General features: G+C 40.6%; 4 protein-coding genes across 12 annotated transcripts; 3 read left to right on the top strand and 1 right to left on the bottom strand.

The window, feature by feature from the left end:
- Positions 1–24,251: 24,251 nt before the first annotated feature.
- Positions 24,252–24,770, top strand: CETN1 (centrin 1). Its single transcript, XM_036905715.2, has one exon. It carries the CDS (start codon positions 24,252–24,254, stop codon positions 24,768–24,770), a length of 519 nt encoding a protein of 172 aa, XP_036761610.2.
- A 28,132-nt stretch (positions 24,771–52,902) lies between these two features.
- On the top strand, positions 52,903–89,534 carry CLUL1 (clusterin like 1). The gene is given in 7 exon segments (XM_057504335.1): positions 52,903–52,968; positions 58,297–58,479; positions 62,801–62,968; positions 65,878–66,328; positions 71,394–71,525; positions 78,957–79,171; positions 89,346–89,534. Coding segments are annotated over 7 exon segments (1,404 nt in total).
- A 10,716-nt stretch (positions 89,535–100,250) lies between these two features.
- TYMS (thymidylate synthetase) lies at positions 100,251–109,716 on the top strand. The gene is made up of 7 exons (XM_036905825.2): positions 100,251–100,579; positions 102,231–102,304; positions 104,486–104,660; positions 106,513–106,614; positions 107,381–107,556; positions 107,916–107,987; positions 109,100–109,716. Exons 1-7 carry the CDS (start codon positions 100,372–100,374, stop codon positions 109,235–109,237), a joined length of 945 nt encoding a protein of 314 aa, XP_036761720.1. The 5' UTR covers positions 100,251–100,371; the 3' UTR covers positions 109,238–109,716.
- Positions 107,977–135,305, bottom strand: ENOSF1 (enolase superfamily member 1). 9 transcript variants are annotated; one of them, XR_008998311.1, is made up of 17 exons: positions 135,148–135,305; positions 130,645–130,753; positions 126,869–126,984; positions 124,845–124,931; positions 124,442–124,468; positions 121,414–121,486; positions 121,261–121,299; positions 120,772–120,854; positions 119,998–120,032; positions 117,855–117,942; positions 116,405–116,539; positions 114,321–114,362; positions 113,405–113,534; positions 113,029–113,128; positions 111,027–111,108; positions 110,247–110,404; positions 107,977–108,084 (listed from the first exon to the last, which is right to left on the bottom strand). XR_008998311.1 is itself a non-coding variant. In XM_036905818.2 (16 exons), exons 1-16 carry the CDS (start codon positions 135,229–135,231, stop codon positions 110,303–110,305), a joined length of 1,332 nt encoding a protein of 443 aa, XP_036761713.2. In that variant the 5' UTR covers positions 135,232–135,305; the 3' UTR covers positions 109,953–110,302. The 9 variants fall into 9 exon arrangements, 7 of the variants coding, with proteins under 7 accessions (XP_036761713.2, XP_036761714.2, XP_036761718.1 ...); XR_008998310.1 differs by lacking the exon at positions 107,977–108,084 and adding an exon at positions 109,195–109,318; XM_036905818.2 differs by lacking the exon at positions 107,977–108,084 and having other exon boundaries at positions 109,953–110,404.
- Between the last annotated feature and the right edge of the window lie 457 nt (positions 135,306–135,762).

Genomic DNA, 135,762 nt, shown 5'->3' with positions numbered 1-135,762 from the left:
ATCAATGTTTGAAATATTTAACATTAATATTATTACTAATTATTAAATATTAAAATATTCTAAAGGGGGATAGAGAAATTTTATTGCCTTAAATGCTTAGAGTAGTAAAGAATAAAGGCTGAAGATTTATGAACTAAGCATGTGCTGCTTAAGAAGTTAAAAAGGGTAGCAGGAAAAGAAGTTTAAAAGGAAGATAATAATAAAGGAGAACAGAAGCTAATGGAGGAAACAGCTATACCAAAGCTTAAAAATGATTATTTGAAAACTGCCAAATTTCTGGCAAGATTGGCCAAGAAGAAAAGGTAAGGCATTCATAAATAATGTTAGGAATAGAAAAGGAGACATCGTTGCAGAAGAGATTTAAAATACTGTGTAAAAATAGGACATACAACTTTATGCCAATAAATTTCAAAATTGTTAAGTGAAATACACAAATTACTAGAAAAATTTAAATGATCAAAATTGGTTCAAGAAGATATAGAAAATCATGACAGTTCTATATAGATTAAAGAATTGAATCATAAAAGATAATCTCTCTTCAAAGAAAATACTAGACCCATTGTTTTACTATTGAGTTCTATCAAACATTCAAGGACTGAAAAATCACAAGCTTTAAAACATTTTCAGATTATAGGAAAAGAGAGACTAATCACAAATTCATAGTATGATGCTAGCTTAACCTTAAAAACAAAACTTGACGAGGACAACAGGAGAAAGGAAAAGTATTGGCTAATATCTCACTCATGAAAATAGATGCAAAAATCCTAAACAAAATATTAACAAATGGTAGCCAGTAATATATTAACAATATAATATATTATGACCAAGTTATATTTTTTCTAGGAATGTAAGGTTGGCTCAATATTAAAACGTAAAACTAAATAACAGTCTAAAAGAGGAAAACATCTTCTTAGAATATGCAGAAAAAGAATTCAGTAAAATCCAGTAAACATTCAGATTATAAAACAAACACCTAATCAACTAGAAATAAAAGTGAATATCTTTAATCTGATTAAGGTATCTATAAACACACATACAGAGGAAACATTACAATCAGTCATGAAACATTAAGAGCAAACCTCTAAAAATCACACACAAAAAAGAAGAATTCTCAAGACCAACATTTGAAGGTCTTAGACAAAAATTAGATTTTTAAAAAATCATAAGGAGAAAAAAAATCATAAGGATTAGGAAGGAGAAAACAAACCTGCCATTCACAGTTGACATAATTGTTTACATAGAAGTCTCAAAGAAACTTGCACATTATTAGAATTAAAATAAGATTAGTAATATTCCCAAATACTAAATCAACATACCAAGCCAACTGCATTTCTCTTCCTCAGATACTAACAGTCAGAATATTCAAATAAAAGAAAAATAACCATTAGCACTAGCAACAAAAAATGTAAGATATACCTAGGAATAAGTCCAACAAAAGATGCATGAGATTTACATGTAGAAAATCATAAAACATTTTTAAAAGACGTTAAAAAAAATTTTTTTTAATAAAGAAAGGATTGGAGGGGATTAAAGAAGACAGTGGCATGAGAGGTGAGACAGAGGATTCCTCCTAAAACTGCATATAATACAAAAATATAACTATACAACTAATCCTGAAAGAGCAACAGGAAAGAGGGCTGCACCAGGCTGTATACACCTGGAGAAAAGAGGAGACCTCATAAAACACGGTAATGTACCAAAGCTGTGGCCCAGCAGGACCCAAGCCCGTCCTCTACCCCAGGTCACCAGCAGGAGGAAGAGAAACAGAGCAGGGAGGGAGTGGAGGCCTGGGACCGCTGAATACCTAACTCCGGAGATCTGCTCTGGGAGCACAAGCCTACATTTCATGGTGCTTGCATGACACTCTTGAGATTAGAGGGTTGGAAAGCTAAGACAGGCAGAATTCCTGGAGAGACTGAGATTCCAGCCACTTGTGGAAAGCAGGGATCCATATCTGGCTACTCTGGGACAAAAGAAAGGCAGGTAGTCTGAGAGACTTTCTAACAAGGAAGCCCTTACCCAAAGGTCTGCTAAGAGGGCAAGGATTGCACAGAGTTTACTGCTCAGGAGAAAGGACAGGTAGACAAAATTGTGCAGGTGCACTCTGCCCAGCAGGTTGGGAGCTTTCATGATCTTCAGGTGCTCCAGCTCCCTGGCTGGCTACACAGTTCCAAGGACCCCCTCCATGATACACAGCGTACTGGGCCTTTCCCCAGCCAGCACCACCTGGCTTGCAAACTGGCAAATCCTGCCCTGGCGTTTGGCCAGTCAGAGGGAAGATCTGTCTACAGCAACTACAAACATAAAGCATAGAAGCTTATACCTGTGTGCTCGGCCACTGGTTCAAGCAGTGGAGACAGGCATGGCAGTCGGGAAGCAGGAAAAAGCTCTTTCCTCCCCCCACGCACCAATAACACTCCCCTGTGACCCCCGACATTGCTTCAGAGGCTGAGCAGCTCCAGGGAGTAGAGCTTCTGGACACTAGAGGGTGCCATATACAAATATGAAACACCAAAGGAACCTGGTTCAAAGTAAAATTATTAATACAACTCCTGAGAAAGATTTAAATAACATTGACCTCATGAATCTTCCTGAAAGGGAATTCAAAATAAAAATCATTAACATGCTCATGGAGGTACGGAAAGATATTCAAGAAATCAGGAATGAATTCCAGTTGGAGATCCAATCGTTGAAGAGCACAATGGAGGGTATTAAAAGCAGATTAGATATGGTGGAGGAGATGATAAATGAAATAGAAACTAGAGAAGAGGAATACAAAGAAGCTGAGGCACAGAGAGAAAAAATGAACTCTAAGTATGAAAGAGTATGAGAGAACTGTGTGACCAACCCAAATGGAAAAATATTCGCATAATAGGGGTACCAGAAGAAGAAGAGAGAGAAAAAGGAATAGAAAGTGTCTGTGAAGAAATAATTGCCGAAAACTTCCCCATCTGGGAAAAGAGATAGTCTTTCAGCCCATGGAGGTGAACAGATCTCCAACACAAGGGGCCCAAGGAAGACAACACTAACACATATACTAATTAAAATGGCAAAGCTCAAGGATAAGGACAGAATGTTAAAGCTGCCAGAGAGAGAAATAAGATCACATACAAAGGAAAGCCAATCAGGCTATCATGAGACTTCTCAGCATAAACCATACAGGCCAGAAAGGAGTGGCATAATGTATTTAATGCAATGAAGCAGAAGGGCCTGAACCAATAATACTTTATATGGCAAGATTATCATCTAAATTTGAATGAGGGATTAAACAATTTCCAGATAAGCAAAAGCTGAGAGAATTTACCTCCCACAAACCATCTCTACAGTCTATTTTGGAGGGACTGCTATAGAGGGAAGTGTTCCTAAGGTTTAATAGCTGTCATGAGAGGTAATAAAACCACAGTAATGAAAGTAGAACAGCCAATTATTAAACAAATACAAAATTAAATTAATTATCCCCAAAGTCAATCAAGGGATAGACAAAGAGTACAGAATATGATACCTAATATATAAAGAATGGGGGAGGAAGGAAAAGGAGGAGTAAAAAACAGAACCTTTAGATTGTGTTTGTAATAGCATATTAAGTGAGTTAAGTTAGACTCTTAGATAGTAAAGAACTTAACCTTGAACCTTTGGTAACCATGAATCTAAAGCCTGCAATGGCAATAAGTACATACCTATCAATAATCACCCTAAATGTAAATGGACTAAATGCACCAATCAAAAGACATAGAGTTACTGAATGGATTAAAAAAAGACCCATCTATATGCTGCCTACAAGAGACTCACTTTAAACACAAAGACATACATAGACTTAAAGTGAAGGGATGGAAAAATAAATTTCATTCCGTAGCGAGAAAAAAGCAGAAGTTGCAGTACTTGCATCAGACAAAATAGACTTCAAAATAAAGAAAGTCACAAGAGACAAAGAAGGACAATACATAATGATAAAAGGGTCAATCCAACAAGAAGATATAATCATTATAAATATCCATGTGCCCAATACATGTGAAACAAATACTAACAGAATAAAAAGGGGAAATAGAATGTAATGCATTCATTCTAGGAGACTTCAACATACCACTCACTCCAAAGAACAGATCAACCAGAGAGAAATAAGTAAGGACACAGAGGCACTGAACAACACATTAGAACAGATGAATCAAACAGACATCTACAGAACTCTACACCCAAAAGCAGCAGAATACACATTCTTCTCAAGTGCACATGGAACATTTTCAGGAATAGATCATATACTAGGCCACAAAAAGAGTCTCAGTATATTCAAAAAGATTGAAATTGTACAAACCAGTTTCTCAGACCACAAACTTATGAAACTAGAAATAAATTACACAAAGAAAATGAAAAACCCCACAAACACATGGAGGCTTCACAACATACTCCTAATAATCAATGGATCAGTGACCAAATAAAAACAGAGATCAAGCAATATATGGAGACAAATGACAATAATTCAACACTGCAAAAACCTGTGGGATGCAGCAAAGGTCATGCTAAGAGGAAAGTATATTGCAATACAGGCCTACCTCAGGAAAGAAGAACAATCCCATATGAGCAGTCTGAACTCACAATTAATGTAACTAGAAAAAGAAGAACAAATGAGGCCCAAAGTCAGTTGAAGGAGGGAAATAATTAAGATTAGAGCAGAAATAAATAAAATCAAGAAGAATAAAACAATAGAAAGAATCAATGAAAGCAAGAGCTGGTTCTTTGAGAAAATAAACAGAATAGATAAACTCCTAGCCAGACTTATCAAGAAAAAAAGAGAGTCTACTCACATAAACAGAGTCAGAAATGAGAAAGGAAATATCACTATGGACACCACAGAAATACAGAGAATTATTAGAGAATACTAAAAAAAATTATATGTTAACAAACTGGATAACCTAGAAGAAATGGACAACTTTCTAGAAAAATACAACCTTCCAAGGCTAACCCAGAAAGAAACAGAAAATCTGAACAGACCAATTACCAGCAACGAAATTACACTGGTAATCAAAAACCTAGCTAATAATGAAATCCCTGGACCAGATGGCTTCACCATTATATTTTATCAAACATTTAGTGAAGACCCTAATACCCATCCCCCTTAAATTTTCCAAAGAGAGGAAGAAGAGGGAATACTTCCAAACCCATTCTATGAGGCCAGCATCACTCTAATACCAATACCAGACAAAGACAACACAAAAAAAGAAAATTACAGACCAATATCCCTGATGAACATAGATGCAAAAATACTCAACAAAATATTAGCCAACCAAGTTCCAAAATACATCAAAAGATCATCCATCATGATCAAGTAGGATTTATTCCAGGGGTGCAAGGATGATACAACATTCGAAAATCCATCAACATCATCCACCACATCAACAAAAAGAATGACAAAAAACACATGATCATCTCCATAGATGCCGAAAAAGCATTTAACAAAATTCAACATCCATTCATGATAAAAACCCTCAACAAAATGGGTATAGAGGGCAAGTAACTCAACATAATAAATTCCATGTATAACAAACCCAGAGCCAACCTTATACTTAACAGCGAGAAGCTGAAAGCCTTTCCTTTAAGATCGGGAACAAGACAAGGATGCACACTCTCCCCACTGTTATTCAACATAGTACTGGAAGCCCTAGCCACAGCAATCAGACAGCACAAAGAAATAAAAGGCATCCAGACCGGCATGGAAGAAGTCAAACTGTCCCTGTTTGCAGATGACATGATATTGTACATAAAAAACCCTAAAGAATCCACTCCAAAACTACTAGATGTAATATCTGAATTCAGCAGAGCTGCAGGATACAAAATTAATACGCAGAAATCTGTGGCATTCCTATACACTAACAATGAACTAGCAGAAAGAGAAATCAGGAAAACAATTCCATTCACAGTTGCATGAAAAAGAATAAAATACCTAGGAATAAACCTAACCAAGGAAGTGAAAGACCTATACTCTGAAAACTACAAGACATTTATGAGAGAAATTAAAGAAGATACCAATAAATGGAAACACATTCCATGCTCATGGATAGGAAGAATTAATATTGTCAAAATGGTCATCCTGCCTTAAGCAATCTACAGATTCAATGCAATGCCTATCAAAATACCAACAGCATTCTTCAACGAACTGGAACAAATAGTTCTAAAATTCATATGGAACCACAAAAGACCCTGAATAGCCAAAGCAATCCTGAGAAGAAAGAATAAAGCAGGGGGGATTTTGCTCCCCAACTTCAAGCTCTACTACAAAGCCACAGTAATCAAGACAATTTGGTACTGGCACAAGAACAAGAACAGACCCATAAACCAATGGAACAGACTAGAGAACCTGATATAAACCCAAACATATATGGTCAATTAATATATGATAAAGGAGCCATGGACATACAATGGGGAAATGACAGCCTCTTCAACAACTGGTGTTGGCAAAACTGGACAGCTATATGCAAGAAAATGAAACTGGATTATTGTTTAGCCCCGTACACAAAAATAAACTCAAAATGGATCAAAGACCTGAATGTAAGTCATGAAACCATAAAACTCTTAGAAAAAAACATAGGCAAAAATCTCCTGAATATAAGCATGACCAACTTCTTCCTGAACACATCTCCTCGAGCAAGGGAAAAAAAAGAAAAATGAACTCATGGGACTGCATCAAATTTAAATGTTTCTGTACGGCAAAGGACACCATCAACAGAACAAAAAGGCATCCTACAGTATGGGAGAATATATTTGTAAATGACATATCAGACATGGGGTTAAAATCCAAAATATATAAAGAACTTACACACCTCAACACCCAAAAAGCAAATAACCCTATTAACAAATGGGCAGAGGATCTGAACAGACACTTCTCCAAAGAAAAAATTCAGATGGCCACCAGACACATGAAAAGATGCTCCACATCTCTAATTATCAGGGAAATGCAAATTAAAACCACAATGAGATATCACCTCACACCAGTAGGAATGGTCAGCATCGAAAAGACTAAGAACAACAAATGCTGGCGAGGATGCAGAGAAAGGGGAACCCTCCTACACTGCTGGTGGGAATTTAGCTAGTTCAACCATTGTGGAAAGCAATATGGAGGTTCCTCAAAAAACTAAAAATAGAAATACCATTTCACCCAGGAATCCCACTCTTGGAATTTACCCAAAGAATGCAACTTCTCAGATTCAAAAAGACATATGCACCCCTATGTTTATTGCAGCACTTTTTATAATAGCCAAGATATGGAATCAACTTAAGTGTCCATCAGTAGGTGAATGGATAAAGAAGAGGTGGTACATATACACAGTGGAATACTATTCAGCCATAAGAAAGAAACAAATCCTACCATTTGCAACAATATGGATGGAGCTAGAGGACATTATGCTCAGTGAAATAAGCCAGGCAGAGAAAGACAAGTGCCAAATGATTTCCCTCATTTGTGGAGTATAACAATGAAGCAAAACTGAAGGAACAAAATAGCAGCAGACTCAGAGACTCCAAGAAGGAACTAGTGGTTACCAAAGTTAACAAAGTGGGGTGTGGGAGGATGGGTGAGGAGGGAGGGAGAAGGGGATTGAGGGGTATCATGTTTAGTACACATGGTGTGGGGGATCATGGGAAAAACAGTGTAGCACAGAGAAGGCAAACAGTGAATCTGTGGCATCTTGCTACACTGATGGACAGTGACTACAATTGGGTATGGGTGGGGACTTGATAATATGGGTAAATGTAGTAACCACAGTGTGTTTTCATGTGAAACCTTTATAAGAGTGTATATGAATAATACCTTAATAAAAAAATTTTTTAATGAAGAGATAGATATTTATAAATATTTTTAAAAAGCTCAGTATTTAAAATAGACATAAATTCCCCTCCCAATTGATTTATGGTGTGGATGCAAGTCTGATCAAAATTTCAAAGAGGATTCAACATGGAATTTAACAAAATGATACTAATGATTATAAGGAAGACCAGACAGTCAAGAATACAGCTAAGACCTTTATGAAAAATAAAAGAAAGGGATTTGCCCTACCATAGTTCAAGACTTATTGTAAAATTGTAATAGAGGCATGCCTCATTTTGTTGTCCTCCGCTATCCTGTGTTTCACAGATACTGTGGGGTTTTTTTTACAAACTGAAGGTTTGCGCCAACCCTTTATCAGGCAAGTATATGGGCACCATTTTTCCAACTGCATTTGCTCACTTCATGTCTCTGTGTCGTATTTTGGTAATTCTCATAATATTTCAAACTTTTTCCTTATTATTGTATTTGTTATGGTGGTTTGTGATCAGTGATTTTCTTATGTAAATATTGTAATTGTTTTAGGGCATTGTAACTCCGGAGGGAAAATCTTTCTCCCAGCCCAGGGCAAATTACCTTTGAAACTGAAATCAGTCAAAGGGAGAAATAAAATGGGAGAAAATCATTTATTGCTTACAAGCAGTCATCTAATCTCTACTTGTCTGTGTCTCTCAACACCCGGCTGCAAAAAGGGACCCCACCAAACTTCTCCAGTCCAGTTATACCCTGGCTCCCCCCACCTTTGTAATCACCTACTGATATGGAGATGGACTATTTCTCTCCACCTTGGAAAAACCTATTAACACAGAGATACATAAGGCCAGGTGAGAGATTCTGGAAATACTGCAATTTTACCCACAGGCACCACAAACCACACCCATATAACACAGCAAACTTAATAAATGTGTGTGTGTGTGTGTGTGTGTGTGTGTGTGTGTGTGTGTGTGTGTGTGTGTTCTGACTATCTCACCCACCACTCATTCTGCTGCCTTCCTCTCCTCTGGCCTCCCTATTCCCTGAGACACAACAATATTAGAATTAGGCTAATTAATAATCCTACAATATCCTCTAAGTGTTCAAGTGAAAGGAATAACTTCATGTTTCTCAATTTAAATCAAAAGCTAGAAATGATTAAGCTTAGTGAGGAAAGCATGCTGAAAGCTGAGACTGGCTGAAAGCTAGGCCTCTCATGCCAAACAGTTAGCCAAGTATGATTGCAAAGGAAAAGTTCTTGAAGAAAATTAAAAGTGCTGCTCCAGTGAACACACAAATGGTAAGAAAGCAAAACAGCCTTATTGCTGATATGGAGAAAGTTTTAGTGGTCTGGATAGAAGATCAAACCAGCCACAACATTCCCGTAAGCCAAAGCCTAATCCGGAGCAAGGTCCTTACTCTCTTCTATTCTATGAAAGCTGAGAGAGGCGAGGAAGCTGAAGAAAAAAGTTGGAAGCTAGCAGAGGTTGGTTCATGAGGTTTAAGGAAAGAAGCTATCTCTATAACATAAAAACTCAAGGTGAACAGCAAGTGCTGATGGAGAAGCTGCAGCAAGTTATCCAGAAGACCTAGCTCAGATCATCAGTGAAGGTGGTGACACCAAGCAACAGATTTTCAATGTAGATGAAATAACCTTGTATTTATTGAAAGAAGATGGCATCTAAGACTTTCATAGCTACAGAGGAGAAGCCTGGCTTCAAGGCTTCAAAAGACAGGCTGACTCTCTTATTAGGGTCTAATGCAGTTGGTGGCTCATGTTGAAACCAGTGCTCATTTATTATTCCAGATATCCTGGGGAACCTTAAGAATTATGTTAAATTTACTCTGCTTCTGCTATATAAATGGGACAACAAAGCCTAGATGATAGCACCTCTGTTTATAACATAGTTTAGTGAATATTTTAAGCCCACTGTTGAAACCTACTGCTCAGAAAAAAATATTCCTTTCAAAATATTACCACACATTGTGCACCTGGACACTCAAGAGCTCTGATGAAGATGGTTGAAGATCAATGTTGTTTTCATACCTGCTAACACAACATCCATTCTGCAGCGTGTGGATCAAAGAGTAATTTCAACTTTCAAGTCTTATTATTTAAGAAATACATTTCATAAGGCTCCGACTGCCACCGATAGTGACTTCTCTGATGGATCTGGGCAAAGCAAATTGAAAACCTTCAGGAAAGTATTCACATTCTACATGCCATTAAGAACACTCATGATTTGTGGGAAAGAGGTCAACATGACCAAGAATTTGGAAGAAGTTGATTCCAACCCTCATGGATGACTTGGAGGGGTTCAAGACTTCAGTGAAGGAAGTAACTGTTGATGTGGTACAAACAGCAAGGGAACTGAAGTTAGAAGTGGAGCCTGTGGATGCGGCTGAATTGCTGCATCTCATGATAAAATGAATGAATGAGGAGCTGCTTCTTATGGATGAGCAAAGAAAGTGATTTCTTGAGATTGAATCTATTTCTTGTGAAGAGGCTATGAAGACTATTGAAATGACAACAAAGAATTGAGAATATTAGTTAATAAAGCAGTGGCAGGGTTTGAGAGGATTGACTTCATACTGAAAGAAGTTCTACTGTGGGTAAAAGTCTATCAGACAGCATCGCATACTACAGAGAAATCATTTGCAAAAGAAGGAGTCAACTGATGCAGCAAACTTCATTGTTGTCTTATTATAAGAAATTGCCACCCAGCCTTCAACAACCACCACACTCATCAATCAGAGGCCAAGGACCTACCACCAGCAAAACAATCACAAATCACTGAAAACTCAGATAGCATTTTTTAGCTATAAAGTATTTTTTAATTAAGGTATTTTTTTAGACATAATGCTATTGCACACTTAATAAACTACAGTATAATCATAATCTTTATATGCATTGGGGAACCAAAAAAGTTCATTTGACTTACTTTATCCCAATAATTGGTAGTCCAGAATGAACCCACAATATCTCCAAGGTATGCCTATAATTTACACAGTGACATACTGATGTAGCAATTGACAAACAGAATTATAGGTCCACCCATTATGTGGAAAAATGATAAGACCATTCAATCTATGATGCTGAAAGTTATCCATATGGAATGAAAGGAAAATGGGTCCCTGTTTACCCCATTCAAGACAGATTAAGCAACTTAAATGTGAAAGTGAAACTTTAAAACTTGTAGTAGAAAATATACTAACTTAAAGTAGAGATAGATTTCTCAAGCAAAACATAAAAAGCATTAACCATAAGAGAGTATATTGGAAAATTCAACTAATATAAATTAAAAAGATATAAAATTAAAAGATATCAGAAAAAGAATGAAAAACCCAGATATGGGGAGAAAATTTTCAGAAATAAATACAATAAATTGTTTCGATTATGTATTGTATAACAAATTACTCCCAATTTGCTGGCTGGAAGCTTAATTTTACTGCCATGATACTGTGAATCAGGAATTTAGGATGAGCTCAGATGGGCAGTTCTTCTTCTTCCAGCTGAGGTCACATGTACATCCAGCTGGGAGCTTGGCTGAGGCTGGAACTTCCAAGATAGCTACAATATAGGCACAGAGTATGAGCTAAGGTGGCTGGAACAGCTTAGGGAGTGCCTAAGGCCCACTTTCTCCCATGATTCTCTCATTCTATAAGACCTCTCTGTCCATATAGCCACTCTCTCCAGCAGGATAGTTGGAACTTCTCATACAGCAATGTGCTTCTAAGAGGGTGAAATGGAAGCTGTGAGGCCTAGGCCCTGAGGTCACACAGCATCACTGCTTGACATTCTATTGATTAAGGCAAGACATAGGGTCAGCTCAGATTCAAGAGGAGGAGACAAAGACCCCAGTTTTGGATGAAGGGGTGTGTGCCTACAGGGATGGGAGGAATTGCCAGTAGCCTTCTTTGCAGATATTCTACACGTTAGTAAAGTTTTAGTATCCAAAATATGTAAAGAACTACTATGAGTTATCAAGAAAAAGACCAAAAAAATAAAGAAATATGGAAAAAGACATTCATAGAAGAGAAAACACAAATGGCCCATAAATATAAGAAAAGATGCTTACTCTCACTATTAATCAGGGGGAAAACATTAAACCTACCAAAGGACAAAAATTTGAAAACCAGACAAGGCCAAGTGTTGGTAGGAACTACTATACAGAACCAGTGGGAATGTAAAACAATATACTACTTTAGAAGGCAATTTTGCATTTCCTAGTAAAGATGAACATACATACATAAACAATTCCACTCCTCGGAGAAATTTTTGAACATGTTTTCTGAAGATCACTACAATAATATTCTTAGGAGCATTTTTCTGGAGGAAAAATACTAAGCACAACCCAAATATCAATCAACAACAGAATAAACTGTGGCAGTTTCACACCATGAAATACTATAATGTAGTGAAAAGGAATGATCTACAGCTAGATATTCATTAACATGGAGGAATAACAGAAGCATAATATTGAAGTGGAAAAAAGTCACTGAAGTGTGATTATATGAAAATTTCATATACAGGCAAAACTGAATACATTTAGAGGTCCCAATTTACATATGGTAAATACACATACACACAGAGCTGTTGGGGGGTGATTTCAGAAGAAAGGATAACTATGAATCGGGGGGAAGGTAAAGGAAAAAAAGGACTTCAAAGGGATTGGTAATGGTCCCCCACCTTAAGCTTGATTATGGTTATATGGGTGTTTGTTCTAATATTATCCTAATATTTTTAGTTCTAATATTATATGTTATATAAATATTTTGTATATATAATTTTTAATATATATTTAAATATATTTTTAATATATATTTTTTAAGTGAGAAATGGCCTTTCAATAAATTACTGAGAACAAATACCCTGGTGACAATGAATAGAAAAATAAAACTTAAGTATAGCAAGGGATGGGATGGGGTAGGGTGGAAACATCAGATTGGCATAAGAATAAAATCTTTATTTCATACTGAATTTTCATACTGAACTATTTATAGGTGAAACATCAGGGGTTAGCTTCAAAACAACCTGGGAATGGGGGTAATGATGAAACAATATTGCCCATGAGTTGGTAATTGTTGAGGCTGGGTGATGGGTACATAGGGGTTCATTTATACTATTCTCCCCCTATTGCGTGTATGTGTGAGGAGCAGGAGGAGGAGGAAGGAAGGAAGGGGTGGGGAAGTCTCACAGAAAATAACTGAAACAAGTGAGGATATTTGCTGGTATCTGCTATAAAGAATAAAACACAGGGTACATTAAAAAGGAGAGCAACAAAAGAGGGACTTGCCAGTTCATACATGGGGAAGAGTCAAGTTGGCTAGAACACAAAATGTGCAGGCACAAAGACATAAAGGATTCCGCCAGGCAGGCAGGGGCAATGTGGGTGGAGGTGAGATCATAAAGGCTGGCCACGGGCCACCCTGCAGGCTGTGCAAGAGGCTGCCCTTCCTCTGCTGCTGCTGAGGACCTTCATGGTCTTGCAGTGGCCCTGAGCCTTTGGGCTGGCCAGAGGAAGTGCACAAACAGATGAAACCAACTCACGTGGTCCGCAGCACGGAATCCCGTCTCCAGCAGACCAGACCATTCCACCACTCTGGCTCTCACTGCCGGACTTCCATAGTGGGTGCCTGTCACCCTAAGGCCTTCCATGTACGAGTACCCAGCAGACCTCCACAAGGCTCAGGCTGTCTCTGACTTCCCAACCCTCACATTCATAGGCACACATCCCAGACTCAGCCAGATAGGCCACTTGCAGCTCTGAACTTGCTGTTCAGTTTCTTGCTCCTTCTCCTTTGTACACGTTATTCCCTTTACCTAAAACCATCTGCTCTTCTGCCCTCCTGGACAATTCAGTCACCCTCCCAGGACCGGCTGGAGTGGGGCCTCTTCTAGAAGATCCACTCTGACCCACAGGCCAAAGGGAGTCCAGCCTCCCCGGTTTTGCAGCAGCATCTTCAGTGCTATGATTATTTGCAACTTTTCTGGCTCTGTACACCCTTCTGAACTGTCCCTCTCCTGAACATTCCACAATTGTGGAAGAACTCTTTTTCATATCTCTATGACCACCATTGTACATAGGGAAGTCCTCTAAGAAGAGAAGGCGTTTGCTATTTAAAAGATCGTAGAAGATATCAAAGGAAGGTTATTATATGCACAAGGGGATATTGTAGTTTCATCCTTTATTCTTGATTTTCTGTAATTATATGTTGCTGTGATTTAGATGGAGTTAACCTAGAAAAGCCTCTGCTGAAACAAACTATGGTTGATGCCTTCCTCACCCAAGTATTTGTCCCTACTTCACATTAAATGACCAATCTCACCAATATCCACCATTGGCAAAGCAAAGCCAAACTCCAAGGGAGTGAGGCTGGAGGGAGATGAGATGGCAGAGAAGGTACTGGTTTATAGAAAGTTACAATACTAATGCCCTCCCTACAAGGAAAGAGATACCTAGCTTATTAAATATTAAACCATTTTTTAAAAGGCAGCCTAAATGACTCATGAAACTGATGCTAAAACAAAGCAGGTTGCTTTGAACTGAGTTTTCCTGCTCCATGTTTATTAATCCTGGGAGCTCTGGCACTAGCTGTAGACAAACTTGGCAATTTAAACATCGTATCCATGGAATCTGTTTTTATTTAGTAACGTTATATATTTTTATCCAACACTGTTGTATTTCGCATATGATATTTTAGTGCCTGTGCGATGTCTTGGACCACATCTACACTATAGAGGGCAGTCACTTTAATTTATGGGTGATCCCAATTGTCACTTCCCCCAAATAGCAATGGAATTTTTCAATATCCTCAGAATAAATCCCTCCTCTGGAGCAGTAAACATATGACAGTGTGTCAACCACGGATTTGTTTCACGATTATTTACTTACAATTCAACAACACTGCTGGCTCATGGAGTGCCCCATCAGCAAAAGCTTGCATTGTTTGAAGTAGCTTGGGGAAACAGCCAGAGGTTCAGAATCCAAAGAATGCAGTTTTCCCAAATACCTCAGGATTATGAGATGCTATAGAACTAATAAATTTACTCCTTAAAATAGTCCAGAAGGAATCTTTAACTATTCCTACATGTTCGAAAGTTTAGATTATTGATGGAGAGAGAGAAAATGTAGTTTTGTCCCTTAGGCTAACAAACTTTTATAATTTTCTTTCACTTTGCTCTTTATCATTTTTATAAGATAAATTCCAGAGGTAGATAATCTTTTGGAAGAGAAGGGAATAATGAAATAAAGAGAGATTATCTGCAAGAACCCACTTCAGTGCAGCCTTTTAAACAGCAAGTGTTTACCCTGTGCTGACTGCTCTTTCCAGGATGGTGGGCTGGGTGAGCTTATCCACCGGTGGGATGAACAGGACCTTGCTTTGTGGGTGTATCTGATAACACAGTAACAGAATGGACTGGAATGCTCTGCCACTACTTTACTGTTTACCTTTAGACAGTACCCAAGTCTTCTAACCTCTATTTACATCATCTTTTATATGTTTTCAAGTGCCTTCCTATCTGCAATCTCATTTTTTTCACAACTACCCAGAGAAAGGCATTATTACTATTGCCACTTTACAGATGAGGAGTTTTTGGCCCAGTAGACTTTAACAAATTGCCTAAGTTCACATAGAAAATCAGTGGAAAAGTGTGGACAAAAACTTAGGACTCTTAGTTTAGTGGTCTTAAACTCTGGTCTCCCCATGACATATTTAATTGTGCAAATTCACATTTGTCTAAGAGAAATACATGCCTGAATCACGTGCAGCGACTTCCTCCATAGTAATGAACTTTTAAACTGGAAGTATGGCCACCCAGAATAATGAATTCACTTCTCAGCCTCCCTTGCAGCTACACGTGGCCATTGGACTGTGAGCAGAAGGGTTGTGGGCAGCTTCTGGCTCACAGAAGACTGTATGCTCCCCTCTCTCAGCCTGGATTCCCCTCAGAGTAGAATCTGAGGCTAACACTTGCCTGCAGGTATATTTGGGGAGTTTCCCCAGGGAGCAGAGTGAGGGTAACATGCAGAGTGTGACACAGAGCCAGCACATGAACATGTTATGGAGCTGGCCATGGTTTTAGGTGACTGGTGCTCAACCCCACAGGACCTTCTGATGGGGAGACACATTGGTACTCATCTGCCATTGGTCAAGAGTTTTAACTCTCTTACTTGCTGTGATGTCTGAGAAGACCCAGACAGAAAGTGAGAGGCTTGGGGCCCAGGCCAAGGTGAGCCACTTCCTGGTTTCAACTGAGCAAACTGGCGAAGCCTGCACAGCTGTGAACAATCACAGGTGCAGTGAGGCAGGGCCGAGAGGATTTGAATTTGAAATGGTGCTCAAAAAAGACATGATACACCTCCTGTCCTGCTGGCTAACATGCCTGTGGAAGACATGATAAGGGCAAGCTGCCTGGGAGAGTAGGAGCAGTAATACTGAAGGAACTTGGTGCCCTGGGAATAACTGAGCCGCCAGGTGAGCTTGGACTGTACAAGAGAGAAATCAATTTCTTTTGCAACTGTTATATTAGAAACTAATGAAAGATAAGTCGGATAATCATGTGGTAGGCATCTACCTGGAGAGATGTGTTTAGACAGTGAGCAAAAAATTTAGGTGTTAGTAAATGTTGGCAGAGCCATGGTCTCCATGAAAATCACACCGAAAATCTCACTGTCCTGGGGCTCAGTCTATGACACCAAAGAACAGGTCCAACAGTTAGGTACTGAATTATTGAATTAACTGGGTAGCTTTGCCATCCAAACACAGCCCCTACAAATAACTTATTAAATACACATTCTTGCCTTGGGAAAGCATAGTTTTAGAAGCAATGCAAAGATGGTAATTATTCTTACAAATATGATTATTTTGTATCACTATATTTCACCAATTCTTAAAGGGAGTTGAAATAGCTCTTAAAATACTAAATATACCTCTATTGAATAATTAAACTTTGTAGCTAAGAGCTAGTAAGTGACTGAACTTGGCAGAACCCGAGTAGGCTGTTCCTTCAAACTGCATATATGACCTAAAAGGGAAGACTGTGCCACATCATGAGGGAGGGGACAGGTAGAAAGGTGGGGTGACTTGGCCAAACGGGCACAACCTGAAAGGCCTGGGATTCATACCCAGGTGTGTTTGGCTCAAAAGTCCATGCTTTACCCATTATGCTAAATCTGATTGAATAATCAAGCTTTGATAGTCTCTGACACTTTAGAAAGTTTAAAATAAGCAGCTCACCTGCCTTGTACTTAAAAGGGGGGGCCATAAGGGAAGAGAGCACTGGTGTTGAGATGAGAAGCTGGGTCGGGTCATTGTGCTGTTGCTTGTTGTGTGAATAGGAAAATGGCGAAGTGTCTCTGACCTCAGGTGCTTCACTTAAACCCTTCATCAGAGACTTTTTGAGATGGTAAATGAGATAATACGTGTATCTAGCTGAGTTTTGTGAAGCATAAAGCACTATGTTTACTGAGCATTTATGGTTGGCCAGGCACAGTATTAAATACTTTACATGTATTATCTCATTCAGTCCCCACTGCAGTCCTATGAACTAACTGCTATTCCAACATTGTATGGGAATTTGAAGCTTACCTTACTTGAGGTCCTGCAACTAGTAGTGGGTAGGGCAGGCACTGAAAGGCAGGCACTCTTATGCCCCCCACCACACTGCTGTCCCACACATGGGTGATATGGTCTATCAATGTAATTTAGACAGATGTGTCAAAACAGAATGCATACTATAGATGCAATATCTATATTCTCCTTTTGGGGGCTGCCACAGGCTCCAGAAGAGATGGAATGATCACAGCCAGAGAAAAGACTCTCTCTGACCATGAGCTGCTTTTCACTAAGATGAAGAATATATTATCTGTACATGTTCTTAACTTTATTCCATTTATCTAGACATTAATTGTAGCCTTGTAAATGTCTGGTGTTTACCCATGCTAAATTCAAATTTATTTGTTTTTTAAACAAAATGAACAAAATGGCAGTAGACTCATAGACATTGAGAACTGACTGGTGGTTACCGTTGGGGAGGATTGGGGTGGGTGGGTGGGGAGGATAAGGGGGATAAATGGGCACAGAAGTTCTCAATCATAATATAAATTGGTCAAGGGGATGGTAGTACAGCATGGAGAATATAGTCAGTGATTCTGTAACATCTTCCCATGTTGACAGAGAACTACACTAGTGGGGGTGAGGATTTAATAATACGGATAACTGTTGAACCACTGTGTTGTATATTTGAAACCAATATAAAATTGTATATCAACGATATTTCAATAAAAATAAAATTTTATTTGCTTTTTGTATTCTAAATTAATCCTTAATGAGCCAGGAGTTCCAAGACACCTTTTCCTTTATTTTAAACATGTAGGCATAATATACACAATTTATGTCTTAGTCTCTAAAACATGATTGTGTTGGGAAACTAGGATGTTCACAATTTTAAAGCAAAAAGAGAGGTTAAATAATGTTTGTCACTGCCTCAGGATTCACTAAATACTCACAACTTGATAACTTCATAAAGATGGAAACACGTAACCTTCCTACCTTCTTTGACCCAATGTGTTAGATGAGTTTGTAATTGAGAGCTCCTTTTTTCCTCTTTCTACACTTGCCTCATTCCCATGTTATCCTTAAAATATACTTTTCAAAATGCTTGTATGAAATCTGTTCTTAGAGGGTGAGGGGAGCTTTAAAATAAACCAACTGTGGACTTTTACACTGGTGCGATGGGGCCTGAAACCACCCTGGCAGGCAAACACTTTGTATGAGGTGTAATTAAAAACAAAAACACAAGTAAATGACCCACTTTCCATTCTCAGCTTTATCCCAGGCACAGTATTCACAGCAAAAGGAACCCTGACTGATGCCAAAGGGAAAAAAAAAACAATGAACATGGATTTCAGATAAGAATGATCCAGAAACCAAAGGAATTTGGAAAGTACTTTGTAGATGCAAAGTAGCAAATGCAGAACATGAAGCAAAGTAGGAGGGCCGGTGATTCCCAGTGGTGAACCCACTGGGTTTCAAAAGATGTTTAGCCAATGTCTAAATGAAAAATCTCCAGGGGGATGTGAGTTGCCAGCTGGGAAGTAGGAGGGAGACATCTCCTCCTGCCCTAATTGCATCCCCTTTCCTATTCAGAGGCCTAGCAGGAAGGAGCTGTAATATGATTACTTGTTGATGAAGGGAATCCTAGTTGCTGCTTCAGAGGAGACTAACATGACCTACTGGTTTCTTTTGATGCTTTGTTTGGTGACCCAACTGCTAAACTTTGAAATACGGCAGAATTGTAATTTAATTCAGAAGCTTGTTTTTAAATACATACTGTAGTCACAGAACAGATTATTATTCAAAATCCAGTTCTCAGAATATTTTGTTAATGTAAGACCTATTTTCATAAAAGGTGTGTTTCCTCTACCATGTACTGACACTTTCACTTTGTTTCTCCAATTCCCAGTAAGTTGCAGAGCAGACTTCTGAAAATACGGCTGTTGTGGCCCATGTGGGAGAATCTCAGTCCCCAGCCATCCTGCTCCCTCCCTGTGCCATGCACAGGACCACAGCGGTGGTCTCTAAGACTGAACCTGGATCAGCCTCACTACCAATCACACAGGGGCCTCCAGGCCCGCAGTGGTGCTGGCAGACAAGGACACAGGGACATAGCAGGCAGAGTGGGCTCCTCTCCTTCCAAGCTGGTTCAGGGGAGAAAATCAAACAGATTATTGTTACATCTGCAACAGGTCACTTCCCCCTTTGGGTGCTGTAGTTAAAGAACTAGGCATGGATGGGCTTTGGGCTAGAATTCAATTTTCCCTCTGTCTCTCCTTTTCCCTAAGAAGTGTCCTTAATATTTGAACCCCAGTAGAAGTGGCCAATACAAGGACCAGATGAATAATGTGTATGTAGCCCATAGGCCAAGTTCTGCCTGACCTGTTTTCCACAAGACCTGTTTTCTTGGGCCTGTGCAGTTATTTTGTTCATTTTGTTTTTTTAATTAGAATTTCAATATCTTCTACAAGTGCGCAAATTCTCCAGGTCACTGCTAATCCCTAAATAAAGCCTTATTTGCAACCCACTTGGCTTGTTCTAGATTCCTAACACCCCTGTGGATTTTTGACCTTTTCACCACTGAGAGCATAAAATTCTCCTCAGTAAACAGCCTTAGAGTCAGCTTTAGATGCTGAAGTCTCAGGGCCCTTGGAGAATGAAAGAAGGTGGATCAAAGAGTAAATCAATAGCTTAGGCTATGAGGTATTTTAAAATCCAAGTGAGCCACTCCCCAGCCTGTTGGTTCAGCATTTTCTGTTGCATGCCTGCACTTGGTAGGACCTCTGCAGACTTACAGGGTGGTACTGCTGGATCATAAATGCCATAGCGTTCTGCTTTGAGTTTACATCAACAAAGATTGTCATATTTTCTCAGTTCCACCAAAGCAATGTTCAAGTTGGGTGGATTTGGGCTCTGGGAAGAGAGGGCAGCTTTCATTGGATGCATTTAATGTCACTCTACCTATCAAGTTCAAATTGCTCTGGAGATTCATTCATCTTCCTCTTCTCCTCACACTTTTTCTTCCTCTTCCTCCTTCTTTGACTCCCAAATCCAAATGATGTATAAGTGGAGAGGATCTTGGTTGGGTAAGTGAGGGGAACATTGCCAATCTTTATTTTTTTTACCTCAAGTTCATTAGATCCCACATCTGAGTTTGCTAAAACATATAAGGTTCTCCTGGTCCCTGGTCACATCCTTGGGGTGCATTTAAAGTCAGAAAATAGGCACTTTTTGGGCATGAGCCAAATTTACTCAATGGTCAGTCATTTAAAACTATAGTAGAACAGGCAAATGTATTATGAAGCAGAAAGCAAGCATGATTCGTTTTTTGTGTTTTTTTAAAGATAAAACACAGGATTATAAAGATATTTCATGCTTGGTGTAGGCTTCTTCCAAGTGTTTCCTTGGATCCCAAGGGAGTACTTTAAATCTCCTTTGCTTTTAGGAGTATTTGGATGAAAGTTTGAGAAGCAATGTGAGATTCTGGTAAATTCTTTTCTAAAACACAGTTGGCTTTTGTATCTGAGAGGAGTATTTCTTTATTTCTGGGGTTAATGGAATAAGAAATTATCTAGCCCTTGGCCGGACACTTAAGTCTGTTCTTGGGTTTGCCAAAAAGGCTTGGGTTGAGTCACTGGACTGGACTTCATAGTCTCATTCAGAGACCACCGGGATTGTAAAACTCTTACTGCTGAGCCCATTTCTTGTAAATGGCTCTACATATTCAAGAATAAATAGTTTAGTTTTATTATTGTTGGTTTGGGGGTCACTCCTCCACCAACCTGGCACAGATGTGCTGCTATGTAGAAGTGTCAAGCATTCACATTTTCTCTCTGCATTTGTTAAGAAGTAAAAAAAGCAGGAATAAAGAAACTTTGTTGTGCATGTTTTCTGCCTTGTGTGGCACCTGGAATTTGCTGAACTTGCTGAATGCAACTTCAATTTTAAAAGGCTCCTGAGCCTCACCTTTTCATACTATGCAGGTCAAATGGAAAACCAAATAATTAGAATAAGCAAGCTGTGTGGGTCCTTTCTCTTGGTCTCAACTGACTCCAGACCTTGTTGTGGAATTCCAGCACCTCTTTCTTTCCTCCTTCCAGCTGTTAAGCTTCCATGACCAGACTTAAACAACCACCTCGCCTCCCTGTCTCAGATAATCAACAACTGACTTAGCTTACTTAGGATATTATGGTACAAAAATTTTAAGTGCAAAAACAAAACAAAACCACTTATATCCCTTGATTTTCCAGGATATCTCATTTACTTTGTCAGTCTTTTTAGAAGTTGAAAAGTGACTTTAAACAAATGGAGCTGAATTTCATAAGCACTATACAGATTCTCATTAATGTCAACTAAAAACACTTTGCCAGGACTGCTTCTCACTACCTTGAACACTGAACACGGAATGGAGTAAAGCAGAATTGAAGAACAAATGTAAATACCAAGCATACTGCTCTTTCCCAGTGACTGACCCCCAAAATGAGACCCTGACTGAGATCCTACAAAATCTGATTTGATCTTTCCACGCAGGATACTTAATTATTGTTGAGTTTAGGGATGAAAATCAGTGTCATACCTTCCCAGTGATACATCATTTTGGTAATAATCTCAACTTTTGGAGAAAGCAGCCTGGTGTGGTGAACAAAAATCTCAGCACTGGACTCAGAAAGGCCATGGCTAAATCCCAGAGCCACCATTTACTGGCTGTGTACTGGACCAGACCTCTCCTGGACATTATTTTTTTCATCTACAAAACAGGAAATGATGACAAGGATCAAATGATATAGCTAATCTGTGGAGCAAGCCCAATGTTAGGCACACAATCAATGTAAATTTCCCTTCCCTTTTGAAATCAGATTATAGATTATGAACATAAAACAACTCCCCACCAAGAGCTGACTCTGGCTGAGGGTACTGTTTCTATGAAGGGAGCTCTTGGTGGCCCTTAGTTGTGACTGCTGATTGCACACATCTGGAAACTATGACAACCGTTTTGCTTTGCGCACAGCTTGGCCCAAATGTAGCTCTATATAAGGCAGCTTCTATCCTTCAGTTTTTCCCAACACATCATAGCTTGGCTTGAATTTGGGCATAGGAGTGGGTGTCAAAAGAAATGTACAATGTCTGGGAGGAATTCAGATTCAACTAACAATTACCCAAGCCCTGCCCCACTAGGGAACTGTTTGTGGAGCAGCTCATTGAACATGTGTGGGAGCCCAATTAGGAAGCTATATTACTACTCCTGCTTTGCAGATGCTTCAGCTGAGTGTGGAAGGGGTTAAATGACTTCCTCAAGATCACACTGATAATAAGGCATGGACTTGGGATAAGATCCCTGGCTTTTTGACCTGGTTAAGAAAGCAGTGTCTACTTGCTAGATTGACAATATCTGCAGCAATTGCTGTGAAGCTGGAGGTGGCAGGAGGGTGTCCCCAGATAAGTTTCCTTATGTCCAGGCCCTCTGTCCATTACATCATATATGCACTTGGGCAGGTGGTGAGCTCTGGCTAATTAAACATGTCATGTAAACAATATATAATGAGTAATTTAAAAAAAATTTATAAAACACTCTTTGTATAATCTAATCTTTTGGGTTTTTCTTTGTCTTATTTTGATGATTCAGAAGTATTTTAAGACCACCATTAATTGTCATTCATTTATTCAGCAAATATTTATTAACTTACCTACTATGCATCAAGTACTGTTCTAGATGATGGGGATACAAAAATTCTTTGGTAAAAACTCTTGGAAATGCCCTCTCTTATAACTGATCAAGAAGTGATAAATTAAGATTTTTTTTAAAGATTGTTAAAAAGTGTCAGCTTTCTTTTATTGTAAACGTTTAAAAAATATAGAACAATTCTAAAGGCAATTCTTTTATGGGCTTACTTGATGACTTATTTTCCTTCTTTTCACTTGAAAAGCTTCCATTTTTCTCTGGCCCCTTTGTTCTCAGGAGGCAGTACTGAGTCCCAACATGCCCTGCATCATTTGCTCCCATGTCTACTGCGAAAGCAGGGCAATCAGTAGGTGGGTTTGAGCAGAGGCCAGATTGGATGATAAACAGTGAGAATAATAAGCGATTCGTTTTAAAAAATACCAGAATACCAGAATGAAGTATTTCAGTCTCTCTTCTCCAAATCAAAAACTTAGGGAATGAAATTATGACTGTTATTCAAGTGCAATTATTCTGAGTATGTAAAATTGAAACACCGAGAGTTGTACATTTGGATATTACATTTCATATTTCAGTGTATGCCAAATAAGCCAGGGAAGTCTTATTATTGTTGAGCGTAATGTCAGGAAACAAACTTCTACAAGTTTTATACATAACTTTTTTCCATTTTATCTGGTTTCCATTTATGTCAGTCAGGTTGAACACATTGTGTAACTTTTAATATTCTCTCTTCCTTCTTCCCACATTTAATGCCAGATGATCAAGCTCAATCTTGATTATGCTACATTTACCCCTAGGTAATCTCAGACCAATATGGTGTTTTAAATTAGTATGCAAAAGGAGAGAGGAAGGCCCTCCAAATAATCCTATAAACCCTATATAAACCTATAAACTCATGGTCGACTCTATAAACCTAGTCCTAAGGATGCTGGCAATAGCCGGGAAAGAACAGCAAGTGGCAGTGCAGTGAAGAAGACAACTGTGCCTACAGATAGTTCTTGCCAGCTCAGGTCTCAGCTCCTGGAGACTGGATAATAACCGAGCGAACTGCGGATTAAAACGTAAACAGCATCTCGCAGCCGCGGCGGGCTTGGTGAGCCAGGCTGCTCCGGGAGGGGAGTGGGAATGAACAAGGAGAGGCCCCCCGCTGGCGCTCCAGCAGGGGGCGCCCCGGAGCAAGCGCAGTGAGCGTGGAGGCAACGTTAAGGTAACAACCGCCGCAGGAGGATGGCTTCCAACTTCAAGAAGCCAAACGCGGCCTCTACCAGCCAGAAAAGAAAGATGGGTCCTAAGCCCGAACTCACTGAAGGTCAGAAGCGAGAAGTTCGCGAAGCTTTTGACCTCTTCGACATGGACGGAAGAGGGACCATCGACGTGAAGGAGCTGAAGGTGGCCCTGAGAGCGCTGGGCTTCGAACCCACGAGGGAGAAGATGAAGAAGATGATCTCCGAGGTGGACAAGGAAGGCACGGGGATGATCAGCTTCAATGAATTCTTGGCTGTGATGACTCAGAAGATGGCCGAGAAGGACACCAAAGAAGAAATCCTGAAGGCTTTCAGGCTCTTTGATGATGATGAAACTGGGAAGATCTCTTTCAAAAACCTAAAGCGTGTGGCCGGTGAATTGGAGGAAAACCTCACCGACGAAGAACTGCAGGAAATGATTGATGAAGCCGATCGGGATGGCGACGGGGAGGTGAACGAAGAAGAATTTCTTCGTATCATGAAAAAGACCAACCTGTATTAAAGTCGGTTCTCCCCCAAGTACGTGCAGAGAAGTTGAACAATTTGCTGGGTTCCTTGCTTCTGTTCCGTGAAATCTTGAATTAGAGGACAGTGCCATACCCTCCCCCTTTGAAACCCCCTAAATTGTCTAGATATTTCTATTTCCAAATCTCTGGCTCAATTATATAATTTTAAAGATTCTTTTAACTCAGGTTTTGTTTTTAATTCTCAAGAGCAGACCTGTGGTACTTTAGGTTGAGCAAAAGGCCCTGAAGCTTCAGTCCGGCTGCCATTTGCCCCACATTGGTAGACATCCATGAAACCGAACACAGGATCGCTTCTTGGGACAAACAGCAATGCATCCCTTGTCACTTCTTTGGGGTCTTAAATTATCTGGCTTCACTTATTATTCCTTAAATTCAAGTCATTGTTTTCACATGAGGTAGACTCGGCCAGCAGGTCATCCTAGACATTACTTTTCATTTGACTAAATACTGGTTTGAAGGAAAACCATGCAATCATTTTTTGGGCTCAGGAAAGATACTGTTCTAAAGTGTAAGCTTGCCTTTGGATGGTGGTAAATTGTGCAATTTAGTTAACTCTCTGACTTCCATCACAAGTAAATGATTCTTCATTTGTATATATATTACCAACTGTGGATATCCAGGGTCAGAATGTATAGTTGTGCTACAGAATAAAAATGAAATCTAATATTGGCCCAAGCAAAGTATACTTTGTTACAGAGATTAAGCTAATGATTTTGAGTAAATATTTGTAAATGTAAGGTCTTAGTTTAGGAAATTATAAAAAATACTTCATACATTTTAAGCAACCTGTCATTAGATCAACTAGTGCTTTAGTTATTACTATACTATAACCTTAGTCAATTTATTACTGCTCTATTACAAGCCACTAAGTGCTAATTCTTAGAACATCTTAGGTCTTGATACTTGATTTCCACCCCCTCTGGTATATAGTTGATGCCAGAGTGTCTGGCATATAAGTAGTTATCTATTTTATAATCCCAGGAAATGATTACACTGTGGCTTATATATGTGTTAATATTCTGTTATAAATTAAGCCTCCCTTATTTTGAAATAAGGTGCCTACCCTTTTGAATATCTACAAATCTGAAGTTAGAGAAAATTTAAATCATGTAATGGTGGGAAAAGAATAATCTACCTGCTGAGATGGAGGCCTAACTAATGTTTTGATAATAGGCAAAAAAGTATTAAAGAGGCAAGATATTTTGGTCACAACTAAACCTAAATTAAACCATACAAAGTCCCATTATGATAAATGCTGGAATTCTGAAAAATTTTTCATTTGCCTTGCCAGCAATTTTACTCTTCAAGGGTGGTGGATCTAATGAAGGGAACTACTGCTTTGGACTTAGTTCTCATTAACAGGGACTAATTTGTCAAAGCAGCGGTACTAGCTGAAGTGATGGGTGTGTGTGCACTCACTGTGATAAGGGATTTTGCTAAGGTGGCTGGCATAGGACAGGGGAACTCTCCCAGGCTGTACATGCTAACAGTTCAGGTTCGAGGTCTTAGTGTGGATTTAGGTGCAGCTGCAGGGGATACAGGTACAGCCTGGGCCAGCATCATTGTGGTGAGCCCCATTGTGAGGGCAAGGGGAGGAGTGTGGCATTCTTGGAAGCAAGTTCCTTGCATTCCTGTTGACAAGAGCTTTGGCCCAGAAACAAAGTGGGCAGCAAGTAGGAGAAAGGGTCAGAGCTTCAGCCAGCTGGACTGGATTTGGTTTTGGCTCCTGCTCCAGCAGAGGACAGAAGTGAAAACCAGGAACCTGGGCTGAAGCCCAGCAGTCAGGCTACCCAAGCACCATGGGGTTGACTATGGAGGCTTTAGCCCAGTACATAAATGCCCTGAGAATATAATCCATTTGACACAAGGGAAAGGGGCTACAGAATATTTCTGAATCCCATTCACTGTTAAGGAAGAACCTGTCAATGCATGATTCATCTCGCTTTTCAATTTTCGCTCATACATTAGGGGTTTGGGGGAAGAGGTGGCAGAGCTTACTACAGCAGGTCCAGACTAACATATGAATTTTAAGAGAAAGTAATCATACATGTCTGGCTGGTCAGATTTGTATCCTAGTCTTTAAAAAAGTAGAACACAAAAAAATAAAATGTATAGATAACTTTTTTGCAGATGAGGGAACAGCATTAAAGGTTGGGGAAAACTAAAGTCACTTTCACTGAGCTGTTTTCCAAATAGTGTCAAAAAAGAAGGAGGCATACCAAAGAAATCCATGTGAGTGTGTAGATAATTCATTGATAAGCCCTTGCTTTCTAATGATAAATGTAACAGATTAAATGCAGAATTTAGGGACAAGGATGAAAATGTGACAGTATCAAGGTAGTTTTAAAATGAAAGTGAATGCCCCAAATTAACAGAGCACAGTAAAGGGAATTTTTTTTTCTTAAAGACATCTTAGTTATGTTTAAGAAGATAAAGGGAGTGGGTGTAGCCAAGATGGTGGAGTGAGTAGAGCAGCGGAAATCTCCTCCCAAAACCATATATATTTTTGAAAATACAACAAATACAACTATCCCTAAAAGAGAGACCAGAAGATACAGGACAACAGCCAGGCTACATCTACACCTGAGAGAACCCAGCGCCTCGTGAAGGGGGTAAGATATAAGCCTCAGCCCGGCGGGAGCCAAGCGCCCCTCCCCCCAGCTCCCGGTGGGAAGAGAGGAGTCGGAGCAGGGAGGGAGAGGGAGCCCAGGACTGCTAAAAACCCAGCCCTAGCCATCTGCACCAGAGTGCAGACACACAGTGCGTGGGGTGCTGGATAACAGGGAAACAGGACAGTAAAACCTGCGAGTGGGTCCCCGCAGCCAGTGCCCCTGGGACAAAGAAAAGTGAGTGCTTTTTGAAAGACTTAAAGGGACAGGGACCCCACAGCTGGATGGAAATGTCCCGGTACACTTAGCCCAGCAGCTGGGAATCCTGGGGAACTCTAGGCGCCCTAACCCCCTGGGCGGCAGCACAGCTCGGAGGCCCCTCACGGAGATAAACAGCCTCCCACACGTTTCCCCTCCAACACAGCTCCGCCATAGTGGAGCAGGAGCCTGAGGGCAGCCACACCCACAGCAACCACAGAGCTTAATTCCACAGAGGCCGGGCAAGAATCAGAGACCCCCATCTGTGCACAGCTGCCCAGGACAAGCCACTAGGCATCGCCTTTCTCCCAGGAGAGGAAGGCCACAAACCAGCAAGAAGGGACGTTCTCCCAGCCAACACACGCTCGCCAGCCCCCACAACTACCTCTATCACCTTGAAAAGGCAGAAGAATTTGATACGGACCAGACTAACCGAGACATCCTCCCCTGACAAGGAATCTGGGGAGATAGACCGAACCAATCTACCTGAAAAAGAATTCAAAATAAAGGTCATAACCATGCTGATGGAGCTGCAGAGAAATATGCAAAAGCTAAGGGATGATGTCCGGTAGGAGATTACAGAAAGGAAACAATCTCTGGAAGGATTTATAGGTAGAATGGATAAGATACAAGAGGCCATTGATGGAATAGAACCAGAGAACAGGAACACATAGAAGCTGACACAGAGAAAGATAAAAGGATCTCCAGGAATGAAACAATATTAAGAGAACTGTGTGACCAATCCAAAAGGAACAATATCAACAGTATAGGGGTACCAGAAGAAAAAGAGAGATGAAAAGGGATAGAAAGTGTCTTTGAAGAAATAATTGCTGGAAACTTCCCCAAACTGGGGGAGGAAATAATCATTCAGACCACGGAAATACACAGAACTCCCAACAGAAGGGACCCAAGGAAGACAACACCAAGACACATAATAATTAAAATGGCAAAGATCAAGGACAAGAACAGAGTTTTAAAGGCAGCTAGAGAGAGGAAAAAGGTCACCTACAAAGGAAAACCCATCAGGCTATCATCAGACTTCTTAACAGAAACATTACAGGCCAGAAGAGAATGGCATGATATATTTAATGCAATGAAACAGAAGGGCCTTGAACCAAGAATACTGTATCCAGAACGATTATTATTTAAATATGAAGGAGGGATTAAACAATTCCCAGACAAGCAAAAGTTGAGGGAATTTGCCTCCTACAAACCACCTCTACAGGGTATCTTATAGGGACTGCTCTAGATGGGAGCAATCCTAAGGCTAAACAGATGTCACCAGAGAAAATAAAATCACAGCAAAGAAAGCAGACCAACCAAATACTAACTACAGGCAAAAAGTAAAATCAACTACCCACAAAAGCAGTTAAAGGAAACACGAAAGAGCACAGAATAAAACAGCCAACATATAAAGAATGGAGGAGGAGGAATAAGAAGGGAGAGAAATAATCAACAGACAGTGTCTATAATAGCTCAATAAGCGAGTTAAGTTAGGCAGTAGGATACTAAAGAAGCTAACCTTGAACATTTGCTAACCACAAATCTAAAGCCTGCAATGGCAATAACTACATATCTTTCAATAATCACTCTAAATGTAAATGGACTGAATGCACCAATCAAAAGACACAGCATAACAGAATGGATAAAAAAGCAAGACCCGTCTATATGCTGCTTACAAGAGACCCACCTCAAACCCAAAGACATGCACTGACTAAAAGTCAAGGGATGGAAAAGATATTTCATGGAAACAACAGGGAGAAAAAAGCAGGTGTTGCAGTACTTGTATCAGACAAAATAGACTTCAAAACAAAGAAAGTAACAAGAGATAAAGAAGGACATTACATAATGACAAAAGGGTCAGTCCAACAAGAGGATATGACCATTATAAATATATATGCACCCAACACAGGAGCACCAGCATATGTGAAACAAATACTAACAGAACTAAAGGAGGAAATAGAATGCAATGCATTCAGTTTAGGAGACTTCAACACACCACTCACTCCAAAGGATAGATCCACCTAACAGAAAATAAGTAAGGACACAGAGGCACTGAACAACACACTAGAACAGATGGACCTAATAGACATCTATAGAACTCTGCATCCAAAAGCAACAGGATAAACATTCTTCTCAAGTGCACACGGAACATTCTCCAGAATAGACCACATACTAGGCCACAAAAAGAGCCTCAGTAAATTCTAAAAGATTGAAATTCTACCAACCAACTTTTCAGACCACAAAGGAATAAAACTAGAACTAAACTGTACAAAGAAAGCAAAAAGGCTCACAAACACATGGAGGCTTAACAACATGCTCCTAAATAATCAATGGATCAATGACCAAATTAAAATAGAGATCAAACAGTATATGGAAACAAATGACAAAAACACAAAGCCCCAACTTCTGTGGGACACAGCAAAAGCAGTCTTAAGAGAAAAGTATATAGCAATCCAGGCATATTTAAAGAAGGAAGAACAATCCCAAATGAATAGTCTGATGTCACAATTATCAAAATTGGAAAAAGAACAAATAAGGCCTAAAGTCAGCAGAAGGAGGAACATAATAAAGATCAGAGAAGAAATAAATAAAATTGAGAAGAATAAAACAATAGCAAAAATCAATGAAACCAAGAGCTTGTTTTTTGAGAAAATAAACAAAATAGATAAACCTTTACCCAGACTTATTAAGAGAAAAAGAGAATCAACACACATCCACAGAATCAGAAACGAGAAAGGAAAAATCACGATGGACCCTATAGAAATACAAAGAATTATTAGAGAATACTATGAAAACCTATATGCTAAGAAGCTGGAAAACCTAGAAGAAATGGACAACTTCCTAAAAAAATAAAACCTTCCAAGACTGACCAAGGAAGAAACACAAAATCTAAACAAACCAATTACCAGCAAAGAAATTGAAGTGGTAATAAAAAAACTACCCAGGAACAAAACTCTTGGGCCAGATGAATTTACCTTGGAATTTTATCAGACATACAGAGAAGACATAATATTCATTCTCCTAAAAGTTTTCCAAAAAAATAGAAGGGGAGGGAATAATCCCAAACTCATTCTATGAAGCCAACATTTCCCTAATACCAAAGCCAGGCAAAGACCCCAGAAAAAAAGAAAATTACAGACCAAATACCAAAACCAGGCAAAGACCCCACCAAAAAAAGAAAATTACAAAAAAGAAAATTAGCAAACCGAATTCAAAAATACATCAAAAGGATCATACACCATGACCAAGTGGGATTCATCCCAGGGATGCAAGGATGGTACAACATTCGAAAATCCATCAACACCATCCACCACATCAACAAAAAGACAAAACCACATGATCATCTCCATAGATGCTGAAAAAGCATTCGACAAAATTCAACATCCATTCATGATAAAAACTCTCAGCAAGTGGGTATACAGGGCAAGTACCTCAACCTAATAAAGGCCATATATGATAAACCCACAGCCAACATCATACTGAACAGCGAGAAGCTGAAAGCTTTTCCTCTGAGATCGGGAACAAGACAGGGATGCCCACTCTCCCCACTGTTATTCAACATAGTACTGGAGGTCCTAGCCGTGGCAATTAGACAAAACAAAGAAATACAAGGAATCCAGATTGGTAAAGAAGAAGTGAAACTGTCACTGTTTGCAGATGACATGATATTGTACATAAAAAACCCTAAAGACTCCACTCCAAAACTACTAGAACTGATAATCGTAATTCAGCAAAGTTGCAGGATATAAAATTAACACACAGAAATCTGTGGCTTTCCTATACACTAACAATGAGCTGGTAAAAAGAGAAATCAGGAAAACAATTCCATTCACAATTGCATCAAAAAGAATAAAATACCTAAGAATAAACCTAACCAAGGAAGTGAAAGACCTATTCCCTGAAAACTGTAAGACACTCAAGAGAAATTAAAGAGGACATTAGCAAATGGAAACTCATCCAATGCTCTTGACTAGGAAGAATTAATATCATCAAAATGGCCATCCTGCCCAAAGCAATATACAGATTTGATGCAATCCCTATCAAATTACCAACAACATTCTTCAATGAACTGGAACAAATAGTTCAAAAATTCATATGGAAACACCAAAGACCCCGAATAGCCAAAGCAATCCTGAGAAGGAAGAATAAAGTGGGGGGGGGATCTCACTCCCCAACTTCAAGCTCTACTATAAAGCCATAGTAATCAAGACAATTTGGTACTGGCACAAGAACAGAGCCACAGACCAGTGGAACAGAATAGAGACTCCAGACATTAACCCAAACATATATGGTCAACTAATATTCGAAAAAGGGGCCATGGACATATAACGGGGAAATGACAGTCTCTTCAACAGAGGGTGCTGGCAAAACTGGACAGCTACATGTAGGAGAATGAAACTGGATCACTGTCGAACCCCATACACAAAAGTAAATTTGAAATGGATCAGAGACCTGAATGTAAGTTATGAAACCATAAAACTTCTAGAAAAAAACATAGGCAAAATCTCTTGTATATAAACAAAAGCAACTTCTTCATGAACATATCTCCCCAGGCAAGGGAAAAGAAAGCAAAAATGAACAATTGGGACTATATCAAGCTGAAACACTTCTGTACAGCAAAGGACACCATCAATAGAACAAAAAGGTACCCTACAGTATGGGAGTATATATTCATAAATGACAGATCCGATAAAGGCTTGACATCCAGAATATATGAAGAGCTCATGCACCTCAACAAACAAAAAGCAAATAATCCAATTAAAAAATGGGCAGAGGAGCTGAACAGACAGTTCTCCAAAGAAGAAATTCAGATGGCCAACAGACACATGAAAAGATGCTCCACGTCACTAGTCATCAGAGAAATGCAAATTAAAACCACAAGGAGATATCACCTCACACCAGTAAAGATAGCCACCATCCAAAAGACAAACAACAACAAATGTTGGTGAGGTTGTGGAGAAAGGGGAACCCTCCTACACTGCTGGTGGGAATGTAAATTAGTTCAACCATTGTGGAAAGCAATATGGAGGTTCCTCAAAAAGCTCAAAATAGAAATACCATTTGACCCAGGAATTCCACCCCTAGGAATTTACCCTAAGGATGCAGCAGTCCAGTTTGAAAAAGACATATGTACTCCTATGTTTATCACAGCACTATTTACAATAGCCAAGAAATGGAAGCAACCTAAGTGTCCATCAGTAGATGAATGGATAAAGAAGATGTGGTACATATACACAATGGCATATTATTCAACCATAAGAAGAAAACAAATCCTACCATTTGCAACAACATGGATGGAGTTAGAGGGTATGATGCTCAGTGAAATAAGCCAGGCAGAGAACGACAAGTACCAAATGATTTCACTCATATGTGGAGTATAAGAATAAAGAAAAAGTGAAGGAACAAAACAGCAGCAGAATCACAGAACCCAAGAATGGACTAACTAACATTTACCAAAGGGAAATGGACTAGGGAGGATGGGTGGGAAGGGAGGGATAAGGATATGGAAAAAGAAAGGGGGCATTACAATTAGCATGTATAATATAGGGGGAGGCACAGGGAGGGCTGTGCAACACAGTGAAGACAAGTAGTGATTCTACAGCATCTTACTACGCTGATGGACAGTGACTGTAATGGGGTGGGGTGGGGGACTGGGTGAAGTGCGGAGCCTAGTAAACATAATGTTCTTCATGTAATTGTAGATTAATGATAACAAAATTAAAAAAAGAAGAAGATAAAGGGATAGGTTCAACTCTTTAGATTGTTGCAGGTTGGTTTCCATGAGAAGCAGACTATGAGTCTGAGGTTTGTGTCAGGAAGTTTGAGTGTGTTCTCCATATCACGTGGGTGGAGGAAGGAAGAAACCAAATGGGTTAGGAGAAGCTGGGCTGTGATGTGGTTACAACAAAGGCCTCAGCTGATCCCATGGGGAGTATTTCTGAAATTAATATAACTACTCCAGCTTTCTTTCATTAGCATTAACTTGGTATATCTTTCTACATCCCTTTACTTTTAATCTGTGTCTTTATATTTAAAGAGCATTTTTTATAGACAACATATAACTGGGTATTGTTTTTTCTATCCACTCTCAGTCTCTCTGTTTACACCACTCACCTTTAAAGTGATTATTGGTATAGTTAGATTAAGATCTACATATTTGTTTTTGTTTTCTATTCATTGCCCTTGTTCATTCATTTGTTCTTTTTTCTTTTCTTTATTTCTCTGCCTTCTCTGGTTTTAATTGAGAAGTTTATATGATTCCATTTTTTCTTCTCTTAGCACATCAACTATACTTTCTTTTAATTTTAGTGATTGCCCTAGACTTTGCAATATACATTTACAACTAGTTCTAGACCACTTTCAAATGACACTTAACACTGCTTCACAGATACTTTATTCCCACCTCATTCCTTTCTTCCCTTATAACAATTCTGTTCTACGTAACATTTCACTTACCTATAAGCTATAATCATTGAATACATTGTTGCTATTACTATTCTATTATCTGTTAGATCAATTAAGAATAAGAAAAATAAAATATTTTATTTTACCTTCATTTATTCTTCCTCTAATGCCCTTCTTTTCTCTATGTAGAACTATTTCTGGCCTAAATCCTTTTCCTTCACTCCTAAAGAATTTTCTTACAAAAGAGCTCTGCTGGTGGCAGGTCTACTAATTTCCTCAATTTTTGCTTGTCTGAGGAAGTCTTTATTTGTCCTTCATTTTTGAAGGTAGTTTCAATAAATCCAAAAATCTAGGTTAGTCTTTCTTTCTTCCAACCCTTTAAATATTTCACTCCACTTTCTTGTTACACAATTTCTGAAGAGAAGTCAGTGTTAATTCATATCCTTGTTTCTCTACAAGGTGTCCCTCCCTCCCTCACTGGCTTCTTTTAAGAATTTTTCTGTCTTTGATTCTCTGCAGTTTGAATATGATAATTACATGTAGACTGTTGATGTTGTCTAAACTTCCTGGATCTGTGGTTTGTGTCTGTCATTAATTTTGGGAAATTCTCAGCCATTATTACTTCCAATATTTCTTCTGTTCCTTTCTCTTTTTCTGATATTCCCTTATCTATAGGTTATACCTTCTGTAACTGTCCCACAGTTCTTACACTTTCTGATCTTTTTCATTCTTTTTTCTCTTTATATTTCAGTGTTAGAAGTTTCTATTGACATAGCTTAAAGCTTACAGATTCTTTCCTTGGCTATGTCCAGTCTATTAATGAGCCCATCAGAAGCATTCTTCATTTCTGTTCCAGTGTTTTTGATTTCTAGCATTTCCTTTCAATTCTTTCTCAGAGTTTCTATCTCTCTGCTTACATACACATCTGTTCTTTATTGTCCACTTTTTCCATGAGCACCCTTAGCATATCTATTATTTACATGATGACTAGATCCTGTTGGTCGTTAATGATGCTGAGTTTTTCTATAACCCTGCTGATTTTCTGCATAGTTATTCTATCAATTGTTGAGACAGGGATGTTGCAGACTCTGAATATAACTGTGGGTCTATCTATTTCTCCTTTCAGTTCTATTAGTTCTGCTTCACGTATTTTGCAGCTCTGTTGTTTGGTGCATAGACATGTAAGATGGCTATGACTTCTTGGCAGACTAACCCTTTTATTATTAAAAAATGTTTCTCTCAGTCCCTAGGAATTTTATTTGCTCTGAAGTCTACTACATTATCTGATATAAATATAGCACTTCTGTTTCTTTTGGTTAATGTTTGTGCATACATCACTTTCTATCCTTTTATTTTCAACTTGCCTATATCATTACATTTGCATTGAAATTCTTGTAAGCAGAATGTAATTTGTCATGTTTTCAATTCACTCTCTCAGTATGTCTTTTAGTTAGTATATTTAAGCCATTTGTATTTAATGCAAATATTGCTATATAAGAGCTTAAGTCTACTATTTTGTTTTTTGTTTTCTTTGTTCTTTAGTTTGTTTCTCTGTTTTCTCTTTCCTGCCTTCTTATTGGCTACATGAACATTTTTTGTCATTCCATTTGATTTACCTAGTGTATTACAATGCATTTCTTTGTACAGATTTTCTAGTGGTTGCTGTAAGAGTTACATTATATATACATAACTTACCACAATATAATGGAGTTATCATTTTACCAGTTCAAGTGAAGTATGGAAACCTTTTCTCCCTTTATATCACTTTACTTTAGACCATTTATAATATAATTGCCTTAAATATTCCTTCTACATACATTTAGAATCAGACCAGTGTTATAATTTTTGTTTTAGCCATTAAATAATTTAGAAAATTCAAGAAAAGGAAAGCTCATTTGTTTACCCACATTTTTACCTACCATATTCTTTCTTCTTAATGTTCTACAGTTCCCTCTTTGAGAACCTCCCTAGCTATTCTTTTAATATAGATCTGCTACTGACAAATTCTCTCAGTTTTTTCCTTTGAGAATGACTTCATTTCCCCCTTAATTCCTGAAGGATATCTTCATTGGATATAGAAATCTGGGTTAACAATTCTTACCCTCTGGCACTTTAGTAAGTGGGTAATACACTGTCAAGTAAGAATTAAATTAAAATAAAAATTAATGTGCTCCCAGGCCACATTCACAAAAATGCAATTCACCTAATAAGGAAAGAGACCCATTTCTATGATTGGGAGAACTGTGTTCACTTCTGGGTATTACATCTCAAAAGGAATTAGAAAAATTGAAGATTGTTGAGAGCAGTGAGATAAATAGGGTGAGGGAATACAAAACCACATCCTAAGAGGAATAGTTTAAAAGAACTAAGGCTGTTTCTCCTAAAAAGAAAATATTCTTGAGGTATATAACCTCCAAAGAATTAGGACTTGTTTCATAGGGTTCAAAGGGGTTTCTGTGAGAGGGAATGACAAGGGAAAGAGATTTCAAGTCAGGAAGACTTTTCAACAGCCAAACCTTCCCAAACATAGACCACAGTGCCTAAGGATTATGCTCCTGTCATAAACATGCAGCGATACAGGTTGGATGAATATTTTGCCAAGATGCCCCAGGCATTTCAAGCTACTGATGTTGCAACGCCATACAAGGCATCTCCATTCTCATATGGGTTTCTTGGATGTAAAATGAAATGGAATGTATTTAGATAGAGAATCTTTAGACTCACAGATTTAATTTTAACAACCTAAATTACTTTTCCTATGTAAGAACATTTTATTACTACAGTTAATGGTGACGACTTATAGAAAACATGTCTGCCTTGTTATTGATCTTGCTTAATATGTTTATAATTCAGGGTGAAGCTATAAAGTGATTTTAAAAGTGGCTAACTGTTAATTAGCGCTTACTCCACACCACTCACTGTTCTAGGAGTTTCTGCATATTCAATTATCATCTCCATTTTGTAAAGAAAAAACTGAGACATGGAGTGATTAATTTGTGCAAGGTTACAGAGCTACTAAGTGGTAAAGGGAAAGTTGAACACAGTCTAGCTGGCTCTGAGTCCAGACTCAAAACGTATACACCATCCACCACCATAACTCTTTATTTAGTTTAATCACCTTGTTGGGATCTTTCCAGTCCGATTCATGCATCCCCTTCCAAGGTCCCAACCTTAACCAGTGGTCCTACTGGGCTCAGAATAGTTTTGAAACTTCTCTTTTGGAGATAATCTAAAAACCTTCAGCATATTATTCTGAGCATTTCAAGAGACAAATCTTACTCCACTAAACTGGGCTTAATTTTTGAAAATAGCCTCAAGTTATTTGTATACTCAAGTCTGATGAACAGAGTGATTGGAAAAGCTGTATACTGTCATTTGAGGTTTAAAACAGCAAATGCCATAAAACAATGAGCCTAATTTCTTTAAATGGTTTGTAAATTGGCTTCGAAGTTACTTCCAAAAGAAAACCACCAAAAAGGTGGTGACTGACAACAGCATTATTGGAATAAGTCTCTAATCACCGAGGCAACCCAGTGTTTTGAAGGAACAACATTCATTGGGATGTGTACATCTGGTGATGCTGTTATTTTCAAAGTCATACACTACACAGATGCAATCTTTGCTTTGTAAAAGAGCTGTCCTTAAGTTTAGTAAGAAATAAAAAACACAGGAGGAAAAGCACCATATTGGAGATTTCCATGCACTAGGCGCTTCAGTAATACAGACCCTCATTAAGTGACATTAGGGAGAAAAGGCAAAGCCTTTGTCATCTCAAGTAGAACTAATAGAGTCATCACATCATCTTAGGGCAGCAACAACTTTCCACTGAAACACACCTACCTTTGGCGCCCAGCACAGAACCATTTCCTAGCTGCTATTGGGAAAAATTACTTCACTTTAGTATCTTTATCTATAAAAGGGGGAATTATATTACATTATCAGGATATTGTTAGAATTAGAAATAACTTATATAAAGTGATCTGACACATAATATCAGTAAAGGGAAGATATTAAAAATAATGATAGATGAAGTGTACCAGAAAAGATAAAGCAGATACATAATACATCCTATGTACAGTACAATAACCTCAGAAAAATGCTGTCTAAAATAAACTCACCTACCAATCCAAAGGTCACCATCTAGGACTATTCAAAGGAGGTGGGAAATATTTTTAAATTGTATGGCCCCTTAGCAAGGTTGTACTTGCAATTCCTGTTGGCTTCCCCCTTTTTACCTACGTCTTCTATCATCCAGACTTTGTGAACCTGAGGCCCAGGGACAGAATCTGGCTTTTACAGGCTCACTTGATGGCCACATGAGAGATGCCTGCAGCTGTGTGGCGTGTATGGCCATGGAGCACCCTGCCAACGGGCAACCGGAGGCTGAAGCCCAGCCAGGACTCATTAAATACAGTGCCCAGCACAGGCAGCCGCTTCTCAGAGGTACCTTTTACTTGGCACACAGGCACTGACTGCTTTTTTTTTCCTTGCCTTATCTACCAAGAGGGGCACTTTTTCTAATTTGCAAAAGGCATTGTATATTTTACTTAAGGTCCTGCCATCATGTTTTGTGTTTGTTTTTTGTTTAACTGAGTTAGGCTGCCAAGTTTGAAAAGGCAGGAATTTCATGCAAGAAACTACATTCTAGATTCTTTTGGAAAACTGGATGTTCTCTCTACAGTAGGACCACATTCCTTCCTGACTACAACCAACATTTAGCTCTCTCTAGACCAGGGCCCGCTGATTCCCTGCAGGCCCGAGAGACTGTTAGGTTTCCCACCGGGGGTGGAGACTAATGCTCTGTGCTAACTGGTCTCATTGCAGCTAGTGGCAAAGATGCCTCCAGAGGGCAGCACTTGAGTGCATATGAGTGACAGGCGAGAGAGACGTCTTGAGGACAGAAACTTCTCCCTTTACTACTCCAGCCCCGGTTCTCCCGGCAGCCAGAGAAATCTGCTCTCAAGTCAGGCAGGGCAAACTCCACAGCTGTCCAGCCCCTCCAGCGTGGGCAGCACAAAGCCACTCCCTGTTCTTGCCGGGGACTGGGGAAATACTGGTGACTACTTGAGGGACTGCCAGCAAAACTCAGGCCACCTCCAAGGCTATTCTAATCCATTACTTCTCTATTCAAAAAACCAGGAGGAGGAGGAGGCAGATGCAGGGAGACAGCCCATCCCTACAAAACCACTGGCAAAAAAACCAAGCAGAATAATCACTCTAACATGCGTTATCAGTGCTCAGGCGGTTCACTGGACGGAATGTGAAAGAGCCCAGCAATTTCAGCCCCTGATACTCGTGGGCTCTGGTTAACCAATGTTACTGAAATGAATAGCTGTGTACACTATTTAGGGCAGATTAAGCCGATTACTCCAGCTTAGCCTTCTTCCAATGTACAGATCTTCCCAGTGGATGACACAATGCTCTGATGTGTTTTTCTACCTGGGACTTTTCTCTGGACACCGAAAACAGAAATCCTAATAACACCATTCCTTACCTGTCTCATGTGAGAACAGAATTTTCAAACTCCCCCCTCAAGACAAATGAAACCCCTCAGTTCCTGACAGTGACGATGGAAGTTTCCAAAAATACATAGCAGCACAATTACTTTGAGAGATGAAATGTTGTTACCTAATAAAAATGCCATAAATATAGAATGATGAACTACCATGGGAAATAAATCGACAGAGAAGGACACATTGGAATGTGGGATAGTAAAAATCACTTAAAACTTTCCATGACCTTGAAGAAAGTAGTGACAATATGTTTTGCCAGTTCCCTCAGATAGCAGGTAGAGATATGGCTGTTTCAAAAGTCTTATTATCTAGTCAGTTGAATTTAGACCCTTTCTGCACTTTCTTCCTTGGACAGCTTGGAGTCTGTCTTGAGCCCAAAGGGTTATCTGAGTCTGAGTTCCTCTCTACATGCAACCATGCAACAACCTTTAGGCAGGATCGGTTAATGAGACAATGAATTCTATGGAAGCACCTCATGCGTGGCAATGGGGACGAGGTGCCTCTCTCAGACAATTCAAAACAGTGGTGAGCAGAGGGCTAGAGCTCCCTGGGGTGGTGTCACAAACTGTGGTATTGTGTTCCTCTCTAGTTTTCTACAGCTGTTCCAGATTTTCCATGGGCTCACCTTTAAATTAAAAGAATTTCTGCACTTTCAAGAATTTAAAAACAAAGCCATGTGTGAGAATACAAGATCCACTCATATGCCCTTGCAAGAAATAGGTTGCATTCCATTTTCCTCTTTTTCTCAGAATGCCATATATGTAAATGACCCCCAATTAATCTTTAGCATGTGCCCATGTTGTTTTGATTTACTAAATTTTAAAAATATGCTCATTGTTCCCCTCTAACAGCTTTTGGCAACTTCTTCAGAAATTGAAATATATGAGCAAATTAGCCAAATGAATAGAATTATCAAGTACCATTCAGCAAGTACTAAGGGTTTAAATATCTCTATAATACACAAAAAGTGCCATTATAGTTTTAAAACACTATATAAGGTTTCTTAGTTAACATCATTCTTAATTAGCAAAACACAGTGAATTATATAAACAGATGCAAAATAATGTAAGTGCTTTTGTTTTCATTGCTCAGGTAATTGTGTGATAATGGTGGAAAGAACAAAGAGATCTGGATTAGACAGAATTCTGGTTCCCTACCTGAACAGTTTTGTGACATTGGGCAAATTACTTAATTTCTCTGATCTTTGTTTTATGTATGTATAAAGTGGGGTTGGTAATATGCATGTCCCAGGGTTGAAAGGATGAAATGAAGATTCTGTGTAAAATGTCTAACAGGGTGCCTAACATAGTGCTCTCAATAAAGATGGATCTCATTGTTAGTACTATTCTCTGTTAGTATTTGTTTCACCTATGTTGGTGCTCCTGTATTGGGTGCATATATATTTATAATGCTTATATCTTCATGTTGGACTGACCCCTTTACCATTATGTAATGTCCTTCTTTATCTCATTATTTTCTTTGTTTTGAAGACTATTTTGTTTGATACAAGTACTGCAACACCTGCTTTTATCTCCCTATTGTTTGCATGAATATCTTTTTCCATCCCTTGACTTTTAGTCTGTGCATGTCTTTGGGTTTGAGGTGGGTCTCTTGTAAGCAGGATGTAGATGGGTCTTGTTTTTTTTATCCATTCTATTACTCTGTGTCTTTTGATTGCTGCATTCAGTCCATTTACATTTAGGGTGATTATTGAAAGATATGTACTTATTGCCATTGCAGGCTTTAGATTTGTGGTTACCAAAGGTTCAAGGGTAGCTTCTTTACTATCTAACTGTCTAACTTAACTCACTTATTAAGCTATTATAAACACAGTCTAATGATTCTTTATTTCTCTCCCTTCTTATTCCTTCTCCTCCATTCTTTATATGTTAGGTGTTTTATTCTGTACTCTTTTGTTTCCTATGACTGCTTTTATGAGTAGTTGATGTTATTTTTTGCCTTTAGTTAGTATTTGGTTGGTCTGCTTTCTTTGCTGTGATTTTATTTTCTCTTTTGACATCTATTTAGCCTTAGGAGTGCTTCCATCTAGAGCAGTCCCTTTAAAATATTCTGTAGAAGGGTTTGTGGGAGGCAAATTCCCTCAACTTTTGCTTGTCTGGGAATTGTTTAATCCCTCCTTCATATTTGAATGATAATCATGCTGGATACAGTATTCTTGGTTCAAGGCCCTTTTGTTTCATTGCATTAAATATATCATTTCATTCTCTTCTGGCCTGTAAGGTTTCTGTTGAGAAGTCTGATGGTAGCCTGATGGGTTTTCCTTTGTAGGTGACCTTTTTTCTTTCTCTGGCTGCCTTTAGTACTCTGTCCTTGTCTTTGATCTTTGCCATTTTAATTATTATGTCTTGGTGTTGCCCTCTTTGGGTCCCTTGTGTTGGGAGTTCTGTGGGCTTCCATGGTCTGAGAGACTATTTCCTCCCCCAGTTTGGGGAAGTTTTCAGCTATTATTTCTTCAAAGACACTTTCTATCCCTTTTTCTCTCTCTTCATCTTCTGGTACTCCTCTAATGTGAATATTGTTCCATTCAGATTGGTCACACAGTTCTCTTAATATTCTTTCATTCCTGGAGATCCTTTTATCTCTCTCTGCCTCAGCTTCTATGTGTTCCTGTTCTCTGATTTCTATTGCATTAACGGCCTCCTGCACCTCATCTAGTCTGCTCTTAAGTCCTTCCAGAGATTGTTTTATTTCTGTATTCTCCCTCCCAACTTGATCCTTTAGCCCTTGCATATTTCTCTGCAGGTCCATCAGCATGGTTATGACCTTTATTTTGAATTCTTATTCAGGAAGATTGGTTAAACCTATCTCCCCAGGCCCTCTCTTGGGGGTTGTCTGGGTAATTCTGGACTGGAACAAATTCTTCTGCCTTTTCAGGGTGATAGAGGTAGCTGTAGGCAGGTAGCACATGTGTCAGCTGGGAGAACAAAGTCCTTTCCTGCTTGTTGGTCACCTTGCCCTTCTCCACTGCCTGTGTCGGTGACCTGCACACCTGGAGCAGCCTCCGGATTAATCCCCTAAGCAGCTGTGGGTGGGGCCACCATCAGGGTAGCCCAGAGCCCTGCAGGGAGTGTGCTCTCCTGTGAGAACAGAACCCCTTCATGCCTTGCCCCAGTTTCCTGTGCCTGTACCAGGCAGCTATGTGCAGGAGGAGGCCTCTGGGCCTGGTCTGGGTGGCTGCGCACTGGGAGGAGATCCTGGGTGGTTGTTGTGGGTGCAGCTGCTCTCTGGCTGCTTGGTCGCCGTGGGCGCACGCAGCCACTCTCCGGCTGCTCGGCCACTGTGTCAAGACTGCACCGGCTGGGGGAACGACTGGCAGGCTGCTTTTCATCAATAGGGACTTCAGGTTTGCCTTGCCACCCAGGGGGCTGGGGCACCCAAAGTTCCTCAGAATTCCCAGCCTGCTGGGTTGAGTGTGCCGGGTCACTTCCATCTAGCTGTGAGGCCCCTGTCCCTTTAAGACTTTCAAAAAGCACTCGCTTTTCTTTTGTCCCAGGGGAGCTGGCTGCAGGGATCTGCTTGCAGATTTTACTTTTCCCTTTCTCTAATATCCAGCACACCATGCAATGTGTGTCTGCACTCCCGGTGCAGATTACTACAGCTGGTTATTTAGCAGTCCTGGGCTTTCACTCCCTCCCCGCTCCGACTCCTTTCCTCCCACCGGGGAGCTGAGGTTGGGAGAACACTCAGGTCCCGCCGGTCTGTGGTTTGTATCTCACCCCCTTCATGAGGTGCTGGGTTCTCACAGATGTAGATGTAGCCTGGCTGTTGTACTGTATCCACTGGTCTCTCTTTTAGGAATAGTTTTATTTGTTGTATTTTCAAAGATATATATGGTTTTGGGAGGAGATTTCCACTGCCCTACTCATGCCGCCATCTTGGCTCCTTCCTCTATTAGTACTATTCTCAGGTGATGGTGACTTAGGATGCTAAGGTAACATTTTTAAAACTATCAAAATACCTGATTTTCAACTTACTTAAATGATTATTTGTTCTTAGCACCAAAATTGTCAGTGACTGCCACCATCATAAAAATTAATAATGAGTTAAGTCATAAGAACTAATTAAACTATTTCTCTTTACACCATACCACATAGGCAAATCTTAATTTGGGTGACTGGTTTATCTATTCCTTCCATATGCAAATGGTTGTTTGGCCTGTTATCAAACATATTGCATGTTGTTATTGTACTAAGCAGTTGAATTTTTTTTTAATTTGCTTCAGTAACATTAGCCTTTCTTACCAAACTCAAAGCAAACCATTGGCCAATTTCTCTCATAAATTATAAATACTGTACACTGGCTAAATATTTCCTCTGCTTACATAAAGGATACATAAATCAGTATCTATATGATGTTGCTTATGAATAAAAGGAGTTTATCTGGTTCAAGAATGAGGTAGTTTCATTGCATATGGAGTTACTATAGTTCAGTCAAAAGTTTGAGGATAAAGACTTGTTGCAAAAAGTTTTAAACTGTTCTCAACCATTTTCTCACTTAGCATATACAAAGATAGAAGTGGCCTCTGGCACAACAGTTGTGTGTACATATTCCTCCTGTAGAATATTACAACAAGGGACTTACAGAGTTTACAGAGAAGGCTGGCAGAGTATTTGGAAATACATCCAGAAACCCAAGGAAAGAAAGGCTTGCTATTTTTGTAAACAAGCCAGAGTACATGATTTTACAACTGAGGAGCTGATTAGATTAAGTAGTTCTGAAAGGGTTGGGTTTAAGAGAATGCTGGCAGTGAGGTTTTTTCCTTAGGACTTCTTAACCACTTAACCAGTGAAGTTTTTGGATCCTAGGAGAAGATTCTAATTTTAAAAACTCAAGATAACTGTCAAAGAGCTATAATAGTTTGATCATCTCTGAATAATACCTCTTAATGAAGCTATATCATGGGAAGTCAAAATCTGTATTTTTTTAATTGACCCTAAATGTAGGGTAACCAACTGTCCCAGCTGACCTGGGACTGAGAGTTTCTCAGGCTGAGGGACTTCAGTGCTAAAACCAGGACAGTTGGTCACCCTGCCCAATGGCCTCATGCATATCATTAGAGTATCTGGATTATTTCATGCCTCAAAAAGCTATCTGGCTTCCTTGACTCTAGACTGTTAATAAGCTTCTATTCACTGCTTACCAGATGCCAGGATCTGTAGATGATGTACAGTTGGTGGACAAGCATCACCAATTGAAATAGTTTGTGGTTTTCATCTTATGCTGGCAGCCCCACAAGGATACTTATATTTCCTGGTTCATGTTGCTTTGGGGGCTATTAGAGTGAACTTAACAAAGAAGGACAACCAAACTTAACCTTTACAGTGGCTGTGTCCTGGTTGTGCTGTTGTGATATAAGATAGGTGTGATACCCATAAAAAAAATTCCTTGTGAAAGAGAATGAAAATGGGCAGATAGTAAACAAGTAACCTTCCTAAAAATATTATAATAGTATAGACAATAATAGTAGATGCCCTAATGCTATAGTTTACTTCCACAAAGATATTGAACTCTGGGCCAACTCCTGTGCTAGGTGTTAGGGCTACAAGATGAAGGAGAAATGGTCCTGCCCTCAGAAATCTTCCATCTAATGGGGAGATAAACATGTGTGCTAGCTGGTCTCTGTTTGCCACCCTTTCCCCCAGACCCATTCTCCAACCTACCTCTGCCTTGTTCCCTGCCCCAGGAATTTGATCTCTGTGACTGCATCTTTGAGGCTCCCTGTAGCTCTGCAGCTTCTGGCTGAGTTCAGCAAATGAGAAGCATATTTTGACATGGGAACTCTGGAAGGTAAGTCCTCTATGACTGCAATGCCCTCCTCCAAGGCTCTAGAACTCACTGGGCTCCTCTGCTCAATAACTGATGTCCTTACCTCCACCCCTTTCTGTAAATAGTCCCCCCATTATTTCATCTGAGTGTGCCTTCTGTTTCCTGTGCAGACCCTGATACAACATGTAAATGAACTACGGAAATAAAGGAAGGTAAGTGCAATAATAGAAGGACATACAAATAGAATGGTGTAATAAAGGAGAGCATTATCAAGAATGCTGGAGAATGAAAATAAGCAAATTCTTCTTGATCTTAACTTTGAAGGATAAGTAACAAGTAGGAGGAAGACCTAGAAGGGGCAATGTATAGCTCAGACAGAAGGTAAACCATGATATATTCATGCAGCTGCTAACAGTTCAGGACAGCTGGAATGCTAAGTATATGGAAGCAAGAAGTTGGAGACAGTGTGGAGAGATAGTATGGCATCAGGCCATGTAAGTATGCCAAACAATTCTGTTCATTACACACACACACACACATGCACATTACTATGTGCCAAGCATTGTTCTTGGTATTTGAGATTTATTGGACAATAAAAAATATCTCTACTCTTAGAAGAACATAAACAATAATATATATAATATACAAATAAATTATATAATATATTAGAAGGAGCTAGGTGTTATGGAAAAGAAAAAGTAGAGGGACTAAAGGAGGTCAGCACTGAGGAGAAGGGGAATAGGCTGCAATTTTAAAGAGGGGAATAGGTCTCACTGAGAGGTAATGTGTGTGCACAGAGTTGAAGTAACTGAGGACATTAAGGATGTGGATATCTGGAGGAAGAGCATTCTAGGGATTACCAGTGCAAAGGCCCCATGGCAAGATCATGCCTGGCATATTCCAGTAAGATCCATAAGGTGAAGCTATAGCTGACATGAAAAAGGGAGAGTAATGGGAGGTGAAGTTAGAGAGTGTCAGGGCAGGTAAGCCTTGAAGTGCCTTGTAAGCCATTGTAAATCGTTTGGATTCACACTGTGAGGAAGCTGGGGAGCCAGTGGAGACTTCTGAGCAAGGAGTTGCAGGCTCTAGCTGCACTTGACTCTGCGGACAGAGAATCAGCTGAAAGTACGCAAGTATGGGCTACCATGCGGGGCAAAGTACTTAAGATACTTGCTACTCCAAGTGCGGCCCAGGACAGTAGCAATGGTATCAGATAGACAGTATCCCAGGCCCCACCCAGACATACTGACTCCGAATCAGCATTTTAACAAGGTTCCAGGTGGTGTACTTGCATGTAGAGTTTAAGAAGCACTGGCTTAAAGACCCATTTGGTGAAGGATGAATTTGAGGCAGGTAAGACAAACCAGAAAAAGTGGGGAGCCTAGAATGTGGCAGCATGGGGACATAAAGAATAAATACAAAGAAAATTGGAAGAGGCTGCAATGTGCATCCCAGCACACTGCAGACAACAACTTGATACTTTAAAAAAAGGTTTTTTTCATTTTGCCTTTTCTTTCTTTTTAATTGAGGAATAATTGACTTACAATATTGTACTAGTTTCAGGTGTACAACATCATGATTTGATATTTTGAAATATAGATTCACAGTATGTTACTAAGAAATGTATAGGGAAGTCCCAAGCACCCTTCACTCCAATGTTAACACCTTATAAAACTAGAGCGCAATATGGAAACCATGAAGCTCATACTGATACAATCCATGGTTTATTCAGATTTCAGATTTCACCAGTTACACATGCACTTGTGTGTGTGTGTGTGTGTGTGTGTGTGTGTGTGTGTGTGTGTGTGAGAGAGAGAGAGAGAGAGAGAGAGATGCACTCAGACCATCATGCTACCTCTTTATAGCCATATCCATCCCCCATCCCTAACCTGGCACTAATCCCACTAATCTGTCCTTCATTTCTATTTCACAAATGTTACATAAATAGAACCATGCACTGTATCTTTTTGGGATTGGTTTTTTTCACTCAGCACGATTTCCTTGAGGTTCATGCAAGTTGTGTCTATCAGTATTTCACTCCTTTATTTTTTGCTGAGTATATGGCATGGTTGTACCAGTTGTCTAACCCACTGAACCCACTGAAGGGTAGTTTCCAGCTCGGGGCTATCATGAACAAAATCTATGAATGATATGTACAACCTGGAGAACTTTTGATTGAATGACTGAGATTGAATGACTAGGATTTAGTGACCAGTGATGGGGTAGAAAAGTGCCGTTGTTGGTAAAGAATGAGTCCCAGTGCAATGTGTAGCACCATGTACTACACAAAGAATTTATTTTGTTTCAATATGTATGTGTATTACACATATTACATACATACTTTATTAATAATCAAATACTATCCATTTAAAATAAAACAATAATTTAAGGTAAAAAAACTGTGAACTTTAAAATCTAAGGTAAAACTTGACAACATAAATGGAGGTAATAGCTCTCAGTACAATCATTTAAAATATTTAAGTAAATTTAGAATAGTCTTAGCTGTGATTTGGCATTGAAAAAATTCTGATGTTTTACAAATTCTGTTTTTTTAGTTGCTTGGGCTCCTTTTCTGTAATGTGCTGTTATTAATAACCGCTATTGTATCAATGTTCCTCAAGGAGTTTTAAAATTAGTACTAATTTGAAGAAAGACCATTCTAAACATTCTTAGAAAGTGTCAAAAATGAAAATGATAAAGACATTTCAGGAAAACATATATGGTATTTTACATCATCTACTTTAGAAAATTCCAGGATAATTTTCCTTTCTTTTCTTTTCTTTTTCATTCTGCTTTTGAATGAATTTACACATAACCCAAAGTGTTCTCTAGTTTTTTGCCTTTGGGATCACCCTTTCCTTTAATACTCATGTAAGAATAATTCAAACCCTTACCCTGCCTATCACAGGAAGAACAGTTTCCTTTCTCAGTTGGTGTTCGGCGTCTCTGGCCATGAGCAGCTGCCCCAGAGAGCTCCTCAGTCAGAATGCTCCTCCCCTGAAGGATGCTACTACCACTGTGCAGAGCCAGAGGGGGAGGAAGGGAGCCCCTCACCCCAATCCTGTCCCAAGGGTGTATGCCGACTCCTGATGCCCCACACCCAGCCTAGGCTCTAGGGGGGAGAGAGCACAAAGCAGAAAACAACTAAAGAAACGGCTGCCTCTCTGAGGGTACCTACCGACCACCTTCCCCTTAGACCCCAGATCCCCACCCCGAAGGCAGGTATCCAGCTGCCTTTAAATCACAGTTCTTTCTCATGGCATTTCTTCCTGAAGTTCCAGGGCTCCCACCTCTGAGACTCTGCCTGTCTCTTCAACCCTCATGCCAACTCCCACCCTCCTCACCCCACCCGTGGTCAGGAGAAGCCAAAACATCAGTCAACTTTAAAATAATCCAAAACATTTATCTTCATCACCTGAGGCTCACCCCAGACTAACTGCAGGCCTCTTTTTGTACATTCAGAATGCCACTGGAGTCTTTCCTCAAACGCAAGAAATTTTACTGAAGATTAAGAGATTGAAAGAAAAAAGGCTATAATAAAAAATATAACACGCACACACACACGTTAATTTTAGGTGTGATTGCTCCCAGAGAGTTCAGACTAGGAACTCTTGCAGCCTTGTTCCTTAGCCTGTGCCCTTCCCTCACCCCAATGCCCCTGGACTGTGGGCCTGGTACTTGTTTACTTTGGTGGTCTACCAATTTCTATGTGCTTTAGCTTATTCAGTAATAAAGCTCAGCATTTCTAAAGCCATTACCTCACATGGCCTTTATATTCAATGGGTCCAGATACATCGTCTGGCATTCTGCTTGGGTGGGCCACTGGATTCAGGAGAGAACAAAGTCTGGGATGATTCCCAAGGGTCTGGTCTGATGACAGAGGACCCTGGCAGGGCAAGCTGGAGAAGAAAAGGGTGGATTAGGAACTATGGAATCTGAAATTCCTGTAGACCACATGGTCAGAAAGCCAGCCAGCAGAAGGCTGGCTAAGTGTGTCTGTGGTTCCAGCTCATATTGGCCAAAGAGGGTGCCTTGGCATTTTCCTTCCCCAAGGACCTGGGGAATAAAAACACCTAAGGGTGGGGCAGGGGAAGGGGGCTCAGGAAAAGGACTCAGCAGTGTCTAGTGTCTGGGAATGTGCCTGGCACACAGCAGGCATCCAGCAAATACTGTTACAGAGGTGAACGTGTGATCCAGACATCGAAGCCTGCAGCAGGGTTACAGGGCAAACTGGCTCAGTCCATTCTTACCAGCAGCTCATTAGAAATGTGCCTGGACCCAGAGCCTCATGTCTTGACTGATCTCAGATCACCTTCTGGTCAGCCTGGTCCACGTCACAAGCCCTGTCCTTCCTCCTTGGTCTCCTTCACACTTCCCTCTTCTCTCTTTCTCCAGGGTCCTGGCTCAGCTCACTCCAACCATCTATTCCTGCCTGCCTGCATGGCCACTCTTCAGAGTGGAGCACCTAAAAGGTGACCCCCCTTTGTACCAGTAAGTTGCCTCTCAGAGCACTATTGTGGTGCGTTATTATCCTAAAAGACTCTCCTCCTGAGGAGAAGTGGGATGAATGAGACAAAGGAGATTCAGAGGCTGGAGAAGCCAGTGAGAATGGATGGAATTAAAGGGGTGAAAAGGAAGGCCCCCCTGTCCAGCCGCACATGAAAGGAGGGGTCGGAGGGGAGGAGGAGAGCCCACAGAGGTGGCATCCTTTATACCGAAGGAGCAGATGCTTTAAAAAACAATTGCTAGTCAACTGTGCCAAATGCCACATGGAGGACAAGAGAGGGGATAAATGCAAGCATTGGGTTTGGTAATCAGTAGCTCCTTGATCAGCATGAAAACTCCCATTGACAGTGAGAGTGAAATCCAGGCTGCACTGGGGCAGGGAGTCTGGGGGAAGTGGGTGAGGGCTGGTGTCACAAGGAACCCATTGCTCAAGCAGAACCCAGTCACCCTTGGTTCTGCTCTTTCCCCCACCTCACAATCCAGTCCTGCCTCCATAACAAACCCCAAATCTGACCACTGCTTGCCTGCCCAAGAAGCCACCACTGTCTCTGTCCTAGCGATGAAAACAGCTCCTAGCTGGCTCCCCTCCTACCTTACTGCCTTTATGTTCTGACCACAGCAGCGGTCTTGAAAGCCAATCAGTCAGATCAGACCATCACCCTCTGTAAAATCTTCCACAATTATCATTATCTCATCTTAAAAAGTCATTGCTAATTTCTTGCTCACCAATACTGCAGCATCTGTACTCTTCTGCCTCTTCACCTAGTACTTGTCCTTCCTCCTGCTGCACCCTGCCACATGGCCTCATTTCTGGTCCTCCCACAGGCCTGGTTTGGTCCCACCCTTGCATTTGCTACTCTGTCTTGAAGGCAGGGATGACTTCATGTACAGCAGATTTGCACCGCTGTTCCCAAGGGCCCCGGGACTGACTTAATGCTCTGCTGTTGCCCTCTTGAATTCTTAATAATTTTTGAACAAGGGGCTAGCCTTTTCAAATTATGCAGCCAGACCTGCTTTCAGGGGTGGTGTTGGATAGAGGTCCCCTCTTGGGAGAGGACTCCTCAGCTGCCTGGCCTAAAGCAGCCACTCCCCTTCCAAATTACTCTCCATCACATTGCACTGTTTTTATTTTCTTTGTATCAGCTTTCATTCTCTGATACCCTCTTGCTTATGTGCTTATTTGTGTATCATCCACTTCTCTCCCCCTGGGGAGGAACATGAGCTCCCAAAGCAGAGAGCATCTGTTTTGTTCCCATCAGATCCTCAGTGTGTGGAACATAATAGGTGCCCAACATACGTTTGCTGAATAAGCTCTTCCGAGAGCTGAGCTCACTGGAAGCAGGAGAAAAGTACTATTCTGGGTGTAATGGAAACGTTAGATGTTTTGGGTATTTATATACATCCTGATCAATAATTACATTTATGTGGTGCTCATCTGTACAGATAAATGCTGACTTCATAATAAGGTTAAGTGGGATATAATTTCCTCATATTATATTCAAGCTTGATCTTTTCCACGAAAGATTTTGAATTCTGGGTTCAATGCCTATTTTTGCTGCCTATGTTATATGAGTCTAAAATAATAGTTTGAGTTTAGTCTGAATTTTTCAAAGAAGTTGTTGGTCTACTTTTCAGTTACCCTGTGCTTTACGGCTTAATCAAACATTTTTATTTGTATTAAAAAGGAACCTGTTCAGCAACTTATAAGATAGATAAAGTAGCTGTAATGTTTTATTTTACTGACTGAATTAACTCATTTATTACACTCAAACTATGTAAAGCTTGGTGAGAATAAGTCAATAACAATCACAAAACTTTAGAGCTATAACAGTTGAGATTATTTCTTCCAATTATTTCACATTTTCAGATGAAGATACAGAGGTCCAAAGTACACAGAATCCAGGGATTTTTGATGGAACCTGATCTCTTAAATCAATGATCGTTATACTACACCACTGGTCCTTTCTATCAGTGAGTTAGTCAACCTGTACCAGTAAAGGGGGTAATTTTTAAAAGATAATTTATCCTCCACTTCTAAAATTTTGCTTTTTGATGTGAATCATATCTTTAAATTAGTTACATGAATGGCTGAATGAATGAAGATAAAGAAGGATGGGAACAAGAGAGGATGGGAGGGAGGGAGGAAAAGATCTAGTAAAATTAATTACAATTATAATCTACATAAACAATTTACTTGGATCTTTAAGCTTTTGTAATTTTGCTTTACCTCTCTTAAGCGTTCACTCCCTGATGTGTGTGTGTATGTATGTATGTATGTATGTGTGTGTGTGTGTGTGTGCACGTGTGTGGGTGTGTGTGCACATGCACACAGAGGAGAATGGCATCTTGTTACTGTGGAGGCACTTCTACCACAGTAACACTCCTGCTCTCACTCTCTCAAGCATGAGTAAATCACTGGACTCGTGGTTGAATCCATTAGTGCACAGATCTCATCAGTTGTGGAGAACACCTTAGAGATTCACTCTCTCTCCTTCCCTTTCTGACCTTACTGGTACAAGACAGCAAATTACAGTGTGTCTACAAGACACATACAGAACTCCCAGGTTGAACACCTATAGGGGGACCACTGACACTGCATCCTGGAGTTGGGCTCTACACAGGAAATGACACAATGGCACAGACTTCCTGGTATGCCCTCTGCCAACATGTTCCAACAAGAGGCCCTGAGGTTGTCTGGCAATGCCAGTGGCAGGATTGGCATATCTAATCAGGGGTGACAGAGTAGCAAGTCCATTATGGCCACACATCTAAGACACTCAGTCCAAGCCTGAACTTAGTAACTTAGCCTGACATTTTGAAGTCCATCTGTCTCCTCTGTTTCTCAGTTGGTATCACATGCACATTCTTGCTGTCCTTCTTCATGAAAATGATGTTCATTTAGGTCTCCTTAGTTACCAACTAGCTATCTATAATATTTTATACCCACTTAAACCTTGCACATAATGGTATCATAATTATGAAAATAACTGGATTTGTACCAAGTATTGCTTAATCTTAAGAACAAAATGGCAGCTGTGAAAACAGATGAAATAGAGGAAGAAACTTTTGGGAAGCTTCAGAATATTTTGAAAGTAATTAGTATGAGTTAGGAATAAACTTCTATTTTCAGAAATTACACTTACAGGGGAGCATGGACTACAGAAAAAATGTGCCACTATAGGATGAACCACTGGATTTCCTAAACAACTGGTTCCATTTTCTATAAAATTCGGGTTTATTGAAAACAAATGTGCAGATGCCAGCCGTGACTTGAAGCAGGCCCAAACTTGGACAAGAGCAACTGATGAACAAGGGTTTTCAGGGTCAGAGTAGCACTGGACAATTTCCTGCCACTAACTTTTCCAGAACTGTGCTCTTCTCTTCCTGAGAAAAATACCCAAAGCGCTGCCTCTTCCATTGGCCAACTAGTCATCTCTGAGGATAAGACATCTGTTTACAGGTGTGGATTTTAGTTGGTCAAAAGAGACATTAGGCTACTTAAAATAATAATAACTCAAGTTTTGCTTTGAACTGATCTTTCCAACAGAAATAAAAGGTTTCCAACTATAACAGCATTAGTGGTGATCAAGACAGCTGAAATGCAGTGTGGGCTGGACTCTGAGTATGTCCTCATTGTGGTGCCCACAAGAGCACAGATGAACTCTGGACTGCAAGTTGCTCAGGCACAAGAACTAATGTCTAAGGGCCCCTGAAAGGCAGGTGGACCAGTTCAGAACTATATGTGTGACCCCCTCAGGAAGTACTAAGCACATCATAAATACTAATTGGCTAGTTCCTTATAACTTGCAAAAAGTTCCCAAGATGGTCTCATACTACACCTGGCTGTGGTGACTAACAACCCTCTAAACTATTTTTAAATGAATCACTAGCTGAATATTCAGGTTAGCTAACCAATTATTAAATTGTAGTGGACCTAAAATGCTCATGTTTACATTATTTATATGCTAGATTCTATCACTTTATCTAGTTAAAATGTGTTTGCACATAGTCAAAATATGCCAAACAACTACATAAATAATCTTCAGAATGCTTTATCTAAGAACTTACTTCCACTATATCATATTGTGGCTTTTATTTCTAGTCAAATAAATCTATTTGGCCTACATAGGAATATACATATCAAAATTTTCAAATGAAAAAAATATTTTAAGGCTTTAATGAGTACTATCAAAACATATTTCTATAGAGGAAAGAGGATCAAAACGGCAGAGTAGGAATATCCTGAGTTCACACCTTCCCAAGACCCCATCAAAACTAACATACATATATAACAACTCTCTCTGAGAATGATCAGGAGACTAGCAGAACAGCTCTTCCACAATTAAAGACACAAGAAAAGCCATATCCAGATGGGTAGAAGGGACAGAGACATGGTCTAATAAGGACCTCCCCAACCCCCCAGCATGGCAACCACAAAGCAGGAGTATCACAAACATTCCTTCCTGAGAAACAAGGGGTTCAAGCCCCACATTGGGTAACCCCACTCTGTGGTCCCAAATAGCCAAAGCAATCTTGAAAAAGAACAAAGATGGAATCATGCCCTCTGATTTCAAACTATACTACAAAGCTACAGGGATTAAAATAGTATGGTACTGGCACAAAAACAGACACATAGATCAGTAGAACAGAATAGAATATCCAGAAATAAACCCATGATTTTTATATGGTCAATTAATCTATCACAAAGGTGGTAAGAGTATATACTGGGGAAAAAAATCTCTTTAATAATTAGTATTAGGAAAACTGGACAGTTAGATGTAAAAGAATGAAACTGGGCCACTTTCTTACACCATACACAAAATAAACCCAAAATTGAGTAAAGATCTAAATGTAAGATATGACACCATAAAACTCCTAAAAGAAAATATAGGCAGTAAGCTCTTAGACATTGTTCTTAGTAATATTTTTTTGGATCTGTCTCCTCAGGCAAGGGCAACAAAAGCAAAGATAAACAAATGGGATGACATCAAACTAAAAGGTTTTGTACAGCAAAGGAAATCATCAATAAAACAAACAGGCAACCTACTCAATGGGAGAAGACATCTGCAAATGATATATCTGATAATAGGTTACTATTCAAAATATACAAATAACTCATATAATTTAATATAAAAAAATCTGTTTAAAAAATGGGCAGAGGACCTGAGCAGAGATTTTTTCTAAAGAAAACCTACAGGTGGCCAGTAAACACATGAAAAAATGCTCCACATCACTAATTATGGGGAATTGCAAGTCAAAACTACAATGACATATTACCTCACACCTGTCAGAATGGCTACTATCCAAAGACAAGAAGTGACAAGTGTTGGCCAGGACATGGAGAAAGGGGGACCTTCATGCACTGATGGTGGGCCTATAAATTGGTGCAGCCACTGTGGAAAAGAGTAGGAGGTCCCTCAAAAAATTAAAAATGTATCTAGTAATTCCACTTCTGGGTATTTATCCAAGAAAATGAAAACACTAATTCAAAAAGATATGCACCCTTATGTTCACTGCATTTTTTTTACAACAGCCAAGCTATGGAAGCAGCCTAAGTATCTGCCAATAGATAAATGGATCAAGATGTAATATTGATACACACACACACACACACACACATACACAGAATGTTATGTGATATGTGTATATATAATGGTATACTACTCAACCATAAAAAAGAATAAAACCTTACCATTTGATGGATCTAGAGGGTATTATGCTAATGGAATAAGACAGAAAATGTTCTATGATTTCACTTACATATGGAATCTAAAAAAAAAATCAAACAAACAAAACACAAATAGACCCATAAGTACAAAGGACAAATTGGTGGTTATCAGAGGGGTAGGGGGATAGGCAAAGCAGGTGAAGAGATTAAGAGGTACAAACAGTTATAAAATAAGTAAATCATGAGGATGTAAAGTATAGCATAGGGAATATAGTCAATAATGTAATATTGTAATAACTTTGTATGGTAATAATTGGTAACTAGACTTATCTAGCGAGTATTACACAGTGCATATAAATATCAAATCACTGTCAGAGAAACTTCAACTGAAAAAAAATTGTGTAAAATGAACTCAGTCATTGTTCCTGATTATGTGCACAGCCTGCCCTCTAGTGTTTCTTTCAAAACTCATAACAAATTTTAAATCATACTCTTAATCTCAAAATGTCAGGTTAATAGGATTAAAACTGTGTCATCAAATTAATAAACAAGGCTAAATCCCTGACACAGATGAAAATCAAGTCAGAGAAAAGTGAAGGTCCTTCCACAAGCTGGTGGTAACTCACTGGAGAGATACTGCAAAGTTAGGGGTAAATATACTTACGTTTCATTTGGTAAATAGGATATTAATAGAAAGTGAGTTAAAACGATAGATGTATATACAAAATGTGACAGCCTTGTAACTAGTAGCACTGGTGTTATTTTGTTACTATATTAAAGAAACATTATTTAATATTGGTTAAATAATGGAGGGTTTTTTTCCCCCAAAGTAACAAGTATAAAAAAGCAGATAAATATCCCCTTTGGGAGGAGTTAAGATAATCTAACTTATTTTTATTAGATTTAACTTTATTGAAGTATACATTTGTATATGGAACGTTTGTAACTAATGTATATGAAATTAAATTTTAAAGGAAATTTATTATCTGAGAAAAAAATATTTAACTGTGCACTATTTCATATATCTTAATGGGTTTTATTAAGACATATGAAAAAAAACTGTGAGGCTGTTTTTGCTTTCATTAAAAAAAAAAGTAAAAGGAAGAAAATATTGAACCACATAGGTAAAAACTTACTTGAATTTTGGAGAGGAAAAAAAACCCTCTAACATATTTTAGTTAATTCTGTGTTTGGGGATGTTCACTGTTGACAAGGAAATAAAATGAAGTATTGATTCTATGGAACTGTGATCCATACTATTTGTTGCCTTAAATTTCAAATACTTCAGATGATGACCTTATTTAACTGTCATAAAGAATGTACACAAAATAGGGACTTGGGTTTTTTTAAAAAATCATATTCCAGGTTTGCTTAGGACTCAGACATATTAGCATAAATTGTCTAGTCATAAAGAAAAATTGACAGAAAAATGCTTTGAATCACCATATGTTTCCAGCTGATGCCAACAGAGACTAATCTAACGGAAGGCACTTGATGCAGGTTTATTTTTCCTTTGCAGTAACAGCAGGAACATGAAGTCACCACTCTTGGTGTTTATTATGTATCTGCTGTGGTTGAAAGACTGTCACTGTGCACCTTTTTGGAAGGACAAAACTGCTATTCAAGGAAACCTGAAGGGTATGTTTAGTTTCTTTATCTGCACCGTGTCCTGTTTGCATGTTTGCATGTTTGCAAGTCCTGCTGGCATTTACAGTGATTTACAGTTGAGAGATAACTGCACACATTACGGCCTTCTACTTTCACGGTGAAACGTTCTCTAGGCTCTTAAACCAAGTAGACGTGACGCCAAACATCTGGATAAAAATAGAAAATTCCAGCCGAGTATCTGAGAACATTGACATATCCAGATGTTTGCTATCACATAGATAAAACTTGCCAACTTTCTGACTGCATTTCTTGGTATCATCCAGATGTTTGGTGTCCTCTAAGCACAGTTCTAATGAACAGTGAAATTCTTTCCTAGCATTTGAAAAATTTAAACAATTAAAGTAATCTGTGCAGTTATCCTTGAGATAGTAAAAAGAACGGGTTATAATGACATTGAATCTGATTGGTCTCTGCTCATTAACTTGTGTCCTTTGCTTGATGATATATGCTTTGGGTACTTAACACTTAAGAGAATAAATTAGTAGAAACGTTGTTTTTAGGGGGACTGTAATTAGATTTAGAGGCAAAAGTAAGCTCCTTTGGAAGCACCATGGCTACTGTGAAGAAGGAATGACAAACAATGAATTTCATGCTCACTAAAGGCTTATTAAAGGTGTGTAAGAGATGTACAGTAGGATTTTAAAGAACACTGCATTATATAAGACACTTTCAAGGTTTGATGTCTCCTGGGGAGGCAACTGAAGCTGAAAGAAAGGGAAATAATTTACTGTGCTTGAGGTTCCCAGTTGGCCATTTAATACAAATTGTCTGTGAAGAAAATTCAAAATTTTTTCTAATATAAACACACTTGGGTTTTTAATGAAAAAAAAATTGGATAAATGAAAACAGACCCCGAAAAAATGACAAGAATGAAGTCAAATGAACTCTGACTTGTCCAGGAGCTCAGAAGTGAGGAACAGAAGGTACCGTCTGCGTGGCAGCCGTGTCCATGTGGCAGCTGACGGCCAATTCATTAGGATCTGCTTTCAGAGTTTGATGTTCTGAAAGAACAACTACGCCTTTATTTAGAGGACATGAAAACCTGGTGACCTTACTGTATATGGATACACTGTAATCTGATCAGATCCCAAAGATAAAAACTGCAACGTATCTTTTAGGCTCTTCCAAGGCTGGAGAGAGAGATATAGATGAAGAGGTGAAGAAGGCTTTGATTGGTATGAAGCAGATGAAAATCATGATGGAAAGAAGAGGGGAGGAACATACCAGCCTAATGAAAACCCTGAAGAAATGCAGAGAAGAAAAGCAGGTACAGTAATTGAAAATAATATTTGTTCTTAAACATACTCAGACTGTAAGTATAAATATGGAATTTCCTGGTCCAATTGATGAATTACTTCCCTAACAATAGATTTTCTGGAGTGCAGCCCTTACTGGAGTGAAAGTTTGAAGGAAATTTCGAATGGGCCTTTTTAGGACTCCAAGCCCAGGAATTGAGGGGGGATTCATTTGAGAAGTGCTCCTCTCTTAAAAATGCTTTATCCTTAATCCCTTCTGATTTAGGATATTGAGTCAAAAGTGTTTGGGCAGTTTTTGGCTAGATTAGTAGAATCCAATGTTTTCTCGATATCCCATCCCTATTACTAAAATTGTTAGCACTCACTCCTACATGTATGCATGTTAGTTTATGAATTAAACACGTGAGTTGCTACCATTAATATCTCAAGGCACAAAATATGCTTAGGGCAAGGTTCATCATTAGCAAGAGTAGATGCAAATTTACATTTCAAATAATCTACCAGATAGTCTGAAATTTTTTAGCCAATTGCCAGATCTGATTAGATCAAATTTTTACTTTGTCACATCCAATAAAGAGCTCAAAATGAAAACATATCAGCTCTGCCATTTGCTTCTTATTTACCTGAGCTTAATCATATTTTTTTAATTTGCTGGGTTTGGGGTTTTTCTCCCCCCTAAGAATCTTTTGACACCTCCTATCCATTTAGTGAGGGCTAGTTTCATTAAAACCAGAAAATAAAATCCACCATTTACCTGAGTTCTCTTAAAACGGCAATTCACCGCAGTCAGTTCCAAGTGAACAGAAGAGAAAGGCAGCGAGTGTCCGCGCCTTGCCTCTAGAGGCGGGGGGCCTCTTCCCACGCCCTCACAGCCAGGTGGCCCCAAGCGATGGTTGGACATAAGCAGCACAAGAGAGCACCAGTGTACATTTCCAGAACATCTCCCTCCACAGCAACAATTCACTACCCAAATCTGGATGTGTGATCTGGTTCTTGGTTGTGTTGTGCTTTTGGAGGTTGAGTGGAAGGAAACCAAGTAGCAACATGCCAGGTGCCTTCCTTGCTTACCTCACTTAATACAAAACCTTAAGAGATGAATCCTATTGTCATTCCTATTTGCTAAGGAGGGTACTACCTTATAATAGTACATCAGCCTAATCAATTTTTAAATTCGAATACCTTTACTTAATAGCTGCAGTTCAAATGTCTCTTACCAAAGGGGAATAAATACACATTATATCCAAATGTCCACAGATGTTAAGAATCCTTCAGATGTTACAATGTAAATCTTAATGTGGCTAAATTATAGACATTGTGTGGCTCACAGTTTAATAACATTAACAACATAACACTCAAAACAATTAAATTATTTTTAAAATCATTTTCTGACATTACCCTTAAATCAGAGAGGAAATCAAAACTGCAACAAAAATAATTTGGAAGATATTTAAAATTTTAACACTGAGAGTAAATTAATTTAAAATTCCACTTTCATTTTTAAAATTGTAATTGTGGTAACATAAAGATAACATAAAACTTACCATCCTTAACCATTTTTATGTGTACAGTTCAGTAGTGCTAAGTACATTCACTTTGTTGTGAAAGTAATCTCCAGATTTCTTCTACAAATTCTTTTCATCTTACAAAACTGAAACTGTGCCCATTAAATAACTCTCTGCTTATCTTACCCCTAAAATTTAAAAAATTTAAAAATACAAATAGAAGTTCTAGTATTTCCTCCTTACACTTATCTACAGACCTATAGAGTTGGGGGCCACCAAATTCCAGAGAGCTGTTGGAATTCTCCATTTCCAAGCATGGTGACCCCTGAGCATCCATTAAGTAACTGGAGCCAGGCTGACCCCAAAGTTGAATGTCAGCCTGTCACCAGATTGGTTGATGTAGCCACACCTACACCCCAAGTCATTCAAGGTCCCTAACACAGAAAGGAGATTGTTTGACCAGCAGCTGCAAGCCCTCCTCCCTCTTCGCAGCAAGACATTTTGAGGAAATAAAAAATGGATCCTCATGAGGAAAATGTGGAAACCCCTGGAGCTGGAATCTTCCCTGGAGGGCTTGTGAGTCTGGCCATTGGAGCAATGATATTATGTATCATTTACAGGCCCTTTATAAGACTGATAATCTCCTATAGTCCTTCCAATAGCTGGGCAAACAGTACGTTCATGTTACAGCTAAGGAAACTGAGGCTTGAGATGTGCATTACCATGTTCACCTGGCACTGGGATGAAGGGCTGGGGAGGAAGGTGGCTGGTGCTGTGCTGGGGCAGTGACTTGGTCTTTCTCCCTTTCTCTAGCCTACTGCCAAGCCACGAGTGTAATACTAGGAAAAGAATGCTCTGCCTAGGGGTGGGTCAAGTAAGCAAATGCTGGTTTCAGTTCTGGCCCTAAGGAATCCCAGGAACTAGTAATATTTTAATTTTTTTCTTAAAAAGCTTCTTACTGTATAAAAACCCATTGATACTCTTAAGGCATGGACACTCAAGAGTCAATTTTGAAAAAGAAAAACCTGCTTAACCCTGAGTTTCCCTCCTTAAAATTACTTTAACCTTAGAAAAAAAGACACTTGAGTTGGCAAATATGGGACTGGCACCCCCAGTCTCCCAGGACAGAGCACCGCACATCCTCAGGTGGCCTGTGTCACCAAGGTCCCCTTCTCAGTCTCTCCCCACTAATATTTAGTGAGAGCATCCGAACCTTACTCTTACTGAAGAGGGAAACCCTAAAGTGACAGTGATTCGTCCCCGCCCCAGGCTTACATGGGATTTTGATATGCTGTAAACTACAGGTATAGATATGGTCTCTGTCAGTGGGTGGGACATTCAGGGGAAACAGAAGGAATGAACAGGACATTCCTAAACCAGAAATCTCCTCCCTCCATGGCAACATTTCACTACTCACACATGGACGTGTGCTCTGGTAATTGGTTTTTGTTGTGCTCTTGGAGATGAGTGGATGGAAATCAGGTAACAACATGCCAGGTGCTTGCTTGCTTATCTCAGTCCAAAACCTTGAGTTAAATCCTACTGTTACTCTGATTTGCTGAGGAGGATATGGGCTCAGAAATGTTAAAGTAATTTGCCCAAGGGTACACAGTGAGTATAGTTTGAAATTGGAAATATTGGGATTTTGGTATATGGTGAAAATGAGAATTTGAAACTGGGACTGAGAAAATCTGGGCAGTGCTAGTGCCTGCCCTGGTGAGGGAACTTTTCTTGAGAAGCAGCAGGATCCTAAAATCTCTCGAGGAGACAAGAAAATCTGGGTCACAAGGTACGTTTGGCAGGCTAAGGCCCTGCTGGTTTTCTTGTGTGGGCAGCACTAGCAAATGCCCCCGGGCTTAGCACCAGGAGGGTAGCTGAAAAATCTGAGCCCGCTGAAGGGGAGATGCAAGATTGCCAGTCTCCAGGTGATTCTTTGGTCTTAATATGCCAGGAAGGGGTGATTTCTTTTTCTTTTCCATTAGGTAAAAATGCTAATATTAAGTTGGGTTTAAGTACAGAAACTGCTTCCTCCTGTGGTTTTTACTTAAGGGAGCGGTAAGCTCTGGGATTGTCTATGGACTGGCCCATTATACCCCATAATTCCCCCAAACTACATCTCAGGCCTGGAGGGGGCCAACCTCTAGAAGTCCACACTTACAGAGAGGTGGTGAGGTCCTGGGGCACAGATGAGGTTCTCAAGGAAGGTGCCACTTCTGCTGGGGTCCTTACCACAGAGTGGGATCTGGCTACACACGGCAAGGCACCACAGGAGGAGTGTGTGGAATCTGGATGGGAAGAAGGAAGCCCCTCCGAATACAGCATTACTGCAATTAGCATGCAGTTCAATGGGCAGAGGTGATTTGATATGCAAGAATTGTACTTTTCTGCAGTGTTTAAGAATATACAAAAATTAAAGTCAGCATAAATGAAGAGAAGAGATATGTTCACTTTACAAGCCTTAAAACCCACTTTCCACATCCTCCAAGGATACATGTGAAGACTGACGGGTAAGCTTAAGTACAGTCATCCCCCAGAGTAGGGACCGTGTCTTCGTTGTTGGTTCACCTGCATCTAGCATGTCTGTCCCCTAGCTAGCACTCAGTAGTTTTTGAATGAATGAACAGAAGGATAAGATTTCCACAATCTTCAATAGCGGTCAATCAGTGCTTTTTAAAAATCAAACAGAAGCTTTAGGATAGATCTGTTAACTGCCAGGGGCATGAAGAGAGAATGAAGACTAGAATATGCATATCTTTCAAAGGGTGAAATCAGCTAAGGTACACATAGTTATGAAGTGGAAATAGGATGTTTGTTTCTACTTTTTAATCAGGAGGTCCTAAAACTTATGAATGAAGTTCAAGAACATCTGGAAGAGGAAGAAAGCCTATGCCAGGTTTCTTTGGCAGATTCCTGGGATGAATGCAAGTCTTGCCTGGAGAGTAACTGCATGAGATTTTATACAGCCTGCCAACCAAGTTGGTCCTCTATGACAAATACGGTAAGGGAAAAATAGAGCTGCAGATTTCAGAGTTCTTAAGGTACCCATTTCAGCTTACTTTAAAAAAATTTAACTTACTTTTCTATTTAGAATGGATATGACTGACCTGACATTGGCCTTTTGCAATTTAGAATATAACATTCATGCTTCTGTATGAATCAGTTGTGTATATTTAATTTATAAGTTAGAATAGAAATTCAGTGTTTGTCCCTCCATTTAATGGCACTGTATATATGTCTCTTAGAAATATCCTGACTCTCTCTGCCTTGTATTGTTATTTGTGAGTATGCTCCCACTAGATTGTAAGCTCTTTGAAGGCAGGGACCATATCTTATTTGTCTTCATTTAAGCATTGTAGGTATCTAATAAATGTTTGCTGAACTGCATTCTGAGTAACACCACTACAGCCTCTGATTTCAACCTGCTTTAATTTTATCTCTGGAGACCAAACCTTTGAAGACATTCTCTGCCTCCTGAATCTCTCCTTCAATAGGCTTGCCCTCTTAAAGGTGTTCATGTCCCCTTTAGCCTTACCCCTTGTATGTCCTGTAGGACTGGCATGTTTCCTTGTTTGTCCCCTTTGGCTATCATCTGGGCAGAGAGAATCACAGAAGGTGGTGACCTGAATAGGACAAGCTCTGTCCCATGAAAGGCACCTATTCTGTTGGCCTGAATTTCCCTTCCCCTTCAAGAAGTAAGCTGAATATGAAATGGGGTGAAATTTCCCTCTCCATATTAGAGCATGCACTAATTACAGTACACTCCTGGCTTGGCTGTGCCAAACCCAATTACAGAAGGAGCAACCCCTAGGATAATTCATATGCCAAGTTAATTTGCCTCTGCTGTTAATTGCATCTGCTTTATTTTTATAGCCACTGTCACTCTCTAATACACCAGAATATGGCTGGAAGTCAAAAGATTTGGGGACTATTCCTATCTGTGCCAGTTCTGTGACTTTCTGAAAAAATTTTTTTGTTTTTATAAATAGATTCAGGTAAACAGAAGCCAGCACAAAGACAACTTTCTAAGAAAGTAAATAAGCCCTCTAAGAATTCCTGGAAAATTCTTCGAGTAGCACTGGGATGTTCTATAGTTAATATATGTTCCATAACACTCAACGTGGCCATATCACTATCATGTAAGGGCAACTGTGTTCTGGCATGAACTTAGGCATCACAAAGATGAAGTATAGCACAGTGTGACTGCTGAAAAATCTCCGTCTGAGGGGGAAATTCTATGATTAGCACTTTGTTCCTTTAACTGCAACCAAGGAGGGCATTGATCACTATTAACATGTGACCAACCCAAAGTAACCGATTTACCTATATCAGGCATCTAGAGTTCAGTGTGAATGTGATCTTTTCCTATCCATGGACTAATCTATCAGACAAGAAAGAGGAGAGTGTATACACACTAATGACATTCTGCTGAAGGAAAAAGAAAAAAGAACTAAACCCTAAGACAGAGGTAACACATAAGAGCCTTTGTCACAGTTTTTGGGCAATCTACATGGTGCCTTTTAGACCATGGCATGTGAACACTGCCAGTACATCAGGCTGTGGCATGTCAACAATACTGAAAACTTGGTAGCCTTTTTAGGCCTCTGGCAGGCAAATATAAGCCAGGAGAAATTTCTGATCCTATTTCCACAAAGTCAAATCCAAGTACAAGAAGGTTAATCAATTATCTTGGAGTGACTTGGCCTAAAACATTCTAAGGTGATTATCTTTTTTTTTTTTTTTTAAATAATTATTTTTTATTGAAGGGTAGTTGACACACAGTATTACATTACATGAGTTTCAAGTGTACAACACAGTGGTAGAACATTTATATACATAATTCTAGGTTCCAGCTATCACCCTACCAAGCTGTTACAATATCTTGACTATATTCCTTATGCTATACATTACATCCCGGTTACTAATTTATTTTACCATTGGAAGTCTGTCCTTCTTTTTTTTTTTTTTTTTTTTTTTTTTTTGTGAGGGCATCTCTCATATTTATTGATCAAATGGTTGTTAACGACAATAAAATTCTGTATAGGGGAGTCAATGCTCAATGCACAATCATTATTCCACCCCAAGCCTAATTTTTGTCAGTCTCCAATCTTCTGAGGCATAACAAACAAGTTTTTACATGTAGAACAAATTCTTACATAATGAATAAGTTACATAGTGAACAGTACAAGGGCAGTCATCACAGAAACTTTCGGTTTTGCTCATGCATTATGAACTATAAACAGTCAGTTCAAATATGAATACTCATTTGGTTTTTATACTTGATTTATATGTGGATACCACATTTCTCTCTTTATTATTATTATTTTTAATAAAATGCTGAAGTGGTAGGTAGATACAAGATAAAGGTAGAAAACATAGTTTAGTGTTGTAAGAGAGCAAATGTAGATGATCAGGTGTGTGCCTGTAGACTATGTGTTAATCCAAGCTAGACCAGGGCAATAAAACATCCACGTATGCAGAAGATTTCTCTCAGAACGGGGGGGTGAGGTTCTAAGCCTCACCTCTGTTGATCCCCAATTTCTCACCTGATGGCCCCCCTGCGACTGTGCCTGTCTTAGGTTGTTCCTCCCTTGAGGAATCTTACCCGTCTCTGGCTAACCAGTCATCTTCCGGGGCCATACAGGGAAATGTGAAGTTGGTAAGTGAGAGAGAAGCCTTATTGTTTGAAAAAGTTAGCTTTTTACTTCTTTGCATATTTATGCCCTGTGGCTTCTATGCCCAGCATTTGTCCTGCTAAGGTGATTATCTTAAAGTCACTTTTTCCTAGCTTGCCCAGAACTGTTTTTAATTCAGAATGAATACTGTAAGTTGACCTTAAAGTTTACAATAAATGGTCAAGAAAGATAATTAATTTCTTATTCCATTTCTATCCACCACTCCACCCCACAGGTTGAACAGTTTTTCAGGAAGATTTATCAATTTCTGTTTCCCTTCCATGAAGACAATGAAAAAGATCTCCCCATTGGTGAAAAGTTAATTGAGGAAGACACACAACTGACCCAAATAGAGAAGGTGTTCAGCCAGCTGACTGTGGATGTGAGATTTCTTTTTAACAGGAGTTTTAATGTCTTCAAACAGATGCAGCAAGAATTTGACCAGGCTTTTCAATCATATTTCATGTCAGATACCGACTTTATTGAGCCTTACTTTTTTTCAGCTTTATCAATGAAGGAACCAACAAAAAAAGAGCCAATGAAAAACACAGATCTTTTGCAAAGTTTGGACATGCCCAGTTTCTTCCAGCTGTTTTGTAATTTCAGCCTCTCTATTTATCAAAGTATCAGGGCAACAATTACTGAAACACTGAATGCAATGGAGGATTTACCAAAACAAGACAAAGGCAAGTATTAAAAGATTATTTTTACTTGGATGTCTAAAGTTTTGTTTAGGTTTGGAAGTAGCAGATATTTCTAAGTCATTGTACAATGTTTCTGAGAGTGACAATTTATGGATAATCAAAGTTTCAGAACCTCTTAGAAGCAGCTTTGAAGTCTGTCAAACACCATCCCTCTTTCATCACTGTCAAGAGCTCTGGGGTAGTGTTCTCTCTTCTTAAAGCAGATTTTTTTCAAAGCTGAAAAAGAAAATGCTAGCAAGGTGAGAAGTTTAACAAAACATTTGCCTCTTTTATTAAAACTCATGTAGATGCTCAGCTCTGCTTTGCTTGAACATCATGGAGTTTCTTTAAAATCAGTTTAGGCTCCTCAACTCCCAGCTTGGAAAGAGCTCTCTGTCATGTATGATGAGGCAACATTTAGTCCCTTCCATGACCTCTTCTGCATCAGTACTGTAATTCCTTAAGCCACAATATTTATGCACAAAACCCTAGAAAATGCTCATAAAGAAACACTAAACTACAAAAATAGGAATTTCTGTACAAGATAAGAATGGCCCTCTACCAATACCACTCATACCCATGATATACTCCACGCTGGAAATGCAATGCTGCCTTGTGTTTTAAAGGCAGGAGGAGATACCTTCTTCAGGCTTCTGTGGAGTGCTGGGACACAGCATCTCAGAAATGACACTTGCTGTGTGGGTCAAGTATTGGGTCTGCATTTCCTTGGACTTATCTTTTATGGACTACAAGAACAAATAAAAGGCTGCTCCCCTCTGACATGAATAAAATGGGTTTCTTCTAGAAATCTTGCCATTTGTGACAACATGGAAAACCTGGAAGATATCATGCTAAGAAAAATAAACCAGATGCAGAAGGACAAATACCACATAATTCCACTAATATAAGGAATCTAAAATAGATTCATAGAAGCAGAAAGTAGAATGGTGTGTGCCAGGGGCTAAGGGGAGGGGGAAATGAGGAGGTATTGGTCAAAAGGCACAATGTTTCAATTATGCAAGACCTGTAAGTCCTAAAGTCCAACTGTGCTGCAGCACAGTGTCTGTTGTTAGTGATACCATGTACTTACAAACATGCTAAGAGGGCAGATCCTATGTTACACATTTTTGTCAATAATAATAATAATAATAATAATAAGAGGGCAGAAGGACATTTCTGGAATTGGTGGATAGGTTTACAGCATAGATTGTGGGGATGGTTTCATGGGTTTATACTTATCTCCAAACTGTTATATATATTAAGTATATATAGTTTTTTTTAATTTTAGTAAAGTTAATATACAATACTATGTTGGCTTCAGATGTATAACATATTGACTTGATAATTATGTACATTACTAGATGCTTACCACACTAGATGTAGTTACCCCAGTATCATACCAAGATCCTACAACTTCATTTGTTAAATTCCCTATGTTATATTTGCATTCCTACGTCTAACTTATTTTACAATTTGCAGTGTGTACTTTATCCCCATCATCTATTTGACCCATTCTCCTACCCCTTTTCTATGATAACCAACAGTCTGTTTTCTATATTTGTGGGTATATATAGCTTTTCGTATATAAGAAGAAAACTGGGCTCTTTCTAGTTGACTATTTTCCAATTATATAAGCTGTAGCAATAATTGGAATCAAATTCATCTGAATCAAATTCTCAAAACTGCCATGCCATTGCATAACTGGCCTCTGTATAGGAGGGCTGACCTCACACTAAGAGAAACAAGCCAGGCAACATCCTTCCTGTCCCATTGTTCTCCGTGCAGAGAACAGCCATCATTACTGGAATTGCTGTCAGGTTCTACTACAGCGTCTGGTGGACTTTCCCTGTAAGTCAGGTGTTTTGTCTGGCATTCTGTTTTGAGATTCTAAATATGCCAAATATTCAGGAAAAGCACCAGAACAGTAGATGAAATAAATCAATGCTGGATGATATAAAACAATGTTTGCTTGAACTTTTAAATAGATATCAATCGTTTTGGAATAATATTCAGAATATGTCCATTAGAACAAAACAGTGCCTCCCCACCATCTATCACACTGTGCAGCAACCATTCAAACATGCACAGGAGTAGTAGTGATTCAGATTGATGAAATCTAAAGAATTTCCCAATCACTGCAACTCCCTCCCACCCCACTGACTAGGAATGTGGTTTCTACCAGTTCTGCTTCAGGTTCCTCCCCATTCACACACCCCAGGACCAACCCCTGCTCTTGGCTGGTTCACAGGCCCCCTCTCCCTGACCCTCTGCACTACCTGCTCCTCTGTGATAATCTGAATATCCAGGGTCCCTGTAAATGCCAACACTAAAAACAAAAACAGGACAGCAAACAAAAAGGCCTATGTTAACCCTTACACTCTGCTCTCTCTGGCATGCCTACCCTAACCAAACAAGGGTACATGACGAGATCAACAGAGGAGACATTCTCTGCTCAGATGAGCACAGGCAGACTATTTATCAGAAATAGTCAGGCAGAGGCTGTATGGTATTTGCATATGGTTTCCATCACTTTTCTGAACTCCTAGAAAATCCACCTAATGAGAAGACTTTTTTGAGTTTTGCCTCTTTTGGTAGGAGGAAAAATAGCTGCCCAAAGATACCTATGCCCCAATCCCCAGAACCTGTGAATGTTACCTGCCATGGCAAGAGGAAAGTAAGGTTGTAGATGGAATTAAGGGGGCTAAGCAGCTAACATTAAAATAGGGAAATTATTCTGGATTATCCAGGCAGCTCCTATATAATCACAAGGATTCTTAAAAGTGGAAGGAGGCAGAAGAGAATCAATAGAGATGCAGCATGAGAAGGACCTGGCCTTACTTGTGCTGGCTTTGAAGACAGAGGAAGGGGGCCATGAGCCTTGGACTGCAGGGGGCCTCTAGAAGCTGGGAAGGAGCGACAATGGGTTTGCCCCAAGAGCTTCCAGAAAACGAAAGCAGCCCTGCCAACACCTTGATTTTAGCCTGAGACCCATTTCAGATTTCTGACCTACAGAGCTGTCGTTTGTTACTTCAAGCCACTAAATTTGTGGTGATCTGTTACAAGAGCAAAAGGAAACCAATACATACCTCTTGCCAGTTATAATGGCCAACATGTAGGGAGAAAGCACAGTATATCTATCATCCTTCCTGGAGGGGCTTTATTTGTCATAATTGCCCTGAGAGCCAAAACCTGAAAAATAGCTAAAACTGAATAGTGAACACCATTTAAAGGAGGGAGGAGATAATAAAAAATCTGAAATATCTTGGTGTTTAGTATTTTTTACTTTATTGAGTGTGGTTTCACTTAACTCTCCATGTAGAAGAAATTCTTTCCTACTTTGAACTTTCTAGACCTCAGCTCCTGAATCTGTTTAAAGAGAATAAAATAGCTCTCTTTCATTTCATTTCATTTCAGTTGTCTTCATTTGCCTTATAAATCCCCAAAAGAACAAGTGAGACCATGTTCAATAAAACTGTGTGGTGTAGTGACTTGTCACAGTGCTGGATCTAGGAGATCTGGGTTCCAATCCTACCTTAGAGAGTGTTTGCTGACTTTAATTTTCCTTTTGGGGAATGGTGGTTGTGAAACAAAAGCAGGTGGGGAAAACAGATGGTTTTTATCTGTGATGGCGCCAGAAGGACTGTGAGAAGGGTCCAGAGGCTCTGTCTTGGCGTGACTTAAGTGAGGTGACGGGTTACTGCCATGCTATGGTGCAGGATGGAGGTTGGTGTCATACGGACCTGAAATTTGCCATCTCTGAACTATATACCAGGTATTAATTTAGATGCTGAAAATAAGACTATGATTATGACACAGCCCCTGATTTTTAGGAGCTCAGTCCATAGAAAACAGATCGGTGGACAATTACATTACTGTATTGTGAATGAAATGACAGAAGAAGGTAGGAAGAATGAAAAGATTCATATGACAAGACCAAACCCCTCCCTCAAGGGGCACAGAGTCTAACAGAAATTACAAAAGCAGAGTACATAAAGCAGAGATAAGCTCTGTGGTCAGGCTTCTCTCTGCTCAGAGCTCTGTGGGGTGAGAGGAGATGTCACTAAATCTACAGGGAGGACTCACGCAGGCAGCTGGGGGAAATTCAACAAAGCAAATGATTTTCTATTCAACAAAGCAAAGCCTTACACACCATATGATCTAACAATTGCCTCACAGGTTTCTAAGCAATGGACCTCACAATTTATCTCAAAATGAAATGTTTCATTTTTAAATATGAGGATTTAATATAACAGAAAATCAACAGGTTATAAATAAGTAATAAATTTTTCATAATGTGAAACACTCAATTGAGAACTAACAATTTCCTGTTGGGTAGGCTTTTTTTTTATATTGGTATTTTTAAACGGATTGTTGATTTTTCCAAAAAAAAAAAGGTTTCTCAGAAGTTGACCTGCTTTTGATGTTTTCTTAAATCTCTGATCAACTGTTCATGACAATACATAAATGAAATGCAAAAAGAATAGTAATAAAGTAAATGCCTATCACCTAGTTTAAGAAGCAGACATTTTCAAAAATTTTTTCCAATGTACTTCCCAATGATAGCTTTAAAAAAGTAAAATATTTATTAGAAATTGTTTTTAACAGACAAACGTCCAAAGGGAGAAGTGGCTTATAATTCCCTTTAGCTAACTCCACTGACATCAGAAATAATGATAAAAATAAGACACACTAAACTTAGAATAATTCAAATATATAAAGGAATAAAATAAATGAAAGCTGCCCTCTCCCACCCCATCAAGTCTTTCTTCCAAAAAATAATTACTATTAATAAGTCATCATGATTCCTTCCAGAAAATAAAATTTTAGGCACTAATCGGCAGGGAGAAGAGAGTGTACCAATAATGAAAATTAACAGTAATGAGATTGCTGGATTAAAGGATACATGTAATTTTTAATAGATATCATATTGCCCTAGAAAGGGTGCACCAATATGCACTCCTGTGATTGAGTACAGGAGGATTTTGAAAGCATTGGTAAGAAAAAGAAATGACACTGTATCCACTCCTTTAAAGTGCAGACACTAATTAGTAAATGCTGTTACCTGCAGTCTCTAACCATGGAGGCCTGAGTTCACAGACGTTGCAAGACAAAGGACTGTGTGGAGAACTTGGCCAGAATTTGTCAGACTGTTTCCAGTTTCATACAAGATGCCAGAAATGTCAGGGTTACCTGTGGGAAGGTAAGTAATTATTATTTTTTCAGGGTTTTGACCTGGTCAGAGGTCAAAATTGCATGGTGGATTCACCTACTTGCCTTCAAGCACTTTTGTGTGCTCTGTGGAGGGTTATAAAGTTTTATTTTTCAAAGTTGGTCAACTCACATTTCCCCTTTTTAAAATTTCCTCTTTGTTCCTGTGAAATGGTAAGGACCAAACACTAATGTATGCAAAAGAGAACTAAGCAAATCAGGGCACTCCTCCCTTCTCACTGCAAGGAAAAGAAATCCCACCAAGGAAGCCATCTTGCATTGTGCAAGCACATTTTCAGCCAAGAGAGTTGTTTCGAAAGTCACATTAACTCCTTCCACTTGGTGGGTTCATAGCTAAATAGTATTTAAATATAGAAAGTGGCTCCCCACACACAAATGCTGCTGCCTTGCCCCTCCCAGATCAGGGAAGGGAAGCGTGGCCTTCCCTTTGTTCCCTTCCTTCCCCAGGTAAGAAAGCATTCTTTCCACTGGCCCTTACCCCTCTCCACCTTCCCCTCAGCTTCCATCCCTTCCTCTAACTAATGTGCCTCCTCCCACCTATGGGGGCAGATTTTCTTAAAATAGCCAAGAAGAGTTTTTGATTCCTACCTTCTGATTTTTACTTCACTGAAGTCCTAAAGGAAGGAAATCCTAAAAAACGATGCTATCGACTTTAATTTGGAGGTTGAACATAAACTGGACCTTTCCGTTAGAGTAAACGAGGGTATTACTTCTCCTGAATTGTCTAGTGACTCTCCGCACCTATTTCCTCATTTGAAAAAATGAGAATATATCTACCTCATACAGGTGTTCTGATGATTACATGTCTAACATAACAATGATTTTCATGATTCAAGTGTTTGTTTTATTTTGGTATCATTAATATAAAATCATATGGGCAACCTGTGGTTACTAGATTCCCTCCATTATCAAGTCCCCACCACATACCCCATTATAGTCACTGCCCATCAGCGTAGTAAGATGCTATAGAATCACTACTTGTCTTCTCTGTGCTACACTGCCTTCCCCATGCCCCACCCCCCATGTTATATGTGCTAATCATAACACCCCATATTCCCCTTATCCCTCCCTTCCCACCCATCCTCCTCAGTCTCTTTCCCTTTGGTAACTGTTAGTCCATTCTTGGGTTCTGTGAGTCTGCTGCTGTTTTGTTCCTTCAGTGTTTGCTATGTTTTTATGCTCCACAGATGAGTGAAATCATTTGGTACTTGTCTTTCTCCGCCTGGCTTATTTTACTGAGTATAACACACCCTCTAGCTCCATCCATGTTGTTGAAAATAATAGGATTTGTTTTCTTCTTATGGCTGAATAATATTCCATTGTGCATATGTACCACATCTTCTTTATCCATTCATCTACTGATGGACACTTAGGTTGCTTCCATTTCTTGGCTATTGTAAATAGTGCTGCAATTAAACATAGGGGTGCATATGTCTTTTTCAAACTGGGCTCCTGCATTCTTAAGGTAAATTCCTAGGAGTGGAATTCCTGGGTCAAATGGTATTTCTATTATGAGTTTTTTGAGGAACCTCCATACTGCTTTTCACAATGGTTGAACTAGTTTACATTTCCACCAGCAATGTAGAAGGTTCCCCTTTCTCCGGATCCTCATCAGCATTTGTTGTTCCTAGTCTTTTCTATCTTGGCCATCCTAACTGGTGTAAAGTGATATCTCATTGTGGTTTTAACCTGCATTTTCCTGATAATTAGCGATGTGGAGCATCTTTTCATGTGCCTGTTGGCCATCTGAATTTCTCTTTGGAGAAATGTCTGTTCATATCCTCCACCCATTTTTTTAATAGGGTTATTTTCTTTTTAGGTGTTGAGGTGTGTGAGTTCTTTATATATTTTGGGTGTTAACCCATCAGATATGTCATTTACAAATATATTCTCCCATACTGTAGGATGCCTTTTTTGTTCTACTGATGGTGTCCTTTTCTGTACAGAAGCTTTTTAGCAAAACGTAGTCCCTTTTGTTCATTTTTTATTTTGTTTCCCTTGCCCGAGGAGATGCATTCAGGAAAAAGTTGCTCATATTTATATTCAGGAGATTTTTGCCTATGTTTTTTTCTAAGAGTTTTATGGTTTCATGACTTACATTCAGGTCTTTAATCCATTTCGAGTTTACTTTTGTGTATGGGGTTAGACAATAAACCAGTTTCATTCTCTTGCATATAACTATTCAGTTTTGCCAATACCAGTTGTTGAAGAGACTGTCATTTCTCCATTGTATATCCATGGCTCCTTTATCATATATTAATTGACCATATATGCTTGGGTTTATATCTGGGCTCTCTAGTCTGTTCCATTGGTCTATGGGTCTGTTCTTGTGCCAGTACCAAATTGTCTTGATTACTGTGGCTTTGTAATAGAGCTTGAAGTCAGGGAGTGTAATCACCCCAGCTTTATTCTTCCTTCTCAGGATTGCTTTGTGGTTCCATATGAAATTTAGGACTATTTGCTCTATTTCATTGAATAATGCTGTTAGTATTTTGATAGGGATTGCATTGAATCTGTAGATTGCTTTAGGCAGGATGGCCATTTTAACAATATTAATTCTTCCTATCCATGAGTACAGGATGTGTTTCCATTTACTGGTATCCTCTTTAATTTCTGTCATGAGTATCTTGTAGTTTTCAGGGTATAGGTCTTTCACTTCCTTGGTTAGATGTATTCCTAGGTATTTTATTCTCAAGTGTTTGTTTTTTAACAAGTGTGCATACAGAAACATAAGTTTTTTTTGTTTTGTTTTTGATTTTTCAAGGTAGGAGAGCCAGGGAGGCTTTTATTGAGAGATAGAGTGAGAGGATAGATAGAGCTCCAAGCTCACGCCAGGAGGGGACAAGAGAGCCCAGAAACATAAGTTTTTGTAATAAAAATATATAGTAACCACTCAAAAATTTTAATCAGTATAATATATTGTGTGTAAAATTGTAGTATTTCCAGAATATCTTGCCTGGCTTTAGTTCATTTGCATATCATCAGGGGTGGAGATAAGTTCATCTCCATATCAGTGGGTAACTACCTGGGCAACCGATGGCTTACAGAACCTGAGAGGTTAGGGGGAGGTCCTTGCTTGCTTCTGCCAGAGTAGGAAAGAGAGATGGCCCCAGACTCCAGTTTGTAAGCATTAAACAAATTTTAAACTTTATTTCTCCTTTGACTGATTTTGGTTTTTAAAGGTATTTTGCCCTGGGATTTTCTCTCCCTGGACTTATAGCTGGTGTAGTCAGCAGGATACCTCTAAAACCGAAACCAGTCAAACTGCACTCTCTCCTACTCCAGCAGAAACAAGCAAGGTCCTCCCCCTAACTCCTCAGGTTCTGATAAGCCCTCAGTTGCCCAGGTAATTACCCACTGATATGGAGATGAACTTCTCTCCACCCTTGAGGATATGCAAATGAACTAAAGCCAGGAGAGATATTCTGGAAATATTACAATTTTACCCACAGGCCACTCCTTTAGAAATCTCGCTTTGTGATCTACTCGTTCCCCCTCTTCTGCAATGGTCCCTGGGTGAGAAAACTGGAGCATTGCGACCAGACTAATGACATACAATAGCAATAGCAATAAAATCATGAGAATCCTGATTTCGGTTTTAGAGGTATCTTGCCCCGGGATTTTCTCTCCTTGGACTTACATATATATATATATAGTGACCTCTTACAAAAATAGTCCCACTCAAACATCCCATCTATGTATCATTAACTTCCTTTCATCCATCTAAGAGCTTTGATGAATAATCTCTCCTCGTCTGTCATAATACAGAAAATAGGGGTGTGGAGGGTGGAGGAAGGTGGTCAAAAGGTACAAACACCCAGTTATAAGACAAGTAAGTACTAGGGATGCAATGTGCAACATGATGACTATAGCCAACACTGCTGTATGGTATACAGGAAGGTTGTTAAAAGAGTAAATCCTAAGAGTTCTCATCACAAGGAGAAATTTCCTTTCTTTTCATTGCATCTATATGAGACTATGGATGCTAACTAAACTTACTGGGGTAATCATTTCACTATTTATCTAAGTCAAACTATAATGCTGTACACCTTAAACTTCCACAGAGATGGATGTCAATCATTTCTCAATAAAACTGGAAAAAAGGTAACAGAAGAAACCAGATAATATAGTACAAATGCACTAGATAATCAGTATACATCAGATACTGCATCAAATACAGTACACATCACATGATGCAGTATTGCAATGTAAATTGATTGCTACAATGGTAAAACGTAAAGGACTTCCCAATGTGCTCCCATGCAATTTTAAACTTTTATTATAAAATTCATTATGAATATATTAAGAATGGAATAAAAATCCATCTTCCTACCATCTAGATTAAGAAATAAAATATTACCAAAATAGGTGAAGCCCCTCTGTGCCCCCTTCCAGACCACATCCTCTTTATTCCTTCTAAAGGGAAGTGGTATTTTTAGTGTTATTATTACATTTCTTTACATTTTTATCACATATGTGTATGTAACACACACGTACATGCACACTATACATGTTCTCAATTCTCTTGGGTATATACCTAGATGTAGTATTGCCAGATCATATGCTGTTTAACATTTTGAGGAACTGCCAGATTCTCTTCCAAAGTGGGTGTACCATTTACATCTCCAGAGAAATGGAGGAGGATTCTAATTTCTCGACATCCTTGCCAACACTGTTACTGCCATTCCTTTTTGTTTCAGCCAACGTAAAGGTGTGTGTTAAGTGATATTTCATTGTGATTTTTCTTCTGCATTTTCCTAATCACTAATAATGTCAAGCATCTTTTCAAGTGCTTATTGGCTATTTGCGTATCTTCTTTGGAGAAATGTTTATTCAAATTCTTTGCTCATATTTTAATTTTGTTATTTGTCTTTTTATTATTGAGTTGTAAGAGCTCTTTATATATTCTGGATACTAGATCCTTGTCAGATACATTATTTATAAATATTTTCTATTTTGTGTCCTGCCTTTTCACTTTCTTGATGGTAGCCTTTGACATATGAAAGATTTTTAAAATTTTGGTGAAGTCTAATTTTTCTTTTTTTTTGTATTTTGGCATTATATCTAAGAAATCATTGCCTAATCCATAGTCACATTGATACACACTTATTTTCCGGCTAAGATTTACAGATTCGGTTCTTGTGTTTAGGACTCTGATACATTTTGAGTTAATTTTTGTGTATCACATGAAGTAGGAGTCCAACTTCTTTCCTTTGCAGTCAGATATCCAGTTGTCTCAGTTCTATTTATTTTATTGAGAAGACTACTTTTTCCCCATAAATTTATCTTGGTACCTTGTTGCAAATCTACTGACAGCAAATGTAAGGATTTATTTCTGGACTCTCAATTCTATTCCGTTGACCCATATGTCTATCCTATGCCAATACCACACTATCCTGAATGTTGTAGTTTGTATGAAGTTTTGAAATTTGAAAGTGTGAGTAGTCAAACTTTGTTCTTTGTTTCCAAGATAGTTTTGGTTATTCTGAGGTCCTTGCATATCATTATAAATTTGGGGATCATCTGTCAATTTCTACAAAAAGGAAATTCAACTGGGATTTTGATAGGGATTGCATTAATCTCTAGATCATTTTGTGTTATGCTGCCATCTTAACAATATGCAACATTCCAATCCATGAACTTAGATATCTTTCCATTTATTTAAGTCTTCTTTCTTTCAAAGATGTGTTTTAGTTTTCAGTAAACAAGTCTTGTACTTCTTAAAAAAAATAGTTTCAAAAGTATTTGGTTCTTTTTAATGGTATTGTGAATGGAATTGTTTTTTAATTTCATTTTTGGTTTGTTCATTGTAGTGCACAGGAATACAACTGATTTTTATATATTGATCTTATATTCTGCAACCTAGCTGAATTGTTTATTAGTTTTTGTAGCTTTTGTGTGTGTGTGTTGGTGTATGTACCACATAGACTTTCTATACATAAGATCACCTGTGAACAGAGATAGTTTTACTTTTTCCTTTCCTATGTGATAGTGTTTTGCATGAATTTTCACCTTTGTTCTCAGGAAATCTTTTTCCTGGGTGGCACTCCCTCAAAGAGTAAACAAGTGTCCACTGTAGAATTCTACTTGCCTAAGGTCATGATGGAAATCTTCCCGAATAATTTAAAAAAAAAACTTTATATTATTCTAAAAGTTAACAACTTGGTGTTGCAAATGAAGGCATTTTTAAAGAAAATATGGATCTTCTTTCAAATGTATACTATATTTTTTAACTAAGGCCCCCTTTGTTTTCAAAATGTTTTCTTGAATCACTTTTCATATGTATACTATTGCAAATTTGTTTACTTATCAATATAATGATTGCTCTCTCCTGAAGACCACAAAACAATTTCTGTAAAAGATGAGGCATTAGAGAATCTTGTGTTACCCAAAAAGAGTGACCCAAAAAGAGTATCAAAAAGAAGAACTAACTGATGTTTAAAACCTTAGATGAGGTAATCACCTGGCTTCTGGCTTGTGGATTCTCTCTTGAAGGCATGGTTTTTCAGTAAACAGCAAAAGACATACTTCAGAGAGTCTGTGGTCTTTTCCACAACAACAGTCTTCTGATCCCAAATGCCTAACACATACACACTTCTACAGTTTACAGATGATCTTTATACAATATCAAGGTGCTCATCAGCCCAGCTGTACAAGTTTTTATAACCCTGTTTCAGTTCAGATGGACTGTTGGGCAATAATAACACAGAGCTGCAGAATCTTAGTGACTTGTAAGCACAAAAACTTATTTCTCACTTTACAGTGTATCAATTACAGTTTGAGTTGGGGCTCTGCTACACATCTCCTCACTCAGGGCGATGGAGCCTCCACCACATGCAGCAAAAAACTAGGTCCACTATCAGGAAGAAGGGAGCATGATAAATTCTAAAGTGTGCTTTATGGCTTCCTTCAAAAGTGAAAAACATCACTTTGAAGATGGCCATGTTCAACTTCAAGGTGGCAGGGATGCGTAATCCCCCATGTGCCCTGGCCACAATAGCTCTAAAGGGGTGGGGGGGAGATGGTAGCATGAGAAGTGAGGCAGAAACCTCCTCTCAAAACCAATATAACATGAAAATACAGCAAATACAACTAATCCTGAAAGAGTGACCCAAAGACTGGCAGACGAGAATACCTCTAACGACCCTCAGGGATACTACAGAAAAGGGGAGAAGGAAGACAAAGGAACAGGAACAGGTGAAGGAACACTTGTATACCAGCCCTGTGATCAGGCACTTTTACAGTGTTAGTTCATTCATGCCCATTTTTACCTAATGGAAAACTCATTCAAGGTCAACAGGCTGGAAATAGAAAGCTTAAGGGCTGGGATTTAAGCCCCTATCAACCCAAGTCCAAATTCCATGGGTCTTCTCCTTTACCATGTTATTTTCTGCTTTGACAGACTGCCCTGATGTACCTGAATTATATATAAAAGTAGATGAGGCCTTTAAATTGGTCAATGTATCCAATCATCAATATACCCAGATTCTCCAGATGACCCAGCATCACTTGGAGGATACCACATATCTGATGGAGAAGATGAGAGAGCAATTTGGCTGGGTAACTGAACTGGCAAACCAGACCTCAGGAACTGAGGACGTCTTCAATTCCATAAAGGTAATACAGAAACCGAGAACAGATACAGAGATTTCATGTGCCTATATTTATTTTTCTGTTAATTTACTTATTAATTACATATGAATTTGAAAACAAGCTACAGGAGGATATTTATATTTCCATTGTGATTGTATTCAGGATGACCACATAGTACATTGTGTTTAGAAAATAATAAATTCTATAACGAACACCTATCTAAAACACAAAATACTAAGAATCCAGAGATGGCTACATCTGCTAAGAGCTATAGTGGAGTAACTGAGAGAGGTAACCTTGAAGAAAACCAGCCAATATACTTTTTGTTTTGTTTTCTTTGGTATCATTAATCTACAATTACATGAGGAACATTATGTTTACTAAACTCCCCCCATCACCAAGTTCCCCACACATACCCCATTGCAGTCACTATCCATCAGTGTAGTAAGATGCTGTAGAATCACTACTTGTCTTCTCAGTGTTGTACAGTCCTCCCTATGCCCCTCCAATATTATGCATACTAATCGTAATGTTCCCTTTATCCACCTGCCCTTATCCCTCCCTTCCCACCCATCCTCCCCAGTCCCTTTCCCTTTGGTAACTGTTAGTCCATTCTTGGGTTCTGTGAGTCTGCTGCTGTTTTGTTCCTTCAGTTTTTGCTTTATTCTTACACTCCACAGATGAGTGAAATCATTTGATACTTATCTTTTTCTGCCTGGCCTATTTCACTGAGCATAATACCCTCTAGCTCCTTCCATGTTGTTGCAAATGGTAGGATCTGTTTTCTTCTTATGGCTGAATAATATGCCATTGTGTATATGTACCACATCTTCTTTATCCATTCATCTACTGATGGACACTTAGGTTGCTTCCATTTCTTGGCTATTGTAAATAGTGCTGCAATAAACATAGTGGTGCATATGTCTTTTTCAAACTGGGCTGCTGCATTCTAGGGTAAATTCCTAAGAGAGGAATTCCTGGGTCAAATGGTATTTCTATTATGAGTTTTTTGAGGAATCTCCATATTGATTTCCACAATGGTTGAACTAATTTACATTCCCACCAGCAGTGTAGGAGGGTTCCCCTTTCTCCACATCCTCACCAACATTTGTTGTTGTTTGTCTTTTGGATGGTGGGGATCCTTACTGGTGTGAGGTGATATCTCATTGTGGTTTTAATTTGCATTTCTCTGATGACTAGTGATGTAGAGCATCTTATCATGTGTTTGTTGGCCATCTGAATTTCTTCTTTGTAGAACTGTCTGTTCAGTTCCTCTGACCATTTTTTGATTGGATTATTTGCTTTCTGTTTGTTGAGGTGCACGAGCTCTCTATATATTTTGGATGTCAACCCTTTATTGGATCTGTCATTTATGAATATATTCTCCCACAATCTAGGATGCCTTTTTGTTTTATTGGTGGTGTCCTTTACTGTACAGAAGCTTTTCAGTTGGTTGTAGACCCACTTGCTCATTTTTTGTTTTTGTTTCCCTTAACTGGGGAGATACATTCATGAAGAAGTTGCTCATGTTTATGTCCAAGAGATTTGTGCCTATGTTTTTTCCTAAGAGTTTTATGGTTTCATGGCTTACATTAAGGTCTTTGATCCACTTTGAATTTACTTTTGTGTATGGTGTTAGATAATGATGATCCAGTTCATTCTCTTACATGTAGCTGTCCAGTTTTGCCAACACCAGATGTTGAAGAAGCTGTCATTTCCCCATTGTATGTCCATGGCTCCTTTACCATTTATTAATTGACTGTATATGTTTGGGTTAATATCTGGACACTCTATTCTGTTCCACTGGTCTGTGGCTCTGTTCTTGTGCCAGTACCAAATTGTCTTGATTACTGTGGCTTTGTAGAGAGCTTGAAATTGGGAAATGAGATCCCCCCCACTTTATTTTTCCTTCTCAGGAATTGCTTTGCCTATTCAGGGCCTTTGGTGGTTCCATATGAATTTTAAAACTATTTGTTCCAGTTCGTGGAAAAGTGCTGTTGGTACTTTGATAGGCATTGCACTGAATATGCAGATTGCTTTAGGCAGGATGGCCATTTTTACAAAAAAAAATATTAATTCTTCCTAGCCAAGAGCATGGGATGAGTTTCCATTTGTTAGTGTCCTCTTTAATTTCTCTTAAGAGTGTCTTGTAGTTTTCAGGGTATATAGGTCTTTCACTTCCTTAGTTAGGTTTATTCCCAGGTATTTTATTCTTTTTGATGCAATTGTGAATGACATTGTTTTCTTGATTTCTCTTTCTGTTAGTTCATAGTTAGTGTATAGGAAAGCAACAGATTTTTGTGTAATAATTTTGTATCCTGCAACTTTGCTGAATTCAGCTATTAGTTCTAGTAGTTTTGGAGTGGAGTTTTTATGTACAATATCATGTGATCTGCAAATAGTGACAGTTTGACTTCTTCTTTACCAATCTGGATGCCTTGTATTTCTTTGTTTTGTCTGATTGCTGTGGCTAGGACCTCCAGTACTATGTTGAGTAACAGTGGGGAGAGTGGGCATCCCTGTCTTGTTCCCAATCTTAAAGGAAAAGCTTTCAGCTTCTTACTGTTAAGTATTATGTTGGCTGTGGGTTAGTCGTATATGGCCTTTATTATGTTGAGGCACTTGCCCTGTATACCCATTTCGTTGAGAGTTTTTATCATGAATGGATGTTGAATTTTGTTGAATGCTTTTTCAGCATCTGTGGAAATGATCATGTGGTTTTTCTCCTCTTTTTGTTGATGTGGTGGTTGATGTTGATGGATTGTCAAATGTTATACCATCCTTGCATCCCTGAGATGAATCCCACTTGATCATGGTGTATGATCTTCTTGATATATTTTTGAATTCGGTTTGCTAATATTTTGTTGAGTATTTCTGCATCTATGTACATCAAGGATATTGGTCTGTAACTTTCTTTTTTGGTGGGGTCTTTGCCTGGTTTTGGTATTAGAGTGAAGCTGGCTTCATAGAATGAGTTTGGAAGTATTCCCTCCTCTTCTATTTATTGGAAAACTTTAAGGAGAATGGGTATTATGTCTTCTCCATATGTCTGATAAAATCAGCAGTGAATCCATCTGGCCAAGGGGTTTTGTTCTTGGGTAGTTCTTTGATTACCAATTCAATTTCTTTGCTGGTAATTAGTCTGTTCAGATTTTCTGTTTCTTCCTTGGTCAGTCTTGGAAGGTTGTATTTTTCTAGGAAGTTGTCCATTTCTTCTAGGTTTTCCAGCTTGTTAGCATATAGATTTTCATAGTATTCTCTACTAATTTTTTGTATTTCTCTTGGGTCTGTCATAATTTTTCCTTTCTCATTTCTGATTCTGTTGATGTGTGTAGATTCTCTTTTTCTCTTAATAAGTCTAGCTAGGGGATATCTATTTTGTTTATTTTTTCAAAGAACCAGCTCTTGGTTTCATTGATTTTTTCTATTGTTTTATTCTTCTCAATTTTATTAATTTCTTCTCTGATCTTTATTATGTCCCTCCTTCTGCTGACTTTGGGCCTCATTTGTCCTTCTTTTTCCAGTTTCAATAATTGTGACTTTAGACTATTCATTTGGGATTGTTCTTTGAAATTTGTTCAAATGAAATTTCCCTTCTCTAAATAGGCCTGGATTACTATATACTTTCCTCTTACACCTGTGTTCGCTGCGTCCCACAGAAGTTGGGGCTTTGTGCTGTTGTTGTCATTTGTCTCCATATATTGCTTGATCTCTGTTTTAATTTGGTCATTGATCCATTGATTACTTAGGAGCATGTTGTTAAGCCTCCATGTGTTTGTGAGCCTTTTTTGTTTTCGTTGTACAATTTATTTCTAGTTTTATGCCTTTGTGGTCTGATAGGTTGGTTTGCAGAATTTCAATCTTTTTGAATTTACTGAGGCTCTTTTTGTGGCCTGGTATGTGGTCTATTCTGAAAAATGTTCCATGTGCACTTGAGAAGAATGTGTATCCTGCTGCATTTGAGTGTAGAATTCTGTAGACGTCTGTTAAGTCCATCTGTTCTAGTGTGTTGTTTAGTGCCTCTGTGTCCTTACTTATTTGCTCTCTGGTGGATCTGTCCTTTGGAGTGGTGTGTTGAAGTCTCCTAGAACGAATGCATTGCATTCTATTTCCTTCTTTAATTCAGTTAGTATTTGTTTCACATATGTTGGTGCTCCTGTATGGGGTGCATATATATTTATAATGGTTATATCTTCTTGTGGGACTGATCCCTTTATCATTATGTATTGTCCTTTATCTCATTATTTTCTTTGTTTTGGAGTCTATTTTGTCTGATACTAGTACTGCAACACCTGCTTTTTTCTCTCTACTGTTTGCATGAAATAGCTTTTTCCATCCCTTGACTTTTAGTCTGTGTATGTCTTTGGGTTTGAGGTGAGTCTCTTGTTAGCAGTGTGTATAGATGGGTCTTGCTTTTTTATCCATTCTATTACTCTGTGTCTTTTGATTGGTACTTTCAGTCCATTTACATTCAGGGTGATTATTGAAAGATATGTACTTATTGCCATTGCAGGCTTTAGATTCGTGGTTACCAAAGGTTCAAGAATAGCTTCTTTACTATCTAGCAGTCTAACTTAACTCTCTTATTTAGGTATTATAAACACTGTCTGATGATTCTTTATTTCTCTCCCTTCTTATTTCTCCTCCTCCATTCTTTATATGTTAGGTATTTTATTCTGTACTCTTTTTTGTTTCCTTTGACTTCTTTTGTGAGTAGTTTTATTTTTTGCCTTCAGTTAGTATTTGGTTGGTCTGCTTTCTTTGCTGTGATTTTATTTTCTCTTTTGACATCTATTTAGCCTTAGGAGTGCTTCCATCTAGAGCAGTCCCTTTAAAATATTCTGTAGAAGTGGTTTGTGGGAGGCAAATTCCCTCAACTTTTGCTTGTCTGGGAATTGTTTAATCCCTCCTTCATATTTGAATGATAATCATGCTGGATACAGTATTCTTGGTTAAATGCCCTTCTGTTTCATTGCATTAAATATATCATGCCATTCTCTTCTGGCCTGTAAGGTTTCTGTTGAGAAGTCTGATGATAGCCTGATGGGTTTTCCTTTGTAGGTGACCCTTTTTCTCTCTCTGGCTGCCTTTAATACTCTGTCCTTTTGTTTGATCTTTGCCATTTTATTTATTATATGTCTTGGTGTTGTCCTCCTTGGGTCCCTTGTGTTGGGAGTTCTGTGGGCTTCCATGGTCTGAGAGACTATTTCCTCCCCCAGTTTGGGGAAGTTTTCAGCTATTATTTCTTCAAAGACAGTTTCTGTCCCTTTTTATCTCTTTTCTTCTTCTGGTACCTGTATAATGTGAATATTGTTCTGTTTGGATTGTTCACACAGTTCTCTTAATATTTTTTCATTCCTGGAAATCCTTTTACCTCTCTCTGCCTCAGCATCTCTGTATTCCTGTTCTCTGATTTCTATTCCATTAACGGCCTCTTGCACCTTATCCAGTCTGCTCTTATGTCCTTCCAGAGATTGTTTTATTTCTGTATTCTCCCTCCCTACTTGCTCTTTTAGCCATTGCATATTTCTCTGCAGGACCATCAGCATGGTTATAACGTTTATTTTGAATTCTTATTCAGGAAGATTGGTTAAATCTATCTCCCCAGGCCCTCTCTCGGGGGTTGTCTGGGTAATTCTGGATTGGACCAATTTTTCTGCCTTTTCATGGTGACAGAGGCAGCTGTAGGCAGGTAGCGTATGTGTCAGGTGGGAGAACAAAGTCCTTTCCTGTTTGCTGGTTGCCGTGCTCTTCTACACTGCCTGTGTTGGTTATCCGCACTCCTGGAGCAGCCTCCGGATTAATCCCCTAAGCTGCCATGGGCAGGGTCACCGTCAGGGTAGCCCAGAACCCTGCAGGGAATGGCAGGCGTGCCGGATTTTCTCTCCTGTGAGAGCAGTGCCCCTTCGCACCTTGCCCTGGTTTCCTCTGCCTGCGCCAGGCAGCTGAGCACCGGCAGCGGCCTTTGGGTCTGGCCCAAGCGGCTGTGCACTGGGAGGAGATTCTGGGTGGCTGCTGGGGGTGCCGCCGCTCCCTGGCACCTCCGCCACTGCGCGTGCATGCGGCCGTTCCCTGACTCCTCCACCCCTGCCACAGGCATGCACGGCCGCTCTCCAGCTACTGGGCTGCTGTGTCAGGAGCCACACCAGCCAGGGGAGTGACTGGCAGGCTGCATATTGCCTTGAGGGGCTTCAGGGCTGCATTGCCACCCAGAGGGCTGGGGTGCCTGAATATCCTCAGGATTCCCAGCCTGCTGGGCTGAGTGTGCTGGGACGCTTCCATCCAGCTGTGAGGCCCTTGTCCCTTTAAGAGTTTCAAAAAGCACTCACTTTTCTTTTGTCTCAGGAGAGCCGGTTGTGGGGACCCGCTTGCAGATTTTGCTTTTCTTTTTCTCTAATATCCAGCACACTATTCAATGTGTGTCTGCGCTCCCGGTGTGGATTACTAGAGCTGGTTGTTTAGCAGTCCTGGGCTTTCACTCCCTCCCTGTTCCAACTCCTTTCCTCCCACCAGGGAGCTGGGGTGGAGAGTACTCAGGTCCCACTGGGCCGCAGTTTGTATCTTACCCCCTTCGTGAGATGCAGAGTTCTCGTAGATGTAGATGTAGCCTGGCTGTTGTAGTGTATCCACTGGTCTCTCTTTTAGGAATAGTTGTATTTGTTATATTTTCAAAAATATGTGTGGTTTTGGGAGGAGATTTCCAGTGCCCTATTCACGCTGCCATCTTGGCTCCTCTCTCCAATATAGTTTTTAAGAGAGAGACTTTAAAGTAAAGTAACCTGAGTTCAGAAGGTGACTCTGAAACTTACCAGCTGAGTATGCTTGGGAAAGTTCACTAACATTCCTGGGCTTGTTTTTCTACCTGGAAAATGAGAATAATAGCCAGAATGGATGTCTGTAAAGCAATTAATATAGGTTCTTTATTCACAGCAAGAGCTCTATAAACTACAGCTCTCATATTTTTTGACACAGTAAGCAGCTGACTTGAACATACCTCGAAAATTAAACATATTTATATATTAGTATTCACACACAAAACATACTGCCATCTTGGATTGCTTTTATACCATGACTCCCATATTCAATCAATAACTCTTACTGCATAGCATAAAACAGTGACTGCATTTCTTTCCTGACCACTCCCCACAACACACCTATTACATTAACACACATATGCACCAGGCTGAGGATTCCTGATGAGGTCAGTACTGGCAGTAAAAGACCTGGATACAAAAAATTACTGGGAAGAGAAACTACAGCTGCAGATATTGTGCAGATGTAATGTTAGTGGTCTATGCAGATCTTCAGGGATCCCTTTACCAGTTCCAGCTGTTGCTGTTGCTAACTGCTCACTCTGCAACCTTCTCCAAAGGGTTGCCCTTGGGCCACTTTGCTGAAGAGCTCCCTGAAGGATCAGGCTGGGGCCAGAGTTCACCTGAAACCACATCTTCAATTAGCTCCTCCCTCTTCTCCATCCCCTTCAAAGTTTTACCTGGAGGCTACCTTTATGAGCCACCGTGTCAGAGTCTGAGGCGCTGTTTCTAGGGAATCTGACCTATGATATTCTGTATCCTAGTGGTTCATTCTCTTTCAAACTGCAAAGTTATGGTCCATATGGGCTTGAGAAATAAGTTTAGAGTTACAACTAGCACATTACACAAACAAAAACCAAGAATAGGACAGATGAGAAGATATTAGAGTGCAGTGCATTTAGTAAGCCATATGCACATGCCATGGAACTTTTACTTCCATTTTGTGTGTTTATGTGTGTGTGCATATACATAAGACATGTCTGTTTTTGAGTCATGATGTAAAATGTATTTGTAACTGTGAGTCAAAAGGTGTTGAAAGCCACTCTCGAATCCATGCTGACTCTCCAATTTGATTACTTCATTAGATAGATTATACTAGGAGAGTAAAATAATATATTTCATCATCCTTACAAATATACAATCTTTAATTTACTGAGGGAAAATTCCTGTCTTGAAGAATAAAATTAGAAAAAAATTTTAGCCATGCTTTCAATCTCTAGAAAGGTACAGCCAGTATTCAATTGTATTCACCACTGTCAGTGTTTTACATTCTATGCTTCAGTTTGCTTCCACTCTAGTGTCTCTGAGTAACAGTAACAGATTTGCCTAAGTTAAACAATTTGTCTGAGGTCACACAGCTAGGGCATGGTAGAACTGGGGTTCAAACCCAAACAGTGTTTCTCCAGAATTGGTGGACTTAATTAACCACAGGTGAAAAGTTATTTTTCACAAAACAGATCTTACTTCATCATATAATAGGAGGTACAAAGAAATAAAACAGCAAGTACTAAAGAACTCCAGCAGGTAAAAAAAGTTGTGTCCCATGGGTTATAGTTACATGGGTGATGGCTTTGTAATTATTTGTTATTACTAGATATAAGTGCTTTTTGCAGTTTTTATGAGTGTTATATTCACCAAAAGGAAAAGTGGAAAAGTTATGTTATTATTCCTTTATAAACCCGAATTTATCAGAAATTACCAGTTTTATCTGGCTTATTAATAATTTGCTGTAGTTTTTTTGATAAGGGAATTTATTTGAAAATGTTTTCAAAATAGTTCTTTTAAAATTACATCAACCTTGGCCAACAGACACATGAAAAGATGTTTCACATTACAATCATCAGGGAAATGCAAATCAAAACCACAGTGAGATACCACCTTATACCTGTTAGAATGGCCACTATCCAAAAGACAACAAATAAGAAGTGTTGGCAAGGATGTGGAGAAAAGGGAACTGTTCTACACTTGTAGTGGGAATGTAATTTGGTATATCCACTATGGAAAGCTGTATGGAAGTTCCTCAAAAAAGTAAAAATAGAAATACCATACAACCCAGTAATTTCACTTCTAGGAATTTACCCAATGAAAACAAAATCTCTGATTTGAAAAGATATATGCACACCTATATTTATTGACATATTACTTACAACAGCCAAGATATGGAGGCAACCAAAGTGTCCATCAATAGATGAATGGATAAAGAAGAGACAGTACATACATACAATGGAATGTTATTCATCCATAAAAAAGAAAAAAATCCTGCCATTTGTACAACATGGATAGACCTAGAGGGTGTTATGTTAAGTGAAATAAGCCAGGTGGAGAAAGACAAATGCAATATAATTTCACTTAGTTATGTAATATAAAAACAAAACAAAACATAATGAACAAAATAGCAGTAGAATCAGACACTAAGAAGTGACTGGTGGTTACCATAGGGAAGGGGTTGGGATGGATGGGTGTGTGGGGAGGTGAGGCAGATAAAGGGGCACAAAATTTCTCACTCATAGTACAAATTGGTCACAGGGATGGTAGTACAGCATGGAGAATATAGCCAATGATTCTGTAACATCTTCCTATGTTGACAGATAGTAACTGCACTAGTGGGAGTGAGTATTTAATAATATGGGTAACTGTTGAACCAATGTGTTGTATACTTTACTTGAAACCAATATAAGATTATATATCCACTATACTCCAATAAAAAAATGTAAAACACAGACATATAATGTTTAAAAAATTACACCAAGCTTCATGTCAGTAGTTTTTCATTTAAATTACAAAAATCAAAGTGTATGCATTTGAGAATTCATTAAAAGAGTAACCCATGTGCATTTCAGATGACCGCTTCTTAAAAAAATCACACACAGTCCATAAATTTAAAATTTCCTAGGAAAACTCAGTACAAAATTTGGTGCATCACATTAATATTTATGGCATAGACAACACTGCTCATCAAGTGTCCCATCTGCTCACTCGCATTTTCCAGCTCCTCCTACAGGTAAGTAGTGCTATGTGGCAAGTTCTGGCCAATGAAATGGGAACAAAAATGACAATGGTTATTTCTAGACTGAGATAGTGAAGAGTCTGTGTATACTTATCCATTCTCTTTCTCTGCTGAGGGCACAATGAAAGCCATGTGTACCATATGCAACAGCCATGAAATGATGCACCTCTATCAACCAGTGTCAGCTATGGTACAGAGCCCTTGTAATGGGCACATAACATGAGCAAGAAAAAAAGTTTGCTGTATGAAGCCACTGGAAAGTAGGGGTTAATTTGTTACCTCAGAACAACCTAGCCTAACCTGACTAATGTGGCATTAAATTAATCCTGACTATGCACTGGTATTTAGTAATCTTTTACTGTATAATCTTTTTTCTTAGGTGCTTCCATGGATTCAAGAAGAAAATTTTTCCAAACAAGATGAAATGATGATAGATGTAAGTATTCTGCCGGCCCCCAATTTCACACTCAAGATCCCTCTTGAGGAAAATGCTGAGGGTTCTAACTTCATTAGCTACATGCTGGTGAAAGCTGTACAGCATTTTAAGGAACATTTTTAAACGTGGTAAGCAGAGTGATCAGGAATGCTTTGTTTACAGAAACAGATGATTCATAAAAGGAAAAAACAACAAAACTAGTTTTAAAACACCTGGAAGGTATGTTCAATCTTATTAATAATCAAACACATAAAAACTAAGACAAGATAGCATTTTTTGCCTATCATATTTGCAAATAAAAATACAAAATCCTTACAGATGTAATGAAATGGGAATTCTCATATATTGCTGGGAATACAGACAGCCTTTTTGAAAAGCTATTTGTTTATGCATGTTAAGAGCCATAAAGTTTCTTTTTGATACAAAAATTCTGCTTCTGGAATCAATACTAAGGAATAAATCTAAATTTGATTGAAAGCCACCTTCCGAACCCTTTGATCTATTTTACAAAATTATTTAAAATGGTAAAATATAAAAACAACCTTAATGTCTAAAAATAAGAATAGTTATGGCTAAATATCTCCTAAAGTAGTGGCACAATTAAAACTGTATATAATATTTTCCTTTGGTAATATGACTAATCCTAAAGAACAATTAAATTTTAATTCTAAGTTATCATTCATAAGGGACCTTGTTAGTAGGTCATTATCAAGGTATAATAAGCTAGATATTACAAGATTTGCTGCCTCTTCCTTTGCTTTTGAGTTTTGGAGAACTTTTTTCAAGTTATATCAGTCAAACAACCAGTATCTTTTTAACATCTACTATGTGAGGCACAGAACTCAGGTACCTTAGAGGAAAAAATGATGTATTTGAGAAAATCCTTTCCCAAAGGAGCTTCTGATCCAGTGGGGGATGCGAGTTCCAAGACACCCACACATAACAGTGGCCTTTTTGGGTACCCAAGGGCATGGGCCTCTGGAAGCTGAGAGGAGGGTCATTCACTTTCTGGAAGGGGAGAACCCTCAGTTGGATATTTTTTCTCTTCCTTTCTCACTGGCCTTCTCTCTCCTTTCCTTTGCCCTTTCCCTTTCCCCATCCATCCCCACTTCCCACCATTTATTCTCCTTTCCTTTCTTTAAAAAAAAGTAAATCAAAATTGTGCAGGTAGGAGGAAGAATATTTCAAAAAAGGAGAAAGTATGAGCAAACACAATGAGAAAGAATGGAGTGTTTAGGCAATAGGCATGTTGAGAAATCCTATTAGTTTTCTTCCACTAGGGGCCTTTGAGCTTCCCTCCATCTGAGAGCTTCCCACCTATATGAGTTTGGGTTTTTTAGTTGGAAGCAACCAAAAGCAACTCATCTAAAAGAAATGGAAGGATGCTATCTGACTCACAAAACCAAAGGGGAAGCTAGACCATCATGCCCAGGGCTCAAACTCTATAGGCCACAGTGAGACACTCTAGGTTTCTACAGAAGGAGACAGTGTGCTAGTGCTCAAATGGGTACTGACTATGCATTTATATCCAAAGAAAAATATTTTCAATGAAATAATCTCTTCATAGATTTTTAAATGATGCAAGTACAATGACAGTGGGAAATAAGATATTGAGAAATTGAAATATTGAGCAAATTATTTTAATAAGGCTCACAAAAGGATCTTTCACAAGACAGTACTAATTTTTCTTTTTAAGTTTTTAAATTCATTAAGTAACAAAATCACAAATTCCAAGAATTTAGAAGACAAGAATTCTCCATAATCCCACCTTTGCCACAAACGCACGATAATCATCTTAATATTCTTTCCTAATTACATTTCCCACTTATTTTCTTAGATGGATTCCAAGAAATAGAGTTGTTTAGAAGGCTAACATTTCATTGTTCTTCATACATACTGCCAAATTTGATAGTAAGGTCTGAAGTACTCATTTCTCATATCTTAACCAGCATTTCAATTTTAAAGGTTTTATATCTTACTGTTATTCTTTTGATTACTCATGGGAATGAACAATTTTTCCAATTCATTTACTAACTGAATTTCTTCTTTTGTGCATCCTGTTCAATAGAGTGGATAAGATTTTTGTCAGTGCTGTGATTAGGTAAATGTACCTGGGCCCAAATCCACCAACAGTGAAAGCTAAACATACTAAGGAAAATAGCAGGCAAGATGGTGAAAAAGAATCATGGTCATTTTCAATCACTTGTTAGGTGCCCCAGCTGCAAGTCTGTAGCTTGCTAACACATGAATTTCAATCTGAGAGTGTGGGACATATATTTAGAAGCCTCTTCTGGAATTCTCATCTGGTAACCTAGCTTTCTGAGTACCTGACTTCTGATTGGTTTGTGATGTGTTTTAGTTCCCTATTCCAAACTTTTATAGCTGCCAAGACTGGGATGAACAGTTACAGGCTGTCACAGAATGTCTTGCATATCCTGAGTATTCAATAAACATTCATGGATTTGCCCTTACTGAATGCATGCAGAAGACAGAGTAAGCACTTCATTTTCACATCAAAGGGAGAGTCCATCACAGAGGTTCTACAAACCAGGGGAACTATGAGGATCCCTTCAAATAACGGTATTAAAAATAGCCATATGTATGGGCTTTCTTTTATTTTAGTATGTATTAATTTTTTTCAAAAGCCAAAAGCATTTGTTCCATTACCTATTCTGGACTTTTATTTCAAGGTGAAAACTCATGAAGTCTATAAATAATTTATTAATTTTGGTTATTATTGTTTTTTAAGGAAGAAGATCTGATATATCCTAAACCTGGCAAGTAGAATTACCTCTTCAGCTGAGACCTGAAAATCCCAAAATACATTAGATAATGCAATAAATCTAGTTGCAGGAAGATTTGCCAGTTACATATTTTGAAGTACTGTTAATTTTCTTATATTGAATGGCAGTTAAATAGACATTCAAATTGAGTTAAAGTGAAAATTCCTTCAAAAAAACAAATGTACATATTTTACTATAGTCTATAGTATATTAGTTCTTTGTATATTAAATATTAAATCATTGAGGCATCTGTATTCTATCTCTTCTACTACAAATGTGTCACTTCCTAGTTACAAAAGTTTTTTTAATTTGCTTTTGAATTTATAATATGTAATAACTGACCTTTCAAAAAAAGCTATACTTCATTCCTTTCTTTTGTAAAGACCTATAGCTTCTGCATTTTTTTATTGTGGCAAAATATACATAACAAAATTTATTATTTTAACCATTTTAAAGTGGCCAGTCCAATGGCATTAAGTACACTAACACTATTGTACAGCCATCACCACCATCCATCTCCAAAACTTCTCTCATCTTCCCAACCTTGAACTCTGTACCCTTTAAACAATAACCCCATTCCTCCCCTCCCCCAGCCCCTGGCAGCTTCCTTTCTGCTTTCTGTTTCTATAAATTTGAGCACTCTAGGTACCTCATATAAGTGGACAGTATTTGTCCTTTTGTGACTGGTTTATTTCACTTAGCATAATGCCCTCAAGGTTCATGGGTGTTGTAATGAGTCAGAATTTCATTCCTTTTTAAGGCTGAGTACTATTCCCTGTGTGTCTATGTCACATTTTTTTTTATCCACTTGTCCGTCTTGGATGCTTGGGTTGCTTCCACCCTTTGGCCAGTGTGAATAATGCTACGATGAACACAGGTGTATTGCATGGTTTCTTCTCAAAATAGACACAACAGTGCTCTTTTAACAAGGACTTACATATCATATGGAAAATACAAGATACTTTTAGCTGACACTTAACCTTTTAAGTTGTTGTGACACAATAATAGGAGTTATTTGCCAGTATATGTCACTAAGCTTTACACAGAAAACATATTTATAGTCAGTCTTTCAAATTTTAAAAAGAAATATAATTAAAGAGAACTCAAAACCTTTAAGATATTTTTCACCCAGCCTTGATATTCTGCTTAATAGAAAGTCTTGTCAGAGAAAGAGTTCAGAGGCAGCCAATTGAATATAATCAACTCCAAATGAAGATAACTCTTCTTATCATAACTGAAAACTATTAAAAAAAGGATACTACTGATAAAATTTACAGTAAATCTCAAATAAATAGAGCCTTTTCAACCATACATGTAATATATTTGTCAGAAAAGGTGCCTAAATATCAGTTATGAAGGGAAGCTATCTATTTTATATCCAATGAGCTATCCAAAACTTGCAGAGTGAAAAGAGGAAAAGGAGACAGCAGGTGGAAAGCAGCTGGGCAGTGCCTCTGCATGCAGGCTGAACTGGATTTTAAACCTGGCAGCTCTATTTTCTAGGTGTGTGACTTTAGATAAGATCCTTAGCCTCTCTAAACCTTAGTGTTTTTACCTGTAAAGTGATAAAAGTAATAATTTTTGTTTTATTGGGTAGTTGTGAGAATGGCAGTAAATAATCCATAATGATAAGCATCAAAAAATGGTAGCTTTGACTGAAAAATAATATCATTATTATCAAGTACCTAACTCATAATGTTAGTTTCCTGCTTTCCTTTACCTAATTGTACCAACATTTTTAAGAGTTTATTGTGTTAATAAAAGGTTTCTCTAGACCAAAAATATTTTAATGTTTTTGCTCTCACACAACCTAAAAGAAATCTGAAAAAGTTATTTATGCTCCTGCATGTGATTTTTCAATGTAAGTTGAAAGAATGCCATCATATATTCATGAATATATCATATATTCAAAATGCAAAAAAAGGAGAAAACCTACAATCAAGAATACCCTACCCAGCAAGGTTATCATTCAGAACTGAACAAGAGATAAAGAGCTTCCCAGATGAACACAAGCTAAAGGAGTTCACCACAACTAAACCAGACTTACAAGAAATGTTAGAGACTTCTTGAGGGGGAAAAGAAAAGGCCATAACCAGAAGCAAGAAAATTATGTAAAGAAAAAAACTTCACTGTTAAACACAAACATACAGCAAAGGTAACAGGTCAATCTCCTAAAAGCTGGTATGAAGGTTAAAAGATGAAAGTAGTAAAATCAATCACTTCCAAAAATTAGCTAAGGGAATCACTAAATAAAAAGGTGTAAAAGAAGACATCAAATACATGAAACATGGAAGAGGGGGAGTAGAAAATGTACTACTGTTAGAGTGAAATCAAAATCGACCATCAACTTAACAAATACTGCTATATACATAAGACATCATATATAAACCCCATGGTAACCACAAACCAAAAATGTTTAATAGGCTCACAAAAAATAGAGATCATCAAGACAGAAAATCAACAAAGAAACAATGGTTTTGAAGGACACATTAGATCAAATGGATTGAATAGATAAATACAGAATGTCACATCCAACAACAGAATACTCATTCTTGCAAAGTGCATATGGAATATCCTCCAGGATAGATCACACGCTGGCCACAAAACAGTCTCAATCACTTTATGAAAACTGATCATACCAAGCATCTTTCCCAACCACAATAGTATGAAACTAGAAATCAAGTACAAGGAAAAAAATGGAAAATACACAAACACATGAGGGCTAAACAGCATACTACTAATCAACAAATGGGTCAAAGAAGAATTCAGAGAGGATATTAAAAAATACTTGGAGAATAATGGAAATAGAAACACAATGGTTGAAAATCTTTAGGATAAAGTAAAAGCAGTTCTAAAAATGAAGTTTATAGTGATATAGGCCTGTCTTAAGCAACAAGAAAAATCTCAAAATATCTAATCCTACACCTTAGGGAACTAGAAATAGAAGAACAAACAAAGCCCAAAATTGACAGAAGGAAGGAAATAATAAATATCAGAGCAAAAATAAATGAAATAATCAATTAAAAAAATATTTAAAAGACCAGTGAAACTAAGAGATGGTTTTTAAAAGATAAATAAAAATGATAGAAAAATTAGCTAGAATCATCAAGAAAAATAGAAAGGACTTACATAAAATCAGAAATGAAAGAGGAAAGTTACAACTGATACCACAGAAATGCAACCAATTATAAGAGATTACAATGAAAAATTACATGCTAATATATCAGACAACCTAGAAGAAATGTATAAATTCCTAGAAACATGGAACCTTCCAAGACTGAACCAGGAAGAAACAGAAGATCTGAACAGAACAATTACTAGTAATGAAATTGAATCAGTAATCAAAAATCTCCCAATAAGCAAAAGTCCAGGACAAAATGACTTCACAGAAGAATTCTACCAAACATTCAAAGAAGAATTAATATTTATCCTTCTCAAACTATTCCAAAAAATTGAAGGGGAAAGAAAACTCAAAATTCATTCTACAAGGCCAGCATCACTGTGACACCAAAACCAAAGACACTCCAAAAAAATTAAGTTACAGACCAATATCTCTAATGAACATATAAGCAAAAATCCTCAACAAAATACCAGCTAACCAAATTCAAAAACATATTAAAAGAATCATTCACCATGACCAAGTGGGACTCTATTCCAAGGATGCAAGGATGGTTCAATACCCACAAATCAATCAATGTTATACACCACATTAACAAAAAGAAAGATTAAACACCATATGACCATCTCAACAGATGCTGAAAAACCATCTGACAAAATTCAGCATCCACTAATGCTAAAAACTCTCAACGAAGTAGGCACAGAGGGAACATATCTCAATGTAATAAAGGCCATATATGACAAACCCACAGCTATCATCAGACTTAATGGAAAAAAGCTGAACGCTTTTCCTCTATGATCAGGAACAAGAAAAGGATGCCCACTTTTATTCAACACAGTACTGGAAGTCCCAGCCACAGCAATCAGACAAGAAAAAGACACCAAGTTATCCAAACTGGTAAGGAAGAAGTAAAACTGTCACAATTTGCAGATGACATGATACTATGTATTAAAAAACCCAACATTCCACACACAAAAAATTAGAATACATGAATTCAGTAAAGTTGAAGGTTACTAAAACAATATACAGAAATTTGTTGCATTTCTATATACAAATAATAAACTAATAGAAAGAGAAATTAAGAAATCAATCCTATTTACAATTGCTTCAAAATGAATAAAATACCTCAGAATAAACCTAACCAATGAGGTAAAAGATCTATACTCCAAAAACGACAGGACATTGGTGAAAGAAATTGAAAAAGACAAAAATAAATGGAAAGCAGGGCTAACATCCAAAATATATAAAGAACTCATACGCCTCAATACCCAAAAAGCAAATAACCCAATTAAAAAATATGCAGAGGACCTGAACAGACACTTCTCCAAAGAAGACATACAAATGGCCACCAGCAGGCACATGAAAAGATGCTCTACCTCACTAATCATCAGGGAAATGCAAATTAAAACCACAATGAGATATCACCTCACACCAGTTAGAATGTCCACTATCCAAAAGACAAGAAACAACAAATGCTGGTGAGAATGCAGAGAAACAGGAACCCTCCTACACTTGGTGGGACTGCAAATTGGTGCAACTGCTGTGGAAAGCAATATGGAGATTCCTCAAAAAACTAAAAACAGAGATATCATTTGACCCAGTAATTCCACTATGAATTTACCCCCCCAAAAAAACACAAAATCCCTGATTCAAAAAGATATATTCACCTTTATGTCTATTACCACACTATCTGCAATAGCCAAAATATGGAAGCAACCAAAGTGTCCATCAGTAGTTGAATGGATGAAGAAGAGGTGGTACAGATACACAATGGAATATTATTCAGCCAGAAGAAGAAAACAAATCCTACCATTTGCAACAACATGGATGGAGCTAGAGGATATTATGCTCAGTGAAATAAGCCAGGTGGAGAAAGACAAATACCATATGATTTCACTTATTTGTGGAATATCAAAACAAAGCAAAACAGAAGGAACAAAATGGCAGTAGACTCATAGATGCTGAGATGTGACTAGTGGTTACCAAGGGGAAGGGGTTGAGGCAAGTGCAGGGGGAGGGGGATAAAGGGGCACAATAATTTGCAATCACAATGTAAGTTGATTGCAGGGACTACTGAACCACTGTGATGTACATTGGAAACCAACATAAGATCATATATTAACAATACTTTAATAAATAAATAAATGGAAAGCTATTCTGTGCTCATGAACAGGAAGAATTAATATTGTTAAAATGCCCATTCTGCCCAAAGCAATCTACATATTTGCTGCAATCCTGTCAAAATACAACGGCATTTTTCACCAAACTATAGCAAATAATCTTAAACTTTGTATGAACCACAAAAAATTGCAAATAGTCCAAAGAATCTTGAGAAAGAACAAAATTGGGGTATCATGCTCCTTGATTTCAAACTGTACTACAAGGCTATATAATCAAAACAGTACAGTAGTGGCACAAAAACATACACATAGATCAAAGGAACAAAATAGCCCAGAAAAAATCCATGCATATGTTGTCAATTAATATATTATATACAAAGGAGACAAGAATATACTGTAGGGAAAAGACAGTCTTCTTCTATAAATGGATTGAGAAAACTGGACAGCTACATACAGAAGAATGAAACTGGATTACTGTCTAACTCCATACACAAAAGTAAACTCAAAATGGATTAAAGACCTAAACATGAAACCTAAAACCATAAGACTCCTAGAAGAACACAGGCAGTACGTGCTTAAATATTGGCATTAGCAATTTTTTTCTGGATATGTCTCCCCAAGCAAGGGAAGCAAAAGCAAAAGTAGACAAATGAGACTATATCAAACTAAAAAGTTTCTGCACATCAAAGGAAACCATCAACAAAATGAAAAGGCAACCTAATGTATGGGAGAATATATTTACAAACGATGTATCTGATAAGGGACTAATATCCAAAATGTGTGAAGAACTCATACAACTCAATATCATAAAACAAATAATCTGACTCAAAAATGGGCAGAGGACTTGAATAGACATATTCCAAAGAAGACATACAGATGGCCAACAGACACATGAAAAGATGTTTCACATCACTAATCTTCAGGGAAATATTTGCAAATCAAACCACAATGAGCTATAACCTCACACCAGTCAGAATGGCTAATATTAACAAGAAATAACAAGTGCTGATGAGCATGTGGAGAAGAGAGAACCCTCATCCACTGCTGGTGGGATTGTAAATTATGGAAAGAGTATGGAGGTTCCTCAAAAAACTAAAAATAGAAATACCATATGACCCAGTAATTACACAACTTGGAATTTACCTGAAGAAAACAAAATCACTAATTTGAAAAGATATACGCACTCTTATGTTTATCGCAGCATAATTTACAATACCCTGAATATGGAAGCAATCCAAATGTCCATCAATAGATGAATGGATTAGAAAAAGATGTGATACATACATACGATGGAATATTAGTGAGCCATAAAAGTGAATGAAATCTTGCCATTTTTGACAACATGGATGGATCTAGAGGGCATTATGCTAAGTGAAATAAGTCAGAGAAAGACAAATACCCTATGATTTCACTTGTATGTGGAATCTAAAAAAGCCAAACAAATGAACAAACAAAACAGAAACTTACAGTCACAGAGAACAGACTGACAGTTGCCACAGGGTATTGGGTCAGGACGATGAGTGGAATAAGTGAAGGCAGGAAAATCAGGATGTTCAGTATCTTGATCTGGGTGATGGTTTCATGAGTGCATACACATGTCAAAATTCACCAACCTATACACTGACATCTGTGCATTTTATTGTATGTACATCAACTGAAAAGAAAGATATGCTTTTTAAACCTAGAAAATAACATATCATCTATCCTGTAATCTAATGCAGTAATCCAGTTTACTGTGGCCTTTGTGACCACTCATGTAACCAAACAGCACGAACATGGACTTTCCAACTATGAGGCTTTGTGAAATGTCCCCTGAAACACTTCCTTAGTCCATTCTTGGTATTTTCTCTCTTCAATTAACCTAGATGACCAGCTATTCTGTAAATTGTCTTTGGGATTGCATTTATTTTGTATAGGCTTTATGCCACATAAAGGCATGCAACATTGTTTTTGCTGGACAGGTTAGGCAGAGCTGAGATGAAAAATATTTACCATCTCCCAGAATCTGTTTCCAGTTCATTGTAGCCTTGAGTTTAAGAGGTGCATTTTAGCAAACAGATTCCAGAAGTTGCACAGACAGTAAACTTGAGATTAGCTGGGGGGAAATAAAACATCGTTATTGAATGGCAAGAAATTGTGTTTAATATATTTCAGACAGAGCCCACATCTTATTCGTCATAACTCAAGAAGTGGCAACAACAGACTGAGCTTTTAGGATGTGCTCAATAAACAGTTGATTCCAAAGACTGCTTTGTTGCATGTACAATACATGTATTAGTGTATTTTAAACTTACTATCAGATAGTTCCTACCGCCAGTGTTCATATTAAATAGTTCACAGAACTTGAAGTTTTGGCATTAAAAGCTTGAAAGCGTCTGGCTGTCATTAATTAAGTAAAAAAGCTGCCTTATTCTACTTGCACCAGTGAAATAAGCCTTCAGTGAGGATGGGGAAAATTGAAAATGCAAATCACTTAACAGCCTGTCCTCCTTAGTTACAAGAAACACACAACTCAAATAACAGCGTTGTTCTTTTTTAGATTTCGTGAATATGTGGGGATTGTTGCAAGCTCCCCTTGATTACTGAATGACGCGGTCGGCCGCGAAACTTTACAACGAGAGCGTCCTTCCTCAGCCAATGCACCAAGATACAAGCTTTAGGATTTCTTTTGGCCAAAGGTTCTCAACGTTTCAAATGGCTATAATGCCACCCAACTCTGAAGGCCGGTGCGCACGCCGGAGAGCGCGGCCCTGCCCCGCCAGCGGTTCTGCGTGCTCCCGGGTCGCCAGGGGGCGCGGGGGGGCCCGCGGACTCCTCCGGACCTGACGTCACCGAGAGGGAGGGGGCGGAGTCTCTGTGGCGGCGGCGGGAAAAGAGGTCTCCTGAAGCGACCCGGTTCCTCGCCTGCGTCCCGGTCCCGGTCCCGGTGCCCACAGCCGGCCCGCGCCATGCAGGCCGCCGCCTCCGAGCTGCCGCGCCCGCCGTCGCCGGCCGCCGCGCACGAGCGGGACGCTGAGGCGCGCCCGCCGGCCCACGGGGAGCTACAGTACCTGGGGCAGATCGAGCACATCCTCCGCTGCGGGTTCCGGAAGGACGACCGCACCGGCACCGGCACGGTGTCAGTGTTTGGCATGCAGGCGCGCTACAGCCTGAGAGGTGACCGCGGCCGCGCACGGCGTGGGGCTCGCGCGGACCGGGTGGGCTCACGCCGCCACGCGGGCAGCTCTCGCGAGAGGCCGGGCTGGCCCGCGCGGATCCGGCGCGCTGGGGGAGTGCCCTTTTCCCACCCTGCAGACACCGACTCTGAGGCTCGGCTCAGATAGGTGCGTCCGGTCACCGCACAGGAGTGACGTGTTCAGGAGGCAAAAGCAGATCCTCCGGCTCCAAGGCCTGCGCGCTGAGTCTCCCCGTGTTGCCTTCTCCCCAGAGCGGGCAGGATCTGGTGTTTGCCCCACACCGGAGAGCAGGGGAGGGTCTGCCTGGGTTCAGCCAAGGCCTTGGTTGGAGGCTCCCCTTCTGTGCCCTCCTCCTCGCTCCCGTGTTGGCTATTCGGTTCTGCAGTTTTTAAAAATTGGAGCGAAGACCCCAATGGGCGACGCAACGGGGCGGGAGGAGAGAGAACTGGGAGGCAGGGGCAGGAACTTGTGGGTCCTGTCAGTTTGCCACCAGCCAGCTTGTGGCTTAAACCTTGTTCTTCTTTTCCTTTAAAATAGGATGGCTCCTAGGAAGAAGTGTTTCTCGGGGGTTAGTAGGGCTTGGCCTACAGGGAGCAAAGGGGTGGGGGTGGGCACAGGACCTACATCCTTGACACAGGTGTGGGGGTGGTCTTGAGCGGGGGGAGACCCCCTGCTGGTGAAGCAGATCCACTGTGGTCAGAGGAGAAACCCTCCAGCCCACACCCATTCTAGAGACTGGAAAATAGTCAGGCTCCAGGGCCTAATCTGCCTTGGACAGAGTTTTTACTGAGTAGAGGGATCGCCTTCCCCGAAGCTCCAAGCACAGTGGCCTCTAATGAACTCCAGCCCTTCTGCTTAGACCTTGGGAAAATTCTTCACCTCTCTGGTCTTCAGCTGCCCCAGAATGGAGGCAATAATGCTCAGTAAGGCAATACTGATGCAAGTAGGTGCTTGAAAAAAAATCTATCCTTGTGTGAATATCAACTATACAACTGATAATGAGGACTGACTAGTACCCGAGTTTAGAGACAAAATTTTACTCTTTCTTAATGCAAACTTATGTATTTCCTTCTGGTGCTTCAGAGAAGGCTGTTTTGAGGATGAAGTAGGATCGTGCATAACAAATGTATAAACAGTTATTTTTGGTACACTTAGATAATAGAGGTTAATTTGCTTTGCAAACACTTAATAAAACCATTCTTCAGTTTGGGCCATTGGGGTATCTACTGTGCCCTGGTCCTGAGCAAGTTTTCCCTGGCAGGGTAATCATGCAGTCACTCTAGGAGCCTTCAGGCTTTGTTCTAGGGCACATTTTGTGTGTTGTCTTCACACCTCTGAAAAGGATTCTATCTGGCCATGGGTGGTAGCACTTTCCCTGGCTGCATGGCCATCCCTGCTGACCTTTGCCCATCTCACTGTGTGGAATTCCCGGGTCTGGTGGTCAACGGCTTCAGGAGGGCGGTCTCAGCCTGGATTGTGTCACTGCCTTCCACTGTAGCCTTGGAGCTCCCCCCTGTTGCTACTGTGGTTGCTGCAGGGCCTTGTGTCTGGGGCAGTTTCCTTCCACAGGGAAAGTGGGATGGCATGTTCCATTTTCCCACCTTGAAATTACATGGCAAACTGTTTTTCAGATGAATTTCCTCTGCTGACCACCAAACGTGTATTCTGGAAGGGTGTTTTGGAGGAGCTGCTGTGGTTTATCAAGGTAAAAATGTACTATAGGAAATCCAGTCTTCTCAATGCAGCACCAGCGAGATCCTTGTAAAAGTTGGATCATGTCACTCCTCACCAAGGCCCTTAGGGGCTCCCATTTCACTTAGTAAGAGCCAAGGTCCTTATGAGGCCCAGCTCTGGTCTCAGTGGGAGTTCCCTTCATTCTGCTGCACCCACCTGGCCTCCTTGCTGTCTTTGAACACACCACAGCATGCCTGCCTAGGCCACTGGCACGTACCAGTCCTACCCCCTGGAGCCTTCTTCCCCTACATGCAGCATGACTTGCTCCCTTACCTCCTTTGCTTCAGTTCAGTGACCTTCAGATCTGAGACTAGGATTACCCCCCAGCACCCTCCTCCCACTCTGCTTTGTTTTCTGCATTGGGAAACATTGTCACAAAATGTATGTCTGCCCTCCCCCTTTCTCCCTTGCAAGGGAGAAGGCAGACAATAAATAAGATGTATTACAAGCTCCACAATTCCCTCATTCACTGTTATATTCCCCGGGTTTAGAACACAGCCTGTCACATAGTAGGCACTTAATGTGGGCTGATCACTGAATATTGATCCTAAAAATGTTCTCATATCCATGTAAACTAGAAGAGTTTCTAGGAAAACAAGTTACACATCTTCCAAAGAGCCAAGTCGGTCCATCAGATAAGGCTAGAGTGCTGTGATAATGGGCAGCTGCCATGCCTGAGATCCATCTTCTGGTGCAGACCAGTGCTATGGTGTGAAGGTGCCTGAGGCAGTGGACTTAGTTCTGGGCCATGCCAGAAGTTAGAACCTCCTATATAGAGCATTTGGTGTGGCTTGTATGATCTTGGGCCAAACCAGACCCAAGACCTCCTATTGCATCTTCAAAAGGTTTAGATTTGGATCCAGTCCAGTCTCCTTAGTTCTGGATTCTTGAGTGTTTTCTTCTGTGTTAGTCTGTTTCAACTGGCAGTGAGTCTCTAGTTCAACATACAACATCAGGAATCTCAGAAGAGGATATATATATACCAGCTAGAGCCCAGTCTGAATGGATGGAGAAGGGAGACTTTTGAAACAATATGTGGAACGTAGAGAGAGATTTGTTGGAAGTGAAAAAACTAGTACAAACTCAACAAAAAGGGGAGAATAAGATATTCAGAGATAAAATGCATTCACTCATTTTATCTTAAATCTTAAGGATTCTAAGAAATCCTTACATGTCAGACTCAGCTCTGATGTATGACTCAATAAAATACAGGAGTCAGAATGTACCTACACTACAGCTGGGATCCGTGGGCAGAAAGGAGAGATGGGGTCTGTGCAATTGTTCATACCTGCTGAGCACCAAACATTTTGCTTGTATTATCTAATCTTCGCAGTAATGTGTGTGGTGAATATTAGTACTGTGGTTTTTTGTAGATGCAGATAGAAAGAGAGGTCAGGGAGCTGGTCAGAGGAAAAAGGAGGTAGAGAGCAGGCATGGAGCCCAGGTGTGTGTGGCACTGTAGCCTTGCTTATAACCTTATAGTACATCATACCCAGAGGCACCAGAGGCCGAGGGCTCTGTCCTTGATCTGGATACCCAATGAGGTTACAGGTTAGGATGATATGGCCAAGTCTAATGAGATGAAATACAAGAGAAATAAATTTAAGGCTTGTACTTGGCCACAAACAAACAAACAAAAACTTAACCACCTTAACTGCAACTACTGGTGGGGAGTAAACATAACTTGATAGTGGCACATATGAGATATGTGTCTGATATATCTGCAAGAAAAGCTAATATTGACTAAACAATCAAGTATCCTATATGCCAGGTCTAAGATAGACTCAACAGATTGCATAGGAGGCGTTCAACTTGTGGATCACCCTTAGACACAGCACATTTGGTTAAGAAACACAAAACATGAGGAGGGAATGATGAAAGGACTTAGAAGTGTTTAGTCTAGAGAATAATTGCAGGTAATGAGGAAAAGATTTGAGAGGGTGATTCAGAGGATCAGCTGTCCTAGAGGTGATTCCAGGATACTGTCCTGGAGACCCTCAGAAAGTCTGGGCTGGGACCAGTCTGTGCAGGGACATATCTGTCCCAGGTGTGTCAGCACAGATCAAAGGTGTCCTTGGTGGGAGGTACCTTAGGGATCAACTCCAACGGTTCAGGATTCACTGTGCCTGCTGTCCTCTCTCATCTCTTCCAGGGATCTACAAATGCCAACAAACTGTCTTCCAAGGGAGTGAAGATCTGGGATGCCAATGGATCCCGAGACTTCTTGGACAGCCTGGGGTTCTCCACAAGAGAAGAAGGGGATTTAGGCCCAGTTTATGGCTTTCAGTGGAGGCACTTTGGGGCAGAATACAAAGATAAGGATACGGGTGAGGAAACCACAGTGCCTCAGATTGCCTGAGCTCCCTCCAGGGGATGAGTTTGCTCATTGTTTCCAGTGGACTGAGGGCATAAGTCACGTCAGGGGAGCTGATACACAACCTTGACCTTCTGAGAGGCTGTTTCAGATTCAGGTGGAGGAGCCACAGTGAAACTTCATGGAAATCAGATTGCACTCTTGGTGATGAGCATTTATTGGGTGTTGGCATTTTCCATACCTTGTTTCATTAGCAGGTAGTGATGCAGTTGAGCATTTGGTTGCTGTGCTGGGGAATAAGTATGAAGCTCATCTAGGGCAAGAAGCCCAGGGATTGCCTTTGGTGGCGCTGATCTCCCTTTTCAAGACAGCCACACAGCACACTTTAGGTGTCACTGAAGTGACAGCACAATTCTCTAGTCACTGTCTCCTACCCTCCCTGCTGGGGCAGAGGAAGGTGAACATCTTACTCCTGGATGTCGACTGTTCTCCATCACTTGGTAGCACCACATGCTGAGTGTCAGAGCCCAGCCCTTCCTGTCCCACCTGTTGTTGCACAACACTGTAAATGTAGTTAATGCCACCAACTGCATGCTTAAAGATGGCTAAAACAGACAATTTAATGTTGTATACTTTGTCAAAAAAAAAATGCTGTGTAGGCCAAACTATTTCTGCAGGTAAATGGTCTGTCAGTTGTTAGTATGCAACCTGTGTCCTAGGACATCATCAGGGTATGAGGCTACTACCTTGACTTAATTGTGCCTTAAATTCTCCCTAGCATTCAGTTATTTATTCTCACTTAAGGGGCCTGATAAAATTGTTTGTTTTTAAATTTTTATCTTAAAATTACAGGTTCAAGGTAAGTTACAAAAAAAAAAAATTGCACAGAGAAGTCCCTCTATCTTTTACCCAGTTTCCCCCAATGGTAACATCTTGTTACCATTTTACAATTTAAAGGAATTGACACTGGTAAAAAACAGTTTACCAGATCTCTCCAGTTTTACATGCACTCATGTGTATGTGTGTATGTGCACACACAGTTTTCATACATGTAGATTTCTCTAACCACCACCACAATCAAGACAGAGAACTGTACCCTCATCTTTTTTTTTTGATCTTTGCTATTTCCTTTTATGGAGCTGTGATTGTGACAGGACTTCTTTCCCCCAAAATTAAGAACTACTGGACTATATAATCTGGCCCAAGTGGAAGTTTAACCAGAGGGAATGTGAACCTCTGTGCTTCTCAGCTTCCAGTTGTGTTTAAGAAGGAAGGCAAGGAATTAAAGTCCAGAGACCAGAAATAGGAAAGTATAAGGCAGTATAATTATAGAGGTTTCCTAATAGATACCAGCCAATACATGTTTAGATGCTAAATTGTAATTTTTAGGTGGAAGTGTTGGATAGTGTCTACATCATAGAAAGGAATCTGTGGTCCTCTGTTAATTGGAACGTGTATGGGTATATTCTGCTTAAGATCCAGTACAGTCTGTGGCAGTGAAGTGTGACAAGAATGGTTGATGGGTATAGAGACTAAGTCCCATGAGAACTACTGGGAAAATAAATTGTTGAGATTGGAGAACATTAGCAATAGGAACAGGGAGGGGAGTGACTTGTAACAGACCAAATATTTAAAGGACCATTACATAGAAAATAGACATTGTTAAGGCTCCAGCGGACAGACCTATGAGCCTAGACAGGACCCTGAACTAAACGCAATGAGATAATGAAAAATTGGGGAGTACATTATTTTGTAACCATGGGCCAAGGGGCAGGCAGTGGAAAGACTGATAGATGGCCTGTAAGGCCATCTCACAAGATGCTGCGATTAATGTGTGTACGTGTTCTGTCTTGACAATTCTACAGATTATTCAGGTCAAGGAGTAGACCAACTGCAAAAAGTGATTGATACAATCAAAATGAACCCTGATGACAGAAGAATCATCCTGTGTGCCTGGAACCCAAAAGGTCAAAAGGATCCCAGTTACTCTGTTGTCCTAACTGTACCATTAGAACAAAGGGTGCCAATTAGCACAAACTGTACTAAAGCACAAATCAGTGGCTTGTGCAAAGGTTGCTGTTGGGGAGCCAGACCCTGGGAACCACCAGGTGGTTGTGTGACTCTGGACAAGTCACACATGGCCCCATTTTCACCTTCAGATGATGGGTTGGACCCAGATGGTCTTAACTTTAGTGTTAAGTATATATAGGATTTTAAATTTAAATTGAAGCAGATAAGCTTATCATCTTTACCTCACTATTAACATTTTAACAATTATATTGTAACATGGAACTCTACCAGAGGTAAACGTATTGACCAGAGTGGAACATTTGCATTTATAATAGCAACTGAATCCAGGAGGGTGTGCCTGAGAGGCCAGCTTCCTGCGGCCCTGCAGATGAACTAGTTCTCCTGTACTTGTCGTTTGGTGCCGTGAAGGTAGCACAAGTAATTAATTTCAGTTTGGCTGGAGGAGCATTGCTTCAGCTGTAAACATATATCCTCTGAAGGCTCCTGTGGATGGACACGTCTCCACCGGCTTTGTGCCATCTGTGGGATGGGAATGGTCTACTTTAGACAGGAGGGGAAGGTGTGGTCATGTGGGTCACTGGCCCAGTGACTCTTTCTCATGTCCACTGTATGAGTTGGCTTCTGTTTCACTCATTTCACTTTGCATATAGTTGTTTCTCTGAAACTATCTCCTCCTCATTTTCCTCTGTGCTGGCCCCTCAGATCTTCCTCTCATGGCCCTACCTCCATGCCATGCCCTTTGCCAGTTCTACGTGGTGAATGGTGAGCTGTCCTGCCAGCTGTACCAGAGGTCAGGGGACATGGGCCTGGGTGTGCCCTTCAACATCGCCAGCTATGCCCTGCTCACCTACATGATTGCACACATCACAGGCCTGAAGGTGAGTTGCTCAGGGGAGGGAGTGCTTGTTACCAGCCCAACGCACTGGGCTCTTAGATTCTTTAACATGGAAGAAGTAATTGCAGAGAATTCGGAGGAGTCTGAAATGTCAGATGTGTAACTTAATAAGTGAGCTTCTTGCTCTGGTGACTTTCAGCGGAGCTTGCCTGTTCTCACGGTCTGTATAAACAAACAGGCTTGTATGGGCTGTGTTAGTACAACTTTATGAATCAACTTTTCTCAAAAGCTGCACTGGTTATCTTCTGAAAAGCCTTGGAATGTCTGCATACTCTGTATAATGTGTTTTAAAGGAATAGGAACTGAAACATGAACTGTTTTGCTTCTTTCCATGGGATTCAGCCAGGTGACTTTGTACATACTTTGGGAGATGCACATATTTACCTGAATCACATTGAGCCGCTGAGGATACAGGTAAGAATGATACCATTTCATGTGCGGTTTTATGCTTTCTCTTGATAAGAGGCTGATCTGTGGAACATCCCTCATGTTACAGGCATTCTGCTCAGTGCTGTACAAAGACAAGATGACCTGTTCTGACTGCAGGGCTTCACATTGGGGATGGGTTGGGGCAAGTGGGCAGGGACAAGGCAGACATGTGCCTCAGCAATCACAGAGGCGTAACCTGACAGGTGCTTGAGGTACTAAGTACCAGTACCAGGGAGGGAGAGCCACATTCAGAGCAGGGGGTTTGGGACCTTCCAAGAAGTGCCATTCCAACTTCCGTTTTAACTTGAAGGAGAATTTAAATGCAAATACTTTCCCTTAATATTATGCTAAATACAATACTAGGTCTCAACTTTCACTTCTGTTCAAATCCAGAGTTATAGCAGCCAACAAATGATGATTCAAAGTAGCAATACTGTGCTTAATGAGCCCCAAGAAAAAAAATCTCGGACCAAAAACCTTTTAGCCCCTCCCAGATTAGATTCAGGTTTTGAAAGTCACTCCTTTGAGGGAGCTTGGCTGCTTTTGACTAGAGGGTGACTTCAGGGCATCTCCAGGTCATGCTGGGCAGGATAATGTGAGGCTGTGACCTATGTCCACATCCTCACTGCCACTGTGTGTTCATCCCTAGAATCCTGGCTGCATCCCTTCCTGTTGTCAACATGTCAACAGACGGCATCTTGCCTTACCCTCACTGCCAGGGACAGTTGGGATAGAGATTATGGGGTTCGAGTAGCAATACTGAGTGCCTACTGTGAGTTGCATATATCAAAGACTATGTCCCATCCTTAATGAATTTCCCAAGAACACTAAACTGTAAAAACTTGGAGCTGGTGAGCCCCCAGCTTTCTGATGCTGTGTGATTACACAAAATACCCTTCACCCTCCCCGTGTGTGAGAGACACACTTGGTTTTTCTCCATGAGTATTGCGTAACGAGGGACCGGGGGCTACAGTAGTATACCGTAAAATAATATTTTGTTGATAAAATCACTGTGTAGTTGTTTCATGAAGGGACATGAGAAGAATTAAAGCAAATTGTCCACATAGAGCAAAATAATCGTTTTATGTTGTTTTTAGCTTCAGCGAGAGCCAAGGCCTTTCCCGAAGCTCAAAATCCTTCGAAAAGTTGAGAAAATTGATGACTTCAAGGCTGAAGATTTTCAGATTGAAGGGTATAATCCTCATCCAACTATTAAAATGGAAATGGCTGTTTAAAGTACTTGTAAAGGACTTGTCTAAGGGATATTGTCAGTCTTCGGGGGTGGACTGAATGCCCAGGTGGAAGTCCACTTTGCTCTAAAGGAAGAAGGAACTAGGTCAAAAATCTGTTGGTGACCTACCAGCTGTTATTCACAAGCTTGTCAGCATGCTGCCCCTGGCAAATGTACCTGTACTACTTCTCTGAGTAGTAAAAGGTCTTGAGTTTGGTTAACTCACCAAGGATATATGAAAATGCCAAAATTGTGAATAAAGTCAGGGGAGTGAAAATTTATATACTTTTTTAACCAAAATATGTACATGCATTTCAACCCCAGTTTCATGAAGGACAATAAATTTTAAGAATTATATAAGCTATTCCCCCAAATTTGAGCTAAGTAGTTATATCAGTTGTAAAGTCACAATAAGCAGAGTGGCCATGAACATTGAAAGTTACGTGTTTTATATATTGCTACAATAAAGTTATTCTGCATTCATCTGGGGTTTTGTTTCCCCTCTCTATTGCCATCCTACTTGGTTCTGCCTAAAATAGGTTCTGCCTAAAACAGTCTGTGAAATGCCATGGTCCTGCCCACTGCTGTTGCCATTGTTTGTCTCAGTATGCTGTGAATTCTCTAAGAATATGCTGAGGTGGAGCAAAAAGATGCTAAACCACTTCAGGGCTAATCATGCATGCCAGATACCCCATGGTGCTGCAGAACTATTTTTATTCTGTTAATTTATGACAAGTGTTAAATGGAAAAAATAAGGAATTATCCCAACAAATTGTCTACCATGCTGCTTATTTTCAAAGTACAGCTTAATGTCTAGGTGCCAGCACTTAATAGAAATTTTGTAATCAAGAACAACTTTGTGGACTTCTCGTTAATTAAATCTAAATTTGCTGAAGGAGTAAGAATCAAGTAATAATGATTACAGAGCTGAATCCTGAGGTTAATACAACTTTCACCTAAACTTTTTTGATTGGTAGAATGATATCTTTCTCCTATTTTTTGTAAAGCCATACCCGAGAAATGTGAAGCCTTCTCACTTAAAAAAGAAAAGGGTGTTGCGGCTGAACATTTAATTCTCTTGAGCAGCAAGGAGTTTCTTCCAGACTTCGCCCTCTGGATATCGGTGTTTCTTTACAGAGTCCTCCTTCATTTCAGTTGAATAACCAGCGTCCTATCAAAAACAGAAAATGGAATAGTGTTAATAACCACCTGGAACAAAAATATGTTGTTTTATGTATTTCTGCTGCTTCTAGAAATGCTTTTAAACCTAAACCAGAGGGAAGTGAATTAGTATATTTTAAGTAGGTTTTCAGGTTGTTTGGAATGAGGGGGAGGGACACACTTTATTGGCTGTCTCAGGATGAGTTAACTTCTTCCTCAATCACACTTCCTTTGGTAGCTCATCCTCTGGTGGTGAAAATGAGCCCCAATCTCTCAAACATGAGGATAAAGGTCCAGGTAACACGAATACATCAGAACCTCTCAGTTCACTAACTTGCTAGGCAGCGCCGGCTTTGCTGGTTCTTCACACAAGGAGTGTATGTTTTAAGGTCTCAGCTGGTGAGAACAGGCTGGCATTAGAGAAACCCTGTCAGCGGCAATTTCACTCCCAAACCCTGACCTTCAAGCCTTGAGAATTTGCGGTGACTACTAAAGAGCCATTTGTAGTTTCTAGATACTGAAAATAAACTCTAAGGAGACAAAGCTTTGTGTTCCAGGGTCTGGCTCATGAGAACAAGTACGCAGGGGTTCGGCGCGTGCTTCCTCGCGGAGGCCTCCCTGGCCAAGCTCACCGTAGGAGGCATGTAGGAGGCGTTCTTGATTACCACAGGATACTTGAAGTGTTCGTGCAGGTGGTCGACATATTCACACATCCTAAGAGGAAGGAATCAGATGGGGGCAACAATGCCGTAAGATAATTCACGAGTACTGTTAGAGTAAAGGGGTGAGCACCACGATGAAGAAAGGGTGGAGGCTTGGCTGATACCACGTTTTCCGATGCAAAGTACCACACAATCAGTAGAAATCATACTTTGAATTTTGAATTTGGATCTTTTCCCGGGCCCCTGGCACGCAGTGTGATCTTGCAGCGAGCGCAGCTCTCTGCCAGCCACATGACCATGAGGGTGCACAGCCCGTACATCGGTGACCATCCTGTATCCTGCATGTGACCACTCTGCTTCTCACTGCATACAGCAGGCAATAAACGATGTGAGACACTGAGCACTTTATTTCCAAACAGTCTTTGCGTCAGATGTTGCCTGCCTATGTAAGTGCTCTGAACATGTTTAAGATGGGCTAGGCTGAGCTCTCATGTCCAGTAAGTTAAGTTTATTAAATGCATTTTAAACTTAGGATGGGCTTATCAAGACATAATCCTAACATAAGTCAAAGCTCTATATAGGTTTTGTGACCCCAAAAGGCACCAATTTAGATTCCTTAAGTATCTGGGATTATTTGGGTGCCTTTAGCCAAAAGTTAGATGAATAGATTAAAATCACCAATTGAGGTCCCTTACAGATACACATGATTTAGAAGAAGAGCGCAGGTTTCAGGATCAGACCAGTCTGTCTAGATACAGTATCACCCACTTTCATTTTCTGACCTGGGTCCTAACTGTTGCCTTAATTATTGGCTGATGAACAGCTGGAATGGGCCAGCCCTGTGCCTAGTGCCAGGGATACACAAGGGAACCGGCCAGGTAGCCTCTTGGTTTCAGTGGCATAGATACTAAGTAACCACGATATGTGCTATGCTGATTCTAGGGAACAAGCCACAGAAGAAGGAGCAGGGTAAGGCTGTTCCACAGAGCCACAAACAGGTGTTGAGGTGTGACAGCACATGTCTGCCTGGGGACTGTTCTTGTGCAGTGGCATGCTGAGCAATGGGATCTGTCCTCAGGAGGGTGGCATGAGGCATTGTCACCCACCCACAGTACACTGCTCAGGGCTGACCCTCTTTTTCTCATCCCTCAACATTTGCAGGATCTTTCCAGGTTGCTCAGAACCTCCCCTTGGTCTGCCTTCAGGAAATTAGAGGTGGCAAAAGCAGAAGAACTGAGGAATACTCACTTTTTATGGGATAAACATTTTAGGCTTATTGCAAGGCAGCCTCTGTCTACTTACTACCCAGCTGAAGAAAGAAACCATTCCTTTATAATTGCACCCCCCTGTGCCCTCACAGGCCCACTTCTCCTGCACTCTCCTTGTGTTTGCATTTCCCACACTCTTCTGTGCTTTCACTATATACTTCTAGTGAGCTTTCTCTGGTCTACACTAATTCCAGAAGGAAAGGAAAGCACAATAAAGCCATCTGTGTGCAGATGGCTGCAAGGAGACTATCTTAATTTAAAGCTCACCTGGGCATGTTGAGAAGGTGGAATGAAAGAAAGATGCATCCAGATCATGGAAGACCCCAATGTTGGGAAGAGGAGATTGGACATAAGCAGGGAAGATACATATGATGAAAGCATGGCTTTAGAAAGTCAACAGGAGCTAGTTGATGAAGGAATTCTGAGTCCCATATGATTGCAACACTTCCCCACCCCCACCCCATGTACTTAGAAAACAAAGTGAGTCCTCTCCCAGCAGCCCGTCCTCTCAAAGGAAAAGGACCCTATTCACTGCAGGTCTCCGCTGTTACTGCTCCATGTGGAGAAGTGGGAGCAGAGCCAACACTCTGGGTCACAGGATAGAGCAACAGCAGGGTTCTTAGTGCCTCTGGTGGCAAGAGCAGAATTTAAAAGATCTGGCCTGGATTGAGGGGCACTATTGATGTTAATGCCACATTACTGACCTGTTTTTAAGGCTGGCAGAAACTGATATGAAGTCAAATATACTCAGGTGCTGAACCAATTCGCAGAGGCCAACTCCACCAGCATGGGGACAAACAGGAACTAAAATGAAAACAGACATTTCTTTTTAATGCCGAGTAGGGCAGGGAGGGGGAGTGGGTGGTGGGTGGAAGAGGACTTGTGGTGTTCCTTGTTGCCCACAAGTGATTAAATCTTTAATATTTAGGGATGACATTTCAGGATGAAAATTGTGAAAGAGTCCCTGATTAAGACTAAATGAGAGTCAGAAAAAAACAAAATGACAAATTACAGAGGGAACCACAGGTGTGCAGGGGGTGCAGAAATGGAGGTTTGCTTTCAGCTCAACAGAGCCCTTACTTTCAAACTTTTTGGCCATCAGCAACACTGAGAGGTTCTCGTTGACACTTCCCAGCCTGCAGCTGTCAATCTGGAGAAACTGCAGAGCTTTTGCCTGTAGAAGTTGCTTAAATATCACTCTGTTGTGGCACTAGAAATAGAATTAATATAAAACCACAGAAGAGTCATTCTTGGCCTTCTGGATCTCTAAACCCGGCAACGCTCCAATTCCGAGCCATTCATCAGTGGCCTTCAGGAAGCCGGGACTGTGTGTGTTCCTTGTTCTCCCTGGGCATAAGGCAAGGCCTGATACTACAGGCTGGGGACCTTCCACTCCTTTACAAATCTGCTAGTGGAACAATGAGTCATGTAAAAGTCACACCGACTCGCCATCTATTAAAGAAAAACCATCACAGCGACTGGCAAGTGGGAAATGAAGCAAAGCATTAGGATGAAATATGGTGATAGCAACAAGCAGGTGGCACAGATGACAAAACAACCGTAGCGGAACAGCGCTGCTCCTTTTACTGGAAAAACAGAGAATCTGTGCCTTCACACGGCTCTGCCTTGTGGGCTGACTGCCGAAGGTTTTGGCAGGCACTTGTGCTTCATTTATAAGCACAAAAAGGGAATGCAGTAATGTTTACTTAGTTTGGAAGCTGCTCTCTTAGAACTGCCCAGTGGATTTTATGCCCTTGCAATAGCACCTTTAAATTGCTGCCTTCTAAATTTCTATTAGACACTTTGAAAAAGATAAATGACTTTAGTCTTGTGCATTACAGAAAAATATACAAATTTTTTACTACATTGAACTCTAGACTCTAATGAAATGCTGTAAAATGATCCAGTTTCTAAGATTAAGAAAACTTCCCAACTCAAAATAACATGTCCTCAGTCGGTGGCCAGTGTGTACTGACCCCAAGGAGATGTCTCTTACCTGTTCTCCTGTGGCAACGCCAATTCCTAATGGGACCAATGCCTATAAAATATAAGGCAACCTAATGTTATTTTCCTAAGTTTCTGAACTGATATTCCTAATGTTTAAAAATATTTAGAGCTGTTTGTTTAGAGCTGTTGCTGAGTTTAAGAAGTAGCAGAAGGCGGTCCAGAGCATGTGTGTGTACACAGGAGGGCCATATGTGTACAAGGGGTGGCACACGTGGGCACACAGGAGGTCATGTGTGATCAGGGGGTGGCACACGTGTGTGCACAGGAGGGTGGTGTGTGCATGGGAGGGCGGTGCGCACATGGGGAGTGGCACACGTTTGTGTACAGGAGGCGTGTGTGCGCATGGGTGGCACACATGTGTGCACAGGTGGCCGTGTGCACACAGAGGAGAGCCAGTGCTTGCCATCAGCTCCCTTCCTGGGAGGCTCTGCAGATTCTCTCCTGCAGCAACCTGGCCCCTGCTCTAGTCAGTATGCCTGCCAAGTGTGCCTGGCCCTCCTCCTCCTCTCTGGGGCCCCAGGCAGTGGTGTGGAACTGGGAGACAGTCACTCAGTAGTGGCTCGTCACAGATGCACAAGGGTCCAGTCCATGGCTGACTCCTTCCCACAGGTCATTGTTCCCTTTATTCCCTTCTTGTGGTCTCCCTGATGACCCCCCTGCAGTGGTTATTCTAGAACCCTCTCCCCTCAAGCACAGTGCATGGCCTCAGATCCTACTTTATGGCTTAGGCTGAGCTCACTCCTCCCCTGGTGAACTCCTAACCAGGCGAGGTGCTGGAATCTTCTCCTTAACTCACAGCTGCTTTTTGTCCTCCCACCTGAAGCTCACACCCCTTCCACCTGGGCTAAGGCCGCGCCCTCAGCCCCGTGGGGGCTGCAGTGCTACTGACACTGTAGTGGGCATCTTTGGTTTCTCCGGGCAGGTCTTCTCATTGTTTAAGGAGTAATAGCAGCGACACTAACAGCTAACACACTCTCAGTGTGTGGTGGGCAGAGTGGAGGGCATTCCTTAAATACAGGCTTTTGTGGAGGGTTCGACACAAGGAGATCATAGGCTGATTTACTGAGAGTAACAGGAAGGGCCCCTGATCCCCCACCGCACATCCCAGTAGGACCCGTGACTTCATGGAGGACACATAGAGATCTCCCTTCTAGAACTTGGAATTAAGACTGGCCTCAGAGTGACATTTGTAAGATCAGCACATATGAGGCAGAGTATAGCAATGCCGAGTCATCTCGGGGAGAAAAAATTGTTCCTAGGCAGGTAGGACTTGGCTATAAGCCAAAGGAATGCCCTGATCCCATGCCACAGCAGGGGGAACAGGGTTATCAGGTGCAGTACGGGGTCAAAGGCCCGTGCTGGCGGTACCTGTGCATGCACTACCAGGGGAGCGACGAGGCTAAAGGCACAACAGATCTGGTGCCAGAAGCAGGGACATCTCCCCAGGCAGATGGACGCGTTGGGCCATCTTGGTCTGACACCACCACACAGTCAAATCCCACGATCAGTTCCTACCTGATCTTTCACTCATCCAGCAGCCTTTGCTTGAATATGGCCACTCATGGAGCTTGCTCTGGTCACAGGATTCAAAAATCCTGTGCTCCCAAAGTTAATAGTTCTCCTTATAAATGAAACACCAGGCTTCCTGGCTTTATACATCAGTGCTGTACACTTGGCTAACAGGAGGCTCTCCCTGTGAGACAGGATGTTTCTAGATGTTCTGACCTATCAGGTTCTTCCTAAATCCAAAAGGGAGAGATGCTGGGCCCCCTAACTTGGGTGGATTTCCGGAGGAAGTGCCCTGGCGCAAGTGCTCTAGAGAAACAGACAGGCAACCTCCTGTTGGGGAGGCCTGACCTTGACAATAGCTAAGCAAACGTTTTCTTCTGAGTCAACCAGAGGAACCTACACTTTTTGTTTCATTTTGGGTGAGTAAAATATTTTAATAGATGTTTATATTTACAAAGTATGGAAACTTTTAACTTATAAATCTCTCTATATTTACAAAGTATGAGTCTATTAACCTTTAGATTGCTGGTAGCCTTTCAACTCTTAGCAATGAACTTTCTCTACCTTGGAAATGGTGGCGTGTCCCAGGATGTCATCAGGGGAGGTTGGCTCCTCAATCCACAGTGGCTTGTACTCTGCCAGCTGTGACACCCACTCCACTGCCTCAGGCACATCCCAGCGCTGGTTGGCGTCCAGCATCTGCAAGGAGGCAGAGACCCTGACAGTGAGGCCCGCCTGGTGCTGAGCTTGCTGCAGGGCCCTGGCTCCCAGGAGGAGAGGCTGTCACTCCATGCCACCGAACGCTGAGCAAACTTCCCTGCAGGAGCCTGGCACTGCCTCTGCAGAGGCCCAGCACTCAGCCAGAGCAGAAGGAGCCAGACAGCAGCCGCCAACTGGCACTTTGGCTCAAGAGGAAACTAACCTGCACAGAAGTTACGTAACTTGCTCAAGAACAGAAAGTCAAGTAAATGGCAAGTGCAAGTCCAGGCCTCTCACTCCAAGGCCCTGCCTCACTGCATGCTGTGATCCCACCTAAAGCCAGCAGCTGGGTGTCAGAGACCAAGAAAAGGAGCCCTCCACTTGCAACATGTCCCACTTGGAGAAGACAGACACAGGGAAGGGTATCTCTAGCAGAATGTGCCAAGTGGTAAGAGTTCTCTCACAGGACGCTGTGCTCGTAACCCAGAATCAATTTGTATCCTAAGTTATTTGGATCAGGATGATCTCATAAGACAAAAGTAGCATCAATTCATGTATAAATAATGGGACTTCTGATCCGTTGAGGACTCAAACTTCTATTTTAAGTTATGAAACATGCCTCTAAATCTTCATAAAAATTGTTCCTATAGAGATGAGGAGAGAAAGTCTCTCTACAAGTCCAGGTGGGTAAGAGCAGGGCAGGTGGGCAGTCTGGACAGGAGACAGCCAGGCTTCTCTCAGCTCTGCTGTTCTAGGATTCTAATTAGGACCCACACCTCCTCCTTGGAGATGGAACCCTGGGGCTTCTGCTATGGTCTCACACACAGACTGCCTCGCTGTGACTTTCATGAAAATACTTGACGCATGAGAAGTGCTCTACAAAACACTCATCAGGAATGACTGATCCTTACATTGACCTCAGCGAAAGTTCCAGCATTTCTTCAACAACGGCTCCCTGAGACCCACCTACCCACCTACGTATTTGTGACGAAAGGAGATTAAATGATTGACACACTGGGGCACCAATGGGAGACTTGTTTGCTCAGGTGCATCTATGCCGGCAAGAAGGAACAATCCCTAACCCTGGTCTTAGTCCTACATAATAAAGAAATTAAAAACTATCAGCCCCCTCAGTTTGTTTGTTTGTTTTTTTAAGAGTTCGCCTACTGCAAGATCACAAAGTGTACTTCCTCTGACACTGAGTTTAAAAATTCACAAAGTCTTCAATCTGTGCTTGGCACCAGCTGTATTCTGGCTCTGGACAACAGCTTTGTACAAGGCTGCTTATTTCTCAGTGGTAGGAGGGGATATTTACCAACGTCTTCTCAGGTCCAATCAAATGTCTGATGAGTCGGCATCTACGGATGTCATCCTGGAGATCAGCACCAACTTTTACCTTAAACCTATAAAATGAATTTGGTCTGGTACTTTAGGTCTGTTCCCTAACTTGGCAAAGACACCTGGATTTTCTGCAGAAGTGGCTGTCTGTCAATAATTCACAGGTCATGTTTTTTAGGGACCTCATGCCCTATCCCAGTATTCAGACAAGTCATTGGAAAATAACCCTGAAAACATACTTTCTTTACTCTGTATCAGAGCAGTAACTCTAAATTGCCTGCTGACTCCAAGTTAAGGAACCGAGAAAGCAGTTAGATCCTTAAATAACATTAAGTGAGTTTTCACTGTGCCATGAAAAGGAATTAAGAATGAAAAGCCACAGTCAGAACTGAAGAGAAGAGCAAGGCTGGGAAGGGGAGCTGGGAGAGCCATCCTGTTACATCTGAACACAAAGAGTATGATGGATATAATGCCTCCATCTGCCTGGTCTTAGAGGGCCTCACCCCAGATCAGCTCAGTGAGAGGTGGGCCCCAGGGGCCCCATGGGGCAGCAGCCAGAGGCTGGGGAGTAAAGAGCCGCAGCACCACATACCTGAAGAGCAGTGGGGAGAATCCTCAATTCATGATTCATGAGTAAATTTGAGGAGAATCCTCCTTGGAGATGGAACCCTGGGGCTTCTGTTACGGTCTCACACACAGACCGCCCCTGACCAAATCTTGCCTCTCTGGTGCCGTTTGATCCTGACTCCCCTCCTGTGCATCACAGCTGGGCCCTGCGGGGAGCTCCCTTGATTTGTTTTGCTGCCCAGCTGTTCCCCAGACCTGGGCCTCTACTTCCTACACCATGACCAGGAGAAAGGATGGTCAGCCCGAGAATGGCACTGCCCCGAAAGTGACACCACCATGGGGAGGCCTGCATGGATTGCCCAGGGTCCTCCTCCACTTCCCGTGGGGCCCACAACTCACAGACGCTGCACATGCAGGCATCTGTTGCTCTTCTCTCACCTCCGTTCAGCACTAAGCACACTAAAGAAGACACTCCAGTCCCAGGTGGGAGCTTCAGCTTCGGGATGCTGGACTTCCTGTGCTGAGAGGCCTGCGAAATCGCTTCCCTGCCCTCTCTGACTCACCAGGTCTGATGGATCTGCCCATCCAGGGTGTGTGGAAGGAGAGGGGCCGCTGGTGCTTACTGGGTGCTGGTGTGAATCCCAACCACGCACCCTTGCAGATACTCTGATGTTCTAGTAACTTTGAGGAGAATCATGAATTAATATTATTCCCATTTTATATAGAGAGAAAATGAGATTCAGAGAGGTTGAGCAATTTGCCCATGATCACACAGAAAGTTCTTGCAGATGAGGGAAAAAGGCAAGATGTGAATTCCAAATTCATCAATCCTAATTCCCTTTCCACTGCTTCATGCTGCTTCCTTCAAGTTCTTCCAACCCAACCCTTCACAACATTGAAGAGTTAACAAGAATTCGTTGCCTCTCAAACTTTAGAGTGCACACAAACCACCCTGGGATCTAGTTAAAAGGCAGATTCCTATGCAGCAGGTCTGGGACAAGGCTGGAGATTCTGCAGTTCCAACCAGCTCCCATGGATTGCTGATGTTCCTGCCCCACAGACTATACTTTGAGAGGCAGGAGGCTGGGTGGCTAAACATGAGTGGAAGTCAAGCAGAGAGCTGGTGATGAATTACAAGCAGAATGTGCCACCTTCAGCTGCACTGACAGATTTATAATGACCAGACAAGTGGGATGGTCCATTTGTGTCCTGCACTGCATCAGGATTCATGACCACTGACAAGCACAATTTACCCAGAGGAAGCCCCCAGGATGCCCAAGTCCATAACCGTGCAGGAGAGCAGGGCTGGTGGGTAGTCTGGACAGGAGACGGCCAGGCTTCTCTCAGCTCTGCTGTTCTAGGATTCTAATTAGGACCCACACCTCCTCCTTGGAGATGGAACCCTGGGGCTTCTGTTATGGTCTCATACACAGACCACCCCTGACCGAATCTTGCCTCTCTGGTGCCGTTTGATCCTGACTCCACTCCAACACAGCAGCCTCCCTGGGCTGCTCACTGGGAGAGTCAAGTTCATTACCACACAAATAAATTACCTGGTCCAGCCGTCCTGCAGGGCTTCCATGCAGAGCTGTGGGGAAAAGAGCACAGACCTCACCATAGAGTTGGTCTAAAGGGCCCCTCCATCCCCTCTGATGTGTTTTCACAAACACTACGGCTGTAGCATGAACATGCGTTGTTGAATTAAGAGCAAAAACAGCTTAGCCAGCAGACCATAACTCTTTGTACTTGTAGAGAGACTTTCTCTCCTCATCTCTATGGGAACAATTTCTTTAATTGTCACAACATTCTTGGCAGGGGAATGGAGCACTGATAGCCCTCTTTTTAAAGCAAGGAAATTCTATGGCACCCATAGAACTAGTGGAAGTAAGAATATCGAACTGGAACTAGTCTCTCTCTCTCCCTGCTGCAGGTGCAGCAGGATGAGAAGGAGTGATACATCACCCACACACTGATCACATGCCACATGCCAACTTCTGTGCTCTGAGCACCACGCAACTTACAGCATTTATCTGAATTCTTAGAAACACTCACAAGATAATATTATTCCCCCATTTCCCAGTGAGGAAGCTATGTGACATTGTACAATGTTACTCTGCTGCCTCTGCCTGGCAATCAGACTGTCACCTTCCAGAACCCAAGGTCCTGAGGTCACAGGGTCCCAGATCCACAATATGAGTGGCTTTACTTTTGCTCAAGTATGTTCAGAATGAGGCCTTGGATCCATAACGACTTAGATAGGCTAACGAGAAAATTCCAGAAAGCCAGGAATATGAACCCTGCCTACAAAATGAAGTTCAAATGCCCACCTGCTTCAGTGTGTTATCTGAGTACCCCAGCCAGGCGCACGACGTGGTATAGGCAGGGTAGCCATGCATCCGCATTTGCTCCTCTGTGGAAACACAACACTTGTGGACATTCTGTGCTTTCCAGGGACCTGCAGAATTAGAACTGCCCATAGCTGAGCTGCCGCCCACTGAGAATCCAGCTGTTCTCTGACCCACCCTTCCCAGGCACCCAGCGCCCAGTCCAGCCCCCTGGCTGCATTCATGACCATGCAGATTCTGAGGATGTCAAATCCAGGGGCTCAGGAGAGCCTCCTGGGCCACCCCAGTGGCCAAGGGCCATCCTGCATAGTCATGCTAGGAGGCTTCTTCATCCAGACTCAACCGTCTGTCAGAGGGCTTGACTGTTGGGCAGGGGGCATCTGAGCAGACAGTGCGAACCCCAAAGGGCAAGGACACCCCAAAGTGGACAGTGACAGCAAAAATAATGAAGGAAATTTCCTCACAACCCACCTCTCTCCTTTTTACCAACTTGACCTTTCTGCAGTATTTCTGGAAAAAATAAAAAGCATCATCACTCTCTCAGACAACAAAGCATGCTGCTGTGCTATTTACACATCAGCAGGCGCCAGAGGCTTCCAGGGGCATCACTTGAGGATGACTCACCAAAGGCTTCCTCCTCAGTCAGGACATCGGTGATGTACCTGAAATCTATGCAGGATAACAGCGTCCTGGGGTCCTGGCAGTGGGACAGAAGGGGAAAAGGCACAAATTAATTCACAAGCACATTATGTTTCTAAGGATCTGCTTACACTGACACATGAGACTTATCCTTCCCAGAAAGCACTTTGGGGGTTTGTGTATAAAATGTCTGATTCTTTCATTCTTCAGTGTAGATTCCCTCAGAGGGTCATCACCTCCCAAAGTCCTCAGGCCCTCATTCTCTGGGCCCTCACTCCCTCACCAGCACCCTCCCCTCTCTCAAAATCTAGGCTCTGGTCATTCCAATCCCCCCTGCTTCTGGAAGGAGCACCTGGCATGCCTGAGCCCTCAGCAGAAGCTAAATGGATAGAACAGCAGCTGGTGGCACTGCACACTTCAGGGCTGACCATGATCCTGGGGCAGCTCAGCAGGTGAGGACAGAAGGCTGCCAACCCTATACCCACCTTGCATTATCAGACCTTAGGCAAGTTCTGTCCTGCCAAGTAGGGACAATTCACTTCACTGACAGGAGCAGACAGATTAAATATGAGAGTGCCCAGCATGCCAGCTCACCCTGGGCATCTCTGGCTGTCCTCTCCCCACCTCCTGCTGTCCCACGCTCAGTGCTCTGGCCACACTGGGAAATCCAACATTCTCAGCTGGGCCTCTGGCTGGCACCCTCCCTGCCCTGCTCTAACAGTCAGCTAGGAAGCTCTGATCCCACTCAGGTCTTACTGTAACCAATAGCAACAACTATAACCATTAAAAATTATAAAAGCTCTTTCAACACTAAGATTCTGCTTCTCTTAAGACTACTGGCATTGAAACAGCAAACAGGATCCAAAGGAATGAAGAGTCCACAGGCAGGATTTCACTTTTGGGGATCACCTTCTACACCCCTCTAGGGGATAACCTTGAGCCTGAAAATGGCTCAACAAGTCCTTGTCTTCCCCTTCAGATGGTGCCCCCAAAGCCACCCACAGCCACGTCAGAGAGATGGCAGGAAATCCTCCTGCCCTCACTCTCCTCCGGAAAAGAGACAATGCCTGCTGGCCCAACAGTCTTCAAGGCCGTGGTGTTTTTTGTTTTTCCTTAATGGTCACACCAAATGAAACAGGGCCTTCATTTGCTGACTACCAGAAATCTAGCGACAATCCAAAGCATCACCGTGGAGCAGCTGGTGCTCAGAAAGGTTAAGTGACATGCCCAAGGTCACCCAGCCAGTAAGCGGTGGAGCCCAGACTCAAGGCCAGGGCTGTCTGGGTCTGAAGTTCCGCCCCCTTAACTTGCTCATAATTTTTTTCTCCTCAGCAGCCAGGCGCTCATCCTTGCTGCACACAGGTCAAGGGGAAGGAAACAGCAAGGAACATATCTTAAGAATTCAGTGTTTGGCTCCTTTCCTTCTGGAATCATACAGCACAGACCACAACAGTCTGATCCATCACTTGCTTTTGGCATCAAAATGACAGCATAGTATCTTAATAAGAATATTGTGCTCTTCAAAGTTTGTGAAGCACTTTTCTCATTTAGTCTTTAAACCAGTTCTATGAGATTTCTAGAGAAGTTATGATTATCCCATTTTCTTAGTTAGGAAACAGAAGTTCAGAAAACTTGTACTGTGTGGGAAAATTCCACAGTGGGAAGGCAGGACCTGAACTCAGCCCTTCACACTGGCCCACCCTGCCTGTATATGCACAGCTATTACTTCAAATATCAGAAAAGGAATATTAGACTTTTCTGGTTTTTTGTTTTATCATCACTACAGTGATCCATAGAGAGTCCTGAATATATTTACTGATTATCAAAAGGCAAGTACTCTGTGAAAACCATCTCATTCACAGACACAATTATAATGATTAAGAATTTACTTGACTTTTTCCTGGCTATGTCTCCCCAGGTAAGGGAAACAAAAGCAAAAATAAACAAGTGGGACTACATCAAACTAAAAGCTTCTGTACATCAAAGGAAAAGATCAACAAAAGGAGAAGGCAACCTGACATATGGGAGAAAATACTCACAAATGATATATCTGATAAGGGGCTAATATTCAAAATATATTAAAAAATCATACAACTCAACACCAAAAAAAACAAATAATCTGATTTAAAAATGGGCAGAGGACCTGAACAGACATTTTTCTAAAGAAGACATACAGATGGCCAACAGACACATGAAAAGATGTTCCATATTACTAATCTTCAGGGAAATGCAAATCAAAACCACAATGAGGTATCACCTCACACCTGTCAGATTAGCTAATATCAATAAGACAAGAAATACCAAGTGTTGGCAAGGATGTGGAGAAAAAAGAACCCTCATACACTGCTGGTGGGATTGTAAATTGATGCAGCCACTAGGGAAAGCAGCAAGGATGTTTCTCAAAAAAACTAAAAATAGGAATACCATACAAAGCAGTAATTCTACTTCTGGGAATTTACCCAAAGAAAACAAAATCACTAATCTGAAAAGATATATGCACTCTGAATATTTATTACAGAATTATATACAATAGCCAAAATATGGAAGCAACCTAAATGTTATGGATAGATGAATGGATAAAGAAGAGGTAGTGCATATATATGGTGGAATATTATTCAGCCATAAAAAGAATGAAAGTTTGCCATTTGTGACAACACGGATGAACCTAGAGGGTATTATGCTGAGTGAAATAAGTCAGACAGAGAAAAACAAACACAACTTGATTTCACTTATGTGTGGAATCTAAGAAACAAAATTAGCCAAAAACAAACAAACCATAAATAGACTCTTACTCACAGAGAATGACTGGTGGTTGCCATAGGGGAGGGGTGTGTGGAATGGGTGAAATAAGTGAAGGGGGGAAATAAATTACTGAGAATGTGTGATGTGTTGATCTGGGTGATGGTTACATGAGTGTATACACATGTCAAAATTCATCAAGTTGTACACTAAGATTTGTGCATTTTATTGTATATACATTAATATGAAATATACTAAATAAGAATTTACTTACCATGTCAACAAGTAACTTCCATAGAGGCTTGAAGGAAAAAACAAGAAGAGATTAGTAAAACATGTGTGTCAAATATCCATTATTTTCCTGAAAGTAAATGCCAACTACCACTCCCAAACCCCTGCCCAGCTGCGCACCACATCCCTAATGCTGCCTCCACCCCTCTCCTTTGCTGCCCGCTTCCCACTTCTTTCTTAGCCCCCTCTAACCTCTTTCTACATGTCCTAACTACTGCCAATATCTCTAAGGAGGAAAAAAATCAAACAATTCTCTGTATTTCCTTTTGGGTCCCGCTGTATTTTGTCTTTCGTGTTTAGAAGGCTGTGCACAGAGGAGGGGTTCATTCCTCTGCCATGTGCTGCACTATGGCACAGGCCACAGACGTGCCCCTTAGAGGACTTACCTTTCCCTCCTGCTTCGCCCACAGGTCCCACACGGCATTGAGAACGGCTGCTGTAGCTAAATGCACGACACCTTTCTCGGGACCAATCTGGTTAGGAAGCAAAACATACCACCACTTCTTAGAAATGGAAAAGCTATTTAGGTCTCTGAGCCAGAGACACATTTCAAGAATTAAAAGGCAGCAATGGAAACTCAGATGTTAAACATTAAATAAAAAATTGTTTCTAAGCTATAGAAGAGTTACAAGAATAAGTACAAAACAGTACTGTATAGACTGGTAGTTACCATGGGAGGGGGGATGGGAGATGGGTGAACTAGGTGAAGGGGAAAAAAATTAGTGAGAATGTTTGTATCTCAGTCTGGGTGATGGTTACATGAGTATGTAAAGATGTCAAAATTCATCAAGCGGTACTCTAAGATTTGTACATTTTATTGTATGTACCTCAAAAAAAACCCTGTGTATTTCCTCTCTCTCTCTGAATATATATATATACACACACACACACAGATATACATATATATGTACATAGATATATGCAAATAAAAAATATGTTATATAATATATATAAAATTTATTTTCCTGATCCATTTGAGTAAGTTGCAGATAACGTTTTTAACCCTAAATACTTCAGTGTGTGGTTCCTAAAAACAAGGATATTTTCTTACATAACCATGGTACAATGATCAAATTCAGGGACTATAACATTGATAGAATACTAGTACCTTAAGGACAGCCCACAATTAAATTTCACCAACTGTCCCAATAACATACTTTATTTTATTCTCATATTGCATTTAGCTGTCATGTTTCTTTAGTCTGTTTTTATCTAGAACATCATTTCTTCTTGTTTTTAAGTGCAGTTAACATTTTTAAAGCATACAGGCCAATGGACTTGGACAAGGTCCTCAACATGGGTCGGTCTGGAGTTCCTTCATCACATTCAGGTTATACATTCTTGGCATATATTCTAGGTAAGCAATGATATCGTTTTGTTTCTTTTAGAGCTATCATCTTTAAGCACTTGGGTGAGTTAGTGTCCACTAGGCTGCTGCTCTGTGAGGTTCCCGTGTTCCCTCTCTAAGTGAGGAGAGTAATACTGCCCCCAAATTTTGCATCCATTGATGATTCTTGCCTCAACCAATTATAGCTATGATGGCTGCATTATTGTGAATGTCTAATGTTATCATTCCTTTTATATTATATATTGCATATTGTATTTTCTATTCTATTGTAATGATAAACTTTCTTTTGGTATTTGTTTACTATGTGAATGGACTCATGGATTCTTACATTATTCAATGAGTTATAGGCATTACTGTATGAAATGAATATGAATTACTAACATATTTTTTATTATTATTAAATTATCCCAGACTTCGCTGGTCATCAAGGGATGCCCTTAAAAGCAAGTTCCACTTGCTTTGCAGAAAGTTAAAGCTGAAAGCTGAGGCAATATGGAACATGTATTTCCTGGTGCCTTTCTCTGTGCTCGGCCGGGAGACTGAGCAGAGTCAGAGAAAGACAGAGCCAAGGGCAAGGTCCTGGTGATGGGGCTGATCTTAGTGTGACAGAATCCTTTCTCTAGAACCTCACTTTTTTGATGCCGTGAACTTAGGGTTCAAATACAGACTTAAATACATGAAAGATGCTCTAGGATCTATCTTTTTAACTTGTTCTTAATAACTTTCTCCTGCAACTCCAATATAACCCATATTATCTCTCCCCCAAAAAGACTGCCATTCAGTAGTTTACCCTCTAGAGAGTCTAAACCACTTCTCACTCGGGGAGCAGAGATGAGGTACATAAGGGCAGCCACTCTCAGGATCCAAATACATCCAACTCTCACAGAAAGGAACTAATTACCTCAAAACACAGATGGTCTGAACGGTTCAAGCCCTAATTTTTCTGAGTAAAATGTTTTACCTTAAAATTGTAAGCCTGTCTCTATTCACATCTGTCATAATGTACATGTTAGACCTTAGTAACATTACTTATAGAAGCATTTTACGTTTTAGCCCCCTTACCCATCTGAGCTGTCCGTCACTCGTGAGCTGCCTGTAGAAGCCTCTGAAGTCACCAACAATGTCTTGGAGGTCCTTGTTAAGCACATGGTGGGCAAGGGCATTCACAGCACAGACAACTAGTAAACAAGGATTTAATTCTTGATAGGTTTGGGTATGAAGTCAACAAAGTAAGATATGAAAGCACCACAAATAATGTGTGGATTTCATGAAAAAAAATTAAATACAAAAGGCATATGTTTTTAAAAATTGCCCCAAATATGGCTTCTGTGGTTGTCATAGGTAGTATCACACAAATACACTAATTGTTAAACATACAGAACTTAATTCCTGAGTACAGCAAACACATTCTGAATGGTTGCCATGTGAAACACAAAACTGTAGATCTGAAAGTTTAAATCATGTTTCCAAACTACTCTCTTGTTCACTTTGTAAAGTGTCTGGACAGTCATGGAAAACCAAACCTTGCTTGTTCACTGACTTAAAGTGTGAGTAAAAAAAAAAGAAGATGAAGAAGAAAAAAGAAATGTCTCATTTTTGTCAAGCACAGGAAATCTTGGATTCACAGCATAACACACTGTTAAAGATGAAATGAAATGAATTTGCAGTTAGCACAATACATGTAAAATGTTAAAGTATATGAAAACACTTTTCATAAACATTAAATTTCTTACTACTGACTTACTTATGATAGTACATTTTTCCTAAGTAATTTGAAGATTAAATTTAATTTGGATCAGCATTACCACCAATTATTTACTTTTGCTGTTTTATTTTAAAAACCCTTATTGTGTTATTTCAGAGGAAAAAAGTAACAAATTGAATAGGAAAGACTGTTCTATTCTTCACTCATTCTATACAACACTTACACTACATGTAAATGCCCAAAGTAATCAAATCAAGTTATCAACTTAGCCCCACCGAAATTAATTTGCTATAAAAAATGTTTATGAACTTGTTGTTTGGTGTTGTCGTTTCTTCATTATTAAAATTCTCAAGTCATTTCATAGGATAGTTGGAGAGGTACAATTTTACTACCTGTCAGATTTTAGGAGAAAGATGTTTTTGCAAGTATTTGAAACATGCTCTCAGGACTTGCCAGGCTTTTATGTGGGACAGCTCTCAGATGACTGCACTTGCTCTCATATGTAGCATTTAGGGCTGGACCAGCCACTCTAGGTTCTCCAGGGCTTTTGTTAATGGGACACAGAACCATCCCAGTTTAGATATTCATTCACCAGACTTTTGAGGAAACAGACTCTTCCTCAGTCTGTGATGGTTGGTGCTCTTGGATTAAAGACATCTGAAGAGTAAGTCAGCATCTCAGAGAGAGGTATCAGTATCTACAACAGATCTCCATCTCGTGGTGAGCTGCTGGCTGGGAATCACTGACTAGAGCACACCCTGGTTGGTGTCACAGTGGCAAATGCATTTAACCAAGTTGAGGGTGATCTCATCTCTTATGGCTCAAAGAGGCACACAAGCAACACCAATCATCTATAGCGTGTAGATTTTTCTCACTCAAAATGAGCCCAGGAAGGGCAAGTCAGTAAAGCCTATGGATTACTGTGGGTGTCTTAGCCGAGTGCTAGTGTCACCCTGTAAGACTGTTTTTAATCTCTTGAAAAATTCTTTTTTCATCTTTTTCTTTTCCTTTTAAAAATTGTATTGGTCAATTCCATACATTAAAAAAAAAAACCGTAACCGTCTCTCCCTCCCTGTCTTCCTCCCAGTCTTTTGCCCCACCCCATGCATGCATTCTCTTTATAGTAATGAAGAAAGCCTTATTTTTTTCTCTTTTTGACCCTAAAAGAGTGATTAGGTAAGTAAGCTGATAAAGGCTGCGGGAGAACTATGATGAGCTAATGGAATTTTTTTCCACGTTAATGGGAATACAATGAAATGCGTTCAGTGAGACTGCAGTGAGTCACCTGAAATATGTGGCAGGGTTAGAGTGAAAATGGATCCTGTGTATTATGGTCTGCAAAGGGCGGAAGCCAACTACATCACTTACTAGAGGCACGAGAGATGGGAATTGATTTACCCGTGCTGGGTGGGGGTGGGAATGGACGGGGGTGAAGTTGGTGAAGGTCGCGAAGCCCTGGCCTCAGCAGCCGAGGAGGAGAGCCCTGCAGCTGTCCTCGTGAGCACACAAAGGGCACAGGGTCCCTTCCCTGGGTGCTCGAGTCAGCGAAGTTCAAAGTCTCGGCTGTTGACAGAGTGGTTCCAAAAGCCTGTCCTATATGTATGTTGTGAGCTTCCTGAGTTTTATGCAACCTTTAGAGGCCACCCTGTATGGTTTGCAGTATACAGAAAGCAGCTTCCTAAAGTGCTCAAACTTATACCAGAGATAATTAAAGTCACAGGAGAACCTGAAATGCAGCTCACAAACCTATCACAGTCAGAGGTCACTGCCTGGGGAAGTGTTTACAGTAAAGAGCTGACTTCATGGGGAGGTGGGCAGGGAATCAGGCTGAGTCTCTTCCTGCTATTGGGCAAATTCCTAATTCTCCTTGGAGACTCATCTCAAAGCCTCCCCTCTGCTCTGAAGCTGTGCCTGGCTCTCCTGGATGATGAACCAACCCTCTCTCCCTGTAACTGGCAACCATTTTTAGAAAATATTTCTTCTCACGCTGAACTTTCATTTCCTTTATGTCTGTGTGCCTGAGAAGTTCGTGCGTTCCTTCTCCTTGTATGTAGAATTCCCTTTTCTTTTGCTCTTGTTAAAATTATTTCTCCAGTGCCTGGAAGAGGGACTGGCACATGGACACTTGAGGGATGTCTGCTGGCCTGGCTGACAGCACGATTGATGCCAGCCTTGGGAAGAGCTGGAGTGGCGGCCACCCTGGTAGTTTCCACTTAAAGCTCAAGAAAGGTTCTCTTGTCCTACACACCCTCTCTCTCCTTTTATCTGCTTGACAGTATTAAAATCTTACAGTAGGGCAAGATTTCTACTCTACAGCTAAGAGAGGACTGACAGTGCAGCGACCCCGGGGAGAATAAACACATTACCACACAGTTGGAGAATCTGCTCCCTTCCTTCCCTGTCACCATTTGGCCCTGGCACCTAATGATCCATTTAAATTAATCTGGCAAGGTCATCTTCTTGCACTTCTTGACTTTTGTATCCTGTGCATGGATTATGTATTCCAGAAAAAACAAATAATTTGTATTTAAATGTTCTGGACAGAAAGCACCTCAGGTAGTCAGAAGGTTCTCATTAGCTCAGCAGCTGTCTGGGCCTCCGTTTCCATTATGTCTACAAAATGAAGGGTCTCAAGACCACCACCAAGCTTAGAGGGAAGTGTGCCTTCCTCATGGCCCAGGGGCATCCTACACAATCTACTCTTCTGAAATCAGGCAGAGCCAAAGGCCTTCTCAGACATGAAGAGCAGTGAACTTGAAACCACTTGGCGTAAAACAGTTTGAAAAGTAGGCTCACTGGCACAGCATGGTAAGCCTTGCTATATGAGTGCACATCTGTCCCTTCTCATGTCCCTCAGTCCCTCGTTTGATTTAGGTTCTCAAAGTTCTGCAGAGAAATGGATGGAGGAGATTCAAGGATTCTCCTGCAGTCTATCCATGACTGCAAGGAAAGAGGCCAACTTCTGCTCCTTTTTCCCAAATTTCTCCCAATGAAATAAATAACCATAAAAGCCTGCTTTTACACACTTCAAACACTGTTAATACAGAAGAAAATAAGGTCACAGGTTCAGGTCAGAACTGGAACCTAAGTGAACAGTAAGCACTCTGGAGGCTTAAGGGAATGTTCAACTCACCAACTTCAGTGCCTTTTCCCAGAGTGAAGGTAATGCCATAGCCCTTGAGTCCATCTTCCACATCAGTCTCTAAGATGACATAGGCAGCCGAGTAGTCGGGGTCTGTGTGCTACAGGAGAAATATCCCCCACCAAACAACACAAACATGAGAAATCCAAAGGTAATCCTGAGAACGACATCACATGAGAATAGAAAATGCAACAGGGGATATGCAGGAAGTGCTCCAATGTGGTGGAATCCCAATGCCATGCAAAGAAAACGTAGGGATTCTGAGTGGACAAAGGAGTCAAAGTATCAGAACAAGCGCAATGTGTACATCTGTATTGCCAGTCTGCAATTATGTCACCTTTGATGTCCCGCTCAGTTTTAAATCCAGGAGTTTCGCCTGCAGCTCTGTCAGCTCTTTGAACAGAGCCCATTCACAAGCAGCTTCAAGTTGAACAAGCCCAGGTTTCAGAAAGCTCTTACACAAAACTGGACTTATCTTAAATGCAGATAAAAGAGCAACTGTCTTCTTCCGACTGCAATGTAGTGAAAGAGGGCATAAGTTCAAGATCTCTGGGGTAAATAAAGAACTAAAGCTTTAAGACAAATCAATCCACTTTTTGCTTTGCTTTTTTTTTTTAACTACTCTCTATTTACTACTTAACTACTATCTACTTTACTATTTTTAACTACTATTTTTCTACTATCAAACAGTATTTTAATAGTGTTCACTGACTGACTACTATCAACTCAACATTACTTGATACAGAAGATGGAGAAGTAAAAAAACAAGTCTGTCTCTAGAACTTTCTCACACAGTGGGGAGAAAAAGCCAATATGCATGACTAGACATCTGGACGGGCAGCGGGACAGGTGATATAGGCAAGGGAGAGTGACAGGACATCCAGAGCTTGGGAGGCAGAGAAGTGAAGGTGTTGGTCTACAAGAGAATTAAGACAAGATTAGATAGGTGGTGTGGGGGCAGATGACGGAGACCCCCAAAAGCCAGGTAGAAGTCCTGAATGCATTAATAGGAATGTAAGGTGCAGCTATTTAACAGTTTTGCATAGGTCTATGACAATTTATTCTCATTTCTCTGTTATTATTACACAATATTTATTTTACAGGCATTCTATTAAAAAAGCTTTCCATGATTTAATTTAATCCTCACAATGACACATAAGGCAAGTGCTCCCGTCCCTGTCTTACAGATACAGAAACGGAATGTGAAGAGGCAGGCTGAAGTGCCCACGTTGAGGGAGGGGAGGAGGCACGCTGCAACTCACAGGCCTGTGGAGCAACTGCGCTGCTAAGCGCCAGCGGCAGGTCAGACACTGTGCAGGTCGCCGGGGGGTGCAGACACCTGTGCTCTTGAGAAAGTTACAGCTCAGAAGCCATGGTTATGGAACTGCGGTACTAAGGGGCAGGCAGAATGGGGTAAGTCTCTGGGAGAGGGGCAAACTAGGAAAGCCAGGTGGAGGGGACTACCAGCTGAACGCCCGGACCTGGAGGAGGTACAAACCGGATCTGCACTGCCCAGTGGAGGCTGGGGAGCTCTGTGATGGGGGAAGGACACACTGGGCCTGGGAGGGGAGACTGTCTCAGGTGAGTAACTGTGGCCCTGAAGGCAGTGAAGGGGCAGACAAGGAAAGACTTGTGTGTTCCAGGGTTGGCGACCGGCCCAGTTTGGCCGCTGGGATCCTGAGGAGGAAGCTGGGACATAACGCTCCCAGGCAGACACCACGAATTCACCACCCGAGCACAGTTGCTGAGCTGGTGGAGGGGAAGCTCTCACTGACGCCTTCTAGGAGCACCAAAAGTAAGAGATGAGCCAAAAGCGACTGGAAGCTGTTGGGCCCCGTGGCCAAACGATCCCAGAAGGATCGGGAGGGGGTGCAGGGTAAGGAAGACATGTGCTTGGAGATGGATGGCCAATGTCCAGCATGAAGGTGGGAAATCCAACGGGCAGTGTCCAGATGGCAGCTGGGCATGCGGTGGGCGGGAAGGCCAAGATGACACCTGGGACACCTGGCAGGTGTTGGCCAAGTACACGGAGCAGCTCTGGGAACGTGCAGTCTGGCTGGGGCAGAAATAACAAGGGTGACTACAGGTGAACGAAGGAGACAGAAGCCGATTTCAGATTAAGGACGAAGGAAATGTGAAGGACAGAGGCAAGAGGCAGGACCAGTAATTTGGCGTGTGGTGGGGAAGGGGCAGAAGCAGGAGGAAGCAGGAAGGTGTCAGGGTCAAGTAAGGACTATTCCAAAGTGGAAGCCCTGTCCACGCGGAGGAGAAGGAACCATGGGAAAAGGAGAAAGTGAAAACGAATATGCTGGAGGAAGGAAGGGTAAGAATGGGGCAGCAGCAGCCAGGAGGGGTGGCAGTGGGGACACAGGAGAATGGATTCATTTGGGAGGACAGAGAGGGCTGCTTTGGAAATTGACTTGCAGAGACCCGCCAGGGGCGCTTGTGTTCAGTCTTCTCGGTGAGGCTCGGGCAGTCTTCTGACTGTTAGGGGGCAGGCCTGGGGCCGAGGAGGGAGGGTGTGGTGTCAACAGCCTCTCAGGGGAAATGGGAAAAGGAGAGGAAAAGTATGGCTGGGAGTTGCCGGGGTCAGCCGGAGCCGGCCTGCAAGCCTGGACAAGCAAGCAATCTACAAATATGCCCAGGCCTGAGTGGTCCACGTTTCCTTAAAGGGCAGTAAGAAGTCACAACTGGAATTCTTTGCTTTTAACAGGTATGGGGAACAGTGTTAAGGCTCTTCCATGAAAACATTCTACTTATTTAAAAGGCTCACTCTGCTGCTAAGTGCTAAATTGCTGGGCCCAGCCTGCCATGAGGGCACAAGAAGCAGTTCCACCAAGAATTGCAAAGTAGCACATTCTACTAAGGCACTTGAAAATCAGCGCACACCACCCACCGTATCTCTGGAAGATAAATACTTAAGTATTTATGAGTTTGCCATAGATGTCAGATAATGTGTCCTAACCCAGAGGTCATAATCCACTCACTCTCAGAGACAGATTGCATTTCTTAAATCATTCTATACAAACCAGACTACTGTAACACGTCACAAATTCAAAGTAGAGAAAAGTCTAGGCCTTCTACTTCAGTCTCCTCAGATGTAAAAAGTAGTTATAGCCAAACTTATTAATGGACTTCTCTGTGTCAGGCTCTTTACAGGCATCTCATTTACATGTATGAAGCAGATACTATTATAGCCATTTTACAGAGGAAAAACCTATGCTTGCAGTGACTGAGTGTTTTACCCACAACTGTTATACCTCAGAGGGCAAAGGTGGTTGTTTGGATTTTACAAGCCAGTAAAATTTCAAACATTTATTTGGAGATCCACAAAGGATTGCCGACTGTGTGTTCTTTAAGTCATTCACCAAAATATAAGAAAGGACACGTAAGGATTTTAAAAAGCTGGAAGAACTTAATTTCAGAACAAAGATATTCTTTCAAATGTAATAACTCTAGTTAGCATTTTTTAACAAGAGGCCTATGTTTAACAACTATTTCAGGAACACAAACAGCACAGGTAATATAATGGTATCAGTGTGCTCTCCATCCCTTTACAAAGCCAACATCACACTGTAAAGGGTCCTCAGGCACCTGTTCCCCTCCTTTGCACCAGTAACAGGAATGTTTCTCACTCCCCAGCACGTGTTCCCACATCCATCCCACACTCGTGCGGCCTTGTGTTCTAGTGCGCCTAGCTCCTCAGTGGAGGGAGCGGAGCAGTGAGGGTCCAGGGGTGATGCGCTGGGAGGAGTCCTGCATAGTGCTCATATTTGGGAAGCACTGCCCTACACCTTTTGTGGGGGGTGGGAGAGCAAAAATGCCCTTCAGCATTTAGGTAGGAGTCAAAGTCCTTGGCCTTCACTGCACTTCCAAAAACTTGTATTTGCAGAACTCTTGGCAGTGACAAATCCTTCACAACCACGTTTGCAGGTAATTTCATGAGAGCCCCCTCTCACATGACCCAGAGTTACCTCCAACTGGTCTGTCTGGTCTCGCAGCCAGACTGTGACTCTCTCATTTCACAGATGGGCCCAAGAAGCCTAGGGAGGTTGGGCCTTCTCCAGGTCACACAGCAAGTTGTGGCCGAGGCAGGACCACCATCCAAAACGCGCCCCCCCCGGGCTTCCTGGTATCCATGACCTCGAACCCCAAGTTCTCAGTACAGAGGAAGCCAGCAGCGCGTTCTGGAGTGTCACTGCTGGGGACCCGACAAACCCATTTTGCTGTTGTTGCATATTATACATTCTACCACTCCCAGCAAAATGCGAATCGTAAATGTGAAAGCAGAAATACCACACAGCAGCAAAGAAAAATCAGAAAGATAAAAATCCGGAAGCAGGAGAGTTTCTGGACACTTTTGTACCCGGTCTGTCCCTTTACAAAAGCATAGGTTCCAAAGTTAGGATCCTGCCCAGGACCCGCGGGGCTGTCCGCGAGGAAGCGGGCCTGGCGTCGGCGCGGGGACGGCAGCCGGCGTCGGGCAGCGCTTACCATGGCGTCCGAGCCGTGGCCGCCGAGCGACGTGGGGAAGCGTACGTCGCGGACCGAGAGCCGAGAGATCCTGCCTCGCACCATGTCGCCACGCGCCCGAAGACCCCGGCGCGGCCACCTCGGGTCGGCCCGGTCCGCGCGGCGGGAGCGGTGGGGCCCGGCACGGCGGGCGCTGATTGGCCACGCGGCGCGGAGGCGTGGCCGCGAGCGTGAGTTTGCCAGGAGCGGAGCTGCGGGCCGCGCTCGTGATTCCCGCCCCGCCCCGGCCCCGCGGGGACTCCCTCAGGGTGGCGGTGGACCCCCCGGCGGGAGGTGGTCCTGCGCCCTGTCTACGCCCCCGCAGAACCCTGCTGCACCCCAACTGGAAACACGAGAATGGACCTTACGGGCCCGGGAAGAAGCCCAGTCTGATCAGAGTGCGGTCGCGCCTCGGGCCCCGCAGGTCAATTCTCTCAGCCCTGGGCTCGAAAACCTAGGTATCTTTAAGTGACCTCAGCCTCAACTTGCCACCTGATGAAATAAGAGGCGGATCACCCTTTATTACACCCCTGCTGATGCAGAGTGCTTTAAATATATTACCTCTTTATCTGCCCAACCCTGCAAGGCAGGTGAGTC

Source organism: Manis pentadactyla, chromosome 6 (assembly GCF_030020395.1).
Source record: "Manis pentadactyla isolate mManPen7 chromosome 6, mManPen7.hap1, whole genome shotgun sequence".
Classification (NCBI taxonomy): domain Eukaryota; kingdom Metazoa; phylum Chordata; class Mammalia; order Pholidota; family Manidae; genus Manis; species Manis pentadactyla.
Note: the sequence above shows the minus strand (reverse complement) of the source record. Positions and strands in the feature narration are given on the sequence as shown.

Excerpts from the sequence above, each read along its gene's own strand:
- CETN1 (XM_036905715.2), top strand. The coding sequence starts at position 24,252 with ATGGCTTCCAACTTCAAGAAGCCAAACGCGGCCTCTACCAGCCAGAAA.
- TYMS (XM_036905825.2), top strand. The coding sequence starts at position 100,372 with ATGCAGGCCGCCGCCTCCGAGCTGCCGCGCCCGCCGTCGCCGGCCGCC. Across the intron at positions 100,580-102,230 it reads GGCGCGCTACAGCCTGAGAG|ATGAATTTCCTCTGCTGACC; the intron begins GTGACCGCGGCC and ends ACTGTTTTTCAG. Across the intron at positions 106,615-107,380 it reads GTGTGCCTGGAACCCAAAAG|ATCTTCCTCTCATGGCCCTA; the intron begins GTCAAAAGGATC and ends CTGGCCCCTCAG.
- ENOSF1 (XM_036905818.2), bottom strand. The coding sequence starts at position 135,231 with ATGGTGCGAGGCAGGATCTCTCGGCTCTCGGTCCGCGACGTACGCTTC. Across the intron at positions 121,487-124,441 it reads GGAAGTTACTTGTTGACATG|GACCCCAGGACGCTGTTATC; the intron begins GTAAGTAAATTC and ends TCCCACTGCCAG. Across the intron at positions 120,033-120,771 it reads CAGATAACACACTGAAGCAG|CTCTGCATGGAAGCCCTGCA; the intron begins GTGGGCATTTGA and ends TTTTCCCCACAG.